This window comes from Homalodisca vitripennis, chromosome 2, assembly GCF_021130785.1.
Source record: "Homalodisca vitripennis isolate AUS2020 chromosome 2, UT_GWSS_2.1, whole genome shotgun sequence".
Classification (NCBI taxonomy): Eukaryota; Metazoa; Arthropoda; class Insecta; order Hemiptera; family Cicadellidae; genus Homalodisca; species Homalodisca vitripennis.
Window position 1 is genome coordinate 47,993,523 of NC_060208.1, and position 144,179 is coordinate 48,137,701.

The 144,179-nt window shown below is 32.8% G+C and overlaps 3 protein-coding genes, 1 long non-coding RNA gene and 1 pseudogene across 8 annotated transcripts; 3 read left to right on the top strand and 2 right to left on the bottom strand.

Moving 5' to 3' along the window:
- Nucleotides 1-4,061: 4,061 nt before the first annotated feature.
- LOC124353913 (solute carrier family 2, facilitated glucose transporter member 1-like) lies at nucleotides 4,062-70,614 on the bottom strand. Of its 4 annotated transcripts, none has more exons than XM_046803968.1 (13): nucleotides 70,455-70,614; nucleotides 47,356-47,448; nucleotides 45,379-45,483; nucleotides 44,214-44,365; nucleotides 43,398-43,522; nucleotides 41,990-42,130; nucleotides 39,543-39,680; nucleotides 38,568-38,752; nucleotides 37,896-38,015; nucleotides 27,997-28,089; nucleotides 26,342-26,444; nucleotides 26,086-26,254; nucleotides 4,062-8,862 (listed from the first exon to the last, which is right to left on the bottom strand). In XM_046803968.1, exons 2-13 carry the CDS (start codon nucleotides 47,443-47,445, stop codon nucleotides 8,769-8,771), a joined length of 1,515 nt encoding a protein of 504 aa, XP_046659924.1. In that variant the 5' UTR covers nucleotides 47,446-47,448; nucleotides 70,455-70,614; the 3' UTR covers nucleotides 4,062-8,768. The 4 variants fall into 4 exon arrangements, with proteins under 4 accessions (XP_046659924.1, XP_046659923.1, XP_046659925.1 ...); XM_046803967.1 differs by having other exon boundaries at nucleotides 70,418-70,614; XM_046803969.1 differs by lacking the exon at nucleotides 70,455-70,614 and adding an exon at nucleotides 53,277-53,380.
- A 986-nt stretch (nucleotides 70,615-71,600) lies between these two features.
- Nucleotides 71,601-74,216, top strand: LOC124356248. 2 transcript variants are annotated; one of them, XM_046807433.1, is made up of 3 exons: nucleotides 71,601-71,998; nucleotides 72,138-72,139; nucleotides 73,796-74,216. In XM_046807433.1, the coding sequence occupies exons 1-3, from the start codon at nucleotides 71,743-71,745 to the stop codon at nucleotides 73,889-73,891; spliced, it is 354 nt and encodes a 117-aa protein (XP_046663389.1). In that variant the 5' UTR covers nucleotides 71,601-71,742; the 3' UTR covers nucleotides 73,892-74,216. The 2 variants fall into 2 exon arrangements, with proteins under 2 accessions (XP_046663389.1, XP_046663390.1); XM_046807434.1 differs by lacking the exon at nucleotides 72,138-72,139 and having other exon boundaries at nucleotides 71,601-71,994.
- Nucleotides 74,217-79,814: 5,598 nt separating this feature from the next.
- On the top strand, nucleotides 79,815-90,258 carry LOC124353914 (annotated as a pseudogene).
- An 8,166-nt stretch (nucleotides 90,259-98,424) lies between these two features.
- LOC124353915 (ATP-binding cassette sub-family F member 1) lies at nucleotides 98,425-115,146 on the bottom strand. Its single transcript, XM_046803971.1, has 3 exons — nucleotides 114,992-115,146; nucleotides 114,711-114,815; nucleotides 98,425-103,351 (listed from the first exon to the last, which is right to left on the bottom strand). The coding sequence occupies exon 3, from the start codon at nucleotides 103,247-103,249 to the stop codon at nucleotides 100,649-100,651; it is 2,601 nt and encodes an 866-aa protein (XP_046659927.1). The 5' UTR covers nucleotides 103,250-103,351; nucleotides 114,711-114,815; nucleotides 114,992-115,146; the 3' UTR covers nucleotides 98,425-100,648.
- Nucleotides 115,147-124,887: 9,741 nt separating this feature from the next.
- Nucleotides 124,888-126,217, top strand: LOC124356250. Its single transcript, XR_006921834.1, has 3 exons — nucleotides 124,888-124,938; nucleotides 125,048-125,211; nucleotides 126,133-126,217. It is a non-coding gene; the product is annotated as an uncharacterized LOC124356250 (long non-coding RNA).
- Nucleotides 126,218-144,179: the final 17,962 nt, after the last annotated feature.

A 144,179-nucleotide genomic window follows, 5' to 3' on the forward strand; every position in this document is an offset into this window, starting at 1 on the left:
ATTAATAAATGTTACAAAGAACGGTTTTCACATTAAAATTTTTCTGTGACACAATAAAAGTTTAGCAAAATTTATTAGTTGATGTGAGTTGTTATTTTTCAATACCTGACTTTTAATACGTGTGTGTATATATTTTTGACATCTTGCACATTTAATTTTATCTATGCATGTAAATAGTGGTTGCCGTTGAAATAAAGAGAATGTGTAATAGAGAAAGCAATGTGACCTCCATGGCAACAGCTTGTCCTTAGAGTCTGGACTTGGTGCCAGCAATATATTATTGCATGTTCTGGTACCTAAAGGAGTTCTCAGCGGCAAACACTTCACCATAAATAAAAAGGTAAAAGGAAATGTGAAAGTCTGGTACCCTGACAGATGGCAGACAAAAAGGGTAAGAGTATGAATAGGTAGACCCGGTTTCTTATAGCGACATTGACAGAAAATATTGCTAAATTATAACCATCAATATAACCAACAGTACTGATTAACTAAAAAAATAACTAACTTATATCATCTTCATAAATACTTTTTCAGATATAAAAAAAAAATTACTTGTTGATAAGTTAATTCGGTCAATTCAAAATGTCAGTTAACTTCAGAAAACTGAATGAAATTGCTTTAAAAGATCATAAAACATGTTTTTCTTGAATGTGGTTTTGTGCATTTTACTGTCAATGGTTGTGACAACTTTTTAGATTCAGCTTCTGCTGCTAATACTCGAGAGTCAAATCTTGTGGAGGGATGTGAAAGTTTTAACCCTCCATCTGTTAGACGACTAGTGACTAGTCGCTACGAAATGTTTCTCCAATGTTGAACGACTAGTCACTAGTCGATTTTGCAGTCATCTATTTAATCAAACCTTTGCTATCGAAAATAGAACTTAAGTATGACAAACATTATACAAAATTAATCATGATGTTTCACTGATTACTCTGATATATAGTTTATTGAATAATAATGCATAATAAGTACGTACCAAAATTATAAAGTTGCAATACAAATAATGATTAGCTGTGTCTGGTCACGCACTTCAAGAGAGCACGAAAAACAGGACTTTTTTCCCCATACTTTTGGCGTAGGAAACTTCATTTGGCTACATCATTGAGTTCAGAATTTCTTTCCCAACAAGATCATCTGCTCCAAACATCTGTTCGTTGATATATATTGCGAAGAAAGGCCTTCGACTCAACCATCGTTTGTGACTAGTATTTTCTGTAGTTAGGCGACTAGTTTCACTAGCCTCTAGTATTTTGTTGTTTGTCATAATATCATCAAACTTTTCCTTGTGAAATTTGCCATTGGTATAGATATCTTGAAGGAATAAGTAAATTATAAGTGTATATTTTGTGATCAAACTTTATAATTTCGAGAGGACTATAGCCACCATATTGACAGGCCCGTTTTACACCCTGCCAGCGCCCTAGGCACAACGAAGAGTTACGCCCCTTTTTATACCCCTGCCAGCTGACTACGCCAACCCCCACCAGCCCTACCATAACGCCTATAACCCGTAAATTTAGATTTAGTCTGAAATGCCAGTTTTGGTTTGGGTGGGACTTTAGACTTAATGTCCCTTAACTCTCCTTTACAAATTATCCTGATTCTTTTCGAGTGCCTTCCCATTATCTACCACCTATAGACCTGCCGTGTCACGGACTGGCAACGGTAGCCGTGAGGTATCAACTGGCCTCCGGCGGAATGGAATGCGTGTAACATACGTCACGGCATCACGAACCACCCACCCTCCCTTCTTTACATTTTAAGTATTTACATTATTTATAGCATTCGTTTAATCACATTTTCTTTAGATTATTTTTCGTTTGTTGGCTTACCACTAGACTGACTAAAGATTCATACAATAGCTTTTTTCTGGTTTTCTGTGTTGCAAAGTCGTCAATAATGTTTGTTAGTCTAATTTTAAAGTGGTGTCGTTTTGGGTGCACAGCAACAACAAGCCATTAAGCTTTTCAATCAACCAATGACGATCTAATTTCTGACTTCACTCTTTTCAAAGCTGAAAAGCTACGTTCAGCTGTGCAGTTCGTCACAGGTAAGGTTAAAAATATCCTGAGAGCGACCTCCAAATTGGGGAAAGTGTTCTCTAATCTGTTTGATTTTTTAAAGGCGTACATATCTTTGATCTTAGACAGGTTTCTCCAAAACCATGTATTGTTTGAAAATGGTTACATTGCTGGGCAAAGTCTTGTCCATCAATATCTTTCTTGTATACTTCTCCTAACAGTTTAGCTTCACAAGCCACCTCTTTGGAATTTTTCTCTTCTAGATTTTGTAAGATCTTAAATATTGTGTCGAGATTTGTATAGGCCTCCCTTCTTTTGAGCTGCGAAGCTATGTTGTCAACAATGGCAATAAAACACCCCGGTGAGAAATCTTTCTCGAGATGTTTCTTCCATGCTTCTGTCCTTATTTTCAAAGGCAATAACTTTCTTTTTTCTAAGTTTGTCGAATACAGCGTCTTCTTTTTCTGCAAGTTTTAATGCTTTGGACTCGACATCATCAAATAAATCTCTCTTTTCACTCAAAAAACGAGGATAGTGTTTCAAGTTCCTTTCTAGCACCAAATAGGTCTAAATCTTGATTTTTAAGAGTCAAACTTGTTACTTGTTTTATCAACTGTCTCGAGCATTTTGTCCTAACAGTTAATAACGTGGTTAGGAAATATCCAAGTGTTTTTTAGAAACCCAGTGGCCGTGCATTGTGTTTCTAGTGTCTGAATATCGTCTTATATTTAGCTCATGAAGAGCATTTTTTAATTCATGTCGACTTATTTTCAAAGCTCGAAGGGCGTCTGCCCTAGTAGACCATCTTGTGTCACTCAGGGGTTTTACCACAAAAAATATTGTGTGTTATCTGGACACGCCTTCTCGGTACTCCAAAACACCAGCAAGGTTTAGTGAATGAGCTGCACATGGTACATAGTCAGCAAGATCACGTTTGCTGTTAATCCTTGCTTGAAGGCCTGAGTATATGCCCGACATGAGTTTGATGCATTGCGTAACTTTGTCCACGACAGTTTATCGACATCCAGCTCAAGTTTTCGGAAGTAAACTGAGGGTTGGTTATTCCAAACTTCCAGATTCGTGGCATATACTTGGTAAGAGTTTTATCAGGCGTTCGTAGGCGCAAGCATTGGGCAATGAAACATAACGAAGTACTACAGCCAATTGGTCTGTGTGCGACACGTCAAGTGTGAAGACTATGATTATAGAGAGATAGCAAGCTTGCTTAAATCAAATGAAATCCATTTAAGATTTGTTTCAGTACTTCTTTGCTCATAATCTCAATAAATTCACTGCAAATATCGGGCGAAAAGGCATGATACACTACCTTTGCCTTTGTTACCATGTGTTGCTATGTGTTTCGCGATAAATAGATCAAATTCACTTATCAGCTCAAGACAACCTAGAAATAGTCCATTCAGAAATATGATTGTGCATCCAGATATAACCACGGCAAATTTGTTTTTTCCATTTTTTGCGCCCCCAAAAAATGCCAATTTTCTAACGCCCTAGGCACGTGCCTACCATGCCTATTCGGTAAAACGGGCCTGCATATTGATGCGCCGGCATTACTCATTGTGTAGTCTAAACTTTGATTTGTGAATTCTAAGTTTGTACGTATAAACTATACCGTGATCAATGGTTTATTTGTGATTCATTTAATGTACAATCAATTAATTTTTCTTTTGAATAAGTTTCAGAATGTTGGTGTTTTAACAATGACATTTTAGTTTTTCTATAATTATACGAGATATATTATAATTAGCCATATAATATATGGCTCAATTTAATACACTCACATTTTCATAGTTATTCACCAAAATACTATCATACAAACATTCCGATGTACGTAATTCCTACCTTGGGTTGGCTCTGAAGAAGGATCTTATTATATAAAATTGCAAGCTTGTATTTGTTTGTTTGTGAGGAATACATTCATGATTCTTAAAAGAAAATTAGTATATTTCCATTTAAAGAAATGATCACTTCTGAATGTATAGTTAGATGGGGTTTATAGAACTAGAAATGAATAACCGAGAGTATAATACAAAACCTCAATTTATTAACAATAGCTTAGACTTAACCTTGGCATCTAGTAATAAAAAAGTACTTATTACTGAAGACATATCACTTACGTTATTAACATTAACAGTAACAATGTGTAAGGCCTCTTTGGCAAATTCTCACTTTGCTCCTAGAAAAGCAGTAGGAAGAAGTAATTAAACACAAAATATTGACAATTTTAAACAGACATTTGTTTGGAATCAAATTGAAAAATAACATTGACATCTAATAAGTTATCACCTAGTAATCTTGATCTTATACCAAATATCTAAATAAAAATACATGATAGCTGCAAAGCCTTTTAAATTATAAATGATTTGTCCTACGCTTATATTTGTTTTTCACAAATTTCACGTGACCTCATGGTTTATGGGCCATTCCATAAGATTTAAAAATACTGACTGATCTATCTTCTGCACTGTGGCAAAATCTAAAAGGAACCCTGGAAAGTGCATTTTATTTTAATACATGGCAATAACAAATAGTCCCAAAAATCTGTTTCCTCGGTATGTGTTAGTGAACAGTAGAATTTCGTTACTGCTTCCAGCTGTAAGCTAACAGATATCACCAGCTATACCACATTATTATTGCGAGTAACAGGCTATGTAATGCCATTATAGAACATATTAAATTACTTAATACACTAATTTACTTCTTAATACAATAGTTAAAATTAATAACTAGTAGTGCCTTGTGTATACCAACAATGTTAATTTTTTATCATACTGTATTTTTAATGTGTAACTATGACTAATTTTTTTATCTATGTATTGTAACAAGAATTATTCACCTCATAATGTAACTGATCGTTTATATCAAAAAACGTCATAACATTAAAAAGTAAAAAACAGTAAAATCCTTATACACTGTTAATATTTACAAGAGACGAGAAGAACATATAGATGTACGTATTATGAAGCAAAAGGCAGTTGCAATGGGATCTATCACATAAACATTTAAAACCTGTCTGTGAGAATATTGTAAGCATGTATATTTATAATAGTGTTTGGCTAAAATTCACGAGAAATACAGGGATAAAATTTACCCTTTACAATTTGTATATTAGTACAAGTTTATTACATGTAGAACATTACATATGCCTAAATTCTCTAGAATACTTAACTTCCAAGTGAATAGTGAAAAGAATTCAACATATAAATTTGGTACAATATTTTGCAGTGATAGAGAAGGTACATAGTTTGTAGCATTTAACAAGCAAACAATTTTTTAATGTTTGCAAATAATTAATTAACATAGATTTTTCCAGAATCGACAAAAAATCATTAGCAATACTTATGTCCAAGGCCATAAAACAATATATTTTAACTATACATTATTCACTAAAATATAAAAATTCAATGGTTTAAATAAACCTTACAACCGACACAATAACATAAACATGCAGTATGACAAAGTTTGCATAGACAACTCTATCAGCTGTCTGATGGCATAGTACGAAGCTTTATTATACAAACAGTTTATAACTGTCTAGATGTACTTAGCTTACTAGCATTAAAAAAATTGCTTTATGTGAAATGCTTCAATGAAAGTTGGCCTGAACAATATTTAGATCGGAACGTGAAAATCTCATTTCTACACTTGACATGATTTCTCGTGATTTCTGATGCATGTAAAGGAAACAAAATAAATAACTAAATAAGAAGGTAGGTAGCTTTCCGATTACAACTATATGCACATTATATACATTTCCGATTACATTTTTATCCTTATCACTGAGATGTTGCAGTTCCAGGGTTATTGGGTAATTATTAATACATTCCTGGATATAATCATCATATAATACATTCATCATGAGCAAATCTTTCTCCCTTTCTTCCTATGTTTGTTTGGAAACTGTTTAAGCAGAAGTAGAACTAAACATTGTTCACAAAAAAATCACCATCTACTGTTAATCTAGCAAAACTTACAGGTCAGTCAATGCAGACTAGATTGTCTTTTATTAATTCAATATTTTATAACTGATTTTTGTTAATAACACTGTTATCACACACAAAACATAAGAAGAAGTATTAATTATGCTGTCACTAATCTACATCTATTTATTCAATAGCCAATAGAATGCACACAATGTTTGGTGTCCATCTTATTTAGATTTCCAACATGTATACTCAGTATTGTCACTAAACTATACTACTTAGTACCTTAAAAGCACCACGTTATCTATCAATTAATTATGGAAATATGTATATTGTGAAAGAAGTCTTAAGACATTATGGTTTAAACTTATCTTAGAGTAATACTATTAGATTACAAGTAAAATAAGAAGTTTTCTACTGAAGAGATTCTATACCGAAAATTGATTTTTCCCAATATGCATTTATATGAAAAACATACAATTTTCACTGACATTTAGACCTAAAAAAATAATCAGCAGCGTTTGTTTCTGAATAATACCTTTAAAAACTAATGTGCTATAACTTAACCCTAAGAGCACTTGTTACATAAATTTCTTAATTTCTCACTAGTGAGCTATTTGGATAAAAATGTTAATTTTAATTTGCTTACAGTTCTATATACATTAAAACTTAACCTTGAAAGGAATTGTTGTCTTTTTACTTATTACAGAAAGAGTTTAAAAAATGGACTTTATCGACTTCAAAATATTATCTGAGAATGAAGTAATTCAAAATTTTAAAATCAAAATCCCAGTTAGAATTATCTAGAATTTCCAGAGACAGTATATCAGAAACACAGATTACATGTTGAACATGTATTTTTGTTGAACAACCCACTTCACTTTTAAAATAATTATTTGCACCACATTAAACAGTAGATGTAAATCTCCCAATATTTTCTTTGAGACTTCCTATCTTTATCTACAGAGGAATCCTATCAAACATCTCCATCCCAAATCTGTGTAAACCAGCTGTATAGGTGCGGCCATCTGTATTTTAGCTCCCCACAACAATGTAAAACCTAAAACATTTTTATTCTCTTATTTTTGGTTGTAGAACTATAGGAGATTTTTAATATTAAAGATATAATTAATATGCATCCTAGATTTTTAGATAGTTTTGTCGATTTTCAGAAAAAGTCAACCTTTTGTACTTTAACATTTAAATGCTAAAAGAATATACTATTCTTAATCTGGCACCATAATGCATATCTACAACAGTCAACTTATTAAAACGAGAAATCAACCATAAAGTTTTTTGAGATTTATTATTGTTCTTGTGGGGTAAGACTCAAGGGGTTATTTCACAAAAGCTGACTCATTAATTGCAGACATTTGTTGTAGGAGGGATTGTTATTGTGGATTAAGGGAAAATGTACAACTTTGTCCCTGAGACAAAGATTTGACAATGGACAAGGCGAAGCCAAATGTGGCAGTCATTTGAGGGTGACATGAAACATTCCCATTGCAATAAAAAAGTTTTTCCTTAATTCAATCTTAGTGAACAAAATACACATTTAGGCCTATTACGTTCTAATGTATTTGTTATCCACTGTAAATAACACACCTTAGTATTGTCTGAGAACAATCAAGCAATATTCTAATAAATTAAAACAGCTGTTTCATTTTCATTTCAAGTTGCTGTATTTCTATAGAGTGTAAGTAAACCCTCTACTCCTTGTTTATATGGAGTAAATAGGAAATTTTTATAACAAGTGAAGTAAGAACATTTCTTAAACTGAATATCTACTTATGTTTTTGTATTTTAGGTCAACAGTAAGTTTGGCAAAAGGCGTAGTTTATATTTTCTTAAGATGAGAATTTTAACTTTTAAGGCCTATATCCGTCCATTTCACTAAAACTATTACTTCTGCATGATAATATATTCACATTCAAATGATTTCTAGAGTATCACATACAATTCTGTGCTATTAAATATTTGGTTTTCTTATCACAACACTTTAAGCTTGCTTTTGAATCATATCCAGTACTGAACAATAAACAATTGTGGTAAAATTGACACTGATAACACAATATAATAGATAAATTCTACAACTAAAATATAAGGAGTTTGAAAACAGCTAAACATTGATACAAGAGTTACATAAATTCTTAATAGACTAGAGTAGGAAACGTGCCTACTTATACTTAGATTATACAGACAACAAAAAATCAAAACTAGAGAAGCATTACAGTTGTATGTTACAGCTATTAAGTACGATATGTCTGTGATTCAGAAGCACATATTTCGTGAAGGAATCCCTGTCTGTATGTGTTATTGCGTTACTAATTGTAACAGAATACCATGATAAGTTAATTATTTTTATTCAATAATTTTAAATTCTTTAATGACTATAGTTTAAAATATATTAATGCATAAACTATAGCATAAAACAGGGAGATTCGTTTTACTATTCAATTACCCTTTATTTTAATACCACACAAACAAAAAACTGTAAATGATAGAATCTCGGTTGAGCATGTCACCAAGTGTTAATATAATCTTACCAGTGATTCACTTTAACAACCAACAATTCTCACCAGATCAGATGAGTGAAAGCTGAATAATATGAATAAATTTAACACATAAATTAGACACTGATTGTTATAAATAAGGAACATATATGGGAAGCCCTTTCAAAGGATTGGTAATATTCCATTTGTATAAAATACATTATTAAAGTGTATAATATTTTATAAAAAGCTAAATAGCTACTATCTAAAAAATTATTTAAAGGTATCGCAAAATGGCAGTTAGTAAAGTGGGTTCACGCTGACGTCACTTGCTTAGAGAGCGGCCGTTTCTCGCTCCCAGTTGCTCTTACAGCTTGTCGTGGTGTGAACGTTTCTGGCAGTTTCAAGCTGTGAATAATATCAACATGCTTTAGACGGTGAACAATGTCATAAATATTTAAAAAATAGCAGTGTCTCACATCCGTATACTTTAATGTCTTGTCAAGAGTGTCTAACTAAACATTTGTTACAAAATTCCCTAACTTTTTCAGATAACCCAGCAGGGATCACTTCTGGCTGGTTTATACCTTCCAGTTGAACCTACCACTAGGCACAACAAAAACCGATGTGTCACTTAAATCTGGGCAAACTTATGGATGTCCAAATGTCCAAGAGCAGCACATCACTAACCACAAATGTAGAGATTCTGGGGTTCAAGGGTAATTTGATAGATCTAGTCTACGGCGGGAGATGACTGTTGGAGTTGGTGGATATTGTTCCCTAACCTCAGAGGTTCTTGCTAGCCTCAACAAGGGTGTGCCACCCCCTGCCTGCTTTGACTCAAGATGCTGGTTCAGAGCTGGCCTCCCCTTCTTCCGGGGAGACATGACTTTGAGATTTAGTGCCCTAATTCTTCCTCATGGATCTCGATAGGAGGCGGCCCCTACCCCCTAACCTTACCCATCCTGAATATCCTGTCACTCCGGAAGCAGCGCTAAGGTTCTTATAAGTGCAATTTATAAGCTTCTGTCTTAATTTACTTTCTTAAAATGGGTTTTATTAATTAACTAAATAAAGAAAGTGTTCATATTAAATAGTACACAAAACATTGTTATTAACTAAATAGAAGTAAAAGCATATTTGTAAAATAGGTAAACTTCAAAATGCCTAACTAAAAGAGTTAAAATTAAAAAAGTTTTTGCTTTTCTCTACCATATAATCCACCCAGTAAAAAATATTTTCTTGATTGTTTAAAAAACAGTGTATTACTTGAAACAGTTGGTAAACATTTAGGACTGATCTTTTAGTGAAGCTTATGAAGCTATTTTTTCAGAATTATTTAAGACTCCTAATATTACCCTTTATTGTTGTTGTTAGTTTCAATGTTTTTATCCAACCATGACTGACAGTACCATGCTAAGTATTTTAAGATTTAAGGTAAGGATTAAATTTACTCTAGAACTGTGTTATAGGCTTTAACAGCTTTAAACATGATTGGTAGCAAATATTTTCATTGAAAATTAACTATTTTTAGTAGTTAGTAACAATGGAAACACAAAATTGTTAATGTTAACCCTTTTGATCCCAGCGTCCGATTTTACGGACGTTTTGTAAGATCGTGTTCGATCCCAACGTCCGCATTTTTGGACATTTTAAAAAATCACGTTCGATCCCAACGTCCGATTTTCCGGACGTTCACAAAAAATGTTTTTTTTGATACAATATAATCGGTTGAATACTTTTTATGTTATATTAAAACCATTTGTATATGAACACCTTTACAAAGTTATAGTATGTAAAGGAACTTTTAGTTTCAATTTGGCAACGATGTTTTCGTTCAAACTAGAAGGCTGTGGCTGCTCGGTGCCATGTGCTGTCTGCTCTCATCGTCGTCAGTCGTGAGTGTATCGTCTGTTTGTTAGAGCTGTAGTTAACCTTATTGTTTGGAAGTTTATTGGTTACGTTATTTACAATGAGATTATGATTCTTTGTAGTTATTTACAATGAAACGGGCAAATTCACCTCTTAGTGACAATACGATTAGTCGAGTGATAAATGAAGTAGAAAACTTTTCTAGTGATGAGAGTTTCTTGAATAATTTTGGCAGTGAAAGTTGACAGTAGTTTCTCTGAAGTGGATGACACGGATAATGATCCCACATATGATCCAGATCAACCAGGACCATCATCAAACATTCTTCCAATTGTAAGTAGGCCTAGGATTTTATCGGAAAGTGAATCTGAGAGTAGTATTGATGGTGAAAATGTAAGGAGTAGGCTTACTACTATACATCAGCAACCTAGACAAACCTTCTAGGCCTAGGCCTAGACATACTAATGGTAATTCAACTGATGATTCCAGTGGAGGAAAATAATGAAGGATGGATTGATGTTACTGCAGAAAAATGATCCAGGTTATAGTCATTCATTTTCATTTTTAGAATTGCCCGGCTTGAAACATTGTCCTCCCATGAATACACCATCAATTGCTTACTTTAGGCTGTTTTTCACAGTTACATTGATGGAAAATGTTTGTAAAATATACAAATATGTACGCTGAAGAAGTTGTCAGAAAGTACAATTCTAATTTGGGGATCCGAATAATAGTTTTGAGAACATGGGTCAAAGTTACAACTGCAGAAATTCAGGCTTTTATTTGTATCCTAATAAATATGGGTCTAAATCACAAACCTACCTATGCAAAGTTACTGGTGGAAATCTAAACAGTCAGAATTGTAGTTGGTTCGGGAGAATGATGAGTAGGAATAGATTTCAAGAAATTTTTGGCATATTTCCATATGGTTGATACACGGAACCTTCCTAAACCTAAGGAGCCAAATTATGACCCTTGTGCCCGTGTTGCAACCCCTAATAGATCATATGAATAGGATATCTAAGCACCATTATAGTCCCAATATGTGCCTTTCTATTGATGAAAGTTTTATACCGACTAAATGCCAAAACCCCTTGATGCAGTACCTCCCTAAAAAGCACCATAGAGTTTTGGAATCAAGTTGTGGGTACTGTGTGATGCAGTAAACCCACTACTGTGTGCATTTTTTTGTCTATAAAAGGAGCAAAAAATACCGATAGACAACATGTAAGGGAAAACAGGCCTGGCCTACAATGTAGTTATGAAACTTCTTGATGTAGCTGGATGTTTATACAAAGGTTTTCATATATTTGTTGATAATTTTTTTACTTCTGTTAGATTGGCCAAAGCTGTGTACACTAAGTGTACCCATTTTGACTGGAACAATTAGAATGAACAGGAAGGGTGTGCCTCAAGAAATAAAAACAAATTACACAATTGGGGAAAGAAAATACAAAAGGAAAAATTCAATGCTGTTACTTGGTTTTAGACAAAGGAAAACACAAAAAAAAAAACCTGTAATGTTGTTATCAACTGTGTATAAAGCTGTGAGAACAACAAAAATCAAAAAAACGAGGAAATAAAATATTACATTACTACTAAACCTAAAATAATAAGAGAGTACAATAACTTTATGGGCGGTGGTGTGGATGGCCATGACCAAATGTTACACCAATACATGGGTGATCGCAGGTCGGCCAAATTTTGGAAAAAATTAACTTTCAATTTGTTATCCAGGATGATTTTGAATTCATATATTTTGTATAAAACAAAATACCACCAATCCTATGACTAGACTAAAATTTTTAGTGACTCTAGTTGACAGTTTATCTGCTGAATGGTTTGATTTCAAAGAACAGAGACACCCGATTCCAGGACACCGATGTCAGTGATGATGAAAATCAAGGTGGAGGCGATGCTGGAATACTACCCGTTTTTTTTTGAAAAAACTTCCTAATAAAAAGGAAAGAAATTGCTGTGTTTGCAGTGCAGCCAGCACCAGACTGGGTGGCAAGAGGAAGAAATCGAGCTACATTTGTAAAAAATGTAAGAAAGGACTACACACAAAGTGTTTTCCACTGCACAAGTGTTAGTGAACACACCAGAAAAACTTTTTTTGTAACAATAAGATCATCATTAAAGCAATTGATGAAAGCTAAAATATAACTATTCATGTTCTTTTGTTATAATTTGTAACTTAGCAAGTGACAATACTTAATTTTATCTGTACATACATTTTTCATGTGTTTTTCGTAATGTTGTGCCTGTGGAACTAAATGTGCATTATTTAGTTGTAAACCTGTATCTGAATCAGAATCAGAATCAGTCTTTATTGTTACGTCAACGTTTATACATAGCATTGCTATAGAAACAGGTAACATTGTCATAAATTAATGTAATAATGATACATACACATATACATTCATACATATGCACATCACAATTCACATATACATATAAACTTAATAAAAATACATATAAGAGGTCAAGACAGCGTAACAAATTTAATGTAATCTATGTTAAAACACAATTTTAAAATTCAGGATCCATCAAATACTCATCAACACTATAATAGTTTTTTTCCAACAAAAAATCTGTTAGTTTGCTTTTAAATGTTTTTGAATTGATTAAATGTTTATATTTTTGAGGTAACTTATTGTATAGTTTTTTTGCCGTGTATATGGGAGTTTTTTCTACCAGACGCAGTCGATGTATGGGATATTGAAAATTAGCTTTAAATCTTGTATTGTAATTATGATCAAAGTTATCACTTGATAAGCTTTCAAAATTTGATTGTACTGTTAGTAGGGTTTTCAGAATGTATAAATTTGGAAGTGATAAGATTTTTAATTCTTTAAACAGAGGTTTGCAAGAAGTTCTAAATGATGAAAAGGTCATTAATCTCATAATTTTTTTTTGGATCTTAAAAACTTTATCAAAGTCAGAAGATGATCCCCAAAATTCAATACCATATTGAATTATTGAAAAAAGGAAAGAGTAGTAAATTATTATTCTAGTTTCCAAATTAATTGAATTTCGTAACACTAGCATTTGATAACATGCCGAGTTTAATCTTCTAATAATATTTTCAATACATTTTTTCCAAGAAAAGTTTATATCCAGATCTATACCTAAAAATTTTGCACTATCACATAATTTTATTTGTTGGCCGTGGAAAATCACATCCTTATTATAGCCCTCCTTTAATTGTGCTGTTCGAAAATTTAATAGTTGAGTTTTCTCTTGATTTAATTTCAATCCGTTAACCTTAAACCAGTATGCCAATTCATAAAAAGCTTGATTTAATTTATTTTTCAATTGAAAGTGAGAGTTTGCTTTAACAACTGCGGTTGTGTCATCTGCATATAATATAATTTTTGGTGAAACATTTTTAGGTAAATCATTAACATACAGAAGAAAAAGTAGAAGCCCCAAAATAGACCCTTGAGGAACGCCAACTTTAATTTCCTCCCAACAAGATCTAGATTTTACACTATTTTTAAAAATTACAGTTCTTTGAAATCGATGAACTAAATAAGATTCAATCCACAGGATTGATCTATTTGAAAAACTGTACAGTTTAAGCTTTTTTAAAAGGATATTATGGTTTACACAATCAAAAGCCTTGGACAAATCACAAAACACACCCATGGTTCTCTGTGACCCATCCAAAGCCCAAGACACCTCATTTACAAGTTTATTAATGGCCCCTAATGTACTGTGACCCCTCCTAAATCCGAATTGATCACAAGTCAAAATTGAATTAGATTCTAAAAAATTTGTAATTTGGTTTAGTGCTAATTTTTCAAATACTTTAGAAAATGATGGCAGTATTGAAATTGGACGGTAATTATCTGGATTTTGTTTTTGGCCTTTTTTATAGAGTGGTTTTAATTCAGCCCGTTTTAAATTTTTTGGAAAACTACAATTTTTGAATGATTGATTAATTAAAACTGATAAAGGAACAGCTATACTATACATTACATGTTTCATTACGTCCAGAGGTATTTCATCCCACCCAGATGATTTTTTATTTTTTAATGATTTTATCACTTTAACAACATCATCTGATGACACATTACCAAAATTAAACTTAAAAAATTGACATTCAAGATCAGTTTGTGCTAAATTTAGGGCCTCTTGTTCACAAGGTCGAGCCTTAATTTCTTTGGCCAATTCTGCAAATTTTTTGTTGAAGAATTGTGCAATTTCCTTTCCATCTTTAACAACCCTACCACTATCCAACACAACATCAGGAAAATTGTTAACAGATTTTTTGCATCCAAGCTCAGATTTAACTACATGCCAAGCAGCTTTATTTTTATTTTCAGAATCTTTTATGAAATTAGAATTATACATTTGCTTTGATTTATTACAGACATTTTTGAAAATTTTTTTATAATTTTTTACATAATTTATGAAATTTGGATTGTTTGACTGTTTGGCTAGTTTACTAAGCTCCCTCTTTTTAATGCTTGAAATTTGAATTCCTTTTGTTATCCATTTTTTATTTTTGGATTGTTTGGTTTTGTTAGCAGAGAATTTTAATGGAAATGATTCTTCAAATATATTTTGAAAGCAATTAAAGAAATTAGAACAGTTGTCAACAAAAGTAAAATTGTTTGAAACATTCCACTTAGTGTCTTTTAATCTACTGCTAAATCTATAAAGAGCTTTTTTAGAAAAAATCCGTCTTTTTACTCTAAGTTTAGTATTGTCATTATCAGAAATAAGATCTTTAGAAATATCTAAAAAGACTGCCCTGTGATCCGACAAACCCAATTCCAAATTCATTGTCTGAGATTCAAAGGATGACTTAAATTTAAAAGTTAAAATATTATCAATGCATGAATTTGTATTAAAAGTAATCCTAGTTGGTGATGCAAAATGTGTTTTAAAACCGTATGATTCAATCAGAGAAAGGAATTCAAATTTCTGCTGTGGTTTATTTGTTGTTTCCATTATATCTACATTAAAGTCTGATGCAATATAAACATTGTTTACATGGTTTTCTTTACCTAAAAGTTTTAACAAAGCCTCAAGCTTATTTAAAAATAATTTGAAATTTGAATCTTCTGGCACTCTATAAATAGAAATGATAATTATAGGCCTTTTTAAATTAGTAATTAGTTTTTAGAAAATTTTAAAATCTCAGTTATTTGTGAATATAACTAAGTCAAAATTTAGAATACAACTCATGTTTATATGTACAAGGACATAATGCTTTCATTTTTGAGCAGAAATTTCATTTTATGCCTTCTATATCAAATGGAAACAGAAAATTTTGAAAAAACATTTTTTGGTAAGTATCATTTTTTTTCAAAAAATTGTGTGTGCATTTTTATTATAATTCTAGGTGGGCTTATGTTGTAGTAGAGTCTTAGAGAAGTATATTAAAAAAAGAATCAATAAAATCCATTGATTAATAAAAAGTTTGTGTAACTTTTGCCGAAGCACTACATTTTCAATAAATCTTGGCCGGGACTGGGGCAGATACCCGAGCGCCAGACGCCGGGACGTGGGCAGACGCCCATGCGAAAACTCCCGGGATCAAAAGGGTTAAACTAACTAAAACAACTTTTTGAATTTTCTACTGAATTTAAAGTTTACTTTTAAAACCTGTGAACCTCTACCATTTTGTAACGGATAAAGCTTTTGAAATGCGGGTTGCTACATACTTCTTTGCTTAACTAGCCCTTTAAATGATGTTCATATCAACCTATTTTAACACTTTGTACCCTGAGCCCGAGTATAGGTCGGGCCGCGTCGTCAGCGCCTGCTCGTGGGGGTTCACAGCACCTAATCTAATAGCACCTAATTCTCACAGCACCTAAAATTTAACCGTCTAATAGCACCGATTCTCATAGCACCTAATATTATAGTACCTAATCTCACAGCCACCTAAGGAAATGCCCGAGAGTAGCACGGCACCTAAAGATCGTGCTGGAGTTTTTCAGCACCTAATATCACACCACCTAAAAGGGAGTGGTGGGGGATCGCGGAGGGGTAGGCCGCCACCACTGTCCGTGGCCAGTGGGCGACCGTCCGTTAAGTCGCGTGGTTTAGGGGAGAGCTTTGAGTTGGTTATTGACACGTGCTGTGCGGGTTGCATTAACGCGCTCGCAGGAAGAATTGAAGGCGGTGGACGTTTTCGTATAGGGAATTTTATATTATGACATATTATGTTATTTTTACCGGATCCCGGCGACCTCTCTCTCACACACTTAAAACGTCTACCACATTAAAATATACCCCTTTATTACATCTGAAAAAGTTTGACGGCTTAGGTAGTATTAATATATATATTATAGCGAAAGTGAGATATTTTAGATATGTTTATTGATTGTGATAATCAAAAAATATGAAGAAAAACACAGTTTTCTTTTAAATTTAAGCTTTCTCCAATTTAACTCCTCCTAATTCAAAAATAATTACAGTTAAAATTTAATATATCATTTGTTGTATGTCTCTTAAAGAACGACATACTGATAATTCAGAGTTCTAAGTTAATAATTAAAGGCGTAACAAGTTTTTTGGGAATAACTCATTAGACTTGTATTTATTTATAAATCACGCAATGCTTATTACTAATAGTCTTTACTTATGAGTGAGGGTGCAGAACAAGCGAGGTACACAGTAACTGTGCCGGAACCTTACTACATTATGGCTTAATGAAACACACATACCAACTTGCCCCGTGTGCCAAAATCACAAGATAAAAATATCGACAGTTTTATTTTCACACAAACCACAACAGGAAAATGTTTAAATTAGGCTTGTATGATTCTGGTAAATATATTAATTTAAGGAAAGGCAATTAAATTATCCATTTACCCAAAAACAAACATTTAATTAAACTTATATTTGAAAATTCACTAACAGATAATTTGAGGGAAATTAATATTCCTCAAAGCGAAAGCGGGCCGAATACCTTCCATAATCCTATCACCATCGTATTTGTTATCGGTGTTATATTTTCACTGTTTACCTCATGTTCACTGGCACAGTCTTCCGACGAATTTCTGTCCCTCAGTCAAATATTATTAGTCTCTCTCTACAGCCTCCCCCAGCAATCATTCATTGGTTCAAGCGTTATCAATAACTATTTTTGTATTCTCTACAACTTTCATCCAAACAATCAGGCGTAGTCTTTTCCAAAGCTTCGTTACAAATTTTTTTGATAGAATTAATAGTGAACGACTTATTATTTTTGCGATATGTAAATTAATTTAAGCCCATATTAGTTCAATCGCGTGGAGCTTGACTGTCACTAGAAGTTAAACTTTTTCATGTCTGAACTAAAGTGACTCCTTTCTAGTAAACCATCCTGTAATTTCTGCCTTATATTCTTTTGCTCATAGGTGCTTTAAATATTTATTTTGAATTATACAGTGTATTATACATAGCAATAACTACATCTTTCATTAATATAATATAATCCACCCATAGGGGTAGGAAATGGACTTGGAATTCTTAGAAGACCTTCCCTATGTCCTATGTACATAAAAATGTGGCACACACATGCCTCATAACTTTCACAGAAAATCAATAGAGTCTTTATGAAGATTAACTACCATAGCGACTGAAATATAAAATTGCAAACCCTAGAAAAAAGTATATTATTATTTTTCATCTTCCCGCTACTCGAAAAAAGTTTAAATTTCACACACACACACACACACACACACACACACACACACACACACACACCACACACACACACACACACACACACAGAGTTCTCGTCATATAAATTGATTATACGTATGTTAAAGAAGATAAACCTAGATTACTCGTTTTCATGGAAGTAGTACCCGCTATAAAAAACTACGTTTTGCTTTGTAAACTTCCCTTCCTTACTTCCTTGTAAACTTCCTTTGTAAACTCGGGGAGCCCATTGTCTTGATAATGTTTTTTAGTCTGCCTAGATCAGGTTATTTCATGCAACATCTTTATTTTTCTACAAAAGTACAAGTGACACATTAAAACCTTGCTAAATCCAAAAGTACAAGTGACACATTTAATTTTTAATTTTTCCAGAATCCTCTATTGATGATCTGACAAACCATTTGTTTTTCACATGATTGGAATGTCGTACTTAGTAATGGAAGAGTATTCTCTACCCAAAAACTCGTTCATGGCATATTTCTCCATTTCCAGTTCATAAATAAACATTTTACTCTACAGTGAAAAAAACAACGTTCCACAGTTAGTGAGATTAAAGGTCGAAATCAAAATTATTGGTTATAGTGGGGAACTGGACCAAATGAAAGAAATTTTTGTTTTTGGAGAGAAATCGACAAAACTTTCTACTAGTGTTAAATTTCTACTAGACAGGCTTCGTGTTAACTATTTAAATCTCTAGAAATGTTATAAAAAGTCCGTAGAAGATGCGAACTCACAATGTCGCAAAAAATATAAAAGAGCAGTAACCAATATAAGGCCTGGGGAGAGGTTTTTAAACGCCAATATAAGGCGTTTTCGGTGCAGATAAACGAAAAATACAAAACATTTAGCATCTCAATCGACATTATCAATAAATATCACTCCAGGTAACTTAAACCATTTGTTTTTTCAACTCGGTTAACACCAAATAAAGGGTAGTATCAAAAAGCCTCATGTTAATAGAATGAACTTAATAAGAAATTACCATATTTTGAAAGAAAAACATTTATCTTTGTAGAAGTCTCAATTGATGAGGTCATTAAAGCTGTCAAAAGAGTTAAAAACTCAGAAAGCAAAGACATTTATAACAAATATAACAATATATTTTAACGAATTTACCATACGTTTTTGAAACCCATTAACTTTATGTATATCTGCCCGATTCTTAAGAAAGGGTCTAGGAGTTTCCCTGAGAGCTATTGCCCAGTATAAATTTTACCTGTCCTGTAATAATAGAAACTGTTTTACATGATGAACCTTTTGCGTATCTGGAAAATAACATCAATCTAAATTTATTACAATAGAAGAGGTAAATACACCATTGATGCAGTTTTATTCACTAATTAAGGAGGTCCTAAACACTTTTGAGATTAAAGCCTTTGCTCAGGTAACATATTTTGGCTTGAAGCAGGGCCTTAAAACTTAACTATTACGGTATTAATGGGAATCCGGCTTTAAAGAGTTCTTCAAAGACTATTTATCTAAGCGCAGGAGAAAAGTTTGTTTCTATTAATGGAAATTTTGGGTGATCGGGATTCTTGTACGTAAGAGTCAGTCCTGGGCCCTATTATGTTTTTATTATATATAAATTAATTTCCTACCGTTGTTAGGTTAAAATCTCTTTTATATGCTAACGACACAACTCTTTAGAAATATCCATACAAACTTTGACAAACTACAAGTTCTTGTCATTGAATCAGTTGAGAAAGCCTCAGTGTGGTTTAGATCAAATGGATCTTTACTAAATGAAGTCAAAACTCAAAACATTTTGTTTACTTTACGACAAACCCCTACAATTGACACACCAAATTATTTCTTTTCTTGTGCTAAATTTCTAGGAATATTTTGGTAGAGTAATTTTTTTACTTAGACGTATTATAAATTGTGTTACTGAAAAATATTTTAAATCTGCATACTATGCCTATTTTTAATCAATAACAAGGTATGGCCTAATATTATTGGGTAATAGCGCTAAAATTAATGAAATCATTGTCCTGAAAAACAAAGCTATCAGAATAATAACAAAATCCACAACCACTAGAACACTGGGAACCACTTTTTTATTAAGCTTTGGTGGAAACTTTTATAAATTTATATATTTTTGACTCAGTATTGTATATTACAAAAAACATGTCATCATTAATTATGACTAGCAACTTGCATAATTATAATAGCAGAAATAAATATAATATTGTTATTGAGCATTGCAGATTAAACAAAAAAACAAAATAGGCATGTTATAATTACTCAGAAGACAAATTGCAATATTTGTTGTATTTTTCACGAGGCACTCCTGCTGCGTGCCTCGTAACTGTGCAGTGTGCCTGATTCAAAGGTCTACACATGTGGTATTTCCTTGTGTCTTGTGCCAGTGCACTGAGTGCTGAGACACACTGCATGGTTGCCAGGTTAATCTCCAATGCCCGTTATGTAGGCAAGTGAGCCAGGCAATAATTAGAGTTTATTTCTGATAATTATAATTTTTTATATACAATAAAAAAACCGAGATTGAAAGCCCTATTTTTGTTCTATATTATAAAATTTTATTTCTTTCCTATGTAATACATCCTCTATAAATAGATTACAATGGAATGGATATGTTATTAATAGTATCATATGGAAACATTTTAAGAGGTATTCAGATTGCGTCCTAAACAATTAATAACTTTGATCCTCAAAAATCAGGAAGATTAATTTTAACAACAATCAGTCTACAAGTAGACTGCGGCAAACTTCTTACGACGCAGTGGGAGGACTGAGAATAGTCGATCTCACTCAGTATATACCAGCAACAAAAGTGTTAATATACGTTTTGATGTTGTCGTCTTGCACTGTATGTCATGTTATATGGGTCTCTTCTGAAGCCTTACTGTATACTTGTTCTCAGTTTTTTCAAGTAATGTTTTAATAGTCCTCATCCTCTTTTTAAGATTCACGACTTGTTTAACATGGTCTCATACATTCATTTTTAATCTATGAATGTTCAGCTTTGACAATGTAATTTAAACATTAATTTAAATTTGTTATGCAATCATTACTAAGAGAGATATTCGCGCCAATTACACCAAAATTCAGAGATAGCAGGCTGATTAATAATTTTTATAAAGACTCATAACAAGTTGTTATTTTCTTTGAACAGCCAAAACAAGATACGCTCTTATAAGTGCGTTACTGGCGCAATCTGTAATAAGATATATATCCCACTAATATTATAAATGCGAAAGTTTGGAATGTTTGGATATTTGGATGTTTGTATGTTTAGATGTTTAGATGTTAAGATGTTTGTCCTCGAATCACGCTGAAAACTGCTATACGGATTGTGCTGAAATTTGGAAAACCGGTATAGCTTTTGGTCTGAATTAACACTTAGAGTAGCTGTTAACACTTTCAGCTGAAGTTTATCAAAGAGGCAGAAACATGTGTTTACATTTAGATTTGAGTAAATATTGAATTATTGTAAAGTGCTTAATCAGTAGTGTAATGTAGATTACAAATACGAAGTTATTTAATTTTAAATTTAGATTGCGCCAATGATCAATAAACCCATCTAATACAATAGAAATGCTATTTATACGCTGTTATAACAACTACCTTATTGTATAAAGCTGTGAATGTTTGCACATAACGTAATCTAATCTGGTTAGTTCCTTAACATTGTGTATGGCCTTTTTACTGTAGTTATTGAAAAGCAAATGGAGATAATATTGCCCTAATACTTGAAGCATATACATACATACATATAACATAATACATATTTTAGCGATCGGTTAAAAAATATCAAAATCACTTAATCATCAAAATTTAACCTAAGTTAGATTCCGAAACCAACATATGAGACCATTGTTTTGGTTAGCGCAACAGCATAAATCAATTGTGGAACTATAAATAGATTAGACCGGGGGTGAATTTAAACGACCAGAACAGACTCATATTGACCGCAGCAATTTTTGAGTTGTACGATACACTTTCGTCATTGGGATAAAAAGGCTAAACTCTTATTGTTACTGAAGCCATCGAAGAACGTCAATAAAATTAACATGGAATGTGGGAGGGAAATACTAATCTTATAAAAACTGTTTCACTTTACGACTTCAGGATCCAAATCTCTGTTCTTTAAACTTAAATCTAAATTGGATCAGGAGATTGGAATAGCTTTGAGTGACTATCGATTATCTCTAGACTGTTTATTATGTTATAGAAAAAGAATACATAGATATATTGTCCAGTTTTTCAACAGAAAATTGCGTGCGAAGCCGCGGGTAACTGCTAGTATATATATATATATATATATAAGTATATATATTTAAGTATATATATAAAAAAATTTTGCTGTCTACGTATCTACTGATCAAGCACCGTTCTGAAATTTAATTTGTATTAAAATGTTTTCTGCCTGTTTTACGAAACATGAACCGAGTGTCAACAACTTTTAAATACTCAGTTAAAATTCGATTATGAAACAATATTAGAATAGTTTTCAAATTGTAAAATATTCCAGGCAACTATTTTGATCCCACCTCTTCTTATAAAAAATTTCTTAACATTTCAACGGATTACTAAAAAATTTGTCGAAATAAGAATATGTTGTGAAATCGTACTATGGATATTATTTCATATAAGCCCATAAGCCAGATTGAAAGAATTTAGACATCTTCACCTTTTTAAAATGTATACTCATGCCATTGATAGACAAACAATATGCACTTTTTAATAGAATATTAAAATAATATTCTTAAATCAATTTTTCAAGTTCAAGTTAAAGTTCAATCTTTTTTATTATCTAAAAAATACATAATATAAATAAAATTTACCTCCCAGTGCACCTCAAGCGCGCGTGCGGGAGTTTCAGTTGAATCATAATTACAATTATATTAGTGTTCATTGTCCAATTCATATTTCCATAACATTGTCTTCACTTAAACTAAATTCATAAACTAGCAAAAGCAGTGTAAATCTAATAAATGGGTATACCACGAGATTATTATAATATTACTTAGAATAAGCAGCATTAACAATATGTACAAAAAAAAATGTAATTATAAGCATTACAAATTTTATAAGCAATAATAAATAGAAAAAAAATTGTATGGGCTCCTTAAATTCACCAATTTTTTTCTTAAAAGTAATATCATATTTTTCAAATTGAGCCTTAAACGGTATCCTTCCATTTTGACAAAACTTCTTCTTGCAATTTGGCCAAAATGTCCTTAGTAATTGTTTATTTTTGCTATTTACTCTTACCTGAGCAGCAGTTCTTACACTTCCATGATTTCACGACGTACTTGTCCCATGCGATTCATGTGCTTTCTAAAATATCAGCACAAACGAAGTGTAGATTTGTTTTACATTGAGAACAAACAGCATGTTCACTCACATGAGGCAGGAGGATCGTCGCAATCGGCACAATCACTCATCTTGATAAACACGGAGAACAGGCATTGTTTTAAATATTAAAAACTAATATAATCCCATTTTTGTACAGTTTGATTTTTTTTACTATAAAAGCTCAGGTTAGTTTCGTTATTTTATGGAAATGAATTATAGGAAATTGCAGTTTGACTTATAAGTTTATATAGTAATTATAAAATAAATATATTTTTTTAATGCAATGTAAAGAACCGCCTATTTATTAACGCTTTATGAAAGAATCGAAAGGCTTTATTGAAATGGTTTGTTGTGCGTCCGTCTGTGCGATAACTCTTATTATAAAGGCCCTAGTGATTTCAAATCTTGGTACATATGCTCTTATTGGTCTAAATAAGAACTCTATTGATTTTAAGATAAAGAAGAATCGTCTGTGCGCTATCACTTATGTTACATTCTGTCGAGTCTTTCAATGCTTTCTAACATCGTTCGGGTTATTTTAAGTAATCTCGTATTTGGTTCACAAAAACATCATATATGTATAGTACTTGTATTCATTATAACACTTATCTAGCAGTTTGGCATGAAAATAGCAAGATTTTTCGGCTGAAAGTATAAAACTCGTGAGTCAAATTTCACTGTTATAGAACATTGGGAGGTTAAAAAAGCTAAAACTATAGTTCTTCTAATGGTTGAAATTCCCTATGGATGTTACATTTTAGTCCAAATAAATTTGCTTTTAATGTAAGTCATGATTACTTACGTGTATAAAATATTTACTTTGTCTGACGTAGGGAAATTGCAGAATAAGTGATGAACGATTTTAAGGCTTTGCCTATTTTTATATAGATTTGAATGCAAATTATTACCGGTTTTCAGTGCACGGAATATACGATTTGAACACATTTAATTCCAATGACGATAAAAACTTATATAAAAATGTAAAACACAATGAAATTAGATGAACAAATAATTTACATTATTGGTTATGTGCAAGATTTGCGGTTTGGCCTAAAACATTCATTCAAATTCAAGGTAAATAATTTTTGGTGCCATTATTAGTTGTAATCAACAACCGCCGCAACGCCATGCGCACGGACCCTTCTCTTGTGCGAGGAGACAAATGTCTATCTCGTGTCGCCTCGCCTTGTGCTGTCGACTACTCGCCCTGCTGTAGAGGACAGTAAAATGGCGGGTCGTCGGGAGCGGGGTGAGGGGGCAAGGTTGGATTCTCCTCCATCCCCTCTGTCCCCACCAAGGCCCCTTTGGAACAAAGCGAGAGGTGCTGTGACACTGAAACTTGAAACAGTCTCACGGCACCTAAACGAACCGTGGATCGTTGCACAGTACCTAATCTTATAGCGCCTAATATCACAGCACCTAAATGACGACTTTTTTTCTGTAGGTGGTTATGAGATTAGGTGCTAAAAGATTAGGTGCTATGAAGCCGCACCCGCCTGCTACCGGCGCCCGATTATAGCTCGGGTCGTGTTATTTAATTGTATTATTTAGCTCAGTCATCTTATTTTTGGATTCAAACATTTTGATTATGTTCATTGGTTGTCTAAGTTCGTATTTGTTGGTTTTGAGATCCTTGGGTCACGTTTTAGTAATGAAATATGTATATTTATCGTTGTACTACAAGCGAGTCTAGACAGCTGATCGTAGGCGCCGCGGCTGATCGTCGGTACTGTCAGTTTGCTTTGTAGTGTTTCACGTTGTGTGTTGTGAGTCTTAAGAGATGTCTTACTAAGTTTTCTACAAATCTTGCCGACAAATACTGAAGCAAATGTTATTATAATGTATTATAAATGTGAATTTAACTGTTTGTAAATAATCAGAATTTTAGTTTCTTACTGAATGAAGTAAAGGCAAATGCAAGCAATTTGAGGTTATCATTGTGTTTTGTTTTGTATTTACACTTGCTTTGTTCTTTCTTCTCGACTTTCCATTGATTTTCTTTTATATTATTTACTTATTATTTTCGAGTTTAAATAATATGGGTGATGAAATCAAAAGTGATGCAATTCGCGATCTTTTGTTTGACTGAGAGTCGGAAAGTGACGATGATTTTGATACACACCTGGGACCAAATATTGATTTTATAAACGATCTAAACGAAAATTTGTGAGATCCTGTATTTGATTCAGACCATTGTGCTTTAAAAATTACCACTCTAAGGCGAATTAACTGAACTAACAAGCTATGTAGCAAATCTTTGTTTGTATTTTTTTACATAACATTCAATATTATGTAATAATTTTATTTCGAAAATAAACTTTATATTTGTATACATTTAAAAAAAAGTATGTATCTCTATCTTTAAAAAGATATATAGTATGAGTTTATAACATAATTACTCTAATAACACAGAATTTTTTAAAAGCATCATAAAACCCCCAGGGAGCCACGTTGAAACATGTATTAAGGACCCAGGGTACAAAGTGTTAACATTTAAAATTTTCTACTGGCTCCTCGTGGACCGATCCCATAGATGCATAGTAGGACATCTTAAAGTAGGTGCTTGTGTAGAGTTGTAGCTTCATCTGATATGGTTACAATAAAATTAAACAACAGCAAACAAGCAAGTTTTTTTTGTGGTTGAGGTCAATGACCTATGTTTTATCCTGATTAAATACAAGTTTTATGGAATCTAAATTTATAAAATAAAAGTAAATCTCCAAATTAATCCGACTTTGACCAAACATCAGATCGTGTGATTTCACTTACTGAATAAAAACAGTGAGAGCGGCTGTACTGGCTGCAAATAAGTAGAAACAGTTTTGTCCCCAAAGTCTCTGGAGAATGGGGAACGTCATTCCGACGGTGAGGTTCCCAATCCACTGAGCTACGCTTCCCAGAGCCATGGCTGGGGCTCGGGGGCCAACGTCAAACAACTCTGTCAACATCACGTTGTACACAATAAAATATGGCCAAAAATATTGCACTAAACTTCGAATTAGATAGGATCTAACAACATACTCACCAGATCCAATAAAATACGGGATGGGTCCTAGACCACAGCCATACACTAAGACGTAGAACAGAACACAAAAAATGGAGAAGTTTGGCATCCAACTGACTGCATCCTGAAAACAAAGTCCACATAGAGTTTCGACATTAGGAGAAATATAGGCCTATCTACTGCTGTTGTCAACTCAATGTCGCTAAGCAATGAGCAAAATAAGTTGTCACTGTGTAACATGTATTTGGTGAATTAGAACGGTTAAGACTGTAAAAGGTAGAATAATTTGTATAATTAGCTAATTGCTGTTGTATATTTCATATTGTCAGTGCTAGTTCTAATTAATGCTACTTATAAAAAAAGAACATAACGTTAGGACTATAGACGCCCTTAGAATACTCACTGGCCCGGGTATACGGGATACAATGGTTACATAGCTATTAAGAGTCAACAACATTCATTGGCACTCTTCATTTGGTTTCTCACAAGGATGATTTGAAAAATCCAATGAAGTGGAGATATATATTTTTGATTTATTATGTAACTTCTTTATGTTTGCCTTGGTAGTTCTTTGACAAGCCTAAAAATAAATTGGGATATGTAATGGTTTAACTCTTTTTCACATAATGGAAAAACTCTAAATGTTTCTAGTTTGTGACTTTGGGGGATATCATTCTTATTTATTAACTCGTTTAAAACTCTTTAATATAGAAATGATAGATTTGCAGTAGATTTTAGTAGATTCCTACACAAATAAAGATATATTAACCCATCAATACCTAGAATTTGGAGAAGATAAGCAGTTACATACTGCTGTAACAGATTTTTTATTTCATTATTATAACCTATAAACTCACCAAACCAGCTGCAATTATGATTCCAATTATAACGATGTATCTAGACTTTTGCCTTAAATCTTAACAGTCTAACTGGTCATATAACTCAAAAGAACAGATATCTTAAAACAAATATCACATTTGTATTCCTGAGAATGAGCCAATTCAGTATGATTTACTAAATGACCACTTCTCAATTGAAAAAGTATATCCAAATCTAAGATTGCAAATTTAAAGATGGCCACTGAAGGGTTAAATATGAAGGGTAATATTTTGTACATCCGATACACAAATTTTTAATCCTTCTACAGCAATATTCTGTATTTTATAACAAGCACAATTTTAAGTCCTATTCAATTGCTTCTTTTGGGGTAATTTCAATAAATAATACCCTTTATTTCATCATTAAGTTATAGTTATTCAAATATTCTAAGTAACACATTAAATACATAAAGATTGACTCAATATTTAGTGTTGAGGATTTCACTTTTAATATTGATTATTTGCGTATTCATAAGTTTGTATTTAAAATTTATGAATTAATTAATATTAATAATATATTTTGTATTTTTTATAAATACTAATTTATATTTGATCTATAATTTAATTTAGAGTACATTGTTTAAGAAATATTGACATGTAATACAGTAGTTTCTGTTAAATGGTGTAGAGGGCAAGTTACCATGAAGGAGATGGATACAGGTACAAGAGTGATGGATGTAAGGATGAGGCTGAAGTGTAATGGTGTAGAGGGCAAGTTACCAGAAAGGAGATGGAGACAAACAGCAGTACAAAAGTGATGGTTGTGAGAAAGAGACTGAAGTGTAACAGTGTAGTTACCGAGAAGGAGATGGAAAGAGGCAGCAGTACAAGAGTGATGGTTGTAGGGATGAGACTGAAGTGTAACAGACTGCGACGCTTGCAGCTATTGACCACGGGTATCATTGCTGCCGACATGCTAAAGTTGATGACTCCAGCACCCAGGTTGGCATACTGCGCACCTGTCTGGCTCATCCCCGCAGATTGGAAGATCCGTGTTGAGTAGTAGAATACCTTAAACAAATTTGTAATGGATACAGTTAGAATGACAATTAGGTGGCAAGTACATTCTCTTTTGTAGTCCTTACAAACATCAGATATAAAATTATGTTCTAGATGTTTGAATATAGATGTTATCTACTGGGCTAGAGGGTGACGAGAAAGTTATGATCACAGAAGTTCTCACGCTAGCTGAAGCTGATCCCATCACTGCTAACACAATATCTCACATCATGGACCTGCACATTTGATGTCTGGTGTGCTTACTTGGTCCACAATGTAGGTAATGGATTTTGTTGATTCTGATTAAATAAACTTTTGTTATATATGGTCCACACCAATTTTGTAACATTTTTGTTATTTTACCCAGATATAGTGGAACCATCACAATGTTATTTACTTAATTACTTAAATTTTAATGAAACAGTCTAGACTATTCTTGCCTATACACCACATTTTATATTTGGTATAATTTCTCCACAAATATGGCTAAGATATTGAAAAATACAATCCTATGTTTTACTATAGATAAATAAAACAATAACAAAGTACAATAGAGGACTCACAGCATTGATGCCACTGCACTGTTGGCCAGCCTGTAGCGCACACACAAGGGCAAGTGGCAGTCTCATGGAGGGTGTAGACAGCAATGATGCCACTCCCCACTCTCCTCTTGTATCACCTCGCCCCTCTCCCAGTTCCAGCTCATGCGCAACCTCCTCTGCCGGGTAGCCTCGTAATCTTGACAATTCTGTTACACAACAAGCTGATCAACGGTTTTAAGAATAAATTTAAAATTAAAAGTTTACTGGCAAGAATATCTTCTCAGTGTATCTTTAGAATGGAAAAGAAGGGGAATGCTAAGTCAAATTCTGTGTTGCTCTATGAAAAGCTTCGGCCCTACGGTGATTGAAAAACTTAGAGGCTAGATTGATGACTTTTTCATTATAGAATAGGAGTTAGTTATCAGTGGTAGATATTGTACTTTCTGAGAAGTGTTTTTTTTTTATTTGATTTGATATTAGAATCCATCAAAGGTTCTTTGAACCACTAAAAATCCCTTTACAGAGTGATATTCTTGGATTACTGTTTATATTGTCAGACTGTCTCTGTAGGTTTAAGAGTGACAGAAATTGTATTCATAATGATTTTGTTTGAATAATATTTAAGTTACACAACTGTTTTGGAAACGAATCAAAGAAAAATAGAAAATATGAGACCTTTTAAAGCGCGTTGCCTGAGCCCTCGGACTATGTAAAGGTACTTGGGACTCTCTGGAAGTGTGGGGAGTGCCGTGGCTGACACCAATATCAGTACCAAGTGTAGACTGAGCAAGTAGTGCCATAGGTCAGCCGTTCCTGTCAACAAAATAACACCAATCTTGAGTATGAAAAAGAGGCTTTGAAAAGATTATTGTCTGAAACACTTCAACAGTGTACAAGTACATCGAGCTCTCTGAGAGTGTGGGGAGTACCATGGCTGGCAACGAAACAAAACTAATCTTGAATATGTAAAAGAGGCTTTGAAAAGATTATTGTCTGAACACTTCAACAGTGTACAAGTACATCGAGCTCTCTGAGAGTGTGGGAGTACCATGGCTGGCAACGAAACAAAACTAATCTTGAATATGTAAAAGAGGCTTTGAAAAGATTATTGTCTGAACACTTCAACAGTGTACAAGTACATCGAGCTCTCTGAGAGTGTGGGGAGTACCATGGCTGGCAACGAAACAAAACTAATCTTGAATATGTAAAAGAGGCTTTGAAAAGATTATTGTCTGAACACTTCAACAGTGTACAAGTACATCGAGCTCTCTGAGAGTGTGGGGAGTACCATGGCTGGCAACGAAACAAAACTAATCTTGAATATGTAAAAGAGGCTTTGAAAAGATTATTGTCTGAACACTTCAACAGTGTACAAGTACATCGAGCTCTCTGAGAGTGTGGGGAGTACCATGGCTGGCAACGAAACAAAACTAATCTTCAGTAAGATAAGAGGGCTTGCAGAGAATTTTGTCTGAGCCCTCGGATTGTGATAAGGTACTTTCTGAGAGTGTGGGGAGTGCGTGCCGTGGAGAATGTGGGGACACCAGTACCAGCACCAAGTGTAGACTGAGCAAGGGAGTGCCATAAATCAACCTTTCCTGACAAAAAACCTACACAATATTTGAAAGATAGAAGACCTTACAAAGCTCGTTGCCTGAGACCAAGATATCCATTTTCCAGATACTTTGACCACTTTTGAATAATCCTTAAGCTACTGAAGTTATTGAGGAATTTGTCAACATTTTCTAGATATGGAATTCTTAAAAATTTTTAGAAAGCCGAAATCATTTTTGAATTTTAAAGAATTTTGCAGATTCTCTAGGATTTATAACTTTAAATGCTGGATGAGCAGTCCAAGATTTCATCAAAGTAATGGTTCTACAGGCAGCTGTAAAAATAGATAAAGCTGCCTTGAAATATAATAAAGATGTCCCTTTTTTCCTGGCTAATGGGTATAGTCCTGCCTAATTTTTGATGAAATTTTGTTAGATAGATAATTTGTCAAAACTTCCTCTACTCTTGGAAGAAGTTGATCTATGTGCACTTCAAGAGAGGTAAAAAAAATACATAGACAATAGAAAAATGAAGACAATAACACAATTTAGGTGATTAATTTGCAGTCTTTCTTTCCTGGATCATATTTTGGATTTCAAATATCCAAAGGTCAGGTATGGTCATCGACTGTTTGCATATCGGACCATGTACGTAAAAGCTGAAAAATCCAGATCTAAGATTTTGAAAACTGATAGAACCATAATAAGGAAAACCTGTTCCTATCTGATACAACAAGGGATTCTTTTTGCAGTTGATTGTTTGAACAATGTTGCAAAATCAATTCACAATATCAAACAAATGAACAGCTGGAATATAAATATTAGCAAGATCTACCACTATGAGCCTTACAAACCGATACAACCTTATCAACATTACAAAAGATACTAGACCAGATGAGAACTTTTGGATGTGGTTGTGCCATAAGACAACCTGAATACTTGTTATTTAAAGGTGGGATGTTGTGACTGCACGAAGCTCCTTAGACATAAGCGCTTACTCTGAAACTTATAACCACATGTTGATAGTTTGAACATTTTTAGTTAATGTTTTTATATGTGTATAAGAACATTTTTTTGCTAAATACATGTTAGTAAACGAAGCCTGAACAAGAACAATGTATAAAATATTCAGGTATCTACAGCCAATACATATAATGTTCCATTCACATGATTTATCTAAGTATGTGAGCTTAAGTCGACTGAATAAATATTCTTGTATGTAATACTATTTTTAATTTGTTTACTCAAAACAATATGGTCATACACTTTTGGAACAGATCTTAAATACATATGATGCTGACGTGTATAAAACGATAACGGACACAATGTAACATTAGGAACAACTGTTCTCTAGTAAGTGTTATTATAACTAAAGCATGGTCATAATGATGCTATACACTGTAAAACAGAATATACCCTGAATAAACACAGCAAAACCTTGAAAACGATAAATTACATAAGTAGTACATTCTTATAACTTTGCAATGAATATACTTTTATGTATCAACTGTTAAAGGATTAAACAATCCTTATAAAACTAAAAATCTACAAAGGAATTTAAAAAACTGTATAACAGTTTCTTACAAATTATAGTAATTATACAGTAATAGATAATACTTATCAAATGACTCCTTCAACAACTGATTACCATGGCTTAATTAGAATATCACAAATTATTTCATTCGGTTTAATTGGAAGCAACCATAATATTTAATAAAATTGCAAACACACACAGTTATTAAAATATAACATAACTTATTCTGTATAGTAAAGACCAACAGATAAATTATTATTTTACTAACACTATTTAAAGAATAAACTTACCTAGAAGTATCAAAGATAAAGAGCTAAGCACTAACCCAGTAGCCAATCAAGTCCCATGAACTGAGCAAGGAGTACGCCGAATGTGACACCAAATGTGGTGAGGACTGCCACTGCCCCACGCACCGAATCTGGTGCAAGTTCCATCAGATACATCGGCATAACACTGAGTGTCAATCCTGTCACATAGTTTGTCCAATTTAATTTTGTCATCGTTATAAATATTCAATCATCATGTATCTTCCTGGAGTATCAAAAGTTGAATACTCCACTAATATGAAATACAAAAGGAAATTTAACCCCAAAAGCAGTTTTTCAGTTTTAAAGTAAATTAAACAAAGGAGAAATTTTGCTAATTCAAGATCTATAAAATATAAAATTCAGTTTTTATAAAATAACTGTTGTATTGTGTTCGCACCACCTCTAGTACGGCACTGTGGGGTCTATATCTAATTATGTGTATAAGAAAACAAACATGCATTAAAAATGTGTTTTTTTTACTGGGAGTTAGCCAGAACTAAAATGGAAAGAGGGCAAATTAGGTTTAAAAAGAAATTAGTCCCTACATTAAAAAATGGAATCTAAATCTTCTCAAGGCTCTGTCGTTTTGAGTTTAGTTCATAATGATGGATCCATGTTTCATCACTTGTTACAATTCTTTTCAGAAAGCCTTCTCCTTCACACAAATATAGATTTTTCTACTGTTGACTGGATTTTTATGTGAGAGCTAGTAAGATGTCTGGGCACCCATCTCGCATAGGTTTTCTTGTACTGCAGCTTGTAAGATTTTAAAACATTTTTTTCCATTAGATTTAGACTTATCAATTCAACAGCGATACACCTACTGCCCTGAATTAACACATAAAAAACTATTGTCTCTGTACACTTCTTAACATTCTTACAAGGATTTTACAACCTTTCTCACCTTCCACAACTAAAAATCTGATTACGGCACATTGCTCTCCCATGATGCAATTCTTGAGCGGACTTGCCATTGTTAACTGAAGTATATTTGAGGCTATGTTTACAAAATATGATTGAACAGCTGTTCAGATATCATCACAAAGTTATCAACTTTATGTCCTAAAAATTTATTATGGATAATTGAGCCGCTTTTGAGCAGTAGTAATTTCTTTTGTTACTTATTGAATGACTCTCGCACACAAATGTTTTACAGTTTTAATCTTCTAAATAGAATGTTATCTATTGCTTCTGTACTTTATATAATAGACTGCACGTTTCCATTCTGGCCCAGATCAAAATTGATTTGTTTTGTTTTTTCCATCTATCTTTGCATACGAACATGCACTTTGACCTGTAAAATTAAATTTGCTAAACTTGATGGAATGTGTGTGATATTTCTATTGTCCTTTCTAGGCAGTAAAGCCAAGTTGTATAAGAATTATTAAGTCTTTAACTGAAAAAATTTTAAGAGAGCCATACCTGAAGAGAGACCCACAACAAATCGAGCCAAGAGAAGACAGGTGACAGACGACATAGGCTTGGAGACGAAGAACATAACAGCTGACAGGCATCCCAAGATATCGGACACCACCAAAGCACCCTTTCTACATAACACAAAATACTAAATCACATTTTTTCTCCTTGCACATTCTTCTATAGCAAAATTTCATTAATAACTGTACAGTGTGTCCTATAGCTCTTGATCAATTTTGAGAAATTATTTCAGTGCATGAAATAAGAGGAATAAATTAAAGTACTTATTTGAACATGGATATTGTAAAAAAGAGCACGATAAATACAGTCTTCCAACAAAATATTTCATAGTCTTTGGCTAATTCACTGTGCCACGAGGTTTGTGCCTATTTTAGGACTGCAAGAATAAATTATGTATAGGCAACAGTTAAAGAATGCTAGTACATTGACACAAGTTTTGATAAACTATTTTTAATTTTACAATACTCTTTGACAAAAGTATGAAAAAGCTAGTAAAAAAATTGAACTTTGGTCATTTTTAAGTCTTTGGAATATTATTCACTGTTATTTAAGTTACTTTTGTAAAGTTTAAAAAACAACAATTTTAATAAACTAGACAGCAGAGACCATGACTCTTAGGGATCAATTCTTCTGCTAAGCCTATCCAGTATTTAATTATTATGCCATTTGATAGCAAATTAAATAATCAGTTTCAGTTCTTGTTGCTCTCCAAGTGACTTTTCCATTATGATTATAATTATGTAATATGAAGGAAGTTCTAATTTTTACCGCAAGAACAATGACATAACTCCCATTGTGTTACCTGCCCACGTAGTCAGCACTCCAGGAGCCGGCAAAAGAGCCGATCATGCCACCAACAAGAAATGCAGAAACTATGGTTGACCACAACATATCCAGACCTGCAGGTGTGAGGCTATATGATGCCAGGGACTGGTTACACCACTGCTGGATCAGCTGATCACAGATATTACGTTATACGCGTAGTTCATGAATAAAATTACATTCACTAATCCTGTTTATGGGATTTTGCAGCAAACTCTTAATTGAAAGTAGGTAGCCTGCCAACAATGAGTAGCCTAATGAAGGGTTTTATAAAAAAAACTATGGGAAAAATCTGTAGATTTGCTTAACCTACAACATGGTACATGAGAAATCTGCTTACTTATAACATTGTAAATGAATTTTCTAATTCCTTATTTCAAATGATCAAATACTATTACGATAACTTATTATCAAATAGGCAAAAATATCAAGATTTACAACAATCGTATAATTGGAACTTCTACAAAATATTGTGTTTTAAAATATATTTAAATGTTTATACAAAACAATTTTGTACAACATCCCAAATAATGTAATGTAAATACTGTCAGTTATAATTGTTATTTGGAGATATGTTTAACTATTAAAGAGGGTTGTCTAACCACAAATCTCTTAGTTATCACTAATCTGCCTTGAAATACATTATGAAAATAACACACATTAAAAAAAAAAAAAAAACACACACACACACAGTTTTGTTATTCAAATATAAGTATCTATTCACTGAAAATTAAAAATATAATTATGTGTGCTTTGGATCATACAATAAGATTACATGACAATTTTAGGAATCTTCTCCAAAATTGATGTTTTTTTATGGATTTTTTTCTTCTAAAATGTATGTAGTGTAAAAGTAATACAAGGAATGCTTAATGTACTAAAAAAACTAAATTCACATAAAAAACAAGAACAGCCTTAATGGGTAAGCTATTATAAGGCACCTTATTCACATGATATTAATAATTCTCAAAGATTTGTGAACAGTACAAACAATATACTGAACTTATGTACAACATTTTTAGTTGAATTAAAAGGAATGTGTTATATGATATTTTAGTTGTTTGGTCCTGTGAAACCATAACATTGCGATGACTGATGTATTACCTTTGATACCTAATAAGAACATTAATACTGAATAAGTGTACATACTGGAGCAGGTGTATTGATAACTCCAATGTTGTAACCGAACGGAACAGCTGATCCGAGGGTTGTTGACACTGCTGCCAACACCAATAGTCTTGTCCACCCGTCTCTCTGTTTAGCAAATTAAACAGTATCATATGAGAACATTGAAATGTAGAGGACACCAGAATGCAAACCACAGCAACCTCACACACTGTATTACATTGCAGTCCTCATAGTGTATGGTAAGAATGTAATGAGTAATTTATAATAAAATATATCACAACCAATGATTACTTATAGACTTATTTTGTTTATTAGACCCAGTCCTGAGACATTTTTGCTACCCCACACATAATTGTTTTATATACTATTTATTTTAAACTAGTGCCTTACTATATATAATACATATTTTTTCAGAAAATAAGGATGATGATAGAATAATAAATTAAACCACTTACCATTATTTAAGATCTTTTTGAAAACTTCAAATTTTTTAAAGAAATTTTTACTTAGCCCATATTTATATCACATACTAAGATATCAAAATTAAAATCCATTATATACAAAATATTTTGTATTTATTTCTATATAAACATATATAAACACTGAACTATTATTTCATAGGATAGAAGTCATTATATAAACAAAAGACTGACAACAAGACGCTCAACTGATGTAAATACAGCTGACTTATAAAAATTTTTTGATTGTGTCATATTTTGAGGAGAAATTATTTCCAAGTAACACCATATGAAATATATCTTAATATGAAAATAATTAATGAAATAATGGAATTTATGAACCAATGTTTTAAACCGTTCCGATCGAGACAGCACTTCGAAGGTTCAAACAGTTAAAATTACAAAATGGCGTAATACAAATAAAAAATAAGAAAAAATCACAGAAAATAAAAGATATTAATAAACCAATTAGCTTTTATTGTTCAACAGTAAAAGATATAGGCGATATAAATAAAGAATTTCCTATGAGAGAAACATAAATCACATATTAAAATTGATTAGTCCTTTAACTTATTACTTGCACTGAACTTATGAAACCTTCAGTTTTTTAAGAATGTTTTTAATGCAATAAGCACAATATTATATAGCCAGCTTAAAATACAGCTAATTCACAAAACATTTCAATAAGATGTACTAAAAAAACATTAAGGCATAAGTATAAACTGAAATCAATATCACATCAAATACATATATTTATATACCGGAGTTTATAAATGAATATTGGGATTTTAACACTTTGTAGCTTTTTTTAAATTTAATTTTAAAATCTATAAATTGTTTCGCATAGCCTTCACGTTCACCTGACCTAACACCATGTGATTTCTTTCTTTGGAGATTCATAAAGGATTGTGTGCATGTGCCTCCGTTACCAGCTAACCTAACCGGACTAAGGAACAGGATTGAAACAGCTGTCAAATAATCACTCCAGACACATTGATCAGAGTTTGGGAAGAACTGAGTGTCATGTGATGAATGGAGCTCACATTAAACACCTGTAGGTATAACTATTTCATGTTGCTCTTTAATTAAATGTATTAATTATAATTTTACGTTTTATATAATAAATACTACTACAACATGTTGAAACTCTTATATGTATTTATAAACACCCGGTCTTAAATAGTAAAGACAGTGATATAAATTCCTTATTGCTATAAAAAGAATTTATTAAAAGCCAAGAATTGAGTTTAAAAATCCTTGCAAGTAGATATTCTCTATTAGTATAATTTATTAATAATTTGTAATTGGTGATTTATTGGTAATTATCTGGCAATTTATTTTATAAGCATAAGCCTGCAATAATGGGGACTAAATTTGTACCTCAAGTATAACAAAAGGAACATATATCCATTGGAACATCTTGTACCATAAGAATAACAATCATACTTTTATCTTTTACGCTATTAACATTATTAATGATTACAAACAGAAACACGATTAAGGAACTCAGCTTTTTCTACGCTAACGAGAGACAAAACTTACCTTAGGTCTGAGAGACACCTTGTCTGGAGACATTACTGAGGGGTGTCAGTGTTGTAGAGGTGGTAAAACCTCTTGCTTTGGGGAATCCATTTACTGCAACAACGTTCCACATAACTTGAGCTTTCTTCTAGCATTGGGTGTCTTAGTACCATTTTTACTAAGATCATTTTATGTAATGCAAAATAACTATAAATACTGAACATGAAAATGTAATAATTTATACATAAAAAAGTTAATTTATGAAAATAAAGATAATAAACCAAATCCAAAGAAATGTTGAATGAATGAAAAACACTAAAAACAGTAAACGTTGAAATTTAAAGTTAAAAATCCACTTTTAATCTAAAATATCTTCCACGTAATTCGCTATTGACCACGGGTATCATTGCTGCCGACATGCTAAAGTTGATGACTCCAGCACCCAGGTTGGCATACTGCGCACCTGTCTGGCTCATCCCCGCAGATTGGAAGATCCGTGTTGAGTAGTAGAATACCTTAAACAAATTTGTAATGGATACAGTTAGAATGACAATTAGGTGGCAAGTACATTCTCTTTTGTAGTCCTTACAAACATCAGATATAAAATTATGTTCCAGATGTTTGAATATAGATGTTATCTACTGGGCTAGAGGGTGACGAGAAAGTTATGATCACAGAAGTTCTCACGCTAGCTGAAGCTGATCCCATCACTGCTAACACAATATCTCACATCATGGACCTGCACATTTGATGTCTGGTGTGCTTACTTGGTCCACAATGTAGGTAATGGATTTTGTTGATTCTGATTAAATAAACTTTTGGTATATATGGTCCACACCAATTTTGTAACATTTTTGTTATTTTACCCAGATATAGTGGAACCATCACAATGTTATTTACTTAATTACTTAAATTTTAATGAAACAGTCTAGACTATTCTTGCCTATACACCACATTTTATATTTGGTATAAATTTCTCCACAAATATGGCTAAGATATTGAAAAATACAATCCTATGTTTTACTATAGATAAATAAAACAATAACTAAGTACAATAGAGGACTCACAGCATTGATGCCACTGCACTGTTGGCCAGCCTGTAGCGCACACACAAGGGCAAGTGGCAGTCTCATGGAGGGTGTAGACAGCAATGATGCCACTCCCCACTCTCCTCTTGTATCACCTCGCCCCTCTCCCAGTTCCAGCTCATGCGCAACCTCCTCTGCCGGGTAGCCTCGTAATCTTGACAATTCTGTTACACAACAAGCTGATCAACGGTTTTAAGAATAAATTTAAAATTAAAAGTTTACTGGCAAGAATATCTTCTCAGTGTATCTTTAGAATGGAAAAGAAGGGGAATGCTAAGTCAAATTCTGTGTTGCTCTATGAAAAGCTTCGGCCCTACGGTGATTGAAAAACTTAGAGGCTAGATTGATGAATTTTTCATTATAGAATAGGAGTTAGTTATCAGTGGTAGATATTGTACTTTCTGAGTAAAGTGTTTTTTTTTTTTTATTTGATTTGATATTAGAATCCATCAAACCAAAGTAGAAAGTAGGTAATATAAATATTTTCTGAAAATGCAGGTTCTCTGAACCACTAAAAATCCCTTTACAGAGTGATATTCTTGGATTACTGTTTATATTGTCAGACTGTCTCTGTAGGTTTAAGAGTGACAGAAATTGTATTTGTAATGATTTTGGTTGAATAATATTTAAGTTATAAAAAACTATTATAATTTGAAAATCAAGAATCGATTTTTGAAGAAGATTCGGAATCGCATTTGAGATTTGAAAAAAACTTAGTTTCGCCCACCACTAGAATTTGTATATGAATACTTATTAACATTTTCATAAAAAACATTTATATAGACCTGGAAAATAGATTAAATATGCAAATATTTTTTCCCTTTTCCCAAGTGATACGATATATGAAATTTGAATGAATAGACCAATATGTGGCTCTAACACACAAATCTATTGTAAGAACCGTTATACACAACATTTTAGAAACGAATCAAAGAAAAATAGAAAATATGAGACCTTTTAAAGCGCGTTGCCTGAGCCCTCGGACTATGTAAAGGTACTTGGGACTCTCTGGAAGTGTGGGGAGTGCCGTGGCTGACACCAATATCAGTACCAAGTGTAGACTGAGCAAGTAGTGCCATAGGTCAGCCGTTCCTGTCAACAAAATAACATCAATCTTGAGTATGAAAAAGAGGCTTTGAAAAGATTATTGTCTGAACACTTCAACAGTGTACAAGTACATCGAGCTCTCTGAGAGTGTGGGGAGTCCCATGGCTGGCAACGAAACAAAACTAATCTTGAATATGTAAAGAGCCCTTACAAAGTTTTTTTGCCCGAGCCCTTTGACTGTATACAGATACATGAGGTTCTTTGGGAGTATGGGGAGTGCCGTGGGTGACATCAGTGTCAGTACTGAGTGTAGACTGAGAAAATGGTGCCATAGGCATTCCTGGCAACGAAACAAAACAAATCTTCAGTAAGATAAGAGGGCTTGCAGAGAATTTTGTCTGAGCCCTCGGATTGTGATAAGGTACTTTCTGAGAGTGTGGGGAGTGCTGTGCCGTGGAGAATGTGGGGACACCAGTACCAGCACCAAGTGTAGACTGAGCAAGGGAGTGCCATAAATCAACCTTTCCTGACAAAAAACCTACACAATATTTGAAAGATAGAAGACCTTACAAAGCTCGTTGCCTGAGACCAAGATATCCATTTTCCAGATACTTTGACCACTTTTGAATAATCCTTAAGCTACTGAAGTTATTGAGGAATTTGTCAACATTTTCTAGATATGGAATTCTTAAAAATTGTTTTTTAGAAAGCCGAAATCATTTTTTAATTTTAAAGAATTTTGAATTTTGCAGATTCTCTAGGATTTATAACTTTAAATGCTGGATGAGCAGTCCAAGATTTCATCAAAGTAATGGTTCTACAGGCAGCTGTAAAAATAGATAAAGCTGCCTTGAAATATAATAAAGATGTCCCTTTTTTCCTGGCTAATGGGTATAGTCCTGCCTAATTTTTGATGAAATTTTGTTAGATAGATAATTTGTCAAAACTTCCTCTACTCTTGGAAGAAGTTGATCTATGTGCACTTCAAGAGAGGTAAAAAAAATACATAGACAATAGAAAAATGAAGACAATAACACAATTTAGGTGATTAATTTGCAGTCATTCTTTCCTGGATCATATTTTGGATTTCAAATATCCAAAGGTCAGGTACAGTCATCGACTGTTTGCATATCGGACCATGTACGTAAAAGCTGAAAAATCCAGATCTAAGATTTTGAAAACTGATAGAACCATAATAAGGAAAACCTGTTCCTATCTGATACAACCAGGGATTCTTTTTGCAGTTGATTGTTTGAACAATATTGATCAAAATCAATTCACAATATCAAACAAATGAACAGCTGGAATATAAATATTAGCAAGATCTACCACTATGAGCCTTACAAACCGATACAACCTTATCAACATTACAAAAGATACTAGACCAGATGAGAACTTTTGGATGTGGTTGTGCCATAAGACAACCTGAATACTTGTTATTTAAAGGTGGGATGTTGTGACTGCACGAAGCTCCTTAGACATAAGCGCTTACTTTGAAACTTATAACCACATGTTGATAGTTTGAACATTTTTAGTTAATGTTTTTATATGTGTATAAGAACATTTTTTTGCTAAATACATGTTAGTAAACGAAGCCTGAACAAGAACAATGTATGAAATATTCAGGTATCTACAGCCAATACATATAATGTTCCATTCACATGATTTATCTAAGTATGTGAGCTTAAGTCGACTGAATAAATATTCTTGTATGTAATACTATTTTTAATTTGTTTACTCAAAACAATATGGTCATACACTTTTGGAACAGATCTTAAATACATATGATGCTGACGTGTATAAAACGATGACGAACACAATGCAACATTAGGAACAACCGTTCTCTAGTAAATGTTATTATAACTAAAGCATAGTAATAATGATGCTACACTGTAAAATAGAATGCACCCTGAATAAACACAGCAAAACCCTGGAAACGATAAATTACATCAGTAGTACATTCTTATAACTCTGCAATGAATATACTTTTATGCATCAACTGTTAAAAGGATTAAACAATCCTTATTAAGCCAAAACTCTACAAAATAATTTAATAATTAATAACAGTTTCTTAAAAACTATAGTAATTATACAGTAATAGATAATACTTATCATATGACTACTTCAACAACTGATTACTAAGGCTTAATTAGAATACCACAAATTATTTAATTCGATTTAATCGGAAGCAACCATAATATTTAATAAAATTACAAACACACACACACAGTTATTAAAATATAATGTAATTTATTCTGTATAGTAAAGACCAACAGATAAATTATTATTTTACTAACACTATTTAAAGAATAAACTTACCTAGAAGTATCAAAGATAAAGAGCTAATCACTAACCCAGTAGCCAATCAAGTCCCATGAACTGAGCAAGGAGTACGCCGAATGTCACACCAAATGTGGTGAGGACTGCCACTGCCCCACGCACCGAATCTGGTGCAAGTTCCATCAGATACATCGGCATAACACTGAGTGTCAATCCTGTCACATAGTTTGTCCAATTTAATTTCGTCATCGTTATAAATATTCAATCATCATGTATCTTCCTGGAGTATCAAAAGTTGAATACTCCACTAATATGAAATACAAAAGGAAATTTAACCCCAAAAGCAGTTTTTCAGTTTTAAAGTAAATTAAACAAAGGAGAAATTTTGATAATTCAAGATCTATAAAATATAAAATTCAGTTTTTATAAAATAACTGTTGTATTGTGTTCGCACCACCTCTAGTAAGGCACTGTGGGGTCTATATCTAATTATGTGTATAAGAAAACAAACATGCATTAAAAATGTGTTTTTTTTTTTACTGGGAGTTAGCCAGAACTAAAATGGAAAGAGGGCAAATTAGTTTTAAAAAGAAATTAGTCCATACATTAAAAAATGGAATCTAAATATTCTCAAGGCTCTGTCGTTTTGAGTTTGGTTCATAATGATGGATCCATGTTTCATCACTTGTTACAATTCTTTTCAGAAAGCCTTCTCCTTCACACAAATATAGATTTTTCTACTGTTGACTGGATTTTTATGTGAGAGCTAGTAAGATGTCTGGGCACCCATCTCGCATAGGTTTTCTTGTACTGCAGCTTGTAAGATTTTAAAACATTTTTTTCAATTAGATTTAGACTTATCAATTCAACAGCGATACACCTACTGCCCTGAATTAACACATAAAAAACTATTGTCTCTGTACACTTCTTAACATTCTTACATGGATTTTACAACCTTTCTCACCTTCCACAACTAAAAATCTGATTACGGCACATTGCTCTCCCATGATGCAATTCTTGAGCGGACTTGCCATTGTTAACTGAAGTATATTTGAGGCTATGTTTACAAAATATGATTGAACAGCTGTTCAGATATCATCACAAAGTTATCAACTTTATGTCCTAAAAGTTTATTATGGATAATTGAGCCGCTTTTGAGCAGTAGTAATTTCTTTTGTTACTTATTGAATGACTCTCGCACACAAATGTTTTACAGTTTTAATCTTCTAAATAGAATGTTATCTATTGCTTCTGTACTTTATATAATAGACTGCACGTTTCCATTCTGACCCAGATCAAAATTGATTTGTTTTGTTTTTTCCGTCTATCTTTGCATACGAACATGCACTTTGACCTGTAAAATTTAATTTGCTAAACTTGATGGAATGTGTGTGATATTTCTATTGTCCTTTCTAGGCAGTAAAGCCAAGTTGTATAAGAATTATTAAGTCTTTAACTGAAAAAATTTTAAGAGAGCCATACCTGAAGAGAGACCCACAACAAATCGAGCCAAGAGAAGACAGGTGACAGACGACATAGGCTTGGAGACGAAGAACATAACAGCTGACAGGCATCCCAAGATATCGGACACCACCAAAGCACCCTTTCTACACAACACAAAATACTAAATCACATTTTTTCTCCTTGCACATTCTTCTATAGCAAAATTTCATTAATAACTGTACAGTGTGTCCTATAGCTCTTGATCAATTTTGAGAAATTATTTCAGTGCATGAAATAAGAGGAATAAATTAAAATATTTATTTGAACATGGATATTGTAAAAAAGAGCACGATAAATACGGTCTTCCAACAAAATATTTCATAGTCTTTGGCTAATTCACTGTGCCACGAGATTTGTGCCTATTTTAGGACTGCAAGAATAAATTATGTATAGGCTACAGTTAAAGAATGCTAGTACATTGACACAAGTTTTGATAAACTATTTTTAATTTTACAATACTCTTTGACAAAAGTATGAAAAAGCATGTAAAAAAATTGAACTTTGGTCATTTTTAAGTCTTTGGAATATTATTCACTGTTATTTAAGTTACTTTTGTAAAGTTTAAAAACAACAATTTTAATAAACTAGACAGCAGAGACAATGACTCTTAGGGATCAATTCTTCTGCTAAGCCTATCCAGTATTTAATTATTATGCCATTTGATAGCAAATTAAATAATCAGTTTCAGTTCTTGTTGCTCTCCAAGTGACTTTTCCATTATGATTATAATTATGTAATATGAAGGAAGTTCTAATTTTTACCGCAAGAACAATGACATAACTCCCATTGTGTTACCTGCCCACGTAGTCAGCACTCCAGGAGCCGGCAAAAGAGCCGATCATGCCACCAACAAGAAATGCAGAAACTATGGTTGACCACAACATATCCAGACCTGCAGGTGTGAGGCTATATGATGCCAGGGACTGGTTACACCACTGCTGGATCAGCTGATCACAGATATTACGTTATACGCGTAGTTCATGAATAAAATTACATTCACTAATCCTGTTTATGGGATTTTGTCGCAAACTCTTAATTGAAAGTAGGTAGCCTGCCAACAATGAGTAGCCTAGTGAAGGGTTTTATAAAAAAAAACTATGTGAAAAATCTGTAGATTTGCTTAACCTACAACATGGTACATGAGAAATCTGCTTACTTATAACATTGTAAATGAATTTTCTAATTCTTTATTTCAAATGATCAAATACTATTACGATAACTTATTATCAAATAGGCAAAAATATCAAGATTTACAACAATCGTATAATTGGAACTTCTACAAAATATTGTGTTTTAAAATATATTTAAATGTTTATACAAAACAATTTTGTACAACATCCCAAATAATGTAATGTAAATACTGTCAGTTATAATTGTTATTTGGAGATATGTTTAACTATTAAAGAGGGTTGTCTAACCACAAATCTCTTAATTATCACTAATCTGCCTTGAAATACATTATGAAAATAAAACACATTAAAAAAAAAAAACACACACACACAGTTTTGTTATTCAAATATAAGTATCTATTCACTGAAAATTAAAAATATAATTATGAGTGCTTTGGATTATACAATAAGATTACATGACAATTTTAGGAATCTTCTTCAAAATTGATGTTTTTTTATGGATTCTTTTCTTCTAAAATGTATGTAGTGTAAAATTAATACAAGAAATGCTTAAAGTACTAAAAAAACTAAATTCACATAAAAAACAAGAACAGCCTTAATGGGTAAGCTATTTTAAGGCACCTTATTCACATGATATTAATAATTCTCAAAGATTTGTGAACAGTACAAACAATATACTGAACTTATGTACAACATTTTTAGTTGAATTAAAAGGAATGTGTTATATGATATTTTAGTTGTTTGGTCCTGTGAAACCACAACATTGCGATGACTGATGTATTACCATTTGATACCTAATAAGAACATTAATACTGAATAAGTGTACATACTGGAGCAGGTGTATTGATAACTCCAATGTTGTAACCGAACGGAACAGCTGATCCGAGGGTTGTTGACACTGCTGCCAACACCAATAGTCTTGTCCACCCGTCTCTCTGTTTAGCAAATTAAACAGTATCATATGAGAACATTGAAATGTAGAGGACACCAGAATGCAAACCACAGCAACCTCACACACTGCATTACATTGCAGTCCTCATAGTGTATGGTAAGAATGTAATGAGTAATTTATAATAAAATATATCACAACCAGTGATTACTTATAGACTTATTTTGTTTATTAGACTCAGTCCTGAGACATTTTTGCTACCCCACACATAATTGTTTTATATACTATTTATTTTAAACTAGTGCTTTACTATATATAATACATATTTTTTCAGAAAGTAAGGATGATGATAGAATAATAAATTAAACCACTTACCATTATTTAAGATCTTTTTGAAAACTTCAAATTTTTTAAAGAAATTTTTACTTAGCCCATATTTTTATCACATACTAAGATATCAAAATTAAAATCCATTATATACAAAATATTTTGTATTTATTTCTATATAAACATATATAACACTGAACTATTATTTCATAGGATAGAAGTCATTATATAAACAAAAGACTGACAACAAGACGCTCAACTGATGTAAATACAGCTGACTTATAAAAATTTTGATTGTGTCATATTTTGAGGAGAAATTATTTCCAAGTAACACCATATGAAATATATCTTAATATGAAAATAATTAATGAAATGACAATGGAATTTATGAACCAATGTTTTAACCGTTCCGATCGAGACAGCACTTCGAAGGTTCAAACAGTTAAAATTACAAAATGGCGTAATACAAATGAAAAATAAGAATTAAGAAAAATCACAGAAAATAAAAGATATTAATAAACCAATTAGCTTTTATTGTTCAACAGTAAAAGATATAGGCGATATAAATAAAGAATTTCCTATGAGAGAAACATAAATCACATATTAAAATTGATTAGTCCTTTAACTTATTACTTGCACTGAACTTATGAAACCTTCAGTTTTTTAAGAATGTTTTTAATGCAATAAACACAATATTATATAGCCAGCTTAAAATACAGCTAATTCACAAAACATTTCAATAAGATGTACTAAAAAAAATATTAAGGCATAAGTATAAACTGAAATCAATATCACATCAAATACATATATTTATATACCGGGAGTTTATAAATGAATATTGGGATTTTAACACTTTGTAGCTTTTTTTAAATTTAATTTTAAAATCTATAAATTGTTTCGCATAGCCTTCACGTTCACCTGACCTAACACCATGTGATTTCTTTCTTTGGAGATTCATAAAGGATTGTGTGTATGTGCCTCCGTTACCAGCTAACCTACCCGACTTAAGGAACAGGATTGAAACAGCTGTCAAACAATCACTCCAGACACATTGATCAGAGTTTGGGAAGAACTGAGTGTCATGTGATGAATGGAGCTCACATTAAACACCTGTAGGTATAACTATTTCATGTTGCTCTTTAATTAAATGTATTAATTATAATTTTACGTTTTATATAATAAATACTACAACATGTTGAAACTCTGATATTTATTTATAAACACCCGGTCTTAAATTATAAGACAGTGATATAAATTCCTTAGTGCTATAAAAAGAATTTATTAAAAGCCAAGAATTGAGTTTATAAATCCTTGCAAGTAGATATTCTCTATTAGTATAATTTATTAATAATTTGTAATTGGTGATTTATTGGTAATTATCTGGCAATTTATTTTATAAGCATAAGCCTGCAATAATGGGGACTAAATTTGTACCTCAAGTATAACAAAAGGAACATATATCCATTGGTACATCTTGTACCATAAGAATAACAATCATACTTTATCTTTTACGCTATTAACATTATTAATAATTACAAACAGAAACACGATTAAGGACTCAGTTTTCTACGCTACGAGAGACAAAACTTACCTTAGGTCTGAGAGACACCTTGTCTGGAGACATACTTGAGGGAGTGTCAGTGTTGTAGAGGTGGTAAACCTCTTGCTTTGGGGAATCCATTTACTGCAACAACGTTACCACATAACTTGAGCTTTCTTCTAGCATGGGTGTCTTAGTACCATTTTTACTAAGATCATTTTATGTAATGCAAAATAACTATAAATGCTGAACATGAAAATGTAATAATTTATACATAAAAAAGTTAATTATGAAAATAAAGATAATAAACAAATCCAAAGAAATGTTGAATGAATGAAAAACACTAAAAACAGTAAACGTTGAAATTTAAAGTTAAAAATCCACTTTTAATCAAAATATCTTCCATTTAATAGGGGACACATAAACAAAATATTTTTTTGATTGTTAGAGTTCTTAAAAAAATACTTATTAACCTACTGGCCTTGTATTACGGAACGGTTCCGTGACAGCTAGTCTGGGCTCAAAATTTATATCACGGAACCGTTCCGTGACAAGTACAGCGCCATCTAAATAATTTTTTTTAACTCCTTTTTCAACCAAATGTTAGTATAAATTAAACTAATATTGTTGTAAAACATAAGAAAAACTGTAATACTACAGATAATTGAAATTTAAATGAATAATAAGTTACTATAAGAATATTAGTGTACTACAAGAGAAAAAAATCAATATTCTTGGAATTTTCAGTATTTAGAAAAAACATTTATTCTGACAAACTATGCATATATATTCACATATTCTAGTATTGCTAGGTGGAGAAATACATTTCAAATAAAATAAAAGGAACAATGGGGTATTTTATTTTATATTATTTGAGTAAACAAAAAAAATTTTAATTTAAAAAATTCCAAAACTTTTTTAGTTTGTACAGCATTATTACTTTTAAATTAGGACCAAATATATTACTATCTATTTATTATTAAAGCCCATTTCATGTTAATCCAAAAAGATATAAAATATAACCAAATAACTTGAAAAATAATTTTTTTTATAAACATATAACAAAACCCTTACGTTTTTAGCATTTTTAATAGGATAACTCCAGATGAGCTGATAGTAAAAATATGTATAAGCCAATGGGTTAAAGCGATACACTAGGGAACAAAATATACAATCTTTATGGGAACAATCAGAACTTAACTACCATTGAACATAAAGTTGTTTTTATTTAAAATTACAAAAAATTTAAGAAATTCTGCAATTTCTAATATGAAGATGATTATTATATATTTTGAGGCAGAGTAATGATTATTCCCACAGTTAAAAACACAGGAATATAAATATTGTTGAAGAACAATGAGTAAACGTATAAAACTGCAGTAGGTATAAACAGTTTTTTTTATTATAAATATTTGTAATGTAGATATTCACATTTATATTTTCATATACAAATATAATACAAATGATTTCGATGTATTCTTCTGGCATGTGATATATTACAATAATCAGGAAAACCTAAACAAACAAGACCCTTACAAAACATTAATTTCTTTTAAAAATATATCCCATGTTTTAGTGTGGGGTGCTCCCTTATTTGTGCTACATTCATTTTGTTTGCAATGTGAACTTAGAAAACCCGGGGCAACACGGATACTATCATCCATAGTTATTCAGAGATTTCAAAGGAGTTGGAAGGGAATTTCACTGAACCCAAGCAAAAAAATTCACAGCTTTCATGAAAAAGTGCGGGTCTCCATCACATCTCTTTCAATGATAATGAATTAAAAACTGTGTCCATACATATTTTAAAAAGTAGTTCTTAGAATTAAGATTGTTATTGGTAGCAAAGTATTAGTGACTGATAGACCTTTGGAGGACTGTGAGGCATTAAACATATAAAGTATATCTTATAGTATAAAGATACTATATATATAGAATAAAGATATTACTATAGTATGAAGATGATTATTATATATTCTGATGCAGAGTAATGATTATTCCCATAGTTAAAAACACAGGAATATAAATATTGTTGAAGAACAATGAGTAAACGTATAAAACTGCAGTAGGTATAAACAGTTTTTTTTTCTTATAAATATTTGTAACGTAGATATTCACATTTATATTTTCTTATACAAATATAATAAAAATGATTTCTATGTATTCTTCTAGCGTGTGGTATATTACAATACTCAGGAAAACCTAAACAAACAAGACCTAACAAAACATTAAGTTCTTTTAAAAATATATCCCATGTTTTAGTGTGAGGTGCTCCCTTCATTTGTGCTACATTCATTTTGTTTGCAATGTGAACTTAGAAAACCCAGGGCAACACGGATACTATAATCTGCTGCTTAAAATATGGTGTTATCTAAAGCAAACTGGTCATAGTTATTCAGAGATTTCAAAGGAGTTGGAAGGGAATTTCACTGAACCCAAGCAAAAGAATTCACAGCTTTCATGAAAAAGTGTGGGTTTCCATAACATCTTTTTCAACGATAATGAATTAAAAACTGTGTCCATACATATTTTAAAAAGTGGTTCTTAGAATTAAAATTGTTAATGGCAGCAAAGTATTAGTTACTGATAAACCTTTGAAGGACTGTGAGGCGTTACACAACATAAAGATATTACTGCACCACTGACCAAGGAGGGTGTTACTGATGGAAGTACAAACAACCTTGGGACAAAAGTGACATGAAGATTTTTGACCTTATTGACATCCTGGATCTGAATGACTTGCTACACATCCTAATTTGATTCTGGCCTTGCTGCCATTCTTAGACGGTCAAGTCACTTACATAAACAAGAAAACTAAATAGTTTGGTCAATTACTGCAACCATGCATTGACACTGCCACTTGATTTACTGTCTTAGGACTTCTATACCAACTATGGATTGCATTTTAACAAGATCATAAAAAGGAAAGATAGCTCTGGAGATGACCAACGTAGCTCATCTGAATTAATCATCAATCCCAAAGTAGCAAGTTTGCGACCATCACAAAATCACCAACTCATCCGAACCAGCTACTAACATCACCTGTAGTAAATTTCATCAGATCGTAACAGAGAAGGGAGAATAAGTTGTCTGAGTATGTATGGACTTAAACAAGGTATGTGACAGTGCCTCATAGTGTAATCTATTGGAGCAAACTAAGGTGATAGAATAAGGATACCATGGTAATAGTGTTCCTAATAAATGTACTTTTAATGTTAAATAACAAAAATATGAAAATAAATTGCACACAACCAATCTATTTACACTGACATTATTTTGATGCAACATTTCAAAGCTAGCCCAGTTTACAAATGGCAGCAAATACACAACATAGCATTACTTGTATGTATTTTCTGATCAGTTCATAACACAGCACAAGAGAAGACACACATTATGGTTAACACTATTAATGAAGTAATAGAATTATATTACTTTTATACAGAAAACACACCCCTAATTGAAATAATCCAATGTGTGTAATCACATTAAGAGTTATGTGTAATAACATTCAATACATATCCACTATTATAGCCAGACAAACAATACATGTGTTGGGGCATTAACCAGCAACTGCTGACACTGTAACCAGTGACCTCAGGCACTGCTGTATACTGCACTGGTTTCCAACAAAACATGTCTAATAATATACTTGACTGTGTTATAGACTACTTCCTTAACCATACTTATCAACATGGCATTTTTATTAACTGAAATCAACATAAAAGGAGCATTAAATCAAACAAATTGGTCTAGAAAAAACTACTAGTAAGACTAGTCTGTTATTTCTAGAGCTTTATGTAGGCATGATAATTGATAAGCTGATTTATCAATATTATTGACTATTTAAAAACTAATTTTAATGGTAGCAGGTCCATTTAAAGAGTCCATGTGGGTTGAACAACATTCTATGATTAGCTTACTTGAAGATAAAAACCTAGCAAATATTGACTCTATAACATTTAAAGTATATGGTGAAAGTTGCATGAACTGTGACAATTTTTGTTAAGTGGGTAAAGCGGTTTAATGAACATAACTGTTGAAAATAATCAAAATATTTAAGTAATATTTACATACTATTTTAATATTCTTATAAGAAAGTTTGAAGCTAGCAAAGATAGAAAAACATTGTAACTCTCAAAGATGGGATGTGATTCTTCAATAAAAACATATCTCCTTATTGTATTAAACTATTCCAGAAACCATAAGAAATACCTGTGAGCTACCGCCTCAGCCCTCACCCACCCCCTTACAATCCTACTTCAAACTAACACTTATTTGCCCCATTGAAAGAAATGAAGGCCTACATGGGAGAAATTTTCTCTGGAAAATATTTTATTTTATGATGTAATTTGCAGGGAGGTAAAACAATTAGCATTTAATGGATATTTGAAAAATATTTTTATTGTGTTTATTTGATTATCAGCAGAACAGTTTTCTTTAAAGTCTCCAAAAATAGAATTCAAAGGTACTAAGTACATCCTTACAAACCCAAAAATGTTTAATGGAATTGTAGTTATGAAGATTTTATGTTATAAACTATAAAATAGCATACCAAATTGAAAGGCTTAGTTATATTGACAAGTGCCTTAGGATACATAAAATAATTCTGTAATTGTATATAGAGGTTAACTTATTATTTCAACATATTGAAAATACTATATTTCAGTATGCTATTTTTGTTATTGACCCTCTGTTTGGTATCTGATGTTATCCGACTATTGAACATGTAACCTCTTTTATTTATCATATCAACATGGTTAGAGAATCATTAAAAATGCTAAAATATAAGTAAGTGTTAGCTAAATTTTGCTTCTTTACTGGTGTCGATGCTCCGTAACATCACCGGCCATTGTATTTCAACTGTATTGTTATTTTTGTTGGAAAATATAGTGAGGCAGACCACCCGTCCGCGATGTACAGCGGCTGAACTGAGAAACCTACCTACTTTGTTTCAATGAAAACGAAAACCCCTATATTTCAACCCCACAGTATTCGGGAAAATAATATTTAACGCCCAAAAACACCCCAAACAGGCACTTTGGGGAGGGAGAGGGCAGGGGTTATTTTTAAAAGATTTTCAAATGTAAAGGTAGGTTGAGCCATACCTCTCATTATAAAGATCTCTACTCACTGATTATTTTGAAAAATAAAGTTTTAATTTATTTTGCTTCTTGTGTACAGGGTAGTACAAATAGTCAAAGTTGTACGGTTTTCACATTAAAAATTTTTAGCAAATCAACATTTTAGCCAAGGTTATCAAAGAAGTACTCTTTCTAAAAATATGTTACAGTTGTCAATTTTCAGCACATCTCAAATTTTTGTTAAAAGTTCAAATTTAGGATATTTCAACTTTTCAAAACTAAAAAATTCAAAATCAAAGTATGAGTTTCATTACAACAAGCAATAGCTATCTTAAAAAGTAAAAGTTTTTGTATTTAAAATTTGTCTTGGTGATTTAGCCCTCTCTTATTTTGTAATTTCTTTCAACATCTTGTAATTTTGTAAACAAACTTTATAAATACATACGTATATATTGTTCATAAACAATTTATTGTTGTCAATACACAATATATTTGTTCTATTTCTTTGTGAAAAAACTAATATATACGGTATATATATATATATATATATATATATATATATATATATATATATATATATATTATCTTTAAAAATTTCTTTAATTAAAAAAAATATCTTTGCACGATACTTGAAAATGCATCCCAATAATGAGTGAATGACTGCCAGAAGCAGGGTTATGTTTTAATGCGTAAAATGAAAAGTAAAATTCCCTTCATCAGATCACAACATCGAATAAATAGTTCAAATTTTTTTGGATTTTACAAAAAATAAAACTATACAATTTTCATAAAGATATCTTTATGAAAGGAATTGTATAGGAGCGACATAAAATATTCACGATACTAACAAACAAGTCTTTATCAGAAAACCACAAAACGAAGCTTATTTACCTCCTTTGTTTGGAATTGGCTGAATAAATCAAATACAAGCTGGTGTTACTCTACAAGAACATGTACCCTGCCACATCCACACCACACCACACCACCACAATAATGAGTAAATGAAGATAAATTTCGTATAACTATGCTAGTCAAGGCTGAATCATTTTACGTGAAGCCGTTAGCTGTTGATAAGATACTGTATCAGGCAGCTTGTTAAATCGATTCCAGATGATGACATTCATTTTAAATGGAAGTGTCTTTAATTTAAAAGTAAAAATGACTTATTTGATCAAAAATATATTACAATCTTTCATTTGTATCTTGTGCAATTTAAATTTTATGAATGTTAATTGTGAGTTAATTGGATAATTTTAAAATATTTCTGAACAAAACACAAGCTAAACAACTTACATAATTACTTTAACTTAAACTATTCTTGAACAAATAAAAAGTAATTCCAGAATTACACGTAGTGTAATTTGTAAGTAAATGATAGTGTATGAGAAAATTTTAATTTTCTGAGTGAAAATTTTTTTGAGTAAGAGGCTAAGGTAGTAAATTAATATATAAAACAGTAACAATCAAAGTCACATAGCACAACTCTAGCGCCTGACCTCGAAATTAATTCAAATAATCTTCCAGACTTCAGCTCATCTCTTCCATATAGATGATTTATCTTCTTTGTAATTAATACTATCAAAGATACCACACATTGCTAATAATTAGATTTTGATTTAGCTGAGTGTTACTTTGATATGATAATTCAAAACACTCATAGAAATACAAACACAGTCTATAAATCCAAACAGAAACAAAAATTGTAATCGGAAAAATCAAAGTAATTAACTGCAAAAATTCAACGTCTATAGATCAGTTCATTCTCATTATAATGTGCGGATAGACACAAAAAAAACTGTGTACGCATCACAAATTCGGCTTTTCTATAAAACAGCTGCATAATACAATTACAAGTGGTCTTAAAATATAGGAAGTGGCAGAAATACTGCATTTAAGTTTCCTCAAACTCAACAAGCAATACCCCATTAAAGTAAACAAGTATATAAGCCTTCCTGGGAGGCACCAAAATGATGTAGGATTATCTGAAGGAATATTTAACTAACATATACAGTATAATTAAAAGGCAGATCTTAGGGGGATAGAAATATATGTTTAATTATTTTTGAACACACCAAAATGATAAACATAATGCAGATTAAAATTTTGCCTTTGACCGGAGCACTTTTTATTTATACAATCTACCTTGTACTTTACTTATTCTCCTTTTAATTATGTGTGATAATATCCTTACACAGGATCTTGAAAATAGACAAATGAATTGCATTACAATGAAATTCTTCACTTAAAAAAAGGTCATGTGAATCCTCCCCCATTCCTTTGCTTTCATAGACTTAATACAAAGTTCCTATCTCTTATTTTAATTGATCTTTGAATTCTCATTCTCCACCATTTAGTGTAACCATCCAAGTTTAAAGTACCAGCCATAACCACGCAGGTGACAGTGAATTAAAATCATTTCATTCACCATTTTTATTTACTCTTTGTAGTGATAATGGACACCTTTTGAGACAATATCTAGTTCAGACTCCTTGACCTGACTTTGGAAATTCTCAGAGTTACAGAGGCTGAAGAGATCTTAAGCTGCTTGCTCATAATCGTAGTTATGAGGGTGAGTACCATATATTCCAGAATTTAAATTCTAGAATTGAAAAATATTTTGGCTGAGCATTAGCAAAGCTTATCACTTGAGAGACTGGAACAATTTCAATTCTGTCTGTCTGTCTGTCTGTTTATCTATCTGCCTGTCTGCATGAATTACAATTTGTAATTCATAATTTGTTGGCAAGACAGTAATTTATTAGTCTTGAATCTGATTAGCAAAAACACTAGCCACAAAACAGAGAGAATAAAGTCTATTAACATTTTGGATACCATAACTATGTATAAACAAATATTTTGTAGCAGTATTAAACACTCTCAGACACCTGTGACTGAAAGTGTTATATAGGAATACTGGACTAGCTAAAGTACATAATGTTAACAGTAAGGTCTGTTCATTTTTGAGATATTGTGAGGACAGGCAGAGAGATAAACAGACAGACAGAAATTAAATTGTTCCAGTCTCTCAAGTGATAAGCTTTGCTAACGTTAAGCCAAAAAATTTTCAATCCTAAAATTTAAATTCTGTAATATGGTTTCACATTTTTTTTTTAATTAAAAGCTACAGCCTGTTATAGCTAAACCTGTTTGTTAACAGATAGTAAAATGAATTGTTATGATTTATAATGCCAGGCTTAATTTTTGCCAATTAACAATTTTGAAGACTGCAATTTGTTTTAATGTGGTATTAATTAAGTTACACTAATTTTAGTTCAATTGACTTGCTTAACAAGATCACTCATTTTTTAAATGGAATGCAATCAATATTTATTTGCTTTCTGTATGTTATTCAACCCAAAAACTAACTCCTAGAAATGGCCCTCAGTTTCCGTAACAAAAAAATATTTAAAAAATTCAATAAAACATCAAATCTTGTAGAAAAGCAATGTTTGCAGCTAAACAAATAAGTACACTGTTTGTAAATAATAAACTGTATTATGTGATAAATAAGTCCATGATTAGAAGGCCTGGTGTTGGCCAGAGATGGTTATTTTCATGGTTTCACAGGGAGAATGACCTTGGTCACACAGAAAATCCTACAGGAACCTGACCAGCGGTTTGAGAGGCTTGGGGATGAAAAGGATTGAATTCTTTTAGATTATTATTACAGCAGCGTAATAACACTTTAAAAAAATAACTAATCAAAAAATAAAACATTTTTAAAAAAGCTCAAAACCATTTTTTATTTTCTGAACCATCCGAACATCTGTTTGTGATATACGAGAACAAAATGTGCAGCCTCTTAGCAGTACTAACAAGCAATTAAACAGAATAATACTTAACTCAAGATAAAATTGTAAAAAATACCCTGAAACTTCATACTAAAACGGTACATAAAAACATAAACACAAAAATCCATTAGTCCAAGGACAAATATACAAAGTAAGCCATATAGATATTTTTACATGAAAAAGCATTGCAGATATATTGTTATCACTGAGAATAATTACCTAAATTAAGAAAAACATATTGAAATGCAAATGTGATTTTTTAAGGAAATCAGGTAACTAACCAGTTAATTCAGTTAATCAGGATGTTAGCCTTTAAAATCTTAAAATATAAAAAAACATGAAAAGGTTACATGTTAGGACACTTAGAAGTTGCAATTTTTTTTGCACAATAGTTATCAAATGAAAACTATTTATATGGTTTTTATCTATCCCAATTTAATTTACTTTTAATCTATACATTAAAAAGGTAAATTTAGAGATGAAATTTCATCCATTTTTTAGCATATAAGGACAAGCAATAATTAAGGACTATGTAATTAATATCAATAATTAAATAATTTTAAAGTTTGGTTAGAAACAGCGCTTTTTTGTAAAGAGTCTAACGCTAAAATAAAAATTTAAAACATTCAGTTTTCACTAACAAAATTGCACACCAAATATAACCAAAACTTAAGTTTGGTTGATCACAGCTTGTATGTTACATCCTCACAACTAAATGCACATATAGACAAACACTTTCTGAAAACATATAACTCAAGAAATTAAAACAGCTCTTTTTAACAAAAATTTAATTCTTTTCACTATTACAATAAATTATTCAATGCTTGTTCATATAGAAGAGAAAATTTATATGCAGGTTATGCCAAATCAGGTCAAAGGTAGAATAATTTAATACCCAGTAAATTTATGAAGCTTTTTAAGGAAATCTTAATTTTTCTTAAGTATTCAAGAGTACTGTAGGCGAGTCATGAGATGACTCAGTACATGGTGCAGCTGTGTATTGTAGCGGTATCACCTTATTTTGCAGGCACCAAGTCAGTAATTACGTCTGCAACATTAGTGCACACGATTTTAGTTAGTCTCAAGAAAAGTGATTAACACCTTAAATGTGCCGAATTTCAAAGAGCCAGGGGTTGTCTCTTGACTCACCTAAGGTAGTAATGCTGCCCATACAAGAACAATGTACTTTTTATGTGCTCATGATTTCCAAGATCAGTATTGCTTTAGTTGATTAATTCAGGATTAATAATTATTTATTTATTATTAATGAAAGATTACTATACCAGGGTGAAGTTAAGTGTAAGAATACACCATTTATAATGTCAAAATTTTCATCTCAATAAATAAGTATGTAATTAATTTTCTTTTACACATGACAACCATTCATTTAATTGCATATAAGACTAAAGAAAGTAATAGCTTAATCATTTCATTAAAATTGACTGTTATGCCCTGCTGGATGCAACTGTATTTTGCTACTTTTATAATCAATCAATCACTTTATTCTCCTTATTACATTACAAGAATCAGTAATAACTATGTAAAAATACAGCAAATGTGCCAAGTCAACAGACATAATGTTAATTAATTAATATACATTAATAATAGGGGTTTAAATTTATCATACTTTGCAGTGGCACTTTTGTAAATAAAGAATCCATCAAATAAATAGTTACATGAACAGGAACTTCACTCTATAATTATAATTACTAACATTAATTATAACTTTTTTTAATTACTTAAATTATTTAGTATAACAATTTTTGAATAGTAAATAATTTGTTAACATTAACACATAGATTGGTAAGTCAATTATTAATCTGCACGTTTTAAGTCAATTGATGTTCTAAAAATCTTGTATAAATAAAGTCTTAACATTTTAAGACATTTTGAAATCTATTCTCATCAAAGCGAAAAATTTATCGATACAACACAAAGAATTTTCCAACAGTAATATGCTTCAGTGGTATATTTAGTTACCAGGCTATTGTACACCCTCAAACATATTTCTGAATGGTTTTTCAAGGACCTCAACTTACTTAATCTATTATAACCGATAACCTTGATTTTTTTGTCTTGTGTTACAGCAATGTTATTGAAATTAAAATATTGTTGATTATTAAAAACAGGCAACTATATAAAATAGATAAAGATTAATAATTGTTCATATTTTTAATTTGATACATACAGGTTAATATAATGTAATAACTTAATATAATAATAAATGGTTTACGGTGTTTAGTACTATTAAGTTTATTTACTAATCTTACAACTTTCTTGAGCAACATAAGAATTTCCTGAACTCTGCTAGCATAACCTCAAAATCCAAAATTGACTAAACCATAAATTAGTATCAAGAAGGTATATTTATATTAGCATACACAAAAACTATTAACTTCCATTAGAGAAAGTTTTATATTATAATAAAGTTATAATTATGTAATGTCAGAATTCCGTATTCATGTAAGTCATCATATTTTAAACATTATCGGGAATATCCTTGAAGTTGTAACATTTTCTAATGGCCTTAACATAGAACTGAAGTTGGCCATTGACTTAATACAATGACTTGACAAGAATATGCTAAGGTGATTTTGATGATTAACCTAATTGAATTTCAAACTGGTCAATCTCAAAGTCGTATTGTAAAGCAATATGAATGACAATGTGTAACAAGGTGACCTCTTGTAATCTACAATTAAAGTGTTCAATAGAGCTTATAAAAAATTACAAAAATATGAAAAACAGGGATTCTATGCTAAACTGAGCCTGAGCATCAAAAACTTAAATAAACTAAAACAAGATAATTATATGTTACTATCTTTTGAAAAAAAAAACACACAAACACACACACATACATATATCTCGTATGTATGCTTTTCTATAGATAAATTATATATATATATATATATATATATATATATATATATATATATATATATATATATATACCAAGTGAGTTAAAAGTATGGAATCGCTCTCTGTTTAGGTTTTGATGGATAAAGATGGAGGGATGGGACTCAGGACACCTTTCTAGGAAATAGAAGTGAACTTTTCAGGTACTGTTACAACTTGGCCCATTTCCTCGAAATAGGATTCGGGGGGGGGGGGGGGGGGGGGGGGGGGGCTCAAAATTTTTAAACATAAAGACCCATTAAGTGATACCTCATTTGATAGGTATCAACTAATGAGGTTGAAGTTGATAGGTATCAACTTGTATCTTTATGTACAAGTAAATAAAGATTTTCCTGTTTTATAAGTTTTTTCACTTTATCTGAGTGATGCTTATTTGGGTAATTTTTAATTGTAATTAGCCTTTTTTTAGCTTAGGATCAGCTGATTGCTGACATTATTGATGTCATTAGTTGAATTGAAGATTCTTCTTTCACAATTTAATTTTTCAAGAGGTAAGGTATTATTATTTTTGCTCAAAATCTACATTAAGTTAGTCCATGTCAAACTGTAACAACCTTTATATAAAATATACAAAAGTCTGTGTAGCATAAAAGCTATAAATGTTTAGTAAATGAACATTTGCAGAAATAAAGTTAACCCTAGAACTGGCAGTAATTTTTTTTCTCAGATGGCAGGCCCTTTTTGAGTGTCTTATACCCATACTTTAAACATTTGGTAAACAAAAACATTTTTACTAGAAACCTATTATGTTTAATACATTCTTTTTTCAGGAAGATGTGTAGATAATTATGGTATAAATAAAACCATTATTCATAAAAAGTTACTACAGTAAAATGTTTTTTGAGAAGTGGTGGGACTGCCCTTGGTAAAATGTGATAATATTATAAATATTAGAATCTGATATATAGCCAATTTATTCTTCATTTTATCTAGTTTCAGAAAATATATAATAGTATCCAGAACCTTTTGAAGAAAAATTATATATGTAATAAAAACCACAAATAATAGACAAAATGCTAAATTTGATACTATGTGAACGATTATGTTGAAAAATGTACAAAAAATACAATTCTTACATTACATGTTTTAAAATATATCACAATTTAAAGAACACATATGCACTAGAAAACAATAAATCAATTTATTAATAACCCATTTATTATTTTTTTCAAAATTAGGGTTGTACCTAAATTTGTTACTATGGATACATTTTTTGTATTAACAAAAAATATTTTTAATATACCAAAATTTAGTATAACAAGCTATAATAAACCCACATAATAAATCATACACATGATTCATCACTAACTTTACAAATAGATAAATGGAAAGATCTTTCTGACAAATTTTATGACATCATTGTTGCCAAAACAGCAAAACACATTTCACCATTGAAATCAGAAATTTGGCTTTTCTATAGAGCTCTAGATCGGAATGTTACACTTGAGGAAAATAGAAATCTAACCGTTGCTTACTTATTTACTTGATAAATGGTTGTTCATTTATTTTCAATATATTCAATGTTTTAATTTGACTTTATTCTTGATTTTTAGCTATTTCATCGATGCTTATTAAATAGTACTTGATGATTTATTTCCTTTCAGGTAAAGGCACCAACAAATAAAAGAATGAAGTGGTCAAGAGAAAAGTTGGAGACAGATGGAAATAAATAAAAACTACATCTCGAAAAAAGAAGATAAAGAGACAAAGTGAAAAGAGACAAGAGGAAAGCAGGAATAGGTCAAACATCCTTCCTATTCCAAACATACACTCTTGTCACAACTTTAAAGTGTATGATTCATCTAATGTCTTGATTTCCAAAACCAATGCAACAATGATGTTAAAGGTTTGAATTATACAGGGTGTAAATTAAGTCCTGATACGCCTGAATATTTTCCAAACAGATTGAGATATTGATGTACAATCTTCACCATATTATATAATACCTTTTTTGATTTTTAGAGGATTACATTTCCCCCACCCCTTTTCATAGGAGGGTAGAAGGGGGTAACTTTAAAATTTCAAATTGGAACCCCTATCTTGTGAAATGTCCTTTAATAGGCCAGTTAAAAATAATGACACTAATTAAATATATTTACAACGTTTCTAGCAAAAGTTATGGACTAATAACGCAAAATAAATCATAATCTGTAGAGATAATGCCAATGCCTTGTGTATATCAACACAATGTATGCATGATATCTTTTAGTAGCTAAGCAGAAAATGAAACACAGACTTTCCAGACATTCCACCATCCGTAACAGTAATGACATTTATTCTGAGATGGATGTCCTAGTAAAAGTTCCCTATGAAACAACAAGGGTAAAATTTACAAATTTACAAAAAAAAGGTTTATTTACAATTGTTTATGATGTCAGCAGAATAATTGATGTTATGAAAATAACTTTATTTGCCAATTGTGTAGCACTTCATTTTTAAGGCTGAATAATAGTTTTTATATAAGCAATTTTAGTCATGAGTACTGTCACAAGTATTTGTGACAGCTGCATAACTGGTTGCTGTGGGAGTCAATACAAAATCCATTCACATATCACTGCATGTTTCAAATGAAAATTTTAGTGTGAGACATTGCCTTCCAAGTTCTCACACACAACTGTCCGACACTGATAGCGACACCGCTCATAAGACAAATTTGTTTACAATAGACAGTTTTACTGTCCAACACAAATCTCCAACTCTTATGTACAAATGTCCGACACTGATAGTGACACCGCTCAGAAGACAAAATTTGTTTACAATAGACAGTTTTACTGTCCAACACAAATCTCCAATTCGCACGTACAAATGTCCGACACTGGTTGCATCAACACTCGTGAGAGTATTTAATAAGTATAAGTAGTAGTAGAATAAGCAGCCACCATGACAATTGAATCATCAGTATATCTGATTATCTAAACTGCCGAATAATTAAAAATGTCAAACCAAATCACTTTATAAGTATTCAAAATTACTATATTATAGTTCAGCCATGTTTTATACCTAACAAATTAATAATTTAATAATCAATTAAAAACTATCTAATGGTATTTATTAAATGTAACAAAGCATTGTAAAACTATTTTGAAAAATAAACATGTCTGACAGCTTGAGACACAACTAACATATGTTCATCATCACTGTAGGACTTGCGGCCACTTCTGTAATTACCAGATAAATGATTTTACTTTGTTTGGTTTATTAATTTTAAACAATTTTTCCATTTAATACATTATAAAAAGCTGGAAGTAACTAATTGTCACTAACTATAACAGTGTTTTTGTATGCATTGGTTCGAATATTTCTAATTAATCATTTGGTTTACTGAATCAATTGACCTGATAGCCGCTTATTATACTGACCCAGACACAAAACTTGTGCAATTTCTTGCCAGTGTAAACGCAGCTTTACTGCTTGGTATAAACCAAACAAACAACTTATAGCCCATCTAGCAAGGCTTATAACCAACACCTTGATTTAAACTCTACAAGAACATTTATTCATTACAGTTGGCTAATATAAAAAAAAATCATGAAACTTTGAAAAGCAGTCCAATGTGAGTAGCTATAATACCTCTTTAAATTTTATTGAATATATTTTCTTATCAGTTAGTATACATAAAGATGCTAAATAATTTTAACTCTGGAACTGTCAAAGTCATAATTTACAATGCATTTTTTCCTGCTGTGACCTGGCAGTCATAATGTGTGACGCATTAAATATCATCTGCTATTTACGTCATCTTACAAACAATCTTCATTGAAATCATAATAAAAGTTATATCATCGCAATTGACAGATTTCACAATTTCTTTAAATTTTCTCACTTTTATACATAAAACGTTTTTTTATATGGGTAGGGTACGATAAACGGACCCGGTTTTTTATACCGAAGTATATAGTCATTGATATCTAATATTCACATCTCAAATCCTAGACTATCAATCGAAACAAAAGTACCTATTGTCCTCAATAACAATCATATGTTTTAAATTAAAATATGAATTTAATATTTACAGTAATCAAACAAATTATTATAACCAAAATTAGGAAAACTGAAGACGACCGTATTTACTCCTCTCACAGTTTGTTGTTGTTTCTTTCCCACAAATTTCACATAATGGGTTTTTCGGTACAAGTCCAACATGTTGAAGCCACGAAAAAGCAACGTCGTGTAGTTTTTTTAAATTGACTGCCATTTTAAGTAATCAGAATTACGTATGTAAAATTGAAATATTATCCTACGTGTATTATTTTAGAGTGTTTACAGCTGTTGATATAGATTATTTAAGTTAAAGCAGTGTGAAACTGGCCATAGATTCCATCCATAAAAAGAACTAATCCGCTGACTTGAACCCTAACCTGGTTCATGAACTACTCCTGACCTAGTTCCTGAACTACAACTAACCTAGTTCCTGAACCAGTTCAATCACTTCAGGATTAAATTATATTATTCAAATTAAATTTTATAATTTAAAAAAGGAACAAATACAAAAATATCTATAGATTATGCTTAATACATTACTTTGAATACATGGTCTACTGTATTATATTACTACCCTCATTTTAGACCTCTCCTATTTTTGGACAAATACCAATCTATAGATGGCCATATCTCAAAAAACGAAAGAGCCAATTTTGATAAAACTTTCTATACACATTCACTACATGGTCTACTATACTAAAATACAAGCCTCATTCTTAGGCCGCGCCTATTTCCAGAGCCACACCTATTTTACAGGCCAAGTGCTGACAAAAAAACCAATCTATGGACAGCCATATCTCAAAAACGTACGAGCCAATTTTGATAAAAACGTTCTGTACCACATTCACTACATGGTCTACTATACTAAAATACAAGCCTCATTCTTATGCCACGCCTATTTCCGGAGCCACAATAACTTTACAGGCCAAGTGCTGACAAAAAACCAATCTATGGACAGCCATATCTCAAAAACGTACGAGCTAATTTTGATAAAACGTTCTGTAACACATTCACTACATGGTCTACTATACTAAAATACAACCTCATTCTTAGGCCGCGCCTATTTCCGGAGCCACAATAACTTTATAGGCAAAGTGCTGACAAAAACCAATCTATGGGACAGCCATATCTCAAAAACGTACGAGCTAATTTTGATTAAACGTTCTGTACACATTCACTACATGGTCTACTATACTAAAATACATGCCTCATTCTTAGGCCGCGCCTATTTCCGGAGCCACAATAACTTTATAGGCAAAGTGCTGACAAAAACCAAATCTATGGATAGCCATATCTCAAAAACGTACGAGCCAATTTTGATTAAACTTTCTGTACACATTCACTACATGGTCTACTATACTAAAATACGAGCCTCATTCTTAGGCTACACCTATTTCAGGAGATACACCTATTTTACAGGCCTAGTGCTGACAAAAACCAATAACTATGGACAGCCATATCTCAAAAACGTACGAGCCAATTTTAGATAAAAACTTTCTGTACACATTCACTACATGGTCTACTATACTAAAATAACAAGCCTCATTCTTAGGCCACGCCTATTTCCGGAGCCACATCGATTTTACAAGCCTAGTGCTGACAAAAACCAATCTATGGACAGCCATATCTCAAAAACGTACAAGCCAATTTTGATAAAACTTTCTGTACACATTCACTTCATGGTCTACTATACTAAAATACAAGCCTCATTCTTATGCCACGCCTATTTCCGGAGCCACAATAACTTTTACAGGCCAAGTGCTGACAAAAAACCAATCTATGGGACAGCCATATCTCAAAAACGTATGAGCCAATTTTGATAAAATGTTCTGTACACATTCACTACATGGTCTACTATACTAAATACAAGCCTCATTCTTAGGCCGCGCCTATTTCCGGAGCCACAATAACTTTATTAGGCCAAGTGCTGACAAAAACCAATCTATGGACAGCCATATCTCAAAAAACGTACGAGCCAATTTAGATAAAACTTTCTGTACACATTCACTACATCGTCTACTATACTAAAATACAAGCCTCATTCTTAGGCCCACGCCTATTTCCGGAGCCACATTGAATTTTACAGGCCAAGTGCTGACAAAAACCTATCTATGGACAGCCATATCTAATAAACGTACGAGCCAATTTTGATAAAACTTTCTGTACACATTCACTACATGGTCTAGTATACTAAAATACAAGCCTCATTCTTAGGCCGCGCCTATTTCCGGAGCCACATCGATTTTACAGGCCTAGTGCTGACAAAAAACCAATCTATGGACAGCCATATCTCAAAAACGTACGAGCTAATTTTGATTAATTAAACGTTCTGTACACATTCACTACATGGTCTACTATACTAAAATACAAGCCTCATTCTTAGGCGCGCACTTATTTCCGGAGCCACAATAACTTTATAGGCCAAGTGCTGACAAAAAACCAATCTATGGATAGCCATATCTCAAAAACGTACGAGCCAATTTTGATTAAACTTTCTGTACACATTCACTACATGGTCTACTATACTAAAATACGAGCCTCATTCTTAGGCCACACTTATTTCAGGAGATACACCTATTTTACAGGCCAAGTGCTGACAAAAAACCAAAACTATGGACAGCCATATCTCAAAAACGTACGAGCCAATTTAGATAAAACTTTCTGTACACATTCACTACATGGTCTACTATACTAAAATACAAGCCTCATTCTTAGGCCACGCCTATTTCCGGAGCCACATCGATTTTACAAGCCTAGTGCTGACAAAAACCAATCTATGGACAGCCATATCTCAAAAACGTACGAGCCAATTTTGATAAAACTTTCTGTACACATTTCACTACATGGTCTTACTATACTAAAATACAAGCCTCATTCTTATGCCACGCCTATTTCCGGAGCCACAATAACTTTACAGGCCAAGTGCTGACAAAAACCAATCTATGGACAGCCATATCTCAAAAACGTACGAGCCAATTTTGATAAAATGTTCTGTACACATTTACTACATGGTCTTACTATACTAAAATACAAGCCTCATTCTTAGGCCGCGCCTATTTCCGGAGCCACAATAACTTTTATAGGCCAAAGTGCTGACAAAAACCAATCTATGGACAGCCATATCTCAAAAAACGTACGAGCCAATTTTGATTAAACTTTTTGCCACATTCACTACATCGTCTACTATACTAAAATACAAGCCTCATACTTAGGCCCAAGCCTATTTCCGGAGCTACATTGATTTTTACAGGCCAAGTGCTGACAAAAACCAATATCTATGGACAGCCATATCTCAAAAACGTACGAGCCAATTTTAGATAAAACTTTCTGTACACATTCACTACATCGGTTCTACTATACTAAAATACAAGCCTCATTCTTAGGCCACGCCCTATTTCCGGAGCCACATTGATTTTACAGGCCAAGTGCTGACAAAAAACCTATCTATGGACAGCCATATCTCAATAAACGTACGAGCCAATTTTGATTAAAACTTTCTGTACACATTCACTACATGGTCTAGTATACTAAAATACAAGCCTCATTCTTAGGCCTCGCCTATTTCCGGAGCCACATCGATTTTACAGGCCTAGTGCTGACAAAAACCAATCTAGGACAGCCATATCTCAAAAAACGTACGAGCCAATTTTGATTAAACTTTCTGTACACATTCTACATGGTCTAGTATACTAAAATACAAGCCTCATTCTTAGGCCGCGCCTATTTCCGGAGGCATCGATTTTACAGGCCAAGTGCTGACAAAAACCAATCTATTAGGTTATGTGCTAAAAAAAATCTAATCTATTAAATCAAACATCACCTGGAAAATCGTAGAGCATTTTTAGGTTAATCCTCGCATACATATTGTAGCCACTTTTATTACATTCTTAACATTTCATACTTTACATTCATTTGAAGTAACTGTAAGATAAACTTACTTGTAGGTAAACACTTTTTTAACACTACTTTAACACACTAACTTTTACTTTTACTTTAACACACTACTTTTACACTTTTTAAACACTACACTAAACAACTAATAACAACTATTCCATACGGTTTCTTCTGCCAGTTTTCATTATAATATATTGAATGTGCAGATAAATTGCATTTAAACCTACGCCAGGGACGGTTCACTGCTAAATGCCTGAGCTACCGAACCACTGTCCACTAGCGGTGAGACGGTATTTCAGTAATCAGTACTTTGTAACGGTTACTTTTCTACAGTATCTGTAACGGTTACTGAGAAATAAAAATACAGACAACAGGTACTTTGTATCTAGTAACTCTGTTACAAGGTACAAATATTTTCTCGTACGGATTACTTTACTAGTCCTGAAGTACTCATAAACTGTGTTTTAATTAAATAAACAGTGTTTAATTAGGGAATATACTCAGTATTGTCAGCGTTAAAAAATACTGATTTAAAGTCTTCTAGTATTTAAAACGTTACAAATATGAAATACTGATTTTAGAGTTCTAGTATTTAAAACGTGAACAGTAAGGAAATAATGCTGGTTTCAAGTATCCAGTGTTTTTACTCAGTATCGCCGAGTAACTTGATTTGTTATGTAATACATTAAATGATAAATTCAAGAATATTATCATAGCCGGAGATTTAACATCGATGTTTTGAACAAAGACAGTACATATAGGAATTTTATATATAGTATAAATACAGAATAGCGTCAACTATTACATTACAATATCCATTTAGTGACTACATAAATCGTTAAATAAAGAAGTTTGCCTCAAATGTTATGTAAATGACAAGACTGATTTTACAATTTTGCTACTATTTATAATATGTCATATTAATTAATTATATTGTTGGATGAGCTAAGTTACCTCAAAATATTCTTTAAATGGGTATACTGATTTTTCAATTAAAAATGATTTTAACTTTGTTAAATATGCAAATTTGTGAAAATTAAGAAATAACAAGAATTTGGATCCTATAGCTGTGGGTTTTTTTATTAAAAAGTTCTAAGTTATGTATACTATCTTCATTTGATTTCACAAGCATGATAGTTTGAAAATATATATAGACCATATACGGTAAGGATTCTTAATTTAGAAACATGCTGTTGGTAAGCGGTAATAATGGTTTGGAGATTAGCGGAAAAGAACTGTTTAATGAGGGTAATTGGTATATCATCAATTCCTGTTGAGAATTTGTGTTCAAAAGCCATTACAATCGTTTTAAAATTCTTTCATCAACCTCTTTAAATTTGAAAAAAATGAGGCTTGAGGCGGTTTTTCATGACCCGATTGATTAACAAAAATCTTTTCTGAATATTTGGAAGCACAACTCTATCAAGAACACTTAAAAAATATCATAAAAAAAATCATTAAATATATTTCCAACAAGAATTTGGTCTGATATGGATGTGCCATCCCGGAGTAATTGTATGTTATGAGTGATCTTGGTGCCATTGTTGATTTCAGATTTTATAACTTTCCAAGTTGATTTTGACTTATTTGTAGATTTCTTAATTTTACTGTCAAAAAACCTTTTTTTTGTCGTTGTTTATTTGAATTTTATTTCCAATTTTTCAGTTGCTTAATTAATTGTTTTAAATCATTAGTTTTCCAAACCCTATATGTTTTTCTTCAATTGCGCAATTTTTTCCTTTTTAATTTTTACATAATCTGAAATCAAACTATTTAGGTTTTTCTCTTTTTCAACAGATATTGAATTAGGAACGCTAATTTTAAAAAACATGAACAAATATTGAGTAAAAAAAATCATACTTAGTTTCTACGCTAGCCTGGTAAACTTCTAACCAATTTTCACTAGCCAATAGCCTTAAAAATAAATCTGTGTTAGTTTTTGAAAACTTTTTACAATACCTTAAATTCACATATTAAAGAGTATTTTGTACACCAAGAATTTCAAATAATTGCCCATCATGGTCTGATATACATGTTATAAGGCCAGATGTTTTTAAATTTCTCAGTTGTAATATTAGTGAGGAAGTTATCTATGCTGGTATTTTAGTATACTAGACCATGTAGTGAATGTGTACAGAAAGTTTTATTAAAATTGGCTCGTACGTTTTTGAGATATGGGCTGTCCGTAGATTGGTTTTTGTCAGCACTTGTGGCTCCGGAAATAGGCGCGGCCTAAGAATGAGGCTTGTATTTTAGTATACTAGACCATGTAGTGAATGTGTACAGAAAGTTTTATTAAAATTGGCTCGTACGTTTTTGAGATATGGCTGTCCATAGATTGGTTTTTGTCAGCACTAGGCCTGTAAAATCGATGTGGCTCCGGAAATAGGCGTGGCCTAAGAATAAGGCTTGTGTTTTAGTATAGTAGACCATGTAGTGAATGTGTACAGAAAGTTTTATCAAAATTGGTTCGTACGTTTTTAAGGTATGGGCCCTTTTATAGGGTTTCTCAAAACTTGCCTTTTAATTGAGTATAGTCTTGAAAATTGCTGCTATAAAAGGGGATTATTATCATAAAAGTACTGTTTGTTCATTTAAAAATCTTTATTTGTAGTATTTATCTTCACGTTATTAATTAAATATATATTTTGTATGGTTTGAGTTGATGAACTAGGTTAGGATTCATTTAGGAACTAGTTCCACGTACTCGTTCTTTTTATGGATGGAATCTATGGCCAGTTTCACGTCGGTTAAGTTAATAGTTCAAAATAATTAATCATTATCGATTGATTATATCGATGGTTATGATTAAGTAATATTGTTTGCCAATTTCGATATAAAAAACCGGGTCCGCTTATCGTACCCTACCCCTTTATATTTTTCTGGCCATTAAAAGCTAGAGATGTGTGAAGCGCAGTCAGCTGTATTCTGTTCTGTTTAGTTTTATGTTGTTTTTATACTAGTGTGAAATTGTGTATTGGCAGTTTCATACCGGTGTTTTTATTCTTTAATATAAGTAGGCCTAGAAATTTTCTTCATCTAGCCTACATAACAACCTGGATATTTTAAATTTGAAGATGTTTAGTGATTTCAATAGACTGAAGTTAATAAAAAAAACTTTTCTTAGAAACTAATAGTTTCAACTCTGGAGTAGCATACATCTATAGATGTAAAAGTAAACCCAACTTGCATTTATTTTATAATATAGGCCTAAGGTATTTTGTTCTGAATAATATGACATAATATTCTGAATGATATATCACTTAATGTTTTGCATAGTGACTGATTTTGCAGTTACATTTTTATTTAACTCCAAGCAAGGAGTTAAAAAGTTGTGCCAGTTAAGGCTAGAATGCATGTCAGTTCTAGGGTTAAATGTGTTATTTAGATATGAGTCCAGTCTGTGTAAGTTCATTAAAAGTCCACACTGAATTTTGTAAAATAACTTACCGATAGAAGACTCGTAAAAATACTAAACTTGACTTACATTAAAAACTTGTTTCGATAATGATGAATGAAACTTAATAACCTCAAAGCCTGCAAGACGTAAATAAACAGTATACAATCATTATAACCCCAAAATCCGCAATCTTTAACTAAACCGCAACAACCAACCAAGTACCAAGTTCCATCTGGATCTGACGACTATTTAGATTTTTGATAACTGCTGATGTTATCTGTCTGCCGCGTATCAGTGCTTCCACTTTGGTTTAGAGAGAGGCAGAGAGAATTTCCTTACCAGGACGTCAAGTTTTACTCTTTCCCTCGTAAAAGTTCCCTTTAGATTTGGTTTAGTATTTGAGTACTGTTTTATAAACTATTCGTGACGTTACTTTTATCATTTAAAATTATTGATTAGATTAGATGGAAACTTTAGAACTGTTGTTGGAGACGTACTTTCCGGGCGGAGTTTCAACTCGAAATAGAAGCTTTATTTTCTGGAGGGGGAGAGATCTGGTCGAGAGGTTTCAAAATCCAGACAGAAAAATCTTGAATCGTTTACATCAGAAAGGACTAAGTGGACAATAATATCCTTCAAGCTCTTTATATCTCTTGGGGTGGATAGAGTATTATATGTAGATGTGCATGTAAGTTAACTACCACCGCTCTACGCAGCTTAGTCGAAGCGGTGGAGGATACCTTCACAGAAAAGGAAGTCCAAGTCAGTATCTTTATGGATATTGAAGGAGCTGTCGACTGAGTACCATATCAATTCATGGAGGCAGCTGTGGAACGTTCTGTAGTGCCATACACAATATCAAAGTTAACGTTTGCTTTCCTTTAACTACAGTAAAAATGCCATATACAATGTCAAAAGCGGCTAGACGTACAATGTACGCCGTGCAAGCACGACGTGCCAAAATTGGAAGAAACGTGCCAGTGTGTGGAGGTCTCCGTGCTAAGCACGCCGTGCACTGCATGGCACGATGGCAATCAAGATCGGTTTGATTTTCGGCGTGCCGTGCCACCTGCAGCCGTGCCATCCTGCAAGTGTGTGGACCAGTCCCGCGTCACTTGCTGAGAGTGGAGTGTTTTTTGAGGTTATTTTTCGTTCTCTCGCGGCAAATACTCTCCTATATTTACCATGTCGACTGCTGACATACAAATTTTTCTCTCTCCTAATTTCTTACCATTAATTATAGATTCGTACAGAAATCACCATTGTTTGTGGCGAGTGAAGTGTAAAGAGTACTCACATAAAAGTCTAAAAGAAAATGCGTATTTAGACCTTGTGCAAAACTGTGGTGCCTGATTGTACAGTTGATTATGTGAAGATGAAAATTGATTTGCTTAGAGGTAATTTTAGAAGAGAACATAAGAAAGTTACCGAGAGCAAAAGATCAGGAGCTGGCACAGACGCAGTCCATGTACCTAAACTATGGTATTACAAACTGATACTATTTTTAAGTGATCAAGAAGAAGTACGTCTGTCGATCACATCATTAGATTCTCCGACAGAAGATTCACAACAAACTGGCGCAGGTCATGCTGTTGACGATGTACTCAGTGAGTGCGAGGAAGATGAGGTAAGTTTAGACTTTATTTTAATCCCGTTTTGCAGAGTATCGCTATGTTAAGTAAAAAAAACATACACGATTAATTGCCACAAGCGCCCGAAATCCACCAAAAATAGTTCCTTTACGCTTTTAAAGCATTTTTATCAGATCAGCGGTGGTAAAATGGTGCTAGAGGCTTTTCATCTCATCATCTCTTTTTGGCTAACAAACTTCAAGTTTCTAATAATTATGAAAGGTTTTTTTGTACAAAATTTGATAAAAATGAAACAAAACATTACGGGTGTTATGCTATTTTAGTTACAAAGCTTTAAACGGTCATCATTTTAAAACCGGACGTCATATCAAATTATAATAAATGTTTTGTAGAAACATAAATATAGCAAATTTGAACAAAATCGGATAAAAGGCATATGAGATAAAAATTAACTTCGTGAACAAATCATGATTTTCCTTTTCATTTTGATCTGAGAAACCACCTCTCGAAGTTTTTAAGAGTCATTTTTCACACTATGTATTAACTAGGGAACTAGGGAGAATTTAAAAACATTTTTGTTTTTATTTTTGTATTTTTTAAGTACCAAAGTGAACATTTTGTATTTTTTTTTGTATTACCGAGTAAACATAACATTTCAGGTTAACCCCTTTTACAGTATATACACACACAAAAAGATTAAAGCATCTTTGAAAACAGCCATAATAAATTATTGCTGAACTCTTTCCATTGAAATGTACAATGTTTAATTTAATGTAGCCTACACATGTATAATTTGGAAAATAACAGTACAAAAACTTCTACTTTACAGTAACAATATTTTTTTTTGCTTGGATAGTTTTGAAACCTGACACTTGGAAATAATCATTACTGTATTTAGTTATTTGCCAGAGTACCCTCATTAACAATTCTGTCCTGCCAAGCTACTTGGCCAACCGTTGTCAAGTACGTTTTGTAAGAATCTCTTAACACTTTTGCCCTTACTGATGCATGCCTTTTTTGACTTGCTGCCAGATTTTGATACGCGTTTGCAGGTAGGAGGTTTTCCCTCCAATCTCCAGGGATCACGAAGTTTGTCATAGGTTCTTCATTGCCAAATTCTGACGGCTTTATGTAATTTCTACCACACTTTCTTCTCAGCAAATTATGCAACACAACGCAAGAAATTACGATGTAATCAACTTTATCTGGCCACAGGGTTATTGTTGTATGGAATATTCTAAATTTGCTTGCTAAAATACCAAAAGCATTTTCTACAACTCTTCGTGCCCTGGACAAGCGATAGTTAAAAATTCTCTGATCGTAAGTTAAGCCCTTCTGCGGGTATGGTTTCAAAAAGTCTTCTCTTAGTGAAAATGCTTCATCGCCTATAAAGACGAAATCTAAATTTCCTACAGATTCCTCTTTTTTTTGGCAAATTGAGTTCATTATTTTTTTAGTTTCTTATAAAACGTAGTGTTTTCAGTAACACCGCCATCAGATATCCTTCCATTTTGTCCTACATCAACGTAAATGAATTCCATATTTGCATCCACTATTGCCATAAGCACAATGCTAAAATAACCCTTGTAATTATAAAAATAGGATCCACTGTTAGGAGGCTTCGTAATAGCTATATGCTTTCCGTCAATAGCACCACTACAGTTCGGCAAGTTCCACTGTGAATAGAAACCATTATGTAGCTTTGTCCTTCCATTCATCAGTTGTTGAGGGCATCTAAAACAAGTTAATAAATATAAATTATACATCACATGAGTTTAATTCAAAATGTAACATTAATATTTTTCATACATTACAAAATAATACGTTTATTTTTAGGATGACCCAAGACCGAAGGAACAATCTCAACCAGAAACTAGTACGCTGTCTACGTCATCTGCTCCCACGTTCGGACGGAAGAAAAGAGTCAGATGACACCTCAACATCTACTGCTGCTGATTACCTAAAACAAGCAGTTGACATTCTGCAGCGAGAAGAGGATGAATACGACAAATTTGCTAGAAATGTTGCCGCAAAACTCCGAAAAATGGATGATAATGTATTTTTGCCGAGAAATTGATAAATCAAGTTATATTTCAATGTGCTCTAGGGAAACTTCAAGAAGACTCAATTATCCATACACCGGTTTCTTTCATCGCCACGTCTGGTAACTCCTTCAGGAGCAGCTTAACAAGTGCTTCCAACGATAATTATCAATACAACGCTTCTTACGACTTTTATCATTTGTAAATTGGAGTTTTACTAAAGTTGTGTAATGTATCATTTCTAAAACGTTATTAAATTGTGTTTGAAACTAAATGTCTTAAATTTACGTGTCGCCTAAGCCATGTGTAACCATCGTCAACGTAGACACGTTAGTAGCCTGCAATCATTCGAATAGGCTGCATAACATTTTAATATTATAAATTATGACGGTTAATTATAAAAACATGATTAACAGGTAATATCTGTAATCATTACGTTCATGGCTTTAAAATATAAATGGCTTGGATGGAATTTTTGAACGGTTTGTCTTACCTTTAAGTATTCATCCTTTAAAACTTCAAAAATAGCTTGACATGTTTCCGGTATGATGTGGCCAAGAGCTTGAGGTGAAAATTGTTGAATACTTCATGTCCTCCAGTGACCTTCCAGTGGCTAAATATCTAAGCGTGGCAACTAACCGTTGTTCCGCCGTTATAGCTTTTCTCAGATTAGTGTCTTGTCTTTCGATGCGTGGCCTAACCTTTTCCAACACATAACTAAATGTTTCGTCATCCATTCGCAAGTAGTTCCTGTAATCATTTTCATGATTTTCACGTAAGTCTTTCAGTAGTCTCATATCAGAATACATTTCTCTCTCTTTTAACCAATTTTTAGTCCATAATTGTCTTCTTCTCTTCTTCACTTTGCTATCGTCATGAATCGCACGAATCAACAATACTGTTAACGCTTTATGTTTAGTTACAAGAGGCATAGTAGTAAAATATCACAGCACGACAATACTACACAATACCACAACCAACTTCTAGCACGTCACGGGACTGACTAAACTGTCAGTGTGTGGGGCACAAAGTTCCATGCCAAGCACGGCGTGCAAATATAAAAAAACTGCACGGCGTGCAATGCACGTCTAGTGTATGGGCCGCTAAAGGAGCTAACCAAATTCGATTAACTTTTGTGCAAACATTCACAGCTTTTTATGATAAGATACTTTTCATAATAGCGTTTAAATAATATTTCCATTGAATTAGATGGTTTATTAATCAGTGGTGCAATTTAAATTTAGAATTAGATAATAATAGTCTTAAAATTATATTTAAAATTAAATTTAACTTGAAATTAGATAATTTTAAATATCTAATTTTAGGTCTATCTATAATAAATAGATAGGAACCTAAACTAGATTCCAGTGTAGCTGATTCTGAACTTGTATTGTCTCATTAAAATATATTTCGTTGTGACAGAGGTATTGATACTCAATAGTTTCAATAAAAGTGGTAATAGTTTCAATAGATAAGAAAAATGGTGGTGGTGTTTTGGTAGCGGTTGGCCTAAAATAAGTTGGATATATCCATGACAGGCTTTCCTTGTGTCAAGTTCGAAGCCATTGGCATCAAGATTAACTTAGATCCCGCAGTCACTTAATCGATTGTGCTGCCTATATTCCTCCTGTAGCCAACATGTTAGTAAATACATAATCTGTTCAGTGACGCTTTTGCGCAAGTAAATGCCAGTTTTCGAACCTCGTACTTTCCAGCTGGAGCTTCAATCCAAACAGTGCAGCCATTTCAAGTATATCTACCAACTTCTTGAATGACTCACTAACTCTACTAGTATGCGCCAAATGAGTAACGTACTTGGCTCTTAGCTCAATTTGGTATTTAGTGACTATGAGTTTTGCACTGTGTTGTCACTAAGTCCGTTGATCATATATCTTGGAAGGACCTTTATCACCCTGCTCTTGATGTAGAGCTGAATATCCCAGAAGCAACAACATCTCTTCAACAAGCTTTATTCCATTTGACTAAATTAAATAACGCCACTTTGACTTCATCCGCCAATTTGGAAGACGAGTTAAACGAAATTCTACCTTAAAAAGAGTGGTCACTTCTTCTTAAACTAGAATGATGATATTGAAGCTTCTAATGTACAAGATACATGTAACTTGTTTGCAATTGCGTTGTATAAACCATTCAAAAATCTTCCTGACCTATCGCAGAGGAACAATAATACGTTCTTATATTATTCCACTCTTTGTATCCCTGATGAAGTTAAACGAAAGATTGATGCTCTGGGTATTTACCTAGGGGCTGTGAACTGGATGGTATCCCAACTATAGCAATTAGATACTGCAGTGACCTTCTTTCAGTGAGCCATTAGCATATCTTTTCAATCTTAGTCTTCAACAAGGTACATTTCCTACTGTATTGAAAACCAGTTTTGTAATATCCATCTTCAAAGATGATGATCGCAGGTTAGTCAGTAATTACCAACTAATAAACATCCGGTTGCCAGTAGCGAAGACATTTGAATCTATATCCTGGACAGACTGAAGCCTCTACAAGCTCGGCACTCATTCCTCAACCACATAGTTTCACCAATGGACGCTCAGCTGCTACTAACTTCGTATTGAATGAGGAATTCATAGTAACAGAGTTGGGGAATGGTCTACAGATGGATGCAATTTACTTTGACTGCAGTTAGGCCTTCGGTAAAGAATATCACTCTCTTCTTCTGACAAATCTTAAGACGTGGAATTATGAACTCCCTTCTATCTTGGCTCAATATCTACTTATCTATTGCTCGTTTCTTCAATATAATCTACAAACCCTTAAAATAACTTCAGATATTCCAAAGGGTTTGCTATTGGGCCTTTATTTTATCAATATATTTATTAATGTTATAGGAGAAGCTATCGAATGTAATTTCCTGCTTTTCGCAGGTGGTATAATTAGTTAGAAGAATCAAGTATATAGAGGATAATGCTTCTCTACAACGGCCATTGGATAGTCTAAGCAATTGTTGTAATGCCAATAAAATAATTAATCTCTTAAATGCATAGTTATATCATTCTGTAGAGGGAGAACTTTGCTTGAAACATATTATCATATTCCTGTGACCCAACTGATGCGCTGTGAAGTGTTTAAGGGCCTTGGAGTGTACATTAACACACTTCTAACTGCTGACCATTACAATGACGCTATATGTGCCGATCAAGCAAACTACTTGGCCTTCTATCTCGAGCTGCTAAGAGGACTTTCTGCGTCCACCATTACATTTCTTTATAAGTCACTTTTGCGCCCGATCCTTGAGTATCCCTCAGTCGCATGGGAAGTCTTGCTACTCCTAACATATGGCAAGCGTAGAGGGATTGCAAAGAAGATTTGTGAGGCTTGTTGAAACAACTCTTGGAATGGCTTTCAGAGATGTACCAGTGGATGATCTGCAGGCGCAGCTTAATCTTTCTCCCCTTGAAGATCGCCTCGAGAGTACTGATTTAGTCTTTCTTTATAAACTTATTAACTTACTTTTTATCTCGTATTTTATCAAAGATTTATCAGCGTCATTAGATGGTCACGGTTGTTTTCTCGTTTTGCCAACCAAGTCCACTTTAACCAACTCGGCATCATTTACCATACCCATTTTTGTTAATTGTAGAGTATAAGTAAAAACCGGGTTAAGTGCCAAAAAGTTACTTTTGAGATAATCGATGAAAACTGCATATAACTGTCATAATTAAATATTTTTTAACTGTTATATATTAAATAAAAAATATACATCCCTACTAATAGTATCAGTGGAAGAATGCATTATATACCATGGCAACAGTAAAGAAAAAGAATATTGAATTCAACTTTTTTTGAAAAGGGGTATGTCACAACTTACTGAGGTAAAAACCGGGCTAAGTGCCACATTTAATTCGGGCTATGTCACAACTTACTGATGTAAAAAGATGGCTAAGTACCAAACAAATGTTGCTACTTAAAAACCAGAAAAATGAAAGCGTAAGCAAACATGTAGTTAAAAAATAATATAGGTTAAAAAGACAAACAATTATAATGTTATACCAGTTTAATTATTTTCAACTTTTACTCAAATACTCGATAGTATATTATACACTAAACTAAAGTTAACAGTCAGGAACACTGAAACTTTTATGCAGTTAAATTATTATAAAAGTCTTTGTTCTCTTCTTTGAGGTAAGGTATCATCTTTTTCAGGTCTTCTTTTTTTTTCTTTAGTTAATCGGTTTATTGTTTGCAAAGTGGATAGGTTTTGCAAGATGTCCTCTTCCTTAACCCCCTTTTTGAACACATTTATATCAAGCCAAGTTTCAATATCAGTCCATGATTTTTTAACAAATACTGTACATGGTTTTGTTCTTGTAATGTTTAGCCATTGGACTTTGGATATTTCCAATTTCTTTGTAATCAGACAATTGTTACTACTACTTTCCTTAAAATCAAAAGAGTCATCTTCATCCATAAGTGTGGCAAAAAATTGCTTTTTATGGAAGGCACTTACAAGAATTTGAACTATGTCTAGTGGGACTTCACACCTACTTACTCTTTTTTTTTCTCGATGAGCGCAAAGTCTCGAACACAAGAAAGATATGAATGGCCCGACACAAGATATTTATGTTCAATTTCATCACAGATACCACGACAAACTAAATAATTCCATAAAAACAGCAACATTTTGTTTTTATTTGTCTCCCACAGTTGTCGCTCCAAACAATCAACTTTTTTGTGGGTTATTTTGTTCAAGACTCCTTTCCACAATCAAGATGCTTCACCCTTTGCTCGTCTCTTACACATCGGTAATACTAAAGGCACATCCATTATGGATAACACAAACTCAATCTAATCACAATGTAAAGCGGTAACACACACTCCTCATACAGTGGTTAGAATGCCTGTGGCAACAAACATAACCTGCAAAACACGTATAGTCTGGCGTGTGTTGCGCGAGGCACTTGACTCGGTTTTTACTGATGTCACCCTTGAACATAGCCCATGCGCATTCTAGCGGCAAGGATTTGAACGAATTATTGATTTTTCTCGACATAGCCCGGTTTATACTGTATTGGGGTTGGCTTATAGCACACATTTTGATACTAAACTCAATTTCTTAATTTTTGGCACTTAGCCCGGTTTTTTACTTATACTCTACAATTATGCACTCTCTTGTTAATTAGCTTGTCTTGTTATTATTTATGATTTTGAAGAGCTGGAATATATGATTGTCACTTAAATTATTTTGAATCCCTTAATTACATTGTTGATCGTTAAGTTATTATTACCTTTAAGTATTATTGTAACTTACCATCTATTTGAATAAATTTTAAGTATTTTGTTGATATTAAATTAATATAATCTTGCACCGGTGATGTTATTCTTTTTGATCTGGCAACACATACAGATTACCAAATTTACTAATTTTGTTCCTTTCTTTATAGTTTATTTGTTGTTTTTTTTATCAAATATTTATCATTGTTATTGTTTAATTTGTATAGGTCTAAGCATGCTTCGTTATTTAAGTTAAAAATTTCTAAGTATCAGTGTTCAATACTGAATGATTATTACTTACTGTACAACGCCTTTTTTACTACAATGGTATTGCCATTGAGAGTTAAACAAATGAATAAAAATAACCATTATTTATTGCTCTTGTAATAGTTGAGTTAGCAATAATAAATTACGTATGCTGTAATTTGAGTTTCTGTTTTGTATATTAAATATTGTGTTGGCTTGTCACATTTCCAAACCAATAACCGAAATAAAGAGTAATAAATATTTTTTATTTTTATTTGGCACTTCATCTGTTGCAAAATGCAGAGGAGTCTCACTCTCAACATCTGACCTGACTAGCGAGCGACTTTGAGTAAATTTCGATTTCGAGTATTGTTGAGTTTAGTGTTGTGGGTTCGGAAAATATTGCGAATTTCGTTAGTCCTGGAGTCAGTCATATGAAGTATTTTTATGAAACTTGTGTGGTAAATTTGTAGCTATGACAAATCGGATAGTAATAATAGAGAACATACTTGCATTTAGTACATTTCAATGGACATAAATATAGGTATAGGTAAAGTAGGTATCACTTTGTTTACGTTAATTGTCTCAGAAATTCCTAATATGCATTTTATCCTTAACTGGCTTTCATTTTGATACTTTGGCAGATTTTGTAACCATGTAGTGGCAACTACCCGACTCCTTGGTTGTGGGTCAATGTTTAGTGTGCTTGTTGATGTGTTGTTTCCAAAAACATTTGTTAAACAATCTTAGAATTTTGTTTTTACATTGTTTTGTAGGCTATATTGGTGTATATTCGGGTAGGGTACGATAAGGGGACCCAGTTTTTTATATCGAACTTGGCAAATGATATTACTGAATCATAACCATCGATTTAATCAATCGATACTGATTAATTATCGTTAACGATTAATTAAATAATCTATATCAATAGCTGTAAACACTTTCAAATAATACTCTTAATGTAATATTTCAATTTTGGTACTTTGGGATTATACCGACCACACTAGTATGAAGAACACAAAAATAGAAATTTATAGAAACAAACATGATAGAACGAAAAAAACAACTCTTCAATTACAAAATTACAAACTTACAAGCATTTCCAGGTATTGTGATCGCTGTTATCTTATCTTTCTCGAGAATCCTGATTACGGCAGGCCGCGCGGCATCACGTGATTTGCACGGTACATAATTGCCTTTCCATTACAATTCAATTTATATTTCTGATTAGCCCCTCTAGAATTTGATATTTTACTGATAGGTACTATCTCGAGGGATGTTTTTCTTTCGTCGACATCAGCGCGGGGCAGCACCGAAGGTGCTGTCAACGCCCGCGCTGATGGCCGGAGGCACTCGCATTTTGGGTGGCGGAATGTGATCAAGAATAAAAACACGTTTTTAGTGTTTTTTTTAATAAAGAGTTTAGTTTGGTAAATGATTGTTTTTGTTGAATTTTTGTGTTTGGAGAAATGTAGAGGTAAAAACACGGAAGTACAACAAAGCGATGCACCAGCTGAACGGGCGGCGAGACTGCAATCACGTTATCTACTAGACGCTCGACTTTGACCTCTGTCTGAGGATGGGGAGGGGTTTGCGATAAGACAATTCCTGTTTTATATTGACGAAATATTGTTCTAACGCTAATCTAGTAATCAGTAGAAACGAAATGTGAAATAACGATTCATGTCTGGGTGTGGTCGGTATAATCCCAAAGTACCTCAATTTTATATAAGTAACATTTGATTATTAAAAATGACAGTCAATTTTAGAAAACTACACGACATAGCCTTGGAAGATGATAAGACATGTTTATCATGACTTCAACATGTTGGACTCGTGCGGAAAAAACCCATTATGTGAAATTTGTGGGAAAGAAACAACTGTAACTGTGAGAGGAGCAAATATGGTCATCTTCAGTTTTCCTAATTTTGGTTACAGTATAATAATTTTTTTGATCACTGTAAATATTAGATTCATATTTTAATTTAAAACATATGATTGTTATCGAGAACTATAGATAATTTATCGATTGATAGTCTAGGATTTGAGATGCGAATATTAGGTATCAATGGTTACATTGTTTGATATAAAAAACCGGGTACGCTTATCGTACCCTACCCGTATATATTCTGTTTAGAGACATTGAATTTTTGCACTAAAAAATTGTTTAGAACCCCTGCTCTAGTGTATACTAAGGTAGAGAATTGTATGTCTTCAGAGGTTCAGGATGTTTGAGTATGTAGAGTACAATATCATATATATAAGATAAATATAGTTTGAATTTTATTTGCAATAAAAATTGGTTTACAGTGAGCTAATGGTTCACAACATACAATAATTCTAATGGCTTTCTTTTGTATAGTAAACATTTCTGATATCCTACTGCAGTTTCCCCATAAAATAAGGCCATATCTGAGCACTGATTGAAAGAAAGCAAAATATGCCGTTCTGAGGTAATCAGTGTGCATACAACACGTGAGACGTCTTAAGAGGTAAACAATCCTGGAGAGCTTAGTTGATAGGTGATCAATGTGGGGTCCCCATGTTAAATGATCATCCACACAAACACCCAACAACTTCACATTATCCAACAATTCAATATCAGAATAAATATTTATTGTAATTTACTTGTCTCAGGCTAAAAATTACAATAAATGCAACCAGCCACTGCGAATAATTGGAAACTTCCCCATGACAATGCACTGTGTCACAGTGTGATTGTTATGCAGCAGCTGCTGGCAAAATTCTAGGTGGCAATGTTGCCTCACCCCTCGTACAGCCCAGACCTAGCTCCACCAGACTTTCTTGTTTCAATGAATGAAAAGGAAGCTCAAAGTACATCGGTTCGACTCCATCGAGGCGGTTCAAGAGGCAACGGCAAAGGTTCTCAACAGTATTTCGTAAACCGATTTCCAGCGGGCTTTTGACGAAAGGCAGATACTTATTGAACAGACCCTGTAGTGTAGTAAAAAACATTTTGTATCTGGTCCAAAATGTGGGCCTTTCACTGTTATATTAAGTTTTCTTGTTTGTGCAATGCTATTTATATGTTTTATTGTAAAAAAAACAATATTTTTATTGGAAGGATAACAAAGCATTTTTTAAATTTTGTCACATTGGGCCCACATTTGGAATGGTTTTATTCTCCTAAAATGTTAAATTACAAAATCTGCAAGTGCCTGAATCTCAGAAACTTAAATAACAACTAAATTATATAGCTAAGGTTTATTAGCACTAAAATAAGTATGAAACAATAAGTTGCCAATAAAGCTACATAAATATATAGCTGGAAAAAGTTACTAGTTTAAATATCTATATTTTGATTACAATTTCACTCAGTTATGATCAGCTAAGGCATTTGGGATTCATTCATACAATATTTTGGATTGTACCAAGAGCTTTCATCATATGTCAGAGATGCTTTTGTTCCTAATTTTGCAGCTGGGCATTAACTCAGTGTCTGTTACTGTTATGCTAATATAGAATAATACATTTATAGAAAGTTTGCATGTACTCACTGTAAGTGTTTTCAAGCAATTTGATAACTGCTTTAACATAAGAATTCTGCCTATATAAAATTAAAGCTGTCTTAAATTTTGGGTGAGTAAGCAGTGTATTCTGGTTTGAGAATATGGGTAAAAGTATAATTAAATTGCTGGAGAAGACATTTTTAAGATCACAACAAAGATTTGTGTGATACTTAACAAATCCGTAGTGTAAAACCATCCTGAGTGTGTTATATCTGTTATATGTTATATAGGTTATGCAGATATAACAATCACATCTGTTAAGATGAATTTGATTTTATGGATAATCTGAAAGTTTTCCGAATTAGTAAGAGTAGATATGCGAAGGGAACTTAAACTCCCTCTCATTTTGTAGCCTTACAAGTTTTTCAGAGTTCTGCATTGTGATATCTACCAGAAAAATATTTAGAATGGAGTTCCGAGGCATACCTTTTATATAAGAGATAGTTTGTTAGTCCTTTGTTTGTAGTTATTATTCACAATGGATGATTAAAAAAAGTAACAGGGTTTTGGACATTTTCTCTCATTATATGTTATATTTTTTGCAAAATATAATGATGACAAGAATTTCATGATGGCACCTTAACATTATGTATCCCACAAGGGATATGGCAACAGTTCTAGTGACACTTAAGTTGTTAATTGTGACAAACTTATTATGGCGTAACAGTCTTGTGTCTCTAGTCATGATCATTCATTTATTAGAGCCGCAGTAAAGGTGCTAATCCTAATATAATTTCAAAACTGAAGCTGTAAATAGATTTGATGGAGAATGAAAATGACATTTAATTTATGACTGTATGACTACTCTCGTTTCAAATAAAGCCTCATTTCCTTAAGCATGTTTTTCGTGTTCATTTTCATGCTGAGGTTCCAGGGCTAATTTGGATCCTCAATTTTCATTATTTGAGTGTCACTAGCTAGTGTGAGGACCAGTGAGACATAGGGGTGTATGAGAGTCTTGTAGTAAAAGAGTATATCAACCCTTTACACACCACTAATAAATTCCATAACTTTCCTTTAACGCCAAGACAACTATAAATTGTTTTTCTTTAAATTCAAAGCTAATTTTGATTATAATTGCTATAATAAGAGGTAAACATAAAAAATATAAATAGGACATTATAGTTAAAATTAGCATATTAATGTATTTAAAAAATGTAAAAATAACTATTTACAAAACTCTTAATTTTATTTAAATTCTAACTCACGGTAAAATGTAATAAAACTTAAAAATTATGAAAACTACTAATTATTAGAGCATTTTCTTTTATAAGATTTTGTAGATAAGGTCTATCATCTTATCTTGTATGATTGTTCATTTAGATCAAAAATTCAATTCTACTCGTAAAATAAAATACACTTCATTGTCACTGTAAAATGAAAAGAAATTGTACGTAATCACAATACTATCACACAATGAAGAGTAATAACGAGATATGTAGTAGACACTTGTGACAACCGACAAAGCAGAAATAAATACCAAAGGCAGATAACGGATATATTTGGTTATGGCTCTGTAGGACGCGTAAAGCAGCTAGACAAAGAATGTCTCTCTCCCGTCATGTAATGTATGGCATGTGTAGTATAGTCATCTAAAAATACTTTCTTGTCAACCGCAATAACCATGGAGTATGCGCCTTCAATTTCAAAGACTTTTTTTTAAACTATAAAACTCTCCAAGAGATAATGTTTAATATAGGATATAAAAGTGTGTGCTGTTTAGGTTAAAGTCTATCATTCAACTATATCCACCTATGGCTTGGAAGGGTTAACAAAGGAACACTACTGTCCACTTCGAGGGTCTATCCTGGCTCACCATACTCGTTTGTTTACCCATTTTGGGCATATAGACATAGATAATCTCTATACATAAATGTTTAATTTGAAGCTTTACATGAGCAATCAGATAGAAAAAATAAAGTCCACAACATTAATTTCATCCATAGGTATGCAAATATGCCCCAAAAGTTTAAAGGTGCTTGGTAGTAGCATTTATAGGTGCAATAGTGGTTTGAATGATATATTAAGTGTAAAGTTTTAAATATAATTCTTTAGTAAAGATGGAAATAATTCAAACACAAGTGATGTATAAACAAATTTTTTTTTTTATAAAAACAAACATAACACAATGTTAGTTAAGCTCCTCTTAGGGTTATTGATTATATTCCGACAAAACATTGACTATAGTACTATACTAATTTATTGTAATAAAAGATTATCATCATCCTGGTTACCTCAAAAACATAATTCTCTAAAAACAGCTGACATCTAAGCTAAGGTATATTAGCCACTTTGTAATGAGGTGTAAACAAGTATTGGTTCTAAGTGTTCAGTTCTAGTTTTTGTGGAATAATGTATTTAATTTCTTAGGTCTTATTCCTTTTTTATTATGGGCGAAAGCTTTATTATCAAATGTATATAAAACATGATTTTGTGGATAAAAGGTAAGAATAGCTACTGTACATTTTTAGAATCAGCTAAAAATTGTGAAGTAATTATTACAGTTGTAGTGTTAATCTGTATTGTTACACAATGGATCATTATCAGAGTTGCCTTCACTATTTTTATATTACTAAAAATAATTGGTTACACAGATGTCAATGCAAACTCATTTTTGTTTTCAGGTCATAGTCAACATCTAACAAGTTTATATCATCTTCAAGACATGAGATTTGTGATATTGGAACACTGTTTCCTTAATGCAATTTAATGGCCCTTAATCCATCTGACTTATTACACAAATATCAAACTATATAATATTTATATGAAATGTTGTAATAATAACCAAATGCTGGTGTCACCAAGTGATTATTTATAAAAGAAACTGTAAAGCAGTTTCAGATGAAAAATTCTCTTGAGGAAATCTTGTATGACTGTGATTATTATTTTATCATGGAAAAACACCATTTGAAATTTGAGTTTACCATTACTCTTGTGTTTTAATTTAGAAGACTAGAAGCAATAGAGCGTATCATCAAAGTAAGAGATAAATTAGCTCTGTGTAATATATGTTTGCCATGGAAAACAAAATCAAAACACTTCACAAATGCTGTATTTGTAGTTATGAAACTAAATTAAAAGGAAATTTGACAAGACATGTATTAACGCACACAGGGGAGAGACCACATAAGTGTCCTCTGTGTGATTTTTCAACTATACAAGAGGCGAATTTAAAGAGTCATATATTAAAGCACACAGGTGAGAAACCGTATAAATGCACTATGTGCAGTTATACAGGTGCACGAAGTGATCACTTTAACACTCATCTATTAAGTCATACAGGTGAAAAGCCATATAAATGTCCACACTGTAGATATGCTTCCAGATTTAGGAGATGTTTAAAGGTACATTTGATGACCCACACAGGTGAAAAACCGCACAAATGTTCCTTTTGTAACTTTGCATGTGCTCAAAAAGGAAATCTCATGATTCATATTCTAACTCACACAGGTGAGAAACCCTTCAAGTGTTCCTTGTGTAATTTTGCAACCACTGACAATGGAAGTTTGAAAAAAACACATGTTTATACATAGACCTTCAGATCAGAAACCGTATAAGTGTTCAAAGTGTAGTTATACTTGCATAAGCAGCAGTGACTTGAAGAAACATTTTTCAATTCATGGTAACAAAAAACCTTTCAAGTGTTCTTTGTGTCCTTATACTGCCACAAGCAAGAGTTATTTATTGAGGCATTCATTAACTCATGCCGGTCGCAAACCATACAATTGTTATTTATGTAGTTTTGGAAGTTTAAGAAAAAAACATTTGGTTGCCCATATAGCTACCCACACTGGTGATAAACCATACAAGTGCCCTGTTTGTAAATATACCTGCAAATCCAGTTTAAGTTTTGAGAAACACTTGTTAAAACATACAAGTTAGAGCTGAACATATTATCACTTAAAAGCAATACCATATTATCACAACTTTACAGGAGGAGTGAGATATATTGTAGATAAATATAGTAGAATGTTGCTTTATTGAATTAAAAGATGTTTAGATCCTTAGGTCCTTAAAAACAATAATCAAACTTATTAAAAATACTACATTACTTAGGTGGTGTTGGTAATTAAATTTTTTAAACTATTTTTTTATATTTGACATTGGAACATTTATTAACATAACCATTTGCACAGATTCCATCAAACCTGTTTTTATTTCTTTCGTAATAAAAAATAAAACAAGCTTTGAACTCAGTTTATAATTTTTTGTTTTTGTTTGTTCTTATCAATTTTATTGTTGCAATCATGGAGTTCCAATTTTACTTCTTTTTCAGTATCTGATTTTGATTTAAGTTTCCTTGTACACACGTCTTGCTCTTTCTTTGATAATGACATGTTTATGTATCTTCTTTCTTTTTATTTACCTGAAGTACTTTATTTTGCTCGTGTAGAATGGTAGGCTGTCACAATGGCAATCAGCAGGGATTATGTTTTTAGCTCTTAAAGGTGTACAATCGATTTAGTGGTTTTAATATGGTTTTTTGCGTAGTAAAGCTATAGCAAATCACTAAACCAACGCCATCAGAGTTTTGTTATAACAAGACATATTAATAGTGGCTAATGAGGTTCCGAAAACATGCAAAAAGTGTCAGATAACCAGTAACTGATATTGTGTCATTTCTTACTAGGCTCATGAATAATTATTGTTTTGAGTTTATGTATTTTAACAAATCTCACGGATAGAAAAGTTTTTTGTTTTAATCACTGTATTCAAAGTGAGTAGTTTTGAAAGAAAAGAAAAAAACATTAAAATGTAAATATATATTTCTTGTATGCATGTGTTTTTCTCACTGAACTCCTAAACGACTGGATCGATTGTGTGTGTTGAAGGGGATTTGAGAATGGTTTAGATTCACAATTTGGTCCAATTTAAATTTCTTATTTAATTAACTTTTTATTTATACATTTTAGTTGATTTTGGAATGTTTTACAATGGAACCGGCAGACTGCGCTTCGACACTTATACAATGTGAACTGATACTTAACAGCTGTTAACACTTTCAGCTGAAGTTTATCAAACAGGCAGAAACATCTGTTTACAATTAAATTTGAGAAAATATTAAATTATTGTAAAGTGATGGATCAGTAGTGTAATGCAGATTGCAAAGACCTAAAATTAGATATTTAAAATTATCTAATTTAAACAGGAGGAATATAGACAGCACAATCGATTAAGTGACTGGGATCTAAGTTAATATTGATGCTAATGGATTCCGACTTGACACAAGGAAAACTTGTCATAGATAAATCCAACTTATTTTAGGCTGACCACTACCAAAACACCACCACCATTTTTCTTATTTATTGAAACTATTGAGTTTCAATAGTTCTGTCACAGCAAAATACATTTTAATGAGACAATCATCCAAGTTCAGCATCAGCTACACTAGAATTTATTTTAGGTTCCTATCTATGTATTATATATAGACCTAAAATTATATATTTAAAGTTATCTAATTTTAAATTAAATTAAATATAATTTTAAGACTATTATTATCTAATTCTAAATTGAAATTGCACCAATGAGTAATAAACCATCTAATTCAATGGAAATATTATTTAAACGCTGTTATAAAAAGTATCTTATCATAAAAAGCTGTGAATGTTTGTACAAAAGTTAATCAAATCTAGTTAGCTCCTTTGACATTGTATATGGCATTTTTACTGTAGTTAAAGGAAAGCAAATGTTAACATACTCTTCCCCTTATACCAGAAGCGTATGCCTTTATACACATTTCTTGACCAGTGAAAACATCAAAATCAATTCAGCACCAGATATATTAATCTAACTTTGATTCCAAAACTAACATATGTAATAATTTTTTTTGTTAGTGGAACAGGATAATTCAGTTGTGGAACCGTAAATAAAGTAGACCGGGAATGAATTTAAACGACCGGAACAGACCGCAGAGACGCATTAGTTATACAATAAACTTAGGTCATTGGGGAAAAAAATGTAACTATAACACTAGAAATGTCTTAGACCGGAGGTAGATTACAAGTGCTTGTAGCAGACACTTTTGGACCCAATGAGATCTTAAAAACGAACATATGTATATATTTTATAGATCAAGTAAATATAAATTAGCCCGGAAGTGAATTTAATCAGATGGATCAGACTCTTTTTGACCACTGTAACGTTTAAGTAGTACCAAGTTATTTTCTTTATCGGGACAAAGAGGCAAACTATAACTGTCACTTGAAAAATTATTTATCAAAAGTAAATTAAAAGAGCCGAAAGAGGACGCTTTATGACCGAAGTTGGTGTATATTTTCTTGATCGGAGCACAAGGCAAACTCTACAATGGTATTGGAAATAAGAAAGTGAATTTAATTAGGAAGATGGAACTTGATTCTTTATAACCAAATTAGTTTATCGAGACTTATCTATGTAAAGGAAGTGTCCTGAATTATGTATCAACGAAGGAATGACTTTTCTCTGCGACATCAGGGCTGGTGATCAAGTTGTGAAATTTCCATAAGAAATGCATTGCAGCAAATGCATTTTATTTATTAAAAGAACCTGTCATAAAGTAATCAACTGTTCTATGTAAACATTATAATACAACCATATGTTTAATTAATTTAAGTACCATTTGAAGAGTATTGCTATTTATAGTCTTGAAAGCATAAAAGTTATATGGAAACCCACATAACAAATATCTAAGATAATCTTAATTCTATTCCTAAACTGCACAGAATGCTGTATATCATTATGCACTATATCACCATTACTATGCATTACATCATTAATTGCTACTGTCTTCGGTTTAAGGATTTCAGGATTTCTCCTTACTGGCCTAAAATATTTTAATTGTTACTCAAATCGTTGGAGCAATTTAATAAATTATCATGGAATGTCGGAGGAAAATTTAAATAATAACTTAAATCCAAAATGGATCAGAAGATTGGAATAGCTTTGAGTGCTAACAAATATCTCTGGAGCGTTTGAAATGTTATAGAAAAATCATACGTGAATATAGTGTCCTGTTTTGAACAGGAAATTGCATGTGAAGGCGCAGGTAACTACTAGTATTGTTTGATATTTTTTACTTTAAATTGCATATAATGGTATAGTACTTGTAAATAATATAGGCTTAAAACTATTTTAATTGTGTCTTGGCTTGAATTAATGTTTTAAGGTTGTTCCTGTTGATTTATTTAATACAATGTATAAATTACTGTGAATAAAGATATGTTAAACAATAATAATAAATTGTTTATACTGTTTACTATATTGACTTTTATTTCATATATTACCTTTATTTACCCATTTCTACTCAAATATAGAGTTTTTGGGTTTTTATTGTTGACACATATCTAAAAAAACACAACTAACACAAACTACGGTGGTACTAAGTGGATCCTTATTTCTTTAGTTTTTATGTAATTTATATGTTCTATATATATATATATATATATATATATATATATATATATATATATATATATATATATATATGTTATTCACAAAAATTTCAAAGGAATAAGCTATACTGAATTCTGGTCCAACACTAAAAATGTATTTTGTAAGGCCTGGGTTCTATAATTATTATTCTTATTATGGTTTTAAAATTTAAATGTTCATTTTTGGATATTTTTTAAAGGTGAGTTGAAGTAAAAAGTAATGGAGACATCAAAAGTGTTATTTGATTGAATGAGTATAAGTATAAAATAAAACACAAATAAAACTGATCCAAATTCAACATAAACATATCAAAAACGGTTGTAAAAAGCTATATCAAAATGTAAACTTAAAATTATGTACTCATATTTTATTTATCAGTATTTACACAATTTATTATACTTGCATCAAAATGTTTTAGTGACTAACCCAGCTTTTGATATTTTTGGAGAGTTCTAATCTGATGGACTCGTACACTGAGGCATTAATAAATTACTCACTTGCATTACCAACCATGGTATAGTGACCAAATATTGTGCCATCAATGGTCCTTTTTTTTGTTAGAAATGGAGTAATTTTTATTGATGATTTTGTTCATTAAATAAAAAAATCTTGATTTCCCAATCTCAAACCAAAAATTGGGTAATATTTGTGTTGTACATACACAAGGAAAACAGATGGAAGGAAATAATATTAACAAACTCAGTGGTTCAATGATACATTTGAAATTTTACTATCTGGCTGTTCAAGGAGGATTACTGGAGTGGCTGGAAAAATTTCATTTTTGTTTTTCTTTCTTGTCTGCACGATACTCGAGGACAAACATGCATATAGACTTGAAATCTTACATGAAGCTTCATATCTATTTATGCAACATCACGTTCAATGATGGTGCATGTCAATCAATTGGATTTGGGAGAGCATTAATAAATATTTTTTATATTAGTCTATGTACACAAAAAATTGTTTATTTAAGCTGTACCGGTACTGAAATTCTCTTTTTTAAATGTTGAATATTCAGTACAAAACAGTTTGTTTTCTTTTACTCTAAAATATTGAAACCTACTTGATTATCTGATACTTATTAATAGTTTAACTTGTCTCTTATTGCCACTTAAGCCTACTACTGAGACTAATTAACTCTTGTTTTGATAATTAACTAAATTAATTATTAACTAATTATGCTAAACTCGATTTGAAAATAATTTAAACTCTATTAGCCTACTTACTAGCTGGTGGATGGAAACTTTAGTGCGCATGGCGCCAAGGGAGAAATAATTGTTAAAACTAACTCGATTAAAAACTTAAGACTTAACTTTCACCAGGTTACTGCTCTTGACCTTGCACAACAGCTGAAGAAATTGATGACTGTCCTGTAGATGAAAAATATGTAGTATGAGACATCTTCAAACTAAAAATCACCAGAGGTGAGACCTGAATTTAGGTCGTCTCCCTCCTACCAGACTCCAAGAGAGATCTTCAAAACATTTGACCATCAACAGACAACTACAAGTTGGTTCAACTTATGTACATGACCGTCAAAACGACCCTCTGTGCCAGAACTTCAGTCTTGAAACATGTACTGTTGGCTATGGACTTCCCCATGCACTCCGAAACGTGGATATAACGGGTGAACCAAGGACCATTCTATATTCAAAGTAAATCCAGTCTGTCAAAAGAAAAATGTGTTATAATGGGACTTTTACTCTCATGACCACCTTGAAAGGCTTGGTACAGTATTTCACCAAGACATATTTGTTTTATTTTATATCTTTGAACGCTATTAGTTAAAATTATTCATCGTTTATAGTTATGTTCAAACTAAAGTATGGATTTAATAACTAAAATTATAACAGCATAATTTTATTTTGAGGTATAACACTTTTTATGAGTGATCTATTGATTTGATCATTCTATATTTGATGGAATTATGTTATGTCATCTAGCACAAAAACTATTAGATATAGAGCTCCACAGTATCTGTTGTTTAAAAGAAGAGTTCATTATCTTGTTCCCTTCATAAAATTTTAGTATATACCAAAATTGACATGGTTTTTAAATATTACTTTTTAATAAACATTTTTCTTAAGATATAATTACTAAATCTTTAAACTCTAGCAACTAAATTATATTGTGAACCTACCCCGAAAATTAGGTGATGTTACCTGTAACCAGGGTGACCAGACATTCAGCTTTAGGAGGACATGTCCTCCCAACTTTTGAACATTATGCCAAACGTCCGGCTTTTGGTGAACACTTAAATGTTCAAAAATATTAGCATCACATTAAAAAATTCTTCTGATTTCCGAAATCCCAAAAATAGGCCATTTAAAATTATAGCAGCTCACACTTAATGTTATGGCATATTAACTTTGCTAGTTATAGCGATAATTTCTGATAAATGCCTGTTAGTACAGCTTACTAATGTTACGAATCAATGAAATGAATTAATTTAAATTATTTCACAAAAGTGTAATTTTAACATAATTTTAAACAGTTTGGTTCAAATCATTTACAATTTTTAAGGAAACAAATTTGAATAATAATTAATTCAATCTTATGCCACATACAAAATAATGGCTTCGAATAGTACTTTTAACCATCAATATATAATATAATACAATAATAATATAATATTAATATATATATATATATATATATATATTTAATATTATGAATTCCTTTTATTTTTCGATTTATATATTAAAACAAATTCCATTTGATTTTTTGTAATTTCCATTAGAAGCAATACAGTATTAATTATTTTGTAATGTGCGTTTATCTAATAGTGAACAAATAAATGTTTTTTTTGCAAAGTTTATAAGAATATTTAATACTGTCTTCTATGCTTTGATGTCCTTTATCACATCCAAAAGTCCTCCTTGTATGAATTTGCGTCTGATCACCCTGCCTGTCACGGTTACTGAGATGTACACCATAAAAAACTAAAAAATATCAACTTAAGAGATATCAACGAAATTTAAGAATAACATAATAAAATGATTTCAACCGAATTAACCACCAGCTGAATATAATGGATCGCTTGGATCTTTGTCTCAAGATATTGGTCCTCAAGCTGCTTTTTCTGTGTTGAATGATTTTGTCTAATTCTTCAGGACCTGTTTTTGTTTTTGCACGCTCATAGTCCAAGTTTTCGTATTCGCAAGTAAGTCATTAAGTCCTATTTTTAATCTCGCAACTTAACACTTATAGACTAACGATCATTGAAGGATTATCACACCATCTTAAATCAAAAATTTAGAACGATTTAAACATATCTGTTTGGGATATGGGATCAAATTAGATTGTTGATTTTAAATTTTACCAGCAGACTTAATAATTCAGGGTTGAAAGAAAGCTAGCCGGGTTTCTATTAGAACATATATAGAAAATACAGTTCAATAAAAACTTTTCTTTTTATTCCTTGACTACCAAGCACCAATCTGTTTCTTGGGTTTGAATATTATAACGTAGGAACAATTATTTACCCTTATCAAGTGATTGGTGACAACGATTTCGTCCCAAATTACCTTCTTCTCAACGATGGCCCAGACTGATAGGAATATACACTACATCGTTTTCTTGTGCGCCTGATGTATCGGCTCTTCCATTACAGCACAAATAGCAAGATTATTTGCCATTTGTTGTCTTTGAAATATTCATTATCTGCAACATCTAATTCACATTGAAAAACTCCGTACTATTTCTTAACTTTGGTAAACTTACAATCTCTTTTGGTATTATGTTTCTGTATGTATTTTTTTACTTCAACTGTGATTGAATCAAAATATTTTGTCTGGAAATACATTTTTGGTTTTCGTTTTTTCCATTTCTCAAGTACATTAGGATCTTCGTTTATCACGAATTCATGTTAATGCTTGGATATTATATTCTATTTCTCCCGTTGTTTCTTTCATGCAGTCTCAGGTATTTCCAAAATTTCTTTGAATGATACCAATACTCTTTCTCTTAATATTTTTTTAAAGTTAAAGTCTTCTTCAAGTTTCTCTGTCGATCCAAAACTCTGTCCTTCAACAGGTAAAACCAGTTTTGTAATACTTAATTGTATGTAATTTATTTTTCTGAATGTTTAATGATAAATCAAAATAGCAGCGACGAGTACGGCATATATTTATTCAAAAACTTTTCACAACAATGGATTTATGATGAAAGGCTGCCCCCCAGGGGGGAGTTCTGTCTCGTCTCCTGTGGACGATCTTCTTAGCAAAGAAGAGAAAGCTACTATGTTATGCGGACGACCTAGTGCTTATGATCAAAGGAAAAAACAAAGGCTAGCTGGAACGCCTAATTCAAAAATAACTAAATCTCATAAGCAACTGGTGTCATGGGGAAGGTCTATGGATCAACCCATCTAAAACAAATATGATTACCTTTACCAGGAAAAGAAAGTTCCAGCTTACACAACCTGTTCTGGAGGGAATCAGCATAAACCAAACAAAAGAAGTGAAATACCTGGGTTTAATCCTAGATGAGAAGCTCACTTGGAACTCCCATATTGAAAACAGGATATCCAAAGCGACAATGGCCCTTGGGGCTTAAACCCTTAAACCCAAAATGATATATTGGATAAGAAACCATAATTAAACCAATGGTCACATATGCTGCCTTAGTGTAGTGGTCGAAAGTAGAACAAACAACAGCTGCTAAAAGGCTACAGAGTCTTCAAAGGCTAGCTTGCTTAAGCATCACGGGAGCAATGAGCTCCTGCCCAACATTAGCAATTGAAGCGGTCCTGGGATACACTCCTCTGGGGCAGGAGGTGGTGAGAATAGCTGCTGTAAGTGCAATAAAGCTTCTAGGAACAAAGGTAATAAATGCTACCTCCTTAGAAGGCCACATGAAAATATTGCAAGTATTTCCTGAGGCTGAAATGCTAACCAAAGTGTCAGACGCAATGGTTTAGAAATACTCCTTTGACAACCCATATATGGTCTCTATTGGAAGTAGGGAGAAATGAATTAAAAAGGAGGCCTACCCTACAAAAGGATTCCTGAAGTTTTACACAGATGGTTCATGCCTTGACTCTAGGGCAGGATACGGAATACATGGACCAGGAGTCGACATGGCTGTGCCCCTAGGAAGACATTTCACGGTTTTTCAGGCAGAGGTCATGGCAATAGACTCATGTTCCAGAAGACTCATACAAATGAGGACATAACGATTAAAATACCTAATACTTTCTGATAGACTGCATTGAAGGCACCTGTTCGTTTGATTCGAAAGCGGTCTGGAAATGTAAGAATGCTCTAGCAGAGCTGGCAATGAATAACAGAGTAACACTCGGTTGGGTACCGGGTCATGAAGGCATTCATGGAAATGGAAAAGCAGACATCCTCGCCAAAAAGGGAGTGGAATCCACAGTGGTGGGGTCTGAGCCAGGTTGCGGGATAAGCCTTCTCCAACATTAAAGCTCTGGTCAAAGATTGAGAAAAGAGGATAAGACACAATAATTGGAGTAGAGCCTCAGGATTAAGACTATCCAAAATGTTTATCTCTCCTTACATTAAAGGGTGGACAGCTCTCTTAGATCACAATAAGGAGGATATAAGACTAATATTAGGAATGTTGATAGGATATGGCCCCCTAAGGAAACATCTTATGAAGGTAGGCCTTAGCCAGACTAATGAATGTAGACTTTCTCCTCAGCCCCAAGGATATCAGAGAACAGGAGCCCTCAAATCTGATTGGTTTTTACAAAAGCCTCGGACTTTGAGGACACAAAATTAGTAAGGGAGGCGCAAAGGTCCTTTTAGGACTACGTGCGGGGAAAAACTGTCCTTTTCCCTCAGGAAGGAAAAAAAATGGATTTATGATATTCATTTCGCTTTTTTCTTTCTCGATAACTGGTACTACATCTTTTTATATTTCTTGTATGTAGAAGAAGTCGTTATATACAATTGTCGCGTCTTCACCAGTAACCTCATTGAATTCTGTAGGTTGTATAGTATGATCCATGTCTAGAAATGCTTCTTGTACACTTTGGTTTAGCTATGGGCTGAGAAAAATTAGAAGCATGCTGTACATCTTATGAGTAAACTCTTAAAAATTAATACAGTTTAGCAATGGTCAGAATAACATTTTTACGGGTTTTGCTAAGTTTATCCTCACCAATTCTCCAAGACACCATATGCATGTAAAGGTAACAACAAATATGAACATTACAAATGACCCAAATTTAGGATTTGTAATTGTACAAATTTTGAACATTTTACCCAAATAGACCTTTACTGGCGTTTTGTTCCATGACAAGAGGACCGCTTGAACTCAAGTTGGTTAAAATCAAAAACATTATAAGAAAAACCTATGTGAAGTGAATACTTTAACGAAAGCTATAAAACTGTTAAAACACGATGAAATGCTGCTTACATCATGTTTAAAACACAACGTCAAAAATAGATTTTATTTTTATTTTTACAACACCAGTGTAATAGTTAACCGTGTTGTATTCATCCTTTAGAGGTGTCGTGACAGAACCAGTACAATCGATATGCATAAAAAATTTCTGATTCTTGTATCAAATGGACTGCAACATTTCTATCTGAAAATTACTAAACAAAAACACTTTAAGTGGTTAACTGATTTCCTGGCTCTATCTCTTATCCTTCTACAGAGTCTTGTCATGTTTGCCTGCATGAATAAATATCTGTGTGTAATCCGGATTTTGATTTACTCTTTGTGCTGCCACAGACCTTGACTTTTGAAAAATTTTCAATGATTTTATTAACCCTAAATTCCTTGCTAACACAGTTTGTGTTGCCTATTCTTGGATTCCATTTGACCTTTAAGCTAGTGGTTTTGTTTTCTGTAACTCTTCTTGTATCCCCACAGTTGCGTTGTCCTTTTCTGTCCAAAATGCCCCATTCAGATAAACCTCCACCATGCTAAGGGCACAACTTAAATTTTGGGAAGAAGGTTTATCACAACAGGCCAGGATATCGACCTAATCCATGGACTTTGGATCAACAAAGTTTATATCAGGGGCCTAACGACTGAGGTTGGTAATCTTATTTATGATTAATGAAATGAAAACCCTAGAACGCGTGTCCTAATCTCAAAAATAAAACAAGAAAACTTCTTAAATGAGCAGAAAGAACAGACCACTGGTTCCCATACCTAAATCCCCTAAATTAATACAAGAAAGAAATTAGGACAAATAAAAGAAGAACTTATAAAAACTGTTTAAAAACATAAATAGCCTACCAGAGGCTGCCAGGCTTCATAAAACTCTCCAAACTGATCACTCAGGGTCCTTAGTAAACCACCTAGGGTCTTTAGTAAAGGCTAATGGCGACACGGTGAACAAGATGGAAACTTTAGAACTGTTGTCAGAGACGTACTTTCCGGGCGGAGTCTCAACTCGAAATAGAAGTTTTACTCTCTGACGGGGGAGAGATCTAGTCGAGAGTTTGCAAAATCCAGACAGAAGAATCTTTACATCAGAAAGGACTAAGTGGGCAATAACATCCTTCAAGCCCTTTCAATCTCGTGGGGCGGATAGTCTTCTATATAGATGTGGATGTAAGTCAACTACCACCGCTCTACGCAGCTTAGTCGAAGTGGTGGAGGACACCTTCACAGAAAAGGAAGTCCTAGTCAGCGTCTTCATGGATATTGAAGGAGCTGTTGACCGAGTACCATAATAATTCATGGAGGCAGCTGTGGAACGTTCTGTAGTGCCTCCATATGTTCTCAAGTGGATGGTAGCCCTCCCAAAAATTAGACAAGTAACAGCAAAGTTCGGAAATTAATCGGTCACAATCGCTGCCCGGAAAGGATGCCTTCATGGAGGAGATCTGTCTCCCCTTTTGTGGTCGATGGTTGTTGATGACTTCTTAATAAAAGCAGTGAATGTGACTAAAATATTACCGGGTAACATACAAGCTCATTTTAGTTTACACTAGCTACTGTTTTAGGAGGCAGTATCTGATTATTCTATAAATTGACTAGAGGCTTAAAGTAAATAAAAACCACAAACTGTGATGATTTTTATTATTTACGTCAATTTACAACAAGCCAACTCTGAGTACAAATGGTTAGTAATATCCGCAGATCTATTTATTAAAATTAAAAAATGCCAAACCCATAATAAGATAGAAAAATAAACAGGAAATATAAAATTAACTTATATAAAACAACAATTTTTCTATTTTGACACTTTTTAAATTTACAATTTTCTAAGAGCTGTACAGAAACACACCACCGAAATGGTAATATATCTAAAACAACATCCATGATGCAAGGACATTTTCACAATAGTAACAATGTTTACAAATTGTATAATATGTTTGCTTGGAGAAGAAAAGAGAAGAATTATTCATACTTTCTGACTTTTATAGAGTTAAAGAAAAATACAACATATTAAAGATGGGGGACTATCATGAAAATTAGAAAACATTAGCTATGAATAAAATTTGTAAATAGTAATAAGAAAACTTGAATATTAAACTATAAAACAAGTTATTCAGTGATAAAACTAAACATAATAGTAAGCAATATAATTTTAGGTAGATTTAAAAACACCTTTTGTGGTCTGTACCATGACACAATTCATAAATATTAGAATACAAAAAATTCATGGTTTAAGATTTTAAATGTAGCCAATACAAAATGTACACAATATTTGGTTTGATCTTTAAAATTACAACATTCTCTTTTAAAAATATATACATATGTTATAGTTTTAAAGATAAAACCAAATTTCAACAGTTTTTATTTCTAAAATATTTGTTTCTTTGATCATGAACAAAATCAGCCAAATGAAAACACTACGGGAGGCTTGTAATTAAAATAAATCATGGCTTACAAAAACTGTTATGGAACACTTTGTATGGATTCAATTTTTCAATGAAATGTTTCATAATGTTACGCATTATAGCAAGCTCAATTTTTTATACTTTAAACATAAATATTTACTGTATTATAACATAGATTTTATTTAACTAAACTAAGATTTTCCAGTCATGGGTTCACACGGCTTATATAGTCTTACAGTTTTATTAATCTGTTGGAGAAGCAGCTTATATTATATTAATTTTTGTTCGTTTCATTTTATATATTTATTAATTACTGCCATGTCAAGCGGGCTTAACAAATTTATTCACTTTTGCTCAATGTCAGTGTTCCACATAGGTTATACGCGTAAAGTGTACTTATAGGCAGGTAACCCATAAAACCAAATAAATATGAAATCAAAAATTGACTATGTCTGTACACCATACTTAAAAGGATTGTTTATTAGGCATTTTTGTATATAGTAAGATTACTTTCATTTGCACTGCTTACATGCAAGTCCAGTACAAGACCCATTGAACTTGTTTAAACTATTTACAATTATTTATTAATCAATTTATGATCTGCTATAATAATACATAATTCAAGAAGTTCAGATGATGACTCATTTTTGTTTAATTAGGAGAAAACAATGAGACACCCTAGGTTTTTTGTTTAGGGCATTATAATTACTGCCACAAGAAGAACTTTAGTTGATAGTTGATATTTCCTATGGATATTTGACATTAGAGTTTGATTGATGATAGCATAGGCTACCAAAATCAGCTGATAAAACTTCAGAAAAAGCTTGTATTTTTACACCTTAATAAAGTTGAACTTTCTTATAATTTGAAACTTGGATTATTACGTTCCGAAAGAATTTTCATGTTTAGTTATCTCAAACTTTAAAGGAAAGATTTTTTCCAATGTATTTTAAAAATGTTTTCCTCGATCTAAATATTTTTAATTTCAGCAATATAATTTGTAATGATCAACAATATTACTGTACAATGGCAAATATTCACAAACAACACAAAATTATAATTGTAGTCTTGAATTCTGGAACTAATAAAATATGAATAGTTCATAACTTTGTTCATAACAATATCATTTAAATACATTACACAATTTTATTTTAAGGGATCACTAAGAAAAGTAACTGAAAAAGATATTTGATACTTGAATAACCTTCAAATTATCTGTTCAAAGTTCAAATACAGATATACTCTGGTTCCTGATACTTTTGTGTTAAACAATAATTATTCATAAATAATTTCAAAATAAACATGGTTTTCTAACTATGATTGAAATAATATAAATATGTTAACAACAAATTGAAAAGTGTTCCCAGGAATCTATTGTGGAACTCTGTTGACGATAACAAAGTCTTGATGTTTTCCCAATGAAGATATTATGTTTAGGAGCTCCTATTGCTGTACAGCTTGATTGGCTGCTATACTTGGGTTGTTGATTACTTCTCCAAGACTCTCCAGCAACTCCTTTCGATAATCATCAAAATCTCCATCCACCTCGTTGATTGTTTGGTCCTCAATCACCCAAAGGGTACAGTCCGTCTCTCGTATCAGCCGTTCGTCGTGAGAAACAATAATAACACCACCTTTGTATTCATTAATTGCATCAGCGAGCGCATCAATCGATTCGATATCCAAATTGTTTGTCGGTTCATCAAGGATAACAACATCAGGAGCATTGAGACAGAGCTCGGCGAGAGCTACTCTAGCTTTCTGTCCACCTGAAAGATCCTTCATCTTGATCGTATGGGCATGACTGACTAGACCAAATGTGCCAAGTTGCTTTCGTGCCTTTTCATAAGGTAGATCAAACAACCTCATAAGGTATTCAGACGGTGTCTCTTCTGCTGTCAGATGTTCACCTGAATGCTGGTCGAACTTTCCAATCCGCAAGCGATGATTCTTTCTATGATCTCCTTGTAGGGGGGTGAGATCTCCCGTGAGAAGATTTAAGAAAGTAGATTTTCCCACACCATTGGGGCCTACAATGGCCACCCGTGAAGACAAATCGATTCCGAAATCACAATTGATAAAAAGTGGTTTCTGGCCACTGTAGGCAAAAGTTACATTGTGCAAACCCAAAATTGGTGGTTGCAATGGAGGAGGATCAGGAAAAGAGAACTTCACAATATAATCTTTTGGTTTCTGCAACAACTCTGGGGGTGCTCGATCTTCCTCATTCTTCTGAGTTTTACTGCTACGATTCTTCTCTTGTTTTCTGGTAAGAGCTTCCTTTGTCTTCTTCTCTGCCTGTTTCTTGGACTGCCCATGCGCTTTTAATTCCTTAATACGTTTCTCCTGCTTTTCATATTCCTTGTTCATCTCTTTCCGCTTCTGGACATACATTTTTTTGAACATGCTATAGTTGCCCTTATAATAATGAAGTTTCTGTTGATCCAGGTGGATTATCTCATTACACACATTGTCTAAAAAGCTCTGGTCGTGAGAGACAATTAAGAGAGTCTTTTTCCAGCCCTGGAGGTAGTTATCCAACCAAATAACAGCATTCAGATCTAGATGGTTTGTCGGTTCATCCAGTAACAACAGTGTTGGTTCTAGGAAAAGAGCTCTAGCTAAAGATACTCTCATTCGCCATCCTCCAGAGAAACTCTTAGTGGGTCGATCCTGCATTGATCTTGAAAATCCAAGACCAGCAAGAATCCTCCTTGCACGTGGCTCAGCTGAATCTGCTCCTATTGCCTTTAGTTCCTCATAGACCTCTTTCAACCGCTCTTGAACAGCTTCAGACGTATTCCCCTTTTCCTGCTCCCCTTCCAGCTTCTTGCATTCAGCCAACAGTTCGGTTCTTTTGACATCCGCTTTCAGGACAGACTCTACTGCCGACAAGTCGTCTGCTACCACTTCTTGTTCACAGTATAGGATGTCTATGTTAGGCGGTATTGCAAATGCTCTGTTCTCAATGTGTCTCAAAAGTGTGGTCTTTCCATGGCCATTAGGGCCAACAAGCCCGTATCGTCGGCCATGAGCAATTAGCAAAGTGGCATTAACAAACAGGTCATTGCCTTTGGCCGAAATGCTGAAGTTCTCAATTTTAATATCTACAGCATTCTCCAAGGCTTGCAGCTGACCTGCTGTCTTCTGGGATTGGGAGACTGTGAAGTTATCTCCAAGCTCACTATGACCTTGGCCACCTTTCTTGGTTAAAAACTCCACTTGTTTTTTATACTCCATCTCTTTCTTCAATTTCTTTTTCTCTTTATGTGTCATTTTCTTCTGGCTATCTACAGTGGGTTCACCATTAGCAACTGGGTCTTCAATTTCATCCTTATTATCTTTTTCAACTGAATCATTTATTGAGTCCTCAGAGGTAGTCTTTTTAACTTGTGATTTTTCTGAATTTGCCAAGTTTTCTTGCAATTTCTCTTGAGAATTGCTGGAACTTAATTCATTATTTTTAGAAGTGGAATTTACATCCATTCCGGAAATACCTTCAGATAAACTGTCAATATCACTACCTGCACTTTCAGCTCCAGAGTCTTCTTCACTCTCTACTTTCTTCATAACTTTTGTTTTCTTCTTCTGTTTCTTTGACGCCAATGAAGTTTTGGGTTTAACGTCATAGTCCTCAGAATCACTATCTTTTTGATTTAATAAATCTATATCAGGCTCTTTATCACTATCCCAGTCTTGACCCTTCCCCTTTCCTTTCTGTTTCTTTTTTGCAGCAGCTGGTTTTGTTGTTGAAGACTTACTGGTAGATTGAGTATCCGAGTTATCTTTCGGTTTATCTAAATCAGCTTCATCTTTGCCCTTGTTTTTCTGTTTCTTTTTGTCTTTTTTTGTCTGTTTTGAAGCGTGATTATCATTATCGGAATCTACATTATTAAGCTCATTATTTAGTTCATCACTTGAGTCATCCACCTTTTTAGTTTTACTTTTCTTTTTAATTGATGGCTTTTGTGTTTTTGATTCTGTAACACTGTCATCATCTTCAAAGTCATCTTTTTTAGAAGCTTTACCTTTCTTGGGAGCCATTGTTGGTTAGACTATATTGAAATTTGTAACAGTACTTGTTGTGTATAACTGAATTATTTTTCTTCTTTTCAGTTGTACAGTAGACAATACAAGTATCCCAACCTAAAAAAAATAAAAAGATTAGAAACTGATATTGTTGACACATTCCATGGTTTTCTAATAATAATATTATGAATGTGAAAATGATCTTTTTACGCTTCCATGCGTAAACTATTCAATTGATTGTACTGAAATTTTACATGGACATTTTTAGTGTCCTGGTGAGGATATAGGGTTATTCTTACTTAAAAAGGTTCAGGGCAAACTCTACTTATGACAATGAAAATGTTAAGACTTGAAGTAAATTACATGGGCCGAAAGTAATAATTTTTTGATCGAAGTTGGTTTCTGTTCATATATGTATTTTCTTCAACTTGGGGGCAACAAGACCTACTCAACAACACCAGAGACTGAAAGTGAATTTAAACGGCTAGAAGTAGACATATTTTGGCTAAAGTAGGTTTCTGAGACCTTTATATGTATCTATTTTCTTAGTTGGGGCATCATGAAAGGTAAACTCAAAAGTAGTGTCAGAAACGTCATTTATTTGAACTACCACATGTAAAAATTCTTAAATAAGACCCAATAAACATTATATTAACTAATGAATCTCTTAACCATGGACACTGAAGTAATAGTATCAGATCTGTGGCTACTTCTATTTGAATAAGATCATAGAGCTACATAAAGCTACTATTACATCATAAAAGCTTTGACCAAGACCACACTCTGTTTTTTTTTTTAAATTGCGTGCAAAGCCCCGGGTAATTGCTAGTCAAAGAATAATGCAACACATACTATATTATAAATCGGATGGTTAGTAAACACTATGATTTTTTGTGAATTTCTCAACAGAAAAATGTACTTCTCATTCAGGTTCTGTGTACTTTATTACTCAAAAATCTGCACAAACACTAGTCATCAGGAAATGAGATATTAAAATCCAACAATTTCTAGTAATGTAAACATTTTAAAACATTATGATGTAAGAAGTCAAACACTAAAAAGACAAAATTAATGGGTTTACACTTTAAAAATATTGTAGTTGTATGTGAAGTGTTTTCTAAGCTGGTTGTATTTTCCCATTTAGTTCTCTACAGAGTTTTAAAGGTTGTTGACCAACCATACATTTAAGGTGACTTTGATGTAACGAACCATGCATGACCTGTCCAAAAACCTGCAACCTGTTTTTAGACTACAGAATCAAATATACAGGGCGAGGCAGAAAGGATGGATGTTTTTAGAACAGATAGTATTCTGATCTGGGTAGTGGGAGTGGGGCGACTGAAGTGGGCATGTGTTCGGTAGAACATACCATTTTGTCTAGTCATTGTTTAGTCGTCATCATGGAGTCGTGGAGTGTGCAACACTGTGTGTTTACTTACGACAGTTTTGTTCGTAATAATGAGAGTATTGTTGCAGTTCAGCGCGAGTTTCGTCGTCATTTTAATCTTGCGAGAAATAACAGTGTACCCACTCGTAACACCATTTTACGTTGGGTTCAATCATTTCGTTCAGTAGGAACAGTGATGAATAAACGACCGCCAGGGGCTCATCGCACTGTACACACTCCAGAAAATGTGGAAAGAGTTCGGCAAGCCATACTCCGTAGTCCTGGTCGATCTGCTAGGAGACATTCTTCTGAACTGAACATCAGTAATCGGTCAGTAAGGCGTATTTTACATAACGATCTAGGATTTCATCCCTACAAAATTGCCATGGTTCAACAATTGAATCCTGGCGATTATGTAAAGCGGCTAAATTTTGCTCGAGAAATGAAGGCCATACTTGACCAAAATGAAAACATCATTTTGTTTACGACAGATGAAGCACATTTTCATTTGAATGGCACCGTTAATCAGCAGAACTGTCGTGATTGGTCAGATGAAAATCCAAAATTAATGCATGAGAGACCATTACACAGTCCCAAGGTGACAGTTTGGTGTGCTGTGAGCAGTACAGTTGTTATTGGTCCATACTTTTTTGAAGACGACAACGGGACCACTGTAACTGTAACCTCGGAACGTTATAGACAGATGTTCACTGAATTCTTCCTACTTGAACTAAGAAGAAAACGTATTCCTATCCGGCAAGTATGGTTTCAGTACGACGGGGCGACAGCTCACACAGCAAGAAATTCAATGGAAGCAATTCAGGCTGTTTTTCGTGGTTTTTTTGAAAACCGTTCATCCTTTCTGCCTCACCCTGTATTATGAAAGTAATGCTAATATTTTAAATCATTCTCTATAACCAATGACAATACAGTTTGTTAAGATTTACAACAATTTGTGATACTCATGATTATTTATAAATTACGACTGATTTCTTTTGCTGTTTCAATCTCAAAGTGACAAATTTCTTGTAGATTGGGCTGGGCAATGACCATGTTGTTAATGAATTTACAATTTATATTCACTGTAAATTTTCCCATAAGAAACTCTATTTTGAATATAAATTATAAACCATTAGTATTTATAGGAGGAAATTTTAATATCAATTTTGATGTAGCAAAAAACAAAAAACTGTTACGGAGTTGTATAATCTTTTAAGTCAATATGATTTTTATTACTTAAATAAATATTTTACAAGAGGCATTGCCTTGACAATGTTTTTATACATAAAAAACTGCTCAAATTTCTTTTGTAAACATATTTTAGTTCTCTTACTCAAACATCAATCATGATCATGATGGTGTACTGGTTAACGTGAGTTTAACTAACCGGTCACATATTGTATATGTATCAAAGTCTTAATGCCACACTAGCCTCAATTTAATATACTCAGGAATAAGCTATATGACAAATATTTAAGTAAAAAAAAAAAAAAATGATTGACAATACTTGTTATCCACATTTGATGGAAGACCGTAGAAACAAGTCTTAGTTTAGGTAAAAGTTGTGTTAATTTAAGTGTTGTCGACTCAAGCTGTAATCCTGGGAAGTCTGGTGGAGAGATGTGGGGTGAAGGTTTTACATCTTAACATACAATCAATGAGAAACAAATTGCATGAATTAGCTGTCCTTTTAGATGAAGCTGATTGTGATGTCCTTTTGGTCAATGAACATTGGTTGCTTCACGATGAGGTAACTTTGTACGTTCCAAGAGGTTATAGGTTAGCTGCAGCGTATTGTAGAGATGAGCCATATGGAGGTTCCTCTATCGTATTAAAGGAGCATTTCTCATTTGAAATTATTGATATCTCACATCTCACATCTACCAGGTTTCTAGAAGCTGTTTGTATATATGTAAGTAATCTTAATGTAATATTTGTTTTCTCTGTATAGAACACCAGATACCAATAGCAATATTTTCTTTAACTATCTAGAATGCCTTTTTGCACTTTGTCTGTGATAAGAAACCTAAAAAGTTATATTGTTCTTGGAGCTGATTTCAATATTGACTTCTTAATGGATAAAGATGTAGAAACGGTAACACTTGTTAACTTGTTAAAATCATTCAACTTATATCATGCAAATAGTATTCCTACAAGACAAAAACGATTAATCGATAACATTGTAACAAATATAGATAAAATTGTTTTTAAAAGCAGTCTATGGAATTATCAGATATCAGACCATGGCATAATTTATTTTAAGTTCTGTGTAGCGTCAATGCCTTCTCAGGTAAAACATATTTCTTTTAGGACATCCAAAGAAACTGACTTTAATTTGTTTGTCCAACACTTGTCTAAGTGTGATTGGCATGAATCTTTATAAAATTGATGACTCAAATGTTTGCTTTTGAATTTTTTGTAAATAATCTTAAGACTTTATATGATTTTTTTTGTCCAAGAGTTCAGAAAACTATTAAGGTTCAAAAGCCACAAGAAAGCTGTTAACCTCCAAATGGTTTGATGAGACCTGTCATAAAAATGAGAAATATTGTAATACACTGAGGGATATGTTAAAAATACCTACCTATAGGAACAATGCTGCCTTAAAAAACTGTTACAAAACGTACAAAGGAGAATGTACAGGGAAAAAATCAAAGATGCTAAGATAAATTGTAATGATGAATTATTAATAATGCTAGTAATAAGTGTTTAGCGGCATGGAAATGTTATAAAGTCGGAATCAGGTAACCATTTTCAGAAGGATAATCTGCTGCCATTGATAACGCCAGAACAATTTAATGATCATTACATTAATATTGGTGAAGGTATATTGCTTAAGCAACAAACAATGAGTAATAGTAGTTATTAGTTATGATGAGTTTTCTTAAAAAAGCTAAAAATTCACCTGTAAATTTTCTCTGGAAAAATGTTAATGAGCAGCAAGTTTTTTGCAGTTGTTAAAGCTTTGAAATCATCTAACTGTGAGGATATTTTTTGGATTCTCAAACAAAATAATAAAAATTAATTGTTCCTTTCATAATTAAGCCTTTAACATATGTAATTAACCTTAGTTTGTCTTTCTCACATTTTCCTGATTGTCTGAAAATATCAAAAAGTATACCACTGTTTAAAAAGGGTGACAGAACATGCATAGATAATTATAGAACAATAACAATTGTATCAGTGTTTTCTAAAATTTTGGAGACTTGCGCTAAGGAACAGATTTTAGAATTTCTGGATGTAAATAAAATTTTATCAAGTAGCCAATTTGGTTTTAGGCCAGGCTACTCTACTGTGAAGGCACTGGATGAGGTTTGTCTCTCAGATTCTGTCAGGTTTTGAGGCCCATGAATATTTGGGGCATGACTCTGTTGGACCCTCAGCAGGGCCTTTGACAGTATTTCACATGACATCTTGTTAAATAAATTAGAATATTATGGGATCCGCAACGATCAGTTAAGTTTCTTCAGGACCTTGTGTGGTAACTACATATGGTTTGTGTTGGAGATCAATATTCGTCTCGAAAAGAGGTTCTTGCTGGGGTCCCACAGGGTTTCTGTCCTTGGCCCCCTTCTGTTTTATATTATACATGAATGATTTGCCAATCAGTCTAAGCTGTAAGACAATATTATATGCAGATGACACATCTTTAATTGTAAAAGACAACTATTTAGCTAGCGTTTTAAGTGACACGAACAGAGTAGTTAATAAGGCTAGTCTATGGTTTGAGTCAAATCTTTTAAGAATTAATGAAAAAGTAAGACTGAACTCATACTATTTTCATTGAGAAATTTTGAAATAGAGGATGACATTTCCAAACCAGTAAAGCTTCTTGGTGTCTCGTTAGATCACAAACTTGTTTGGGATGAACATACTAATAATTTAATATCAAAACTGTCAAGAGTGTGTTTTCTTACTAAAAAAATTAAAGTCCTGTGTTAGTAAGGAGTTAATGAAGACTGCATATTTTAGTTTTTTTTCACTCACATTTATTGTATGCCAATATGTTATGGGAAATAGTGTGGGTGCTGACAGAATTATTTATATGGCAGAAAAGAGCTTTAAGAATCATGTTTGGATTAGGCTACAGGGAAAGTTGCAGAAATTACTTTACCAGCTACAATATAATGACTGTTCCTTGCATTTTTTATATTTCAGAATTTAATTTTATGTCAGAGAAAATGTTACTAACTTTATTAAATTTACAGATGTACATAATTATCACACTAGACATGCCAAAGATTTAGTTTTAAACCTGTTGTAAGGTTGGAAAAATATGCTAAGAGCCATAAATATCTACAGATAAAATTTTTTAATAAGTTACCAGAAGCATGGAGACTGTCAAACATTAAAGAGTTTAAAACAAAAGTGGCTAAATGGATGATAAGCCAAGCTTTTTATTCAGTAGAAGAATTCTTAAACTCATAGAAATTTTATTTAAATAGGATATATTATATATATTTATTTGTCAGTTGGGCTAAGTTTTACTGTTTGTTTTTTAACTTAATTAATTTGTAAAGTGGTATTCGCTGAGAACTGTATTTAATGTCTATATATACTGACTTTGTCCAATCTGTAAAGATAAATGACAATAAAAATGATTCTGATTCTGATGCCAGCAATCCAGAAATAATGTTCCATTTTGTATTTAATATTTTTATCAACAGCTTATATTATTTTAAAGCATTGAATACAGCTAAAATAGGTTCTATACAAAAAAAAAGCTCATTCAAAAGTGGCACACTAAGGAAATGGCAGAAATGAAAGATGAACTGTTGCTCGTTGATGAATTACTGGAGGGTACAACTAACAACAACAACAAAGCACTTATATGGAAGTATGAAAAAATTGAAGTCAATGTTTAAAAAAAACCTACAAAAGGTGCAAAATTTCGACATAAAATTACTATATTGAACAAAGTACTAATAAATGCAAAGCAGTATAAATTAATAACAGTTTGAATTTGAAACTACACAAAAAGTGGTCTACTGTGATTACACTATAAGTTATTTCTTTTATAGAGTTTGTTTTTTTATATATGTTATTAATTTATACTTATTTGATCTTGGTATGTACATTTTTTACCATCAAGATAGTCTAAAATTTAATTATGATTGACATAAATACGATGCCAGTAAAAAAGTGATTGTGATATAGCATATTATCGCCTAAGTAAAACCTTAAATAGCCACATTGTTTTGTCTTTAAAAATATTTAATGTGCTGAGACCTATGATTACTTTGTACCCTGTTTTAACTAAATTTAAAAATAAGTTTTATTCTTGGCTCTTAAAAACCCTGTTTTATAGCATGAATGATTTTTTAAATAACATTATTTTTAAACATATGTTTTTATTCAATATTTTTTTTTCCTCAAACTATTTCAGCTTTTTTTTAGATGCAGTTGTACGTAACTAAGATATGTGTCACCTGGCTGTACGGTGTAATCTCTGACATTGTCAATTTAAAATGACACATAAAGATTATTATTAGATAACCATATTTTTTAACAACTTATTAGCATTGAAACACTTGAATCTAAGTTTCTGAAGTGAAACATTTACAGATTTGAGACGAGTTCCTACTTATAATACAGTTCAAACTTTGTCCACATGTTAAAAGTGGAGCTTCAGATGTGTGGCAGGCAGCTGTCTAGCGTATCCTCTTAATAACTTTTAATAGCGAACTTTAAATTTTTGTTTACATTAAGTTTCAGTTTTGAATATTATTTTGTATGTTTTATTATTTTTACTTACCATTTATAAAAGAGCTTTAATCATAAAAACTTGTTTTATTTAAATTAAATGTTCTATCTTTTATGTAATTTGGTATACCAATTTACAATTTTTTTGTTAAAAATAAACTTTGTTCTTTAATTTACTTAAATTTGTAAGGATGCAATATCTTATTATCTAAAATACGTAGTGTTTGTATGTCAGATTGATAAAAAAAATAAAATCTACGATTTTAAGTTTTTGTGTTCGCTAGGGGTGTTTACAACAAAGAATTAATTAATCCCAAAAGTGGTAAAACTCAAAATACTCTAGATTCATTCCCTTTCCTGACCAACTTTTAGCTAAATTTACCAACTTCAGGACCCTTTAGTTTGATTTATTGGCTACATATGTAAATAAATGAATTAACAAACAAATTATTAAACAACCAGCTGACGACTTCCACGTCTACATGTAACCATATCTAAACCAAGCTGTGTTTGTATGTCCGATCAGTACATATGCTTGTGTTTGAATTTGTTTGTGTGCCACGTGGGTTCCATTAACATGCCTGCTGTAACATCAAAAAGAAGTCAACTTCAAAAAAAGAAATCAATTGAAAATCAACCAATAAAATGGACATCCATCAAAGAGGCCCCCTCTACTTCCAATGTATGGCTGAACATCTTAAAACATCTGGGATGATTAGTTAAGGAAAGAAGCAGGGCTAACTCATGGGTAAGGTAAACAAAGAAGAAATAAATTATTACTGTCGAGCAAAGAATGTCAACGCTGCATGTCTGTCAACATTAAATAATTAGGTTTGTAGCCAAAATTCCAAAGAACATTGGTATTACTAAACCGCCCCTCCAGATATAATTTTAGGTCATTATTACTCTATTTTAGCAGCAACATGGCAAATCATATTTTTTATTTAACATCTAAAAGTGGTGATTGTAAGTTTTATTTACCACAATTAAACTTATAAGTAAACTTTGCAATATCTAGTATTTATTTCTACTACCTCAGAGAGCTCCACTCCCATGTGTTTTGTCCATTCAGAGCAAAGTACCCCTGCTTTGATTGACAATTAAAAAAAAAAAATCTTTTAGTCTTTTCTTTACTGATGAACTATTAGAGCAAATTGCTCTTGAAACAACCATTGCAGTAATGCCAGAGTAACCAATGGATACCTTTAACACAGGAATCTATGTGGCTATCCTGGACAGACACCACTCTGTCTTAAACTTAAATCTTTTTAAAGAGTTATAATGAAAATGGGGCTACAAAAAAACTTTCTTCCATACATTTTTGTCTAAGAATGCTTAAATAATATACAACAACATTAAAACCAACTTGCTGTTTACCATGCTTATTTCTCCTCAGATTTGAATTATGGTTTATTGGTATGGGGTGTATCTAGACATGCTGATAATGTCTTTATCCTGCAAAATAAGGCTGTGAGAATTCTAGCAGACATACCTCCCATGCCCATTGCAAAACCAGTTTCATTACTCTAAAAAAACTGTATCTTGGAGATAGCATGTTCAGTAAAGTCAAAACTTAACATCTTCATAGAGAATCAAACAGTCCACAGTCATAACACAAGAAATAAACATGCTATAAGACCTTTACAGCATAGACTAACTTTGTCTGAATGTTCAACTCAGTACATGGGGCCGAAAGTGTACAAGTATGTGTAGCCCAGAAGCAGCTCACGCACACATAACCGGCAGGTATTCCAGTAGTAAAAAATTGTTTTAAATATGAACCCATTTACACCCCATCCTGAAACTTTGCATGTATGTAGTCAATGATAATGAGCAATACATATATTTTTCCTGATCAAATCCAAGGGAACGTATTTTAGGAACTTCAAAAAATGTTTTTTGAATATTTTTGAAAATTTGTAAATGTATGTAACATAGTCATGTGATACATCTAATTGAAGGGAATTTCAAGAGGAAGAGAATGCTACAAATTTTAGCTCTCTAGGTGCTATAGTTTTGGAACTATTTTTAAATAATCGTAAATTGACTGAAAACTGTATTTTTTTGGCTTTTTAAATGCCTGTAACTCAAAAACGAAAAGCCCAAAAAATTTGAAATTTTGGATTTTAACTATTTCTTGTAGGTAGAACACATAAACAAAAAATCATACAAATCTGAGAGGTCAAGGTTCAAATCATAGTGTAGAATTGGTTGATTTCGCATGGAATGACCCAGTAGTCTACACATCTCCATAACATTACTTGCCCAGGTAAATTCAGAAAAATCTACGCCAGTGGCTTGAGCAAAGAGCTTTCTATTCTTCCACAGAATTTTAAGAATATCAAGAGGAAAATGTCCTTAGTATAATTAAGAGACTAATATGTTATAATTGGTACTGTTTAATTTTTATTTATTGAGTATTTTTTTAGATTATTGTTCTATAGTATTGTTGAACTCAACAAATAAAATTATACAATGTACAGCCCTTAATACTGTTTGTACTTAATACTGGCCTTAATATATATATACATATATATTTGTAATGTATCATATTTTAAAACTGTTGTTATTTGATATAATTTTTATTTCAAGGATATTAATATAGTTATGTTTTTAAAGTTTCATGACAAATCATCTGTCATAAATTTATGATTTAATTTGATGCTTAAGAATAAATAAATACATCGAATCAATTGCTTGTTGGGCAAATAAACATGGACTGAAATTAAATGAAGACAAAACGCAGGCAATGGTATTGGGAAACCCGAGATTGATCGACCGTTTGGACTTCAACGTTGCACCAAAATTTAAACTCAATAACCAAGTACTAAATTTTCAAAACAAACTGAAAAAACCTTGGTCTTACTATGAGCTCAAGTCTTAAGTGGAATGACCAGGTTACGGTAACGTGTAATAGAATATTTGCTGGCATTCACAGTTTAAAGCGTTTTGCTTTATATCTACCGTTCAGTGTCAAGGTTATGCTGGTTAAAACTCTCATACTGCCACATTTCAACTAAATGTAATAAGTTAACTGTAGCCAATATAAGATCCATCTTCAACATAGCTAAACAATATTGGGTAAATCTTAAGCTCAGCGACTACCGCTCTAATTGCCGTGATTTTTTGCATACTAATACAGGTTAACGTAATTTCACCGAAAAAAATAATCCCGATTATCGCCGTAGCCGTTTACTCCCCCCCCCAAAAAAAAGTCCGAAAAAATAAAATTAAAAAAAAACCTGACTGACATTGCATTTATTTGTTTTTTTGGTCTTATTAGTTCGTAGGGCAGTAGTCCAGGTACTACTTCTAGTATAAACTCGTCTTATCTTATCAGTGATAAACGCGCACCGGTTACCTTTTGCTTGTAATGAAACCTGCATTAGTTCTGTCTGAGTTTTGTCTGTGTAAGCAGTCATGGCGTGATCTGGGCTTGGACTTTGCAAGCTCGAGTTAATTTTTTTTCTAAAAGAGCAAGCAGCGGGCAAGCATCGCGTGATCTGAGTTTTGAATACGCAAGCTAGGGTCTTTTTAGCGTGTGACAAGAACCATCGCACGCCATGTCAATAACTTCACTAATTATTCCTTGTCCATGTGGGTTTGTTTGTTTACGTCTGGAGGTCAATCGAAGCCGTCCTATAGGTCACGTGTCCCGCCCGGCCAATCGGAAACTTTCCTGTTTGTCACGTGACTACTGTCAACTCATCAAAACGACCATGGTCGGCCATTGTTTTTAGTTTGATAGTCGAAAATTTCGTTATTTATGTGTTTTGTATTGCCAACATTTTACTGCCGAAAAACTGGTTTTTATATGTTAGCGATAATCGGGACTATTGTTTTCGGTGAAATTACGTTAACCTATGTTAGTATGCAAAAAATTACGTCGATTGGAGCGGTAGTCGCTGAGCTTAAGATTTACCCAATATTATTCTTTAAAATATCTATTACGTTATCTGTTCCGACATTTTGCTTTCAGTCTTTTGAATATATAAATACATAAATATCGATGATTCAAATCATTCGATAATCATTTAATCCAATTGTGTTGGCGGCCGCTTATTATGCTGCACCTGTTCTAATTGTTTGTTTGATTGTTAGAGCTCATTTATTATTTATGATTATCTCTATGAGCATTATATTAATTGAAAATATAATTGTTATTATGACTATAGATATGTAGATATGATTTATAAACACTTATTTGATAAATGAATAATAAGTATCGATGATTGTAATAATGGATATAAAAACTGGGTCCATTTATCGTACTCTAGCCCTACTAGCCTATAGATTATTAAAGGTTGCTTTGTATACTTTTAATGTGGCTACATGAAATAATTTTTCACAAAAGAATTATGCTTAAGGCGATGTTAACAAACATACCTGTTTAGGCTAGAAGTGGAAGTCTTGGCACAAATTTATACACTAGACAAATTTGGAATTGGTTCCTCAACTGTCTATGTAATTGAACCTAAAGCAGCTAGGAAACTGAAACAAAAAAAGAATTGTTTATTTCGTAAAAGAATAATTGTTCAATATGTTACATAGGTTATGTTGACGTAGTGATAGATTGTAGGTGTTGTGAAATAGATTGTAATGCAGTAGAAAACAAAATATGTGTTCAATCAAAAATTATATTAAGTTTGATTTTTCTATAGCTTTACCTGTTTAAATATTACTAACAGCTTCCATAAATACACGAATATGTTAACCTTAATAATCTAACCATGCAGCGAATTGTGTTGAGGTAGTTGAGGACACTGTGCAATTCTTTATTTGTTATTACTGGCAGGCGGTGTCATATTCTCAATGCAGTCTTTTAGTACATCATTCTTTCAGTGGTATTTTATACATCAGTCGTACTAAATGTTGGGAATACAGTCCAAATCCATTGACAAATTAATCGTTTGTGGTTGCTCTTAGATTATTAAATACAGTTCTTATTAACACATTCATTAGATAGATGAATCTATAACAGTTACCTATGTTTCTATATGATTATCTTACATTGCACTAGAAAAAATGAACTATATTCATATAAAATTGACAGCGACCTTAAAACTATGAAAACTGAAGCTAGGGAACTAAAATGCATAAAACTTCTTTTGTAAGTGTTTTTTGTTTAATCAGAAACGCGTTAGACAATAGACAATATTCTTTATTTGTACATTCTTAGAGAATTACATTAGCGTCAATACAAAATAATATTTTCATAATGGTTTATGTAGTCCATTGAGTTCTCCAGCTCAGAAATTCTTCAATGGTGTAGAAGGGATGACTCAGCAGCCATCTTTTTAGTTCCTTCTTAAAGTTCAGGCTTCCTTCTTGAGATTTGATGTTATCAGGCAGCATGTTGAATAACTTTGCTCCCATGTAGGAAGGTTTTTCTTCAAACAATGCTAGCCTTTGAGCTGGCAAATTGAAGTTTGCAGCGTGACGAGTGTTGTGACTGTGGAGATTACTGCCTCTTGTCAAGTTTTTGTCTATTGCATACATTATCACTTGAAGAATGTAGAGTGCTACTACGGTAAGGATACCATACTCGACAAAAGCTGTTCGACAGCTCTCTCTTGGTTGCATTCCAGCCAAAATTCTCAGGCACCTCTTTTGTAAAACAAGAGGTCTTTGTAAATTCCGTAAACTAGAATTTCCCCATAAACAAAGACCATATCGGAGATGGGAGTCGAACAATGCATAATATGCAACAGTTGCTGTTTTCTTGTCACTAATTTCTTTTATTCTTTTCACCGCATACAGTCCAGTACTTAGTTTTTTACATAGGTTGTCTATGTGCTGAGTCCAACTGAGGTCATTGTCAATAACCACTCCTAGGTACTTGGCTACATCCACAGGAACAATATTGGGTAATAGCCCTACTTCGTGTTTCCTTCTACCCATAACTAGTTTCGATTTAGCCTCATTTACCACCAGGTTGTTATTGTGGCAGTATTGAATTGCCATCTCCATGGCAATGTGTGATGTAACCTCTAATCTACTAGGCATTTTGTCACTTAGTAGGAGCACCGTATCATCAGCATACATGATGGTAGTTGAATATTGTTCCATAAATCCAGGGAGGTCACTGGTGAAAAGAATAAACAGTACAGGGCCAAGAACGGACCCCTGTGGTACCCCTCTTGTGACTGTTAAGGGCTTTGATCTCACTAATTTTGTATACCCCTTATCCAAGTGTTTCAGCTCAACCATCTGTTGTCTGCCTTCTAAGTAGCTTCGAAACCAACTAGCCGTAATTCCTCTCATCCCAAAATGTGCCATCTTCATTAATAATTGGTGATGGTCGAGGCAGTCGAATGCCTTACTGAAGTCTAGTAGAATTGAAGTGTCTCCAGCTTCAAGCTTGTCAATAATACATTCTACTAGACTTACTATTGCTGTTGTTGTAGATCTGCCCTTTATAAAGCCATGTTGCTGTGCTGTTAGTAGATCGTAGTATTTCAAATGTTCCAAGAGGTGGCACAGCACAATTTTTTCAAAAACTTTGGACAATGTTGATATTAAAGATATTGGGCGATAATTACAAATTTCAGCAGAATTGCCTTCCTTGAACAAAGGTATTACTTTGGCTAATTTTAGGTAACATGGGAATTTACCCTCCTTAAGTGACAACTTTATGAGAAGAGTCGTGGCTGTGCAAGCTCATTACAGCAGGCCTTGAGAAGTTTGGAGGATATGTCGTCTATTCCTGCAGATGTCTTGCTTTTTAAGGACATTATACTATGTTTTACTTCCCTAACTGTAGTAGGTTGCAGGTAGAGGTCTGGAGTGTTGGAACTACTAGTTGCTACAACTTGATTTGATTGGGGATTAGCTGCAAGTGCTTTATCAGCCAGCTTTATAAAAGTGATATTCATCAAATCTGCCATCTTCTAAGGATCAGTAATCACTTCTCCTGTTGGGCCTATAAGTTTATGGAGACCGGGTGAAGTTTTGGATTTTCTTTCTCTGTTTATTACTGTCCATACAGCTTTAGATTTGTTTTCAGAGAGGGCAATTTGTTCAGCTGTTGCATGTCGCCTTAAGGCCTTCAACTTGATATCGTAGTCTTTCTTTTTAAGAGCAGCTTCTTGCTTATGTTCTAACAATCCCGTGAGTATGTATTGTGACTGAGCCCTTAGAAATTCATTCTTCAAGTTGTCAGCTTCCGCGTCAAATACTCCTTTTTTTCTTTTCGGTTTTGTATACTTGTAAGGACAGGCATGGTTTAAAATCGAATTGACTGTTCTATTAAAAAAGTTGTAGGCAAAATCTGTACTTGTATTAGTCTTTAAATCATTCCACGATTCCTGAGCTAATTTATGCTTGATCTCTGCAATATTTCCATCTGTAAAATTTCGTTTTTTTATGAAAGACGAAGAGGCGTTTTTAGGATGAGAGTTCACAGCAGCAAGTTGAGCAGAATGATCAGAGATGGCTTCATGCAGCACCTGTACAGTAAGTTCCTCGTCTCTTAAATTGGAGCATACACAATCAATAGATATTCGTGATGTGGGTGTTATTCTTGTAGCAGGAAGCATTATTCTGGTAATATTATAACTCAATAGCATTTCCTCAAGCATATTCTGTTCACGACCTGAGTCCAGGCAATTGATGTTGATGTCGCCCATAAGAATGATAGGGCTCCTCCAGGTTGGCACTAATTGTAGAGCTTGAATTACAATATTAAGGGACACTTCTAAATTTCCATGTGTTCTGTAAATCCCCATAATGTACTCGTATATATGCTGCTGCTCCAATTTAACATTAATCATCGCAACTTCACTCACCATTTCTACACTTAAGTGTGTGATCTGTTCTGGTTCAACAGAGAGTGCCATAGATTCCTTGCAAAATATGGCCACACCACCCTTTCTGTGATTTTTCCGACTGAACTCTGCCACCAATGTATACCCAACCAGCACAGTGTTTTGAAGTTGGTCAGTTTGTAAACCATGTTCCGTCAATATTAAAATGTGAGGGTCAATTTTAGCTAGTAGATGATTTATCCTGTCAATTTTATTAGATAGGTGGTCAACATTTTGGTGAAGGATGGTCAGCTTCTTTAAATCAGTTTTGTTTTGTATTTTCAGTTTTGAAGAGCTGAGTTCCAGAAAGTCCTCTGCTTGTATTTGTGCTCCTTCCGGTGGCGTAGGGCTAAAAAATTCTCATTTTCTTTATCTAGAACGTGAAGAGTTGAAGTGCACGGACTAGACTTAGGCCTCTTGCTGTCAGGTTTCGATTCTTGCCAAGCTATTGGTTGATCTGAATGTTTCTTTACAAGAAGAGAAGCACTGTAATGTTGTTTTTTATAGGAACTATTCTCTTTAGATTTTGGCCTTGGATTACTATACGTTTTCTTTGATGTATGGTTTTTTAACAGCAATTTTTTGTTGGTTGTATTACTACCCGTTGGGATACAAAGTAATTCTTGTTGATTCTCTGGTTTGTTTTTTGTTTGAGTACCAGTAGAAACTAATATTTTTGGTGTCATAGGATAACTTTGTTCATTCAGCTTATGCTTGGCTTTAGGGATAATATCATCCACAAGCACTTCATCCAGATCGCTGTTTTTGTGCATGCAGTTCAGTGTAGAGGCTGCTGTTTTTGAAATTTCCTGATTGTAGGTATTTTTGTGACCTACATTTCAGATGATTTAACACATTTTGTGATGCAATCATGCCTTTGCTTATTCAGCACCTCAATGGCAAATTCCATTTGATTTTGTTTATTTTTAATTGTAGTCAGCTCTGACAAAAGGAAAGAGGTGGGTAAATCATGGTCAGTTGGGCTTGTCTGGATTCCCATTTCCCAGCAGGATCTTGCAAGTTCAACACCACCACATGCTTTTGCCTTGTCTGAGTTGTTTTTCTCAAGTTTTAAAGTTTTTATAGTGTTTTCAAGTTGGTAAATAGTTTCTTCTTTTTCTTTATCGGCTTCCTCAAAGGCTGTAGTGAGGTCTCTACGTAATTGCACTTCCCTTTCCAACTGACATTCTAACTCCCTTATTGTGTCAGTAAGACTATTGCTTCTTGCCAAAATAGTATAATTTTCTTTTTCAAGTTCTTCAGCATGTGCATAGTGGGTCATGCTGTTATGTTCATTTTTGTCTGTAATTTCTGAGATTTGTTGGGTCAAATTTGCGTTATGAAGGGTCAGATTGTGAATTTGTTCCCTTAGTTGTGTATTTTCTACTAACAATGCATTTCCCACTTTAGCTGCTAGTGTCAGTGATGTTTCCATATCCTGTTCATCCAGACATTTTGAGTTAAGGATCTTGTTTTCTATTTCATTGACGGTCAAGTCAGGACTCTTTGAGGATATTTTTGGTAAGTCAATGGATTTGGAATTAAAGTTTTCAAGGTTAAGCGAGCTACCAGTGGATAAGTTCAGTAGCTCGTTTGTATCAATACCACTAGTCTGGTGAATATTTCCCACATATGTTAAGACCAGTGACTGGTTAGTACTGCCTTGGCTGTCACATGTAGGTAATTTTGGGGTGTCAGAGCAATTTCTGCAGGTCCAGGTGTTGATCTCATATTTACCCAACTTCCCAAGTTCCTTGTCTGTGATATTAACACAGCCTCCATGGTACCAGAAATTACATGGACCAGTGCATTTTGATGGCAGAATACTTTACTCCAATACCACAAGCACCACAAGGATGTTTGGGGTTGTCAGTTTTGACCTTAGACATTTTTATGTGAGTTCAAAAATAAAATTAACACTACTACTGATCTACTGTTATAGTGTTAAAATTGAGAATACAGTTTTTTAGCCAAGAAGTCAAAGAGTTCAACTTCCTCTGATGAAGCATTAAACCTGATATCACTCAGCATTTTTTAATTCTAAAATCTTCTTTCAGTTCCTGTGGTACCAGTAAAATACCAATAATTATGGTTAAGTGGTTTATTAGATGTATATATTTTATGTGCTTTAGATACAACATTTATATTGTACACAGATTATATTATTGTATCTCTCATATTGTATTTCTCAGTTATATTGAATTGAAAGACTATTTTGCAATGTGTAGTGCAGACGAAATAAACAAACAATTTGTTGACAGTAGTTGATAACAGCTGGTAACCTGCCAGCAGACAGCAATAAGATTATTTGTCAATGGCTTGATGGTCATTGCGTCCCTAGTTGTTGAGGTTATGACTGCATGCTGTCTGTCCTTGAACTGTGCACGTTTTCTGTGTTAAGTGTTAATAATTATTTTAAATGTAAATTTATTTTTGCTGTTTTTTGGTGAGTGGTTATTTTATGTGATTTTCTCACTCTACTTTGGTGGTGGTTTCAATACTTAGTATATTAAGCAACTTTCAAATTTTAGTAATAGCTGGTTTGGGCCCGTCTCAACGGGTCCAACCATAATGGTTGGAGGAAAATCTGATCAGGAATTACAGATTGCTGTACACAGCATTATGGAGGTTAATGATAGTAATAAGGATGATCAGAATAATCCGAAAAATAATAAACGTAAACATGACAGTGAGTCTGATGAATCTGGTAAAGATGAATAATTTAGTCCCTAATAACAAAGATCAAACAAATCAGACCAAAATGTCCAAAAAGACATTTGATCAGAGGTTATATAAAGCTTCTGCCACCGGACCTTTTGAGGTTATAGTTAGCTCTACTAACAGGACCAAGGTTAATCCATTCACGGTGGGTAAGTTGCTTCAGAAAAATGAGTCACTTATTGATTGTATTAATCGTAAGGGTAGAAATGTAGCTATATATTGTAAGAATTCTGAGTCCGCAAATAAGCTGATAACCAATAACTCACTTCCAAACTACCATATCTTTATCCCCTCTTACAGAGTTCGGATAACAGGCGTTGTCTATGCAGAAACCCGATATTGACCAAAATGAATTTGTTTAACCATGCCTGCAGTACAGTACCTATCCTGGAAGCCTATCGCATTACCAAAAATTCAAAAGAGGGTCCATACAGGACTCATTTTGTTAAAATAATTTTTGAAGGCAATACATTACCAGAAAAGAATTATACAACTAAATCATGTTATTGTACCTGTTGAAAAAAATATACTTTGCCAGTCAGACAGTGCTACAGGTGCTACTCGTACAATCATGTAGCCAGTTCTCCATGTCAAAACGAGAACTTGTGCGGAACATGTGGTAAAAAGGCACACGGTGACCAACTGTGACAAAGACCCTAAATGTGTAAACTGTGATGGTGACCATGTAAGTTTCTTGAAAGATTGTCCAATGTTTAAACGTCAATTAGCAATTAGAAATAGAATGTCAGAATAATAATGAAGATTTTTTCACAGCTTCTCAATACTTCCCAAATCCAAAACAACCTTTCCACCAAAATCGGTACCATAAAACCTATGCCTCAAAAGTCCTCACCAGATTAACTAGTTTAACAGAATTCCTCATATGTTGGCCAGACAACAACCCTACTCCAGTAGGAAATTATTTTGACCCCTTAAGTTATGCTCAAGTAAATGAAAGAGAATGTAGGGCAGTCCTCTATATTCAGGAAGCCAAGAGATAATTATAGGCCTAATGGAAACAACACAACTAAGCAAAAAATTGTACACAACACACCAAATCGCTGGACAAGGAACAAAAGTAACAAATCTGATAAAAATGAGAGGTTAGGTCTCTCTATGGACTTCAGAAAAACAAGTAGACCAGTGTTTAAACTAAAACAGTCACTTGAAGACTTTAAAGCAAAGGCTTATTTTGAAAAATTGATGTTGGGATGCATCAATAGCCAATCCTGACCCTCTAGAGATGATCAACATAGTAACTAAGGAATATAAAGAGTATACTTTTAGACTTAAGTATTGGCACTACCGTAGACACCTCGCCCCCTGATGGAAGTACCGGCAGCTCCAATTAAAATACTGCAATGGAATGTTCAGTCAATCAAATCAAAATGGGCTGAATTATTATCCTTTTTTGTGTGTAAGTACAATATTAAGGTTATTGTCTTACAAGAAACATGGCTAAAACCAAATGAAACAATATTGTTTAAAAATTTCTCTGCTGTGAGAAATGATAGGTTTGATGGTTATGGTGGGTCTGCAATTTTAATCCACAAGTCGCTCACGTGGAGAGGTATTGACTGTGAAGCTGTTTTGGGTTTGGATGCTTCAGGATCCAATTCAGGTGTCTGGAGTCACGATCCGGGGCCTTTCAAGGCCTCTTCACATATATAGCATTTATTGTTCTCCAAAAAAGGTAAGGACAGAGTTATGGAAGAACATTTTTTCCAATAAACAAGATTACTCTCTACTGTGTGGCGACTTTAATGGTAAGCATCCCTATTGGTCCGCTGACTTACGCCAAGACACAAGGGGCAGTCATATATACAATGCCGTACAGTGACTCCTCCACTCATACTTTTAAATGATAAGTTCCTTCACCACCACTGGATCTCCTGGCAGAAGACCTTCAACTTTAGATCTTACTTTTGCCACTGTGCAATTAAAAGATAAAATATCGTCTTGGAAGGTAATGAGTGATTCAATGGGTAGTGATCACTACCCTATTTATTTTAGAAAATTAATGGTAACAAATTGTGCTCACAAACTGTTTTGGGCTCAAAAAAAGTCGGGTATAATAAGTTTCACTCATAAAAACTTTAAAAAAGCCAATTGGGGTAAGTTTTCAGAAATAGCTGATAAGGACTGCATCCAGTATACTCTCAAATAAGAAATCTGATGATATAAATATTAAGGATCTCAATAAGATATTAAAGGTAGCAATAGAAGACTCAGTCCCCAACTTCTGTCACCAAAATAAGGGAGAATGGCAAGTTTTTTAACGCAAAATCTTGGTGGACACCGGACTGCTCTAAGGCAGTCGCTATAAGAAGAAGAAACTTCAAACTCTTTCACAATGAAGATGACTCCCCTAGCATACAGGCAATACAGAACTACACACTATGAGGGCCGTGGAGGTGATTCCGTAAAGCAAAAAGACAAGCTTGGGTAAGTTTCTGTGAGAACATAGAAAATAAAAATAATACACAAATTTGGGAGCACAATTAGAGGTATTAGAAGTGGAACCACAGATACTTATAACAAGATTTTGCTCATGATAAAAACTTAAGTTATAGCTTTTTAAAACTTACCACTCCAGACTATGTTCCTCCTATGAAATCTGAAATCAATCAACCGATCTTTACAAAGGCTACAAACCAACTTCCATTGGAAGAAAAATTTAGTCTAGAGGAATTAGATATGGCGATAAAATCTAGAACTAAGCTAACAGCTCCTGGTTTGGACGGGGTAAGCTATTTAATCTTATAAAAATTTACCCTTTTCAGCTAAAACTCTACTGCTTAATGTTTTTAACAACATCTGGTCCGGAGCCGAGATTCCGATGCAATGGAAAACCATCAAGGTAATAGGCATTCTAAAACCAAACAAAGAAAAAGGTAAGGAAAGCTCATATAGACCCATCTCTCTAATGTCATGCATGATAAAAATCTTCAATTTAATGGTAAAACACAGATTGGAATGGTTTATCATTAAAAACAAACTAATACCAGACTACCAATTTGCCTACCAAAAAAAGAGAGGTTGTAATGATTTCCTGTTAGCATTCATGGCTGATATTCATGTGAATTTAATGCAAAATAGGATTGCAGCTGCTGTCTCGCTGGAACCTGAGCAGTGGCCTATGATACGGTTTCTCTGCCCGCTCTGGTGAGTAAGTTGTTTGTCCTGGGTATTTCCCCACAGATTTATAACTCATGTACATAAATGGTTTAAGCAATAGACAATTGACTTTTGTCGGAAGCCAGCATACCCTCACCAGGTCTACTGTCAAAGGACTACCCCAAGGTTGTGTGCTCAGCCAATCTTGTTCTCACTTTATATATCTGATGTGGGAATTCAGTTACCAAAAGAGATCCAACCCTTTTTATATGCAGATGATCTCACATTAGTCTGTAGTGGTACACGGTTTGACGGTGTTGATGCTCGGATGCGAGAAGCCCTGTCTAGTCTTACCCAGTACTGTCAACTGCTGTCCCTGGCAATCAATGTAAATAAGTGCAAAATAATAATCTTTAGCAGGAAGAGGCAGACAACAAACCCAAAATTGGACTGTAAATAATGTAAGTATCCCAGTTGGAGATTGCCTCAATATTTTGGGTATCATTTTTGACAAAAAACTGAATTTTAAACAACATGTAAGCTGTTTGGTGAGTAAAACTCTTAAGGACCTAGACATTCTTAAGTCCACTGGCCTGCGGAAGGAATGGTGTACACCCTCAGCTACTTTTTAAAGGTATAATAGCAGTATAATCAGAGCTAAACTAGATTATGGTGGCTTTTTGTTTGGGCATTTACCAAATAGTGTTTTGAATAAACTAGAACATTATTCAAAATCAGGCTCTCAGGTGCATATTGGGTGCTATGAAGTCAACCCCAATTTTAGCTCTTCAAATGGAAGCAGCAGTACCCAACTTGCAGACCAGAAGGAAAATGTTAACTGAAAGACTAGTTTTTCAAAGTACTGTCTGAACCTAACCATCCCGTTTATGTAAATTTAAAGTATTTAAAGTATGGCAGCAAATCATCACGAATACTGGGCCAAGAAGACCACACCACTGTATATAAAATCAGTAAGTACTGTAGAAAGGATAGTAATCCAAACCTGTGTCAAAGAAACTAGACTAATTGACAGTCTGGAGAGAAGCCAATTACTATGCTGGATTTAAACTTATGTTGCAGGGTAGATATTAATCGGATGGAAAATCCAAAATCCGAAATTCCTCCTGAAACACTCAAAAAATTATTTATAGAACAAATAAATGAGGAATTTTCAGACTACATAAAAATTTACACAGATGGATCGAGAAACGCAGAGGGTTCTGGAGCAGCTGTATTATTACAAGGTAGGCCTAATCATCTTTAGTTATAAATTCTGTTTACCACAAAATAGCTTCCAGCTACACAGCCGAACTTTACGCCATAAAGAAAGCAATCGAGATAGCGAATCTTCAACCAGGTAACAAAGTACTAATTTGTTTCTGACTCAAAAGCAGCCATTCCATGCAGTCAAAACAGCCTGTAAACTTGATTATATTGATAACATTACATCCCAAATCGTGGAGGAGTCCTTTCTTCAGAAAAGAAAATAACACTTCAGTGGGTTCCTGGTCATGTGGGTATTACACCAAATGAAATAGTAGATAAGCTGGCGAAAGAGGCAATTCAGACAGGAAAAGTAATCAAAGATCTGGTCCTTCCGATGGGTGACTTTGTCAGCCATTTAAAATGTGAAAATGACATCCTTATACAAAGCTGAAGTTAGAACAAAGCAATAAAGCAAGATGGTATAGGGATGTGCAGCGGGACCTTCTTATGGTCCCATGGTTTAAGAATGCTAAGATAGGAAGAAGTAAACTAGTCACAATAATTAGGCTAAGACTGGGTCATGCACAGGTAAATGAAACTTTATTCAGAATAAACTGCTTACTTTACTGAAAAATGTCTCAAGTGTACATTGAATGTGAAAGAAAGTCTTCAGCACCTAATCTTTGAATGCCCAACATATGATAGCTTCAGAGAACCATTAATACAACATTTAAAGGAAAAAGAAAGTAAGGCCCACCATTCTATCTCAAAGAGGCTGTTGGTAAGTTTTGACTTAGGCGTATTGTTAGAAATAGTAAGGTACCTAAATAGTATAAATAGGTCAATTTGATAAAGGCAATTGGGTGTTACTAACATTCAAGTATAGAACTCTTCCACACTATCTTGGAGTCATATTTGTTACCTACTCCAGGTTCTAAACAATTTGTATTTATCTCCAGGGTCTGAATCCTTTTCGGAGTAGAAAGTCGCCTGGAGGACCTCAGGCGTGAAGAAAGTCTGATCAGTGGGCCCCAACCATTTCCATTTGATCCTGTAACCTAAAAGCCTTTCCTATAGCTTGTCCCCCTCTGTGTGTAAATAACTGAACACTACAGGAACAATTGATTGATAACAAAGTCAGGTTATAGGCAAATACTAACATTTATGTGGAATTGTAATTAAACTTCCCCTTCCCATGAAAAGAAACAGTGTGAAAGTGAAATAAAAAAAAAAAAAAAAATTAACACCCTCACCACCAAATCAGTTAAATGCAATACATACAGTGAAAAGTGAAATAAATAGTAAGGTTATTCAAAACATTCAAAGTGCGATAAAAACAGTGGAAAGTGAAATAAATAATAAAGACTATTGTGGTTCCATGCCCCATATGGTAGCAGAACCAGCTACATTTTGGTAGCTAAGAAAGAAAGAAAGAAAAGGCTTGATGTGAGTGGTGGGGGTTGACAGTCCTCAACAGGAAACTCCTCCAGTCAATCAAGTGATCAAAATGAGCATGAACAATCAGTATTCAGAGTCAGTCCCGTTTATAACTTTAAAATTTAATATTGAGAAGTTTTCTGCAGAACAAAAATGTTTAGTGAATAACAATGCAGTTTTGAGCCTTCAATACTTGGATTCAGAGGTTAAAAGTTGTGTTTCAAACCATGTGGTTTTTGCATATGTCACAGTTGAGTACTCAACAAAACTTAATTTATAATTTCGTCTGCAAGAATAAATTGAAGCCTATCTATTCATTAGGTAAGATATACTTCTCTGATTAATTAAAGGTAAGATTTATGACAGATAATTCATTAAAACGTTTGAAAACTGTAACTTATACAAGCACTACAAACATAACAACTTTGAGTCACTTCATGAATTAGCAGACCCTCAATATTTTCGCATTTGAAATATACCAGAACATAGGACGCTATAAGGATTATATTAATGTTTCTGCTGCTTTTCAATGCTCGTTAGATCTCAGAACAACCTTACCGCTGACGCCCAAGCGGCTGCAGTAAAATTGATATCTTAACTCATGTTCTAGGATTTTGCAAGAAAGATAAATTTTAAGGAACATAAAATATTATCTGTCAGAAGTTCTGTTACAGACGGATCAAGACAAAAAAATAATGGGATGTGTAGGCCTATGGATTTTCATGTTTCTCAAAATCAGGCTCAACTGGAAGAGCTGATATAGAGAAAGGATAAAGTAAAAGTTGGAATAAAATTAAACTTAAAAATTTAGATATAAATTCAGAGCCTGTTGTAGAAATTTTATTTTAGTTTAATCGAAGTACACTTCAGCACTCTCCCCTCATTATTCTAAATGTTGGGTAATAAGGATTCTCTCTGGAGAAATTAAAAAATAAATTCTTACATTGTATGAGTTCGGACTAAAACATCGATTTTAACTCAACACATACCGGTACTTAAATTCACGTTCTATTATCATACTTATATTTATATGACGTACCATTATGTGTATTGTTAAAAAAGTTCACACCCTTTGTATGTGTAAAAAAGGGTAGACTAGAAGCCACATTTAAGCTGTTCATTTCAAAATTTATACGGCCAAATGGATATCTTTCTAATTTCATGAGGGAAATATGAGCCCTTTTCCTCCCACATAGTTGTTTATGAATGAAAAAATACATTAGTCATTGTATTATATAATTATTTTCTTGTATATATTAAAAAATTATTTTGTGTTTGCTTGTGTTATGTGAGATCATTTCTCAAACTTGTTTTAAAATGCAATATCTGAATCTATTTTATAAAATGATGTTTTAAATTTTATAGTTTAATGCTACAAAGTTGATCATTATTAAGTACGTTAGACTGTTTAAAAATGTATTTATATTGTAATTTTATCTATTGCGTTAAAAAAATCCTAAATAATTTTCACAATACCACAAAAATGATATGTTTCATACTTTCAATTTGGTAAATTCATTGAAAACATCATCTGTGTCTATTTGGTCTAGAAAATCATTCTCGATGACTAGTGTTGTCAGCTCACTCAAACGTTTGAGAAATGGCTGATATAAGATAAGAAACCAATGGCCACTGAAATAGGCGCGTCAAAAGGATTCTTAAGGAAATGTGTCCATAAAATAATTTGTCGTTCTTAACGATAATATGTTACTTGGAGAACTTCTGAAGGGTAGCAATGGTGCATAGTTGGCAATGTGTGGAGTTGTGACCCTTTATACTCGTACAAAACATGGCATAAGGGTATGGTTCTTAAGACAAAAATTTAACGTTTCCTTTGATTATATGTTTATTCTTGTCACTGAGCTGAGAAATGACTTCAGGAGAAAAAAAGTAAGGTTCTGAGTTCATTTTACAACAACCTTCTTCTCATACCTGGTCTGGCCATCTTATCAAGTACCTCATCTGCTGTTATGAAAACTGGACAATGCACTGATAGTAAAGTTAATCCTGTAAGGTGATCATTTTACATAGATACTGACAAAGTTGCGAGAACCCATAACAAGTAGTATATGTTAGGGTAGAATAGTTGACCACAGTCGTTCAAAATGGCCACAATTTGTTTTGATATATCATTGCCTTGTATATCACACGTTTTTCTACATCACAGTAGGGACTCAGATTCAACAATTTGTTGCTATTCTATAAAACAGTCTAAGGTCACTTAACAGCTTTAAATTGTTTGCATCTGATTTTTTGCTAGTAGTGCAGCAAAGACTTTAACAGTGGTTTATTTGCACCAAACCCATCTACAAAACCAGAAATCAGCGTGTCTGTCCATGTCATAAATATTATTCTCCTGTAATACTCCTCTGCGTCGATGTTAGGGATGCTGCCTCTCTTTGTTTGGCGGATGGATTGTCGAGGAATACTTATTTCTGTATCAAAGTGATCTTTCATCAAGGTTTGTACCTTCTTGAACAGTGCAGAAAAGGCTTCAACGTTATTTTCATTGTCTTCTTTATTCGTTTGACGTAGATTCACTACATATATATACATATGTAGTTATATTTATGAAAAATGAAGGATCCATTAAATACGCAAATTTTAATGCTGTGGTAAATATTCCATATCACCTTGTCGTTGTTTGCTAAATTAAATTTTAAGAACAAATTTGTATAAGGCGTCTATGCATTGCGACAAACATTCCCAAGCTCTGGCCTAAGGCATACGACTATCGACATACGCTACGTCTTTCTATTTCCGCATAGTATGGTATTTGTCAGTATTTAATCATGCAGCTTTTCTCAAATATTTAGTATTTTTATGATTTTCTAAGGTTGTATTGAACAAAGTAAAAATCAAAGACACGGTTAAACGTATCGATGATTGTAGTTACTAGGAATTACTAAAAGTTAACAGAATTCACTAGTCTCACATGTCTGATAAATACAAGGTAGGGCACGCAACACCACGTGTCGCGTAGGAGGCCTCGCTGAGGTTGCATGCAAACTTTAAATCCATACCTCATTTCATTCTCAAGATGTCCTGCCGACAGACGGGCAATCATAAAGAAATTTGTACAACTCCTTCGGTAGGCAAGAGAAATTGTGGCAGCTGGGTCATAACTCCCAGCCAAACTCCTTGTTTTAACATGTACCACCATATAACACATTCTTGTGTATGTAGATATGAAGAGTGACGCAAAATTTAAAGTCAAAAGATGAAATCTTTCTCGAGACATCTTGCTACATAATGCATCCGTTTTGTGTTCATTAAATTGCACCACTGCATTAAATTTCATAGCAGTGATCTTACAATAAAAGTTCCCGTGTGCTGAAGAGGGTAATACAACTCAAGAAATCAAATCTTGTTACCGAGTTTTAATCTTGACTTTCCATTCGTTTTATTTTAACTCTAGGAATAAAAGTCACATGTTGAAATCTCAGACTAAATTTTGTTACAAATGTATTCTTTGTTTTTGCTATCATGCTTGCCCATAAGACCAATGTAAAAATATTTGCTAACGCTCAGCCAAATCCCATGTAAAGACATGCACCAGCATCGAACTTTGTTGTCATAATATATAAATGAAGGTTCATGCAAACTTTCAAGTGTATTGGTCGGTTCGTTTTTGAGATATCGTCCGGACAGACACCCAGATAGAAAGGGAGACAAGCAGAAATCTAGAAAAACTCTTAGGCTGGTTTATTTAGGATATTTTGTTCTTATTCTGACGTATGGGCTGATCTTTTGGGAACCAAAGTCTCAGTTAACTTATTTGGGAAAGATTTTTTAAACTACAAAAATAGCTGTTAAGAGTCAGAGCCGCAACTACATTTTTTTTCAGAGGGGACAAATCATGAAATTGCCGCCCTTTTCCATCAATCATCTCTGGCCATTAACAAATTTACCTTTATGCTGCTTCTAAATCAGCTTGTATATAATCCAAGATTAATATTATTATAATCGTGGTATTTTGTACTAATGATAAAATGAAGTTTATAACTTGTTTATTAGGAAGATGAGGACAAACAAAAACAATTTTGTGTATACGTATTTTATATCTAGAGTTAAATTAAGTACATTTTAAAAATAAATTGTGATATGTTGATGTAGTCAGGTCAAACTAAATCGGTTTTATACTTTTCACATCAGCAATTAAACTACTATATGTACATTAAAATAATAATACTTTTTTGTTGCTATAATTACATATTAGGACGTTAATAATTAATATTTTCAATTTTTTTCACAATGCCACAACCAACAGAACTGATGGTCAAATACATTATCTCAAGCTAAGACAATTCACTAGTGTTTTTATAAAAGAAACAAAGACTAAATTTTTAAAAAAGATACACTCAATTTTGCATTGAAACTTCATAATAAATCACCACGTGATAAAAAAGAATAAATATTATTTTCAAATTTAATACAATTTAACTTTCAAGAATTTTGGCTGCATGTATATTGATTATGACAAATATTGAAATTGTATGCTTTTTGATGTTCAATTGGTACAGTATACATACTTCAAACTGTTAAACAGTTTCATAATGCTTCTTAAATAATTTGTATACGTATAACTTCAACTTACTCTCCACCGAATCGCCAGAGACTGGAAGAGTAAGGAATATTTAGATTTATGTTGTAACGTGTGTGTGTAATCTCGTCTAAGTGTTGCTTATAAGTAATAACTTTAAAAGTTTATTGAGATGTAACTTTTCTTGTATTGGTTATTCATTTTATGGCCATGCCACTCCTAGAAGGATTCACTTCTGGTTGGTTTCTACCTACGAGCTTAACCCATATTGGGCACAGTAAAACCCGATTTGTCACTTAAATCTGGGTAACCTTATGGATATCCAGGAGCGGCACATCACTAACCTCCATTGTCGAGATTCTGGGGTGCAATGGTAGTTCGATAGGTCTAGTCTACTGCGACAGATGACTGTTGGAGTAGGTGGGGTTCCCTAAGAGTCAAAGGTTCTTGCTAGCTTAGACATAACGGCGTGCCACCCCCTGTCTGCTTTTATTGGAGATACTGGTTTCGCCTTCTTTCGAGGGACATGGCAACCCTACATTCGCAGTTTGTCAAAATGTTGGATATAATTCATCCTGGTTGTGATGATCGTATAGTGTCTCCTTTGTCTCTACCATTACCAAAAGTTTGTCCACATATATAAAATCGTTAATAAATTCTTCTGACATTATGAAAGGAATATATTACTCAAAACAACACACACAAGCACGCTTTTTGAATAAAGAAAGGTCAATTTGCCGTTGTATGAGCATGGGTGGACCTTTTGCTTTCAACGGTTGTCGTGAGACATAAAATATAACTTAGGTGTCCGACACTGTTTCAAAAGCCTCGTGACCCGACGTCCTGAGAGAGGCGCTCACGAGGTCTTGACAAATGCGCTCATTGTGCGGCGACCCATTCGAAATCTACTTGCGATACTTGCTTCCGAAGGTTTACTCCTCCGATATGAGGCCAGACCTATTGTTAAAGGGACTCTAGCTTGAATCTAAGGGCTAATATTTTTAAAATTTAAGATGTTTTAGACATATTTATAGTTAAGATTAATCATTTCAAGAAATATAAATTATTATACCTTAACAGTTTTAAAACTCTGTTACTAGTCCCTAAAAGTGTATAAAATATATTTGGAATTTGTTGAAACATCAACATTAACAAGTATTAACAATTTTTCGGTATGCATTTGAAGACGGAAATATACATTGGTAACTCGTGTCATCTTGGTAAGATAAAGAAACAATGCTAAACAATCAATATATTTGATTGCCTTATTTTTATTGTCCAGACGGTGTTGCCTCGCTAGTATGGCAGTTTGTGCGCTTAAACGAGCAGGAAAACTACGCGGGAAAAGTTTCTATTCTACTCAACATTCTATACATTTGCCCCCCCCCCTAATAATTATAACGACCCCTCCTGCCAAATTGGGTACAGTATTTTTTCAATCATAAACATAAGAGACGAGTTTACTGTTGGAACTTTTTTTTACTTGCACACTGCACTGACTTTTATAATAAATACATTGAGTAAAATTATTAAACAATCTATTTTTGTACTACAGTTTTGAAACCATTGGAGATGGAGACAAACTTTAAATGTAGAAAATGTTTATTTTTTTAAAGAACTTTCTAATTATATACAACACAACCTAGGTTGCTGTTTGATTTTTTTTAGATTGGGGCTGTTAAGTATTTCAAAATTCTATGTATTTTTAAAATGTGTAAATTTTGGGGTAGGTGAAATTTTTCGATAAACCGTCTCTCATCCATTAGTTTTGAATAAAAATATCGTCTCTCTAAATTTGTGTAGGTAGTTGCAATAAATTTACCCACAAACCCCTGATTTTTAACGCTTTGGTGTACCCTGTACATAAGCGGCAAGATAGGTTCAAAATTTTTGCATCAAAATAATAAGTGAAGAAATATCTTTAAAATGAGATATAACTCAACATATCTTTACTTTTGAAAATGTTTTTAAAACCACCCCAACCCCCCAAAAACTACCCTTTTGGGGAATTTTAGAGATTTCAAAATAATTTCTCTAAAATTTTTTTTTTAGGTATAGGGGGGTTTAAGTTGTTACGAAAAATCTACCTCGTTTGGTTTGGCCGCTATACACACTGTACGGGTGGTCTGCCTCACCCTGTATAATAAAAACTATTTAATGACTGTGTTATATGCATGTATTTTTCTTTGAACAGTAAACATTTTGTATTGAAATATGTTTCCATCCATATAAGTAATAAGCTTCGCTAAAGCTCAGCCAAGCAGGTCTGAGCACTGAGTTGCGCTGCAAACAATCGTTCAAGTGAGATTTCTGTGCTTTTTTATTGTCTGTGTTATTAATATTTCCAGTGTCAATTAATATTCCTGCATCATATTATAATTTATTTCGTTGAATGTAGACACATCAGTATGTACAGTATTTATTCAGAAAGGTGACACTCTTATCTACATACCAGGATACCGAATATCGCTGGCAGTAATGCGAGACAAATAATTAAATGGTGTTGGTAGGTTTGTTTGTCCAATGTCAGAGAGATGGCAGCACTGATTCTTATGGCGGCAAATGCCAGGCGAATTTCTTGGAAACACGAATACGATAACTGATGGAAAATGCCTCTACCTTCAGCACACATTTAAAATGAAAATTCAATTGGAAATACACAATGCTTTCAAGTTTTCTAAATTTTAAATATATTTCTCACAGTGTCTGCACAGTGTCATTGAATTCTTATTTCATAAAAGTTTTATTTAAACATGGAATCAGGCATATAATAATCTTAATATATGCAACTAAAGTGGGAAAAAGAGGGGTGTTAAAGCAGAGAAAAAAGTCGGTATGATCAACATGTTCAACATGTTTATTGATAAATGTTGATAGCATAATACGTCGCTACTAATTATAAACTTGTGTTACTGATGTGTAATACATAGGGAAATGTGTACTAATAAAAGACAATTACTGTTTTAGTCGATACACACACATTTTAAGACTGCACAAAAGCCACCTTTCTTACCACGGGCCAAGCATGCAGCGGCGCACTGTGGGTGATCTGTTAGGCTGGGTATTATACATATATTACGTATTTCATCGGGGTTACCTCCTGTAACATGTGACAAAATAAAATAGAAGTAAGCGACATGATCATATCAACTTTTAGTTAAATTAAACCACATTAACTTTGTCCAAGGTTTTAGAAATATTATTTGATGGTAATATTTACAGTATTTTAATTATCTGCATTTAAAAGTAAACCCTTACTCGTCAATTTAAGATGTATCTGTTGAGAGCTAGTCCTTGGAGAGCTCCCGGTCTATGTGAGAGCTACCAGCTTTTGAAAGCTCCAAGTCTATGGGAATACCTACCTCGTCTTCGCAAGATTCTGTCTTTTGAGACCTTGATTGTGGATGGTTAAGACCTACAGCTCATGATTTTAAAGAGCAAAATTCCACATAGACCACTTCAGGTAACTCTTTATTAAGTACTTCATGGTTAATGTATATGTCTGTATCTTAAACCGTGGTAATTTGTTTCCAGATAATTAATTGAAAGATTGACATCACACCACTATATAACCATTGGAGCATTTATCAGAATTAACGCTAGTAGTTCATTTCGAGAGGTGTATAAAACTGTGTTCTTGAATACAATCTTGAGTTTTAGATTAAATGCTCTGATAGCCTAATGAGGCACTAGGATACTTAGTAACCGGTATTTTATTTCTAGAAACCTTATTTAAGAGATCTCGATTATGGAGAGACCTGAATCATCCTAGATTCAGACCTACAACTGCTCCCGGACATGAGAAACTTTGGGAGGCTCTACTATAGGAATCTAGGAGAAACATTGCGAGGCTCTACTATGTGAATCTAGGTGAAGCTTTGAAAGGCTCTACTATAGGAATCTAGGTGAAGCTTTGAAAGGCTCTACTATAGGAATCTAGGAGAAACATTGGGAGGCTCTACTATAGGAATCTAGTTGAAACTTTGAAAGGCTCTACTATCGGAATCTAGGTGAAACTTTGGGAGGCTCTACTATATGAATCTAGGAGAAACATTGGGAGGCTCTACTATAGGAATCTAGGGACCACTGGTGTCTAGCAGTTGTCGGTTTCTGAATCTACATAGATTTTAAGGTGTTATGATAATATACAATTATATTTCTGTTCTTAGGAGGATAGAGAATCAAACATATATATTTCAGAATTTCAGAGTATTCTATGATATAAACGAAGGATGATAAAAAGCTTACAAAATTTAACAGGAAATTAGTCTTACTCATTAATTTATTCATCCTACTTTAAAAAGTGTTCAACGGATTTTAGATTTTTAAAACCAGTATACTAAGATAAAAAAGGTAAAATTGTTTGATTCAAAATATCGTCTTTCTCTGGCATACTTAGCATTAAAACTATTTAAAACGTATTTATAAAGTTTCAATATCATAAAATAAGATATTTATTGAATGTTTTATAAATTATACTCAAATGTTGTTTTAAAACTAAAAATAGTAAAATGTCTCGTAAATAGATTATATTTTGATTAAAATTGTTGATGCACTTGATTTTACGGTCTAATTAAAATTGCCAAATAGACGACTAACAAAATGGAACAAACCGTATCACAACACAAATTATTGCCAAGAGTTCAAAAAGATTGAAATGCAATTACTGTTTTTAAATGGACTTATAACTATGATAGAAACCAAGGATGATATGAAATTTATAAAAATTGGTCTTAGTCATAAATTGTATCATACTTTTAATGATGAAAATACTAAAATTCTCTGAGTTAATACAATAACCTTAAAATACACGAACCTGAATTACGTTTAACGACGGTTCTAGTAAGGAAGCTTTCTTCTGCTTCCACGTCCAATACAGCAGAAGCCAGCAACACCAGACAGAGAGTCAAATGTAAGGCAGCCATTTCGTCAGAGAAGATAATCTCAAGGGAGTGACTCATACAGTTTGTCAAAGCCTTTCTATTAAGTACTTCATGGTTAATTTATACGTTTGTATCGTAAAAAATGGTAATTTGTTTCTCGATCATTTACTGAAATATGTGTTTTCTGCAGGTTGATATCACACTATGATACGATTCATTTAAGTATTTATTAGAATTCTAGACGTTCATTAGTAATTCTCAAGAGGCGTGTAAAACTATGCTATACAGCCATTAGTGTATGATCGAATGATTTGATAACCTAATGAGGCACTAGGATACATAGAGACTGATATTTTATTTCTTCAAACCTTATGTACTCTTAACATCATTATATGCAAAAAATATTAGACTAGTGGATACAGTCACTCCTCACTAACTGAGAGATCACGGGTTCAAATCCTGGTGGGGTCCTGTAATACAGGAATAGCAGCCACAGTATTAAACAAGCCAGCATAGCTGAGAGCTGAGGCTTTAAAGAGAGAAAAAAAGCAGAAACATATGTTTAATTAGTTGAAGAACTATTTTCAGTTTGTTTATATTTATAGTTCTTAAAGTATAGAATAAGCTTTATAGTAACAACACTTCTTATTTTAACCTTTTCTGCAACCACTGTTAGGCACAGAGTAAGAAAATCTTCAGGCAAAATAATTAAAAGTTTTAGTAAAAATATACTTTTAACTGTAAATTTTAACAAGTAATACGTATGCTGTGATTGGTCAGTAATTCTATGCAGATATCGAAAAAAGTTTACTGTTTATAATTTACTATTAATTTGAAGACTTTCATAAAACTTATCTTAGTTGTCTTTTAACAGAAGTAGGTTTCTCAGACCTGTGTATGTATATATTTCATTCATCGGGAAAACAAGGCATAATCAACTATGGCATAAAACAAAAACACAAAGACCGGAATACATTAAAATGGCCATAGATATACAATTTTAGACATATTTTCTTCATTGTAGCAACAAGGCAATCTCAACATTGGTGTCGGAAAAATAATTCACTCGATCCAGAAGTGCTCATACACATGCAAAGCCGACGAAATTGCATGCGAATAAAAACAAATTTATGCAGACTTTATTTTGCATAGACCTACAAGATTTACTTTTGTGCACAAATTTGACTGCTGTTCCAAATATATATATATATATATATATATATATATATATATACCGTAATATTTTATCATGGAAGAGATGTAAATGAAATTTTATGCACAAATTTGCATACGAGGCGTCCATGCATAGCAGCCAAGACTGTGGACTAACACGCGCAAATATTGACATTCACTGCATCCTTCTAAAGCCGCATGGTATACAATTAGTTCATCTTGCAGCTTTTGTAATCACTTTGCTCAGGTGAGTAAATAATAATATACTACTTTTTTTTGTTCTCTTAGGACAAGAAGCTTATAAATCGCACTTAGTCCTGTAAGAACCTTTGCGCTGCTTCCGGAGTGACAGGATATTCAGGATGGGTAAGGTGAGGGAGTAGGGGCCGCCTCCTATCGAGATCCATGAGGAAGAATTAGGGCACTACATCTCAAAGTCATGTCCCCCCTGGAAGAAGGGCAGGCCAGCTCTGAACCAGCCTCTCCAGTCAAAATAGGCAGGGGGTGGCATACTCTAGGTGAGGTTAGCAAGAACCTCTGAGGTTAGGGAACAAACCCCACCAACTCCAACAGTCATCTCCCACAGTAGACTAGACCTATCGAATTGCCCATGAACCCTAGAATCTCGACATATGCGGTTAGTGATGTGCCACCCCTGGACATCCATAAGGTTGCCCAGATTGAAGTGACACATCGGTTTTTGCTGTGCCCAGTGGTGGGTTCAACTGGAAGGTATAAACCAGCCAGAAGTGATCCCTGCTGGGTTAATATACTACTTAGCCTAATTATTATTTTCCTGTGTCTCTAATGTTGTATGGAACAAACCAAGACAATGCAGCTTCGACGTGAACTTTGGCGTCAGTTAATATTTCTACATCATCTTATAACTTATTTTGTTGATAAATGTTAGGTATGATTTAAAATAATATCGTGGAAATTATTATTACATAATTATATTCGGAATGCATTTAGGATATTAATATTATGGTAATTAAAAAGTAAACTTTGAGAACTGAATGGTCTATAAACGAGCCTGCTGGAGGGGGATAATAAATTAGGGTGTATTAGGTTAAAAAGGTTTTTACATGTTTGTTTTGACCGTTGTAATAAAGGTTGATTTAAACGCTATGTATTGTCACTAGAAGAGTGAAAATCTGTCTACATAATTAACGTTGATTTTTATGGATACGAGTAACTTTTAATTATTTAGTTTAAAATTTTCGTTATTACCAAGAAAATGGAATACAAACGTATTCGAGTGCAAATGTGTTTATATTTATACTATATTATAAATATAGTCTGTCAATTTTCTTTAAGACATCACTCATATATGCATTAGAGCAGCAGCATATCCAGAGTTGATTGTGGAGGAACAAAAGGCATCAGTTTATATTTAATGGGGCGTTGATTAAAAAAGTATTTATATTATAGATACAGGACGTTTATATAATGTGGAAGAAACCTTTATAAACGAGGAAAAAATTGTGCAAAACAGAATATAGCTCCGTTATTGGTTTAAGTTTGATAACGTGAATCAGAGTACGGTTTGAGTTTCCTTAAATCTCACATAAGTATGCTCATATCTGGGGACACCTCAGAATCAGGTATTTTAGGTGTCATGCTATCAGGCAAATCAAACAAGTAAGCATAGAATTATAACAGATTTAGTTTTATGTATTTTCTTTCGCAGATTTCTGTTATAATCGGAACATGTTTCTGATGAAAGGAAACGTGATATTAGAGTGTATAATTAAATCTAAAAATCAAATTTATTATTACTCTGATTTAGCTTCAAAGTATGTCACGGTAAATGTGAGCGCCCTCCTGCGTTACAACACTGAAGCAAGCGGAGTATTTTCCGTCTGCATGAAACTTTTTTAGTTTAGAAAACTCAAAAAAAATCACTGAGTAATGTTACATAATGCTCAACTTGTAAGCAGAATTATTCTCTTATTAGAAGATGTTATTGTTCGTCTCCCCCGTTAGGTAAGGGCCCTTGTTACCCCATTACACTGCTGTAATAGAGAATTTGCCAATGCTATATAGCCATGTTATTATGTTCTCGTACCTACAAGAACCTCAATGCATAGGAAGCAATTTATTCTTTTAGTGTGTTTTGAGATGCAATTAATTAAACAAGTGTATAAAGTACGTATTTAATAAATAAACACAACAAAATATTAGTACACGAGTAATATTTTGAGCAATTGTCTATACGGTGTGAAATTATTATTATTCAAGTGTCACAAATGCTTCAATAACAAATATTTACAAGTAAATAAATATATTACAGTTTTCAAAACAGAAACTCGTAGTTTAGTTACTGTGGTTAGTAATATGACTCCTCGACTTGCCATTACTTCTACAGAACTAGACGAAAGATTTTTTGGCCTGGCCTTACTTGCTACAAAGATACTTTGGTTTGACTAGAAAACATAAAGAAACAGAGAGCTTATAATGTTAATGCCTAGAAATAAATTGTAGAGATATTTTCTTGACTACTTGACATACACTAATCATGTCCTTTCAATGAAAAACAAAGTTATAGCTGTATAGTGGTAATATTTATGTTATTATTAATCCATGCATATGACTTACGTTCAGTACTAATTATAATGTTAAACCCTAGTTGTTGTTTAATGTTAGAGATTATTTTTACAAGTCAAAATTCTCTTTAAAATGCTTTAACAATTCATAAAAATTACGTATGATTAATTAAATCCCTTTTCACAATGGAAAATTTTGTTGCTTGACCTGCGAATGGCATATTTGCCTTAAAAACCTCATGTCGTTAACATATCGTGTTTATAAATGATCAGTTAAATTTAAATATTTGTATAAATAGCTTAATCATCTTCTGGAAAGTAAAATTGTATTGTTTTTTTTATGGATCAAAACTTACTAATCTACTTAAATCGGGTTTAAAATAGAGTGAGATTTTCTTCGTTTTTTTACTAGTAATTAGTAGATTAATATTTAATTCAGTATCATAATATCATAATATTTACAATGGACAAAATTTTGTGTTTTCTTCATAACTTTAGACGTTTATAGACAATTTTTTATAGTTATATTACACTTCTGGCTATGATTGTCCAATAATATTATACCTTTAAATAACATTGGATAGTTACTCAAAACCAGAAAATATTTTGTAATTTACAAATTGTTCGTATTGTTTGACTCATTCATAGTCTCTCTGGTTTATTTTTAACAGTACACCTGTTTTTAACAGTTTACATTTAGCAAAATCGTCTTTATTTATAATATTTACGGAAGCTTTTTTTCTTTAATTTCTGGACGTAAATCGTTATATGGTCCTGTACTTATAACTTCGTGTCTATTTAGACTTCAAATTAGTTGTTTGCAACTTTTAGGTGTCCAACTAGAATCTTTGTTTGGATCATTAGTTTTTTCTCGAAGAGATAAATTATTTAATTGTTTTGTGATAAAATCGATTAAATTAAATATTTCATATAATCTAACTGTAAAAAATATTTTACATATTTGTGTTTCACCGTTGACTAAAGTTCGTTCATATTCACATTCTGAAGAGAGATAGCTCTTGATAATTTACACATTATCTAAGAACATATAGATTGATTGTTTGATTTCAGGTGTCATTACAAATAGGTATTTGTACGAGTAAATTGACATAAAATTTTCATTTGCATTTTTTTTTATCAATGTATTGCATAAAAAGGCCATGTGTAGATGATAAAACTTCTATGTACATTAGTCAGATTTTCTTTAGATTAGTCTTCGTTTTTAATAATTGCATCTATATGACTAACCATTTCAGGTCTAGTTTTATCAGCAGTTTTAAGATAATTTATAAGCGATTAATTGCATGTTTTAATCATTAAATAGTACGAATTTTCCATATTCTCTTTAAAAAATCTCTTTATCGTGGATATTTTGGCTGTATTTAATTTTATTTTCCTGGTACTCAGTCCTTAAATGGTTTAATTATTGTTATAAATATTTTAATTTTTTAAACGTGTTTTACAATTGTAATGTGTATGATAATTGTGCATGAAAATGTCGTTTTTGCAGTAGATACATGATATTCTAGGTCGCTACGTTTATGAAGGATAACCTTTTATTTGCAGATTGCAAAAATGTATTATTTTTATCAACATACGCATCATTTAGCAGCTTATACGATAAAAAACCAAATAAAATTATGACATTTTATTACATAATTCAACAAACTGGAGGTAAAAAATACTCGAAAGTACTCTATATTTCTAAAATATTTACCATTTTTCATTGATCGTTAGATTTTATTGATTTTTTGTTAGATTTTTGACTAGATTTCAAATATTCTAGAGTGATTCTTAACAGATTGTGCATGGATTCACAACAGATTTATCATTTAAAGTGATTCATAAAACTTTGTAAAAGTATACAGCTTTGGAGAAGAGAGTTTGTGTTTAAATTTTAAATTGATATATGCATATTATACAAAATTTTTTACAAGAGATTTAGTGTTATTTGTTTCTTTTTGTCGATATTGTTCGTTTTCTGTACATTAGACAGAAAATGACAATGAATTTGTGTTTCCTCCAACAGTGCACTAGAACTGGTATCTTCATATCTATTTATGAATATAGATAATATTAGGAACGAATAAATAGGTCGATGTTACGTCAAAAAAATCGAGTTTTATATTAATTTCAACTATTTATTACAGCAAGAGAAGGGTTTCTTTGAAAAGTGGATGATTTCACTGTTCGGAAATATCCATTAGAATTTTGAAAACTAAAATAAAGGAATTATTGACTTAAACAAATTCTACAGTTTAATTTTTTTTATTTCATCATACAAAACAATTAACAAGGCTTTTAATTTCCTTGTGCATTTTACGTATTAAAATAATTTAGTAAGTCATATGTTTTAACTTATACACTAAACACACCATTTTATTGATTTTAAAATGTAATTTCTTTTGGTTATTCTAATATTTTAGCATTAAAGCATTTTACCTATAATATGTTCTGTGCATATCAATAGGTTACGAGTAACTAAATTTTAATGAATTAAATTCATTACATTATCGTTAATATTGTCAATACCAGTATACTCGTAGCCTCGCGTCATTAGTGCTTAGCTTCACACGCACCTTGCCATTCTCTAAAGAACAAGTGGCATTGATTTTAGTAAATATCTAAATGATGTATAACGTATTGTAATATCAAACAGATGGAACATAACGTTTCTAGTGAACATTGTTAAACTATTTTTTCAATGAGCTAAACATAAATTATTCTATAGGATAACAATATATTCATTTTAACCATAAGGCCGTGTGCAAGGTCTAGAGTATCATTTTCAACAGGATTGTATTTGTTAACAAAATGACGCTTGGTTCTCAGTATGGTGTACATTTATCTGCTACATCTAGTATGGGAGAAGAAGCGTTATCTACTCGTATCTGATGTAACAATGAACATAATTACCCTCACTAAGAATGATTTGCGTATTATTCTTAGCGGTTCCAATGATGTAGTAGTTTCACACTCCGGTGATTATACAACTACTCTTTGGGAAGTTTGTAACGGCAATATATAATTGCAGAAAAAAAGTTATAATTGTTACTTTATCTTTCCGTTTTGACAATGAGAGACTGAATAAAACTATATTAGAAAAAAACACAACATTAGTCCAAGATACAGAGACAAAATCGATTATTACTTGTTTCGATGTTAATATATATTCTGTAGAAGGTACTTTACTCACCATGAACTGCACTATAACTATCGGGAAGAGGAACATTGTAACCACTATTCTTTATCATCTCAATCGTTTATTCTAAGAAGATATCAATTGTTTAATATGTAATGGTCTAATGGTGCCATGCCATGTGGACACATCAGCACGTAGAGCATTTATTCAGAGTGCGATACTCTTACCTCATTACCCCCAAATGGTGTTCGGTTTTGTCTAATACCCGAGGGATGGCAGCACTGATACTTATGGAGGAAAAATGCCAGGTGGAATTTTTTGAAAACACAAATATAACTATTGTATAAACTCTATACCTTCAACAGACATTAAAAATGAAAACGTAATGGGAAATACAAAATGCTTGTTCCGAGTTAGCGAAAAAGACAGGAGGTCTCGGAAGCGCGCCCCTCCCAAACTCGGAGCAAAATCATAAAAAAAAAATCACATGCACTAGTGGGAAGAGAGACAAAGAGAGACAAGATTTCGAGTAAATGATATATAATTAATAGGTGGCAAACATTTCCATGCAAAATACAATTACTTCAGCACCACGGTGCACCGCGTAACTTAAAAAACTAAATAACAAAAGATAAAATTCCAATATAGACAATAACATAATAAATATAAATAATAACATAATAAATAAATAATATAATATAGAGATTTGATATATAAATAACAATTTCAGGTACGGCAGTAGTAAATCTAAAAATTTTAACAGGTAATGTTTTATGAACTGAGGGGAGGGAAAAGGTTGTAGAATTTCTAGGCCCACTAATTTTAAAAAAAGTAATTTGGTTTTCAAGTTTGTAGCCGAAAATTAAAAAAAATATTTAAAGCCAATTTTCGAAGGAGGCGGGGGCTTAGTTGCCTCCACGAATCCGAATTAAAAGATGAAATCCTCCCCTTCAGTTCATGTAACTAAACTAAATAAACACTGGCTAAGTACTGGCCCTCCTCCAGATCTAACATCTGGCAGCGCTCCCTGCACCCCAGTCCTCGCAAGTTCAGTATAAGAAGTAAAAAACATTTCTGATCCAACCTTGTTCCAGAAGAAATGAATGGGAGTACTACACTCCGGTTGGATGCCGGTCCAATAGCGCTGGCAGGGCGCGGGCATTCCAGTTGACTTCAGTGCTGTGGGCAGACTCGCCGCATCAGTCTCGCTGACGGCACTCACGGGGACCCTGCCGAAAGTCGGTGAATTAGCCAGCCATGTGGAACGGGACGAGCAGAGAAC

Excerpts from the sequence above, each read along its gene's own strand:
- LOC124353913 (XM_046803968.1), bottom strand. The coding sequence starts at position 47,445 with ATGGATTCCCCAAAGCAAGAGGTTTACCACCTCTACAACACTGACACT. Across the intron at positions 45,484-47,355 it reads AGGTGTCTCTCAGACCTAAG|AGAGACGGGTGGACAAGACT; the intron begins GTAAGTTTTGTC and ends TTTGCTAAACAG. Across the intron at positions 26,445-27,996 it reads CTCTTTCCATCTCCTTCTCG|GATGCAGTCAGTTGGATGCC; the intron begins GTAACTACACTG and ends CTTTGTTTTCAG.
- LOC124356248 (XM_046807433.1), top strand. The coding sequence starts at position 71,743 with ATGAAAATTGATTTGCTTAGAGGTAATTTTAGAAGAGAACATAAGAAA.
- LOC124353915 (XM_046803971.1), bottom strand. The coding sequence starts at position 103,249 with ATGGCTCCCAAGAAAGGTAAAGCTTCTAAAAAAGATGACTTTGAAGAT.